This window comes from Carettochelys insculpta, chromosome 14 (genome assembly GCF_033958435.1).
Source record: "Carettochelys insculpta isolate YL-2023 chromosome 14, ASM3395843v1, whole genome shotgun sequence".
Taxonomy (NCBI): Eukaryota; Metazoa; Chordata; order Testudines; family Carettochelyidae; genus Carettochelys; species Carettochelys insculpta.
Window position 1 is genome coordinate 8,257,203 of NC_134150.1, and position 144,179 is coordinate 8,401,381.

Below are 144,179 nucleotides of genomic sequence, written 5' to 3' on the forward strand. Positions count from 1 at the left end.
TGCACATAACAAAGTTCACAGTTTTCAACAAATCATGGTTTTATTTTCCAAAGAACTGGAGACGTGTGCTTGTTAGGGGGGTGGTGTGTGGGTGTTGGGGGTGGTCTGCAGGCAGTGCGGGCTGTGTGTGGGGGCATCCTCCAGGGAAGACCAGGGAGGTGCTGAGGGGTCTCCCTGATTGAAGTGGGCCCGCAGGGCCTTGCAGACCCATACCCCCTTGTGGTGGGCCTGGTGGCTGGGTGCAGCGGCCAGCTGGGGGAAGCCCATGCCGGCGTCGACTGCCCACCCCTGGACGAAGGCCTCCCCCTTACTCTGCACAAAGTTGTGGAGCATGCAGCATGCACCCACAACCTGGGAGATGTTCTGGAGGCCGACGCACTGCAGTGTCCCTTCAGACGGCAGAAGGTCCTCTCCACCACCTGGCAGGCATGGTTCAGACAGGCGTTGAACCGCTCCTGGCTGGCATTGAGGTGGCCGGTGTACAGGCAGATGAGCCAGGGCCGGAGGGGGTAGGCTGCATCCACCATGAGGCAGAGGGGCACAGTGGTGTCCCCCAGAGGGATATCCCTCTGGGGGATGTAGGTCCCTGCCTCCAGCCAGCGGCACAGGCCCAAGTTCCTAAAAACACGGGCGTCATGTGTGCAGCCGGGCCAGCCCACGTAAACATCCTCGAAGCACCCCTGACTGGCCACCATGGCCTGCAGGACCACCGAGTGGTAGCCCCTGCAGTAGATGTATCTTCCTCCGCTGTGGTCCAGGGCACGGATGGGGAGGTGGGTCCCGTCCAGGGCCCCGAAGCAGTTTGGGAACCCCATGGTGGTGAATCCGGCAACGGCTGCGTCCAGGTGCCTGAGTTGGATGACCCTCTGGAGCAGCATGGCATTGAGTGCATGGAACACCTGTGGGGTGGGAACACAGGCACCCATGAGGGTGTGCAGGGTGCCCCAGGGCCCTCTCCCAGGTCCCCCTTCCAGGCATCTCCCTGGGTACTCCCCCGCCCAGCCCCTCACTCCCCATGTGCCTTCCTCCCCAGCCCCACACACAGCTCCCCTGCCCCCCAGTGGGTGCGTGCCTGGGCTTCCTTACCTCCATGATGATGGCCCCGACCGTGGCCTTTCCCACTCCAAACTGGTGTCCCACAGAGCGGTAGCTGTCTGAAGTGGCCAGCTTCCAGATGGCTATTGTGACCCTCCTCTTGACAGGGAGGGCATGGCACATTGGGTGTCCTGGTGCCTCAGTGCGGGGATGAGCCACTGTCAGAGCTCCAGGAAGGTCTGCCAGCACATGCGGAAGTTCTGCAGCCACTGGTTGTTGTCCCACTCCCGCATGACCAGCTGCTCCCACCACTCGGAGCTACTGGGGTAGTTCCACAGGCGGGGGAGCACCCAGTGGGGGAGGAAGAGGGGCGCCCGGTGGTCAGGAGCATCCCCATCTGCCTTCTGGGAGGGCTCCTCTGGCAGGAACCGCTGGGCAGCCTCCCGGGCAGCACCTAGCAGGGAGCTTGCCCCCTGGATGACAACCTGGAGGGCCTCTTCCTGCTGCTGCTGCTGCTGCTGCTGCTGCTGGGGGTCCATAGCTGCTGTCAGTCTCTGAGAGTGTGGCTAGCGCTCTGCAGACCCTTGCTGTGCAGGCTGGGTGTGTCTGGGAGGGTCCCTTTAAAGGAGCAGCTTTCTGTTGACCCGAAAGGGCTAGTCCAGCCTGTGACCTGGTTCACGGGCTTTCCTGGCCCCTTATTTCGACGGGGAGTGCTTGTGTGAGTGGACGCTCCGCGTTTCCTTCTGGGGTGGCTCCTTTCGACGTTCCCTGTCGCTACTTCGACATTGAATGTCGACGGCACCAGCCCTGGAGGACGTGTAGACAATACGCATCAAAATAGTGTATTTCGATGTTCTTACTTTGAAATAGGCTACTTCGACATAGTGTGCTAGTGTAGACGTAGCCCTAGTGTTGAACAGATAAGTTACTGTTGCTCTCAACAGTTCTGGAGCTTTTATAATCTGAGTTTCATGATAATTATTGTTTTCCTTAAAGCCCCAGCTCCTGGAGTCAAATGGATTTGTGTAGATTTCTGCCTTCATTCTTAAAGAAAAAAAAAACAACCTCCTGGCCTTTGTGTCTGTGAAGTTAGTACCAAAATGTGAATCATAGAATCACAGAATGCTAGGACTGGAAGGGACCTTGAGAGGTTATCAAGTCCAGCCCCCTGCCCTCCTGGCAGGACCAGGTACTGTTGAAACCATCCCTGATAGACATTTATTTAACCTGTTCTTAAATATCTCCAGAGATGGAGATTCCACAACCTCCCTAGGCAATTTATTCCAGTGTTTGTCCACCCTGACAGTTAGGAACTTTTTCCTAATGCCCAACCTAAACCTCCCTTGCTGCAGTTTAAGCCCATTGCTTCTTGTTCTATCCTCAGAGGCCAACAAGAACAAGTTTTCTCCCTCCTCCTCATGACACCCCTTTAGATACCTGAAAACCACTCATGTTCCCCCTTAATCTTCTTTTTTCCAAGCTAAACAAGCCCAGTTCTTTCAGCCTTTCTTCCTAGGTCATGTTCTCTAGACCTCTGATCATTCTTGTTGCTCTTTTCTGGACCCTTTCCAATTTCTCCACATCTTTCCTGAAATGCAGTGCCCAGAACTGGGCACAGTACTCCAACTGAGGCAAATTAAACTCATTTGCCCCACATCCCTAAATGACCCCCTCAAGGGCTGAGCTCACAACCCTGGGTTTAGCAAGCCAATGCTCAAACCACTGAGCTGTCCTAAAGCTGTACATCCAATACATCCTAAAGGCTCAAAAACGTAGAAGGTTAATAAAAAGAACACCAAATCCATTATTTATAATCTCATAATTTTAAAGACACTCTGATGACTTTTGGTGACCCTGACTCGTGATTTTTGAACATTGGGGGTGGCCCTGGCCTTATCTCATGTACTCCCAATGAAATCCCCTTGTCAGTAAGCAAGCTGCTATGCACTGGCCCACTTCATTTTCCAAATAGCTTTAAAATGTTGTCCTACACAGGCAAAATGCAATACCCAATCTTGCCTGCAATAGTCTAATACCAGGTACCCTGACCTTACTCCCCTCCAACAGAAGACATTTAAATGTGGGAACGTTAGTCATGGGGGAGGGGTAATGTAATAAGCTGCCATATGTAGAGGGAGAGTTTCCTTGGCAAAAAGTGATGTTGGAACAGGGTCTTGACTACAGCTGATGAGACAATTGGTGTGGGGTTAATAAGACAAATTCAACCCTAGAGTAAATGTATTGACTTTAATGTAATTACAGCAGAAATGAATGTGACCCATTAGGTGTGTTTATGATCGAGTAACATTTCTTTGCTTGGTTCTGAGCGCTAATCACTGTATTCCCCAGGGTTTTAAATAGCTGAAACAAATAGTTGTTCAGTGTTTTTATAGCTCCCATTTTCGGGTACTTGGGAGTGAAGAGAAGTGAATAACAATGCAACAGGAATGCAGGAGCATCCATTCCAGAACAGACACAGGGGACATCTAGTCTCTAGCAGTGGCCTGCAGTGGATGTTTACGAAGAAAACGTATAAACCTGGGCCGCAGTGTAATACAGGAACATATTATGAGTGAACCACGTATGCACATTCCTTTTAGATCGGCTTTATTTTTATAGATATGCTACAAAAAAAAACTTCTGTTAAATGAAATGGCTTCATTTATGGACAACAGCAGCTCCATTTTCCAGCCAGCTGGTTGATTCCTACCAATTTGACAATTAAATCATGGCAGTGGTTGAATCATAATTTAGGGTAATTTAATATGTGTGTTTCAGAAATATTTCTGGAGATTTAAGTTTTAGATTTTTTTTCCTCCCATTATCTTCCATAGACCATGATTTCAAAGTCACAAACCATTTGTAAATCTTTATTGAAGAAAGATGCTGGGCCAAATACAGTTATATATATTCTAGCCTCACTCTATGTAGGCAAAACTCCTGCTAAAGTCAAAGACGGAGAGTAAAGACAGGCACTGTAGGTTCACGACCCTTCTCCCATGCAGCTCTTGCTATCTAGAGCAGCCTTTCTGTACCTCTGCCTCACCAACTACCTGTTTCCAAATCCTGTGGGAAAAATATTTTCCCTGACCTATAATTTCTTTGCTATATTGTATTAACTGCTGCAGTCCTGTTATTTACTCGGCTGAGACTGTCTGCAGTGTTGTATGTAGTGTCCTTTCCCCCACTGCCTCCGGCAGGCTGGAGGCCCAGGAAAACCCAAGACCCTCAAGCCCTGGCTGCTGCCCAGGAGGAGCCCTGCACTGCATGTGCCAAAGCTCCAGTTGTGGGTTAACATAAGGCCAAAAGGGGCAGCTTCCCCAGGGCCCCTGCCCCAGGGCCTCCAGGCTTGCAGGACCCTAAGGCTCCATAACTCCATTGTGTTTAAGCAATTTGCTTTAATGGAACAAAAGAAATGTGTCATGTGTTTCTTATTTTAAAACAAATTTAAATATAATTTTATTATGCAGCATGAGTAATATGCACAAATAGCTTTTAAAGCACAAATAAGGGCATTACAAGTATATTTTAATGTGTTGGAAGGGACCCTTGTGACTGTGCTGTCCCAGGGCCCCACCTGTTTTTAATCTGCCCCTGCAAGGCTCCCCACTGCTGTGTGCAGTGTTGGTGTAGCCATGCTGGTCCTGGGACACTAGAGAGACAAGGTGGGTGAGAGATATGTTTTACTGGACTAACTTGAGTGAGGAAGATGGACAAGCTTCCAAGCTTACACAGAGCTCTTGTTCAGCATTGTACTGGATTGCTTGTCTCTCCCCCTGAACAGAAGTGGGTCCTTCTAAAAGAGTTTAACTCACCTTCCCTGTCACTTTATAATCATATCAGTTCTGCACAAACATTAAGGATCACATGGAACTTTTCCAGAGTAGGGATTGTCTTCCATGTGCTAGGACAAAAAGTTTCCCCTCCTGCTGTTGTGTTGTGTGTTGGCTCATAGGCAGCACAAAAGTGGCTGCACGACTCTGCCTGCGAGTATAGTGGTTATGTAAACCCCTTTGAGTCTGATCTAGGGAAATGGAGCTAATCCATGCAAAAAAAAGACGTTCTTTTGCAGAGCTGGGAAACTGATTTCTCCACCTCAACTCTGCTGTTTGCACAGCAAGGCTACAGCCCTCGGTACAGCACACAAATAAGTGCTGCCAGGCCCTGTCCCCCACCCACTGGTTTTGGCCCAATAAATCTACAGTGTGATGTGTGTAGATTCCCTGATTCCCCATCCTCACCTCAACACACAGAGATCAGCTATGGCTCTCCATTATGTAGCTCACTGACGTCCTGGGACAAAACAGTAAAGCAGTCCTGTAGCACTTTGAAGACTATCAAAATAATTCATTAAGTGATGAGCTTTCCACAGACCCACTTCTTCAGGTCTAGAAAATTCTGATGATGCCCTGGGGCAGCTAATACATCTTGTGTGGATCTATTTCTATCCCAATGTGAAAAACAAGTGACAGTTAAACACTATGGATCACTTTCCATTCCAATTAGGGTTTATAATGCTCCTGAGGATGCTCCAGCATTTTGCCTGTTTGAATAAAAGATGCTAAATAACTTCTTGAGATGGATACACCTAAAGCAGATCTCTCTGGCAAGTCAGGATAAGCACCTGTTCTTTGAGTGTACACCATGTAGCCTAACACTAGGGTCCTGTCTACGCTTGCTACAGTAGTGTAGCTGCATTGCTGTGATTACCAACGATACTACCTACACTCTCCCATTACCACAGTGCTATCTACCCTGGGGGCTAAGTCAAAATAACTGTAACTCAGTAGGGCTGCCAACCATCCTGGACTGGACACCATTGCTGCAGCCAGTCTGTTTGGCCAGAATTGTTTGCAATACTAGCACGGCTATCTCTCTGTTACTATTTTATGGTCAGGGTGTTGACTATCCTGCTTGAGGTAGTTATAGGTATGGAAGTTCCTTATGGAGACCAAGCACAACAAACAAGTTCTCAGTATTCTAAGGTGCCAGTTTTTAAGTACTCCTTCACTTTAAAATCAAACCAAAAATCCTATAGGCAGCATAAATATACTTCAGAATTTTTATTTGTGATGATTACAAAATAACGTCCACCCTTATGAATTAAGAAGAATGTTGGATAATATCCTACTGAAAACAATTACTCATAGCTACTCCACCTTATCCCCAGTTTAAAAACTGTATCTCAAAATGAACTGTTTTTACTACCCAGAGGCCTTAGAAGCTGCTGCAATTTGGAAAACATATAGCAGAACCACTTACAAATCACAAGTAGTAACCTAGTCTTTATAGACTCCATGGCTTGTAATCTCCATTACCTCTTTGCTTCCACATAAACCCACTTGCTAGCCTATTCAACATAGGGAATGGCTACAAAGCAACCAAACATGACTGTACACCTTGAATCACTGGGTGCAGTGATTACACTGTTGGGCAACCAGTAGAATGATTCACCAACAGGAGCAGCTTTTTAATATCAATACTTAGCATGCTTGGGGAATATTTGCACAGCTTAAGTTGCACAACTAAGTGTTTATGTGCTTGGTTTTATAGTGTCACCATGTGTTTGAAAAAAGTGTAAAAATAATGGCAATATTAGTCAAAATGCCAGGAATCAGGCATCTAACACTCATTCCGGACTGGCACCTGTGTTAGGCAAAAGAGTTAATTCACAAGTGAACAGTCCAGCAGCTTTACAGGCTCCCTCCTGCCGCCTTAGAGATTTACCCTGAACCCTAGCAGAAGGAATCTTTAGCAGTGGGGAGAGGGTAGGCAAGTTGTCATTGCCTTTTGTACAGTGGAGAACCAGCAGCCATAGTCCCCAGTTCACCAGATGCTGACCACTAAACAGAGGAGCTGGGTTTGAACCTGTAAATGCCTCTCTCGTTAACATTTCCCTGCGTTATCCAATACTTCTGAAAGAAATGTTTACTACTATTTAATGTTATTAAATGCTACACATCTACACAGACCAGTATCTCAGTGTAAACCATTGGCCACAGCAGTACATACAGAATGACAGGAGACATGTACTGGCTGATCACTGGCAGACCTAAGTCTTAAGATCTAGTTGTTTCTCCTTAAAAAACCCCACAAACACCAAAAGCAACCTCGGATCACTCTTAGGAGCAGAGTCTTTACTCAGAAAGCCGCGCTCCGCAGGAAGCACTAAGTGGTATTCAGAAAGGTGTGGCTTAACTCCTTAGCAATCCCATGGAAACAGGGGCGTGGTGATATTGCCTTAAGTAAAACAAACAGGCTTTGTGGAAATCAAAAAGCAGAGAGTGCTAGCTGTTAGTTCGCTGTTGGCGTCTCCTTGATTAAAGCAGCTGCTCTTGGATTGAAGCAATGAAGCAGGTCTCCACTCCCAGCAAATTCGTCAGATTTGAAAGGTTAAATTCTGTGCATTTGAGATGCAGAACAAGGCAACATTAAAAGAAAAAAAAAACCTGTGCAATCAATCATTTTTACACTATCCCTAATCAAGGAAATAATTTCAGAATTTAATCATCATAAAAAAAAAGTAAGAAAAAACAGATCTACAGCCCTGACTCACTAAACCCATTGTCCCACAGTTACTGGTACACCGCAAGTGGCAAGATAAAATCGTACTTGTTTTTTCAAACTTCCCTTTTCAGCACAAATGTCATTAGCCTTGTTGTCTTCACAAGGGAAAAAAGGAATGTGCTAACTAACACACTGCAAAATCCTGGCTGTTAACTCCATCCTGCTAGAATGTTTAAAAACTACAAACCACTTTCTCTTCGCTACTATTTTACGACTTTACCAAATAACATTTCACTATTTTACAAAGATTCTTTTCAGAGCCGACTTTGTAATAATCCTTAGGATACTTGAAACATTTTATTTCTCTATACATTTTTCACCATCGTTAGGAGGACATAGTGCAATTGACTTAGTACGTTAGGCTTACTCATAAAATGGGTGGTTATCTTGGAGGGATTTTTGACTTGGTTTGTTTTTTTGAAGCCTATAGGTCACAAACATTTAATTTATTCTTGGGCTTGGTGGAGAGAACACCAAAGGTCAGTTCTGCTCAATAATTTTTGCCATCCCTGATGAAAGGGAAAAAAGAAAGGCAAGGAAAGTATTCAGTTTCCCAATGCTATTTAAAATTTCACTTAAATTAAGAATATATAAACATGAGACAGATAAGAGAGTGAGGTATGTGATACAACAGCACTGGGATCGTCAGGCAGGCCCACCAATGGGGAGACGGGTGGAGGCAAATGGTGATTCTAAAGGTGTTCCGGTGATTTAAAAAGGCTGTGTCTACACTAGCCCCAAACTTCGAAATGGCCATGCAAATGGCCATTTCGAAGTTTACTAATGAAGCGCTGAAATACATATTTAGCGCCTCATTAGCATGCGGGTGGCAGCGGCACTTCGAAATTGACGTGGCTCGTCCCGACAGGGCTCCTTTTCGAAAGGACCCCGCCTACTTCGAAGTCCCCTTATTCCCATCTGCTCATGGGAGTAAGGGGACTTCGAAGTAGGCGGGGTCCTTTCAAAAAGGAGCCCCGTTGGGACGAGCCGCATCAATTTCGAAGTGCCGCGGCCGCCCGCATGCTAATAAAGCGCTGAATATGTATTTCAGCGCTTCATTAGTAAACTTCAAAATGGCCATTTGCATGGCCATTTCGAAGTTTGGGGCTAGTGTAGACACAGCCAAAGAGTGGCAGCAGCCAAAGCCTAGGAGGCCCTATGGAATTGCTCTGGGCGGTGCTGAGGGCTGGCTGCCTCAACCCTGCCTCAAGGCTCTGCCCTTTCTGGGAGCATAGAATGGGCCCTCCCATGCTTTGCCCAGGAGCCAGGCACATGTGTCTTCCCTCTGTTGGTGGCCTTCTCAGGAAGGGACAGGGTGGCAGAACGTATATAGCTATATCACCAAGTGCTTAGTGTCTTATGGCTCCTACCTCTCACCTACAGACTGAGTTACAAATCAGATGTTACAGAGGTGGACAAACTGCTAAGACAGAATGAGAACCTGCCTCGGTGTCATGGCTGTGAACAGCTGGGCTGAACCTATTAGATGCCCAAAATTTGAATGATTTCCTCCCCTTGTTTTTAATGTTGTACAAACCTCTGCCTTCTCGTTTCCAGTTGGCGCCAAAATACGACCTAAACAAAGTTGCTGTTCTCTTGCTATGGTTAGCCCCACAGGAAACAGCAAAGATGGAAATCTTCCAAAAGAAAGTTCTCATGAGCTTGTATTCCCAATTTTGGAAAGGAAGGGTTTGCCAGTGAATGATGTGAAGGTCGAGAGTTTAAAGGGGTTCAAAAAAGAACTAGATAAATTCAGGTAGGACTGGTTCACCAATGGGCAAGGATGGGGTCCCTATCCTAACCTCTGCTTGTCAGATGCTGGAAATGAGAGACAGGGAACGGATCACCTGGCATTTACATGCTCTGTTCATTACCTCGGGGCACCTGGCATGGGCTACTGCCGGAAGACAGGATAGATGGATGGAACTTTTGTCTGACCCAAAATGGCCATTCTTGTGTTCTTACATTAATGAATATTGTGGGGTATTAGCAAAATACATCAGTATTAAAATGGTTTAATGTGGAATCCATAGCATTCTGCCCTACATTAAAAGTTTGGTACTAATGTCCTAAGGAGCCTGGAGGTTTGATGGGTTGGTGTGGGGGGTTGTCAGAGCTATTCTGGGCTGCAGAACTTCAAATCCCAACTTCTATTTTGATGAAGCCAAAAAACTCAGGATGAGTATGCTTGCATTCCACAGGAAGTCCATGCAGGCTCCAAACTGTGCCTGGGTTACCTGAAAAATCTGAAACCTATATTGAACCATTCAGCACACTTGGGCTGAGGGTCTGATTCTGTAGTCAGACATGAAGCTGGGCGAGTTTCATATTATGTGGGGTTTGATTGCAACACATTTCACAGCTCTATGTATGTAATTCAGTGCTAGGCTTTGTAAGATCAGGCATTACTTACTGTAAGGGCAAAGGCATTTTATTGTCCTTTCCCCTGGTGCAGGAGGGGAACGCAGCCATGACCATCTAGGACAGACTCAAGCAGTTACTATAACCGCTCTTTTTGTTCTGACATCCAGCTGCCTCTGGTTCATGTTCTGCAGGCAACAGGGGGCTCCTCCACCTCGCAACCACTAGGTCAAACTGCAGGGAGGAGCACATGGAGAAAGGTTAGCAATGAATGCAGGAGGAAACCAAGGGAAATGAAGCCTCTGCAGCCCAAGCACACCTCTTGTCCCCACACAGCATTGTCAGGCACCACATCCTTCGGACTGCCCACATTCCTGGCACTCCTGCTGCTGAGCCTCTCTACACACATCTCACAGACAGCCGTGTGTGTAGAGAGCACTCCCACCACTTGCCTACAGGGACTGAGGCAGAAGCCAGAGCTCCCTCGGAAGAGTAACCCAGGAAGCAGCCGTGGTGTGTGCAGAGCATCCCCTCCTTTGCTTTGACATACAGATTGGGCCAGGGATCTGCAACCTGCAGCTCCGGAGCTGCATGCAGCTCTTTAAGGACTTCTTTGTGGCTTCCAATACAATAATTGCAAAATTAAAAAAAAAAATTCCCGATTACTCCGCATCTGGTGTACTGTGTCTAGTTCTGGGCCCCCAATTATAGGAAGGATGTGGATACACTGGAGGGGGTCCAGCAGAGCGCGACCAAAATAATTAGGAGGTTGGAGCATATGACTTATGAAGAAAGGTTGAGGGAATTGGGACTGTTTAGTCCGCAGAAGAGAAGACTGAGGGGGGACTTGATAACAGCCTTCAACTGACTGAAGGGAGGCTGCAAAGAGGCTGGAGAGAGGCTGTTCAAAGTGGTCACGGATGGCAAAACACGGAACAATGGTCTCAAGTTGCAGTTGGGAAGGTCTAGGTTGAACGTTAGGAAAAACTTTTTCACTAGGAGGGTGGTGAAGTGTTGGAATGATCTACCCAGGGAAGTAGTGGAGTCTCCATTCCTGGAGGTGTTAAAGTCTCGCCTCAACAAAGCCCTGCTGGGCTGATCTGATGGGTTTGGTCCTGCTTAGAGCAGGGGGCTGGACTCAATGGCTTTTTTAGGTCTCTTCCAGCTCTATTGTTTTATGGTTCTATGATTCTATGATTTTTTATACATGGTGAATGTTTTAGAGCCCAACACTGAACAACTCAAATCTAAATAGCAAATGATACGTGATTGTGAAATATTGGACAGCTCCCCCTTTAATATGTGCAGTGCATTGTGGGATATGATCCTGTATCTGTGTTTTGATTGTGTTGCTAATAAAGTCTTGATTTTGAAGAGGAAAAAGAAGCTTGTGGCATTCCTGCTGTGAAGGGCAACACACATTTTAAGAAAGAAAACTGAAATTAGATGTGAAGTAAAATTGGCATCATTAAAGTGGGTTCAGGAGTGAAAGTCAGGAAGACAGTGGTACGAACACACATGAAGTGTGAGGAAATAGAATATGTAACAAGTTAGTGAACATCCTGCAGTAAACATGGATCACATTACAAATCATGGTGTGAGCGCTGTTCGCAAAATAGGGCGTTACAAAAAGTATGTGGTTTGATGTTATTTATTAAGGACCATCTCCTAGTCACATGCATTGTGACTCTTGAATTATTGAGTTTTTTACCTAATTAAAAAAATATGGCTTTTCTTGCTATTTTGGTTGCCGATCCCTGGGTTAGTCTTTCTTCAGTCACGTCCACATGCCCATCTCAAAAGGAATGCACTGTGATGTAAGCACAAGAATCAAAAAGAAATGTTTAATGGCTTCTACAGGATAGGGGCAACATCTTTTTTTGTGAAACAGACAAGTTGTAATTTATGAATATTTCACATTGTATTTAAAACACTGTAAAAAAACAATCAGAGAAACAACCTAACCTGCGCTGCATTTCCTGTCAAACAAAGGTACGCAAGACTAGCAGGCTGGCAAAAGTATACTTGCATTGGCTGGTGTAGCTACATAAAAAGCTTTTGTCCTGGTATCTCTTTAGCAGAGCTCCAGATCATTATGGACTAGAAGGGCAGAACTCACAGCATCTGTTTGCCATGTGGTGAGTTATTATCAATGTTTACAGAGCAATTCTGGGGTTATAAAGGGATAAAATCCACTGAATTGCATCATCTGACATTGCAGGTTTTGAATTCCTGTAGGGTGCAATGGGAGGGATCTGCATACCTCCCCCCCTTTTCACCTTGATGCATTTACTCATCAGGCAGCATATATTGTGCGTTGCTTATGGGCATGTCACATCACCGGGTAATATCAGCCCCAGGTGGCAGTTACTAAATTGCACCTGAGCTAGTATGATATGACAAATGAAAGTCAGATGCCCTCTATGAGAATTATATGTGTCACATTCCATTTATGCAGCTGGTGCAACAGAAGATAAGATTCTATAATCTGCCAGAGATGGATTTATACCCATTCTCAGGGGCTGCTAGTAGCCAGTCTGACGAGAATGTGATCTAACATTTTAAGGACCTGGATGTTTCTTTTAGCACAGTGGTAGTGAAAACAAAACCAGATTGTTGCTCGTAGAGCAGTGGCCTGAAGCAGTGTGACACCAGCGCACAGGGCTACCCATATATCTGACAATCTGAATCTCAGGTTTGAGCAGTTTCTTGTGGTGGAAAGAACTGAAATGAACATACTCTGGATGAAAGATCAGTGAATAGGGGGAACTACTGAGTGATAGGCACCCTACTCCAGTAAACATTTTGTTCATGTTGGTTGGGGTTGCCCAAAGTTTCACTCATTAGCACATTTTGAAAAAGGAAGTTTGTTGAAAATGAGCTACTGAGCATTAAAATTAAATTAAGTTACAAAATATCTTTAGATACATCTACTCTGTGCCACTTCTAGTGACAAGACAAGGCTAAGCCAACACAGTCTTGTTGCTAAAAGTCAATGGCTACGTCTACACGTGAAGCCAACATCGAAATAACGTCTACACGTCCTCCAGGGCTGGCAGTGTCGATGTTCAACTTCGACGTTGCGCGGCACCACATCGAAATAGGCGCTGCGAGGGAACGTCTACACGCCAAAGTAGCACACATCGAAATAAGGGTGCCAGGCACAGCTGCAGACAGGGTCACAGGGCGGACTCAACAGCAAGCCGCTCCCTTAAAGGGCCCCTCCCAGACACAGTTGCACTACACAACACAAGATACACAGAGCCGACAACTGGTTGCAGACCCTGTGCCTGCAGCATGGATCCCCAGCTGCCACAGCAGCAGCCAGAAGCCCTGGGCTAAGGGCTGCTACCCACGGTGACCATAGAGCCCCGCAGGGGCTGGAGAGAGAGCATCTCTCAACCCCTCAGCTGATGGCCGCCATGGCGGACCCCGCTATTTCGAAGTTGCGGGATGCGCAACGACTACACGGTCCCTACTTCGATGTTGAACGTCGAAGTGGGGCGCTATTCCTATCCCCTCATGGGGTTAGCGACTTCGACGTCTCGCCGCCTAACGTCGAAGTTAACTTCGAAATAGCGCCTGGCGCGTGTAGCCGTGACGGGCGCTATTTCGAAGTTAGTGCCGCTACTTCGAAGTAGCGTGCACGTGTAGACACGGCTAATGTGTGTGAATGCTGCTTGCCAGCACTTTTGCAGAGTTTTGCCTATCAACTGCAAATGCGGGCATAGGCTAGGTCACATATAATCCCATGAAAAAAATTATTCTATTATAAAATTACACTATATATACAAAAAGAGGTGACTAAAATAAAGCAAAATAGATCTTACGTGTGATATACATATATAAACCACAGAACTGCTTTCTTGGTCTTAATTGCAATAGGAATATTTACCAAACCCTTCCAGGACAGCAATCTGCCTGCTTGCATGACGATCCCCCCAGCGCAGAAGTGGAGGAAGCTAGCAGACCATAGGTTTCTCTCCTGGAATAAGAATCCTTGCAAAAAGTTTCCACAAATACCAATAAACCCAGTGAAGCAGCACTGTCTGCAATTCAGTCAGAACCTTAAAAAACATTACCCCACGTATCAGATTCTGGTCTGAACAGCAAGAGCTATCACGGACTTCCAGCTTGACCAACTAGGAGCAATCAGATGGGACGGCATTGCCAAGTGAGACTGAGTAAAGGCAAAAACTAGCTCCTGGAGGAGAAAACTTCAGGAAGAGAGAAGTGGGTTGAAACAAAGTGGGTCTGACTGCACACATTACCTAGCAAGCAGGCATAAAAAAATAATACAATGGAAGAAAATCTAGACTCTGACTGGCCCGGTACCAACAAAAGTAAGTGGGAGTCAAAGCCCATCTTCCCAGCTTGAAGAAGAAAAGAAAAAGCCAGGGATACCCTGGCAAGCATGAAGTCAGGGGATAGCAGGTATTGAACAGACTGGAGACAAAAGGCCACCATCCAGCTGACCAAACCAGCAAGTCCAGCCCCCGTCATCCAATGGCAAGAACAGCACAGGAAGGTGCAACCAGTAGTAATCCTTTAACACAATATTGTATGGCAAATCAGAATTTACAGCCAACAAGTGCCTGATGGAGGATGAACATTTGGGGGGCTGGAGGAACTCCTTTTTGTCCCCCTCCTAAGTTGCCGGCAGGTGCAGTCCTGCAGGCTGGATAGGCACCTGGGGCTCATTAGAAGTCAGCCAACAATGGGTTGCAACCAAGCTCTTGCAAGCAGTTAGGGCCTCCAGGCTGCCTACAAAAGACTTTCCCAGGTAGCAGGAGGGGAGAGTGGTGCCCAGAAAGGAGGAGGCTGGGGTCTGAGAGAAGGGTGGAGCAGGACAGGACAGAGTGGGGCCAAGTGACACCAGCCACAAAGTACCAGAGGGAAGTAGTGGGTGCAGAGGCCCAGAGAAAGGTCCCTGCCATGGGGCAGGGGCAAAAGACCCGCTAGCTCCCTCCCTTCCTAGGGTCCCTGACCCAGAGTTCAGGGCAGTGGGTGGGACTGGACTCCCCACACCCTTCCCCTGGAGGGGTATCCAACTTGGGCCAAACCAGGGCAGCTTGAGCCCCGTGGAGAGGGTCCTACTTTACCTCCACTCAAGACTGGCCTGTGATGAAAATGGCTCAGTAAAGGGAGATCTTGCCTTTGGAAAGCTCCAGGGCAACAAAGAGGTGTCTCTGAGGCACACAAGGAGCCACCCAGAAGTGCAGGACCCTTAAGGAAGAGACAAGGGGTCTGTCACTGGTGCCGGAAATAGGATCGTCTATGTGGTGGCAACTAAAAAATCCCACAAAACACAAAAAGAGAAAGAAAGGAAAAAATAAAAATAAAAGGAAGAGAGGTACTTGGGTGTGGGTTTGGGGATTGCTCTCCTTCTCCCTCCATTTCTGGAGCTACCTGGGTAACCCGTCTCCCACAACTTGGAATTTGGAGCTGGAATACCCTGATATGGAGGACGTGGTTAAGGCACTGGTGCAACCTGCGGCAGCCCAACAAGAGGCCACCCAGGTACAACAAGAAATGAACAAGCTTCTAATGGAGCAGGCTGCCTTGGACTGTGCCCTGCCGGGGGAGGTAGTCGACTGGGTGTGGGAGTTGGCATCCTGGTCTCCCTCGGGTGAGGGGACCAGAACGCTGAGGGCTGCAGATTGCCTCCCCAAGATGATGCTGAGTGATGATGCAGAGGCCTAACCCCTCACCTTCAAGAGGACTGCCTGGTGCGAGGCCTGGACAGAGGCCCAATGGGCCAGCATCCTCGCCCCTTTCTTGTACAGAGAGGCCCAGAGGGCCTATTATGATTTGCCAGAGGAACAGGCGAGTGCTTACCTCCAGCTTGAAGAAGAGATCCTGGCCCATCTGGGGGTGACTATGACAAAAATGGCCTGCAGGTTCCACGGCTGGAGGTATCAAGAGGGAAGATGCCAAGGGCCTGGTTCTTCGAGCTGGTACACCTGGCCTGGAACTGGCTGCATCACAAAATCCATAACACAAAAAACATGATAGACGTCCTAATCATAGACAAGTACATGAGGAAACTGCAGCCCAATCTTCATGCATGGATGGGCCAGCATGACCTTGCCACATGTGATGAGATCATTGCATTGGTAGAACGACAGCTTGCAATGAGAGTTAGATGGCCCTTTTAAGGGGACCCTGTGGGCCCTCAAAAGGGGGCTGCCAACCCTGAGCTCATGGGGTCAGGCATTTACGGATTTAGGGAGCCCCAGTAGAAAGGAGGGAGGGGCTAGAGGTCCCAAGGGGTCACAGCCTGGAGGGAATAAACCCAAGAAGATAAACCGTGAGACTAGGCCCTCCATTCCCTGGGGCTTGAGACTAAACTACCAGTGCTATGGGTGTGAGGAGCTGGGCCACACAGCGGCCCAGTGTCCCAACCAGGAGGAGCCCATGCAGTGCAATCTTGGGGACTGGGGAGACCCATGCACCTTGCTTAGTGTGGTGGGGGTTGCGGTTACCCCACACAACTACACCCAACTTTAGTATGGGTAGAGGGGGTGGAGACATTGGCCCTAGTAGACTCCGTGGGTGCACTTACTCTAGTGTCAGGGAAACTAGTAAAGACCAGACAGATGATACCAGCAAATTGCACAGGTGTCACCTGCATCCATGGGACAGTCAACTACTATTCCAGTGCAAATGTGCAGATAGAAATCCAAGGGAATAGCATCAGGGTGTAAGTGGGGGTGGTCCCACACCTTCCCTACCCATTACTCATGCAGTAAGGGACTTCCCCAGGTTCAGTAGGCTCCTTCAACCCCCCTGCCACCGAGCAGCAGGGAACGAACATTGAGGGATGGACAGCCCCGATGTTTTCATAAATGTCCCAAGATTTGTTTTCTAGCCTGGGGAAGGGTAGAAAGTCAAAGAGGCAGAGGCATCCAATCTTGATGCAGGTTCAAAAAGTCACCTGGTCACCAGGCACCCCAAGAGGAGGGATGGTACCCCCCGGAAAAGGAGGATCCTGAGCCATCTGAAAGGGAGAACCCAGAGGAAGTGGGAGAGGAGGAGGAGTCCAGCACTGGCCTCAGCCCCTTAGGGCCAACCCAGGAGGCAGAGGGAACCACTTCACAGCCTGAGTGGACCACCCCAGGGAGACTGACTTTTGGGTGGGACCAAGTGGAGGACCCTGCTATGATACTGCCAGAAAGGAGGTGGCAGAGGTCAATGGGGTGCTGGTGGAAGGCAAAGTCCATGGGCCAAACCCCTACTTCATCCTCAAGTGTGATTTATTGTACTGCATCGTATGGCTGCAGGAAGAGGAGGTACACCAACTGTTGGTGCTGTGAAAACACCAATGGGCCATTTTGGACCTGGTCCATAGCCATCTTTGTGGGGCGCACATGGGGGAGGAAAAGACCCAGGCTCTGATACTGCGATGATTCTATTGGCTGAGCATATTCAAAGATGTCCAACAATATTTTGCATCATGTCTGAAGTACCAATTACATAGCCCCCATCCCCAACTCAGGGCCCCTCTAGTAATAGTACCAATTATCGAAGTGCCATTTGAACAGGTTGCCATGGACCTAATGGGTCCCTTGGAAAAAAACAATCTGGAGACACCAGTATAATCTGGTCGTATTGGACTATGCCACCTGAGACCCTGAAGCAGTTCCACTTCAGAATACGGCCTCCAAAAGTATAGCCAAGGCATTGGTGGAAATATTTGTCTGAGTGGGTCTTCCAAAAGAAATCTTGATCAATCAAGGCACACCATTTATGTCCCAAGTAACACGAGACCTATGTACCCTGCTCCACGTACAGACTCTGTGGACATCGGTCTACCACCACCAGGTGGATGGCCTCGTAGAGAGGTTCAATTGAACCCTTAAGTCAATGATTAGGAAGGCTGTGAGCAGGGATGGAAAGCACTGGGACCTACTATTGCCTTATCTCATTTTCACCATCTAGGAGGTGCCCAGGTCATCCACTGGGTTTTCCCCCTTTGAGTTGATTTATGGGCGCCACATTCGAGGCATGTTGGACATAGCCAAAGGAGGCTGGGAGGAACAAATAAGTGGGGGAAGGAATATTGTGGAGTATGTGACACAGGTGAGAGAGCAGATAGCCCAGGTTACCCCATTGTGAGGAGGCACCTGGAGGTGGTGCAAAAGCCTCAACAAGTCTGCAATAATTGTCAGGCCAACGTCCAGTGCTTCCAGCCCAGGGACTGCATTATGGTCCTTGCTCTCACCATGGAAAGCAAGCTACTGGCCCAATGACAGGGCCTCTGTGAGGTCATCAAGCCAGCTGGGGAGGTAAATTGTAAGAGCCACCAACCCGGGTGACAAAAACAAGAACAAATCTACCACGTTAATCTCCTGAAGACCTGGCAGGACAGGGAAGCCTACATAGTCATCCAGAAGGAGTCCGACACCCCCACTAAACCCTCAATAGCAGTAAAAGTACACCCCGAATTAAAACCAACCCAGAGGAGAGAGACCTTCACTATGATCATCTGGAACCGGGACGTGTTTTTGGAAAAACCCAGCCGGATGACTGAAGCTAGCCACCAAATCATTACCAGCCCCAGAGCTCAAGTGATGATGAGGCCCTACCAGGTCCCAGTGGCCAAGAGGGAGGAGATAAGGGCCAAAGTACACAGGATGTTGAAAACAGGCATCATCGAAGAGTCACACAGCCAGTGGTGCAGCCCAATGGTACTGGTCCCAACACCTGATAGCACCACACGCTTTTTCAACAACTTCCATTGGCTAAACAAAATCTCCCAGTTTGATGCACAGAGTGGGCTATACAGCAGCAAACTTGCAGATTGCCTGGGCAGCGTGCAGAACCTGACCAATCTGGCCCTGACAAAAGGCTATTGGCAGATTCCCCTAGCTGATGACACCAAGGAGAACCTCATTTTCTACCCCAGATAGGTTATTTTAGTATCTGTTGCTCCCATTTGGCCTCCGTGGGACACCAGCCACCTTTCAATGCCTCTTGGACAAGCTGCTGCAACCCCAAGCTAGTTATGTTGTTGCCTATTTGGACGATGTCGTCATCCTTACCCCAGACTGGGAAATGCACCTGACCAGGATAGAGGCTATTCTGGATACCTTTAGGCAAGCTGGCCTCACAACAAACCCAGCCAAGTGCACAGTAGAGTTCACTGAAGCTAAGTACTTGGGTTATGTGGTGGGAAAAGGGGCGGTGAAGCCCCAGTTGAAAAGCGAGAAGCCATACAACAGTGGCCCTAGCTGAGATGAAAAAAACAAGCGTGGGCTTTTCTGGGGGTTGTGGGTTATTACCAACGATTCATTCCCCACTTTGCAACATGGGCCAGCCCCTTAACAGATTTAGTAAAGGTTCAGGATTCGGACCTAGTCCTAGGCTCCAAGGCAGCAGAAAGGGCATCTCAGGACCTGCAGACTGCCCTCTGTAGTGATCCAGTGTTGGTGACCCCAGATTTTACAAGGGAGTTCACCCTGCAAAATCAAATTGTTCTTAGCCTAGTGGACAGGAGAGGATTGGTCAAACAAGCACAAAGTTCCTGCACATCACTGTCAGACGTGATGAAAAGTGAACTATCATCAGCACAGAGCATTGGACAAATGGAAAGCATCCAGCACCACTAGCAAAGGAAAAAGTGTCAGGCAGTTTAGGAGGTGCAGAAAGAGTTCCGGATAAGTGTATACAGTAGCAGTTTTCAACCTGAGTCTGTGGACCCCGGAGGTCCACTGAGTATGTCTAGGAGTTTGTGAAATGTCTCGAGCTTGCTATCCAGAATGGAAGTTTTCAACCTGGGGTTCACCTGGTTTTTGTCCATATTAAGAACACACTGAATTATAAGAAAGGGATGCATGGGTGGGGAACCTGAAAAGCTATTCACCTCTGAGCAATTAAATCAAATGGGAATGAAACAAACATGCGCACATCCTGCTGTATTCATCAGGAAACCAAAGCCTGGTGCGTGGCACCACTTGAGTCAAAATATAAAGCTTTGATTGGCTGATCCATGCCAAGAAAGTCTCTTGTCATTACCCAATTGTAAATGAAGCCTCAGAAGTTGCTAAACTGCAATTTGGGTGAAGTAGCTGCCCAGACTGCCCAACTAACTTGCACTGCATGGAGTTATTTATTCACTTAGGCCATATTCTTCCATCACCAGCCTACTGCACAACTTGTTCTTAGCCCTGTTTGGAGGAAAAGGGCTTGTTGCATATGGTTCTAGGGATTCTCGGAGATACTGACAGATTTTGTTCAAAGCTGCTTAAGAAATTAGAAGTAATAGGAACTGGGTGTCCAAACTGTTGGTGGTTTTGAGGATCTCATAATTTTGTTGTTTGCGAAAGGACCTGAACTGTTGAAACCTTTCTGTTTCCATAGAGGTTGGATGTGATCAGGGCAAAGTAAGGGTATGTTACGCATGCTTGAGAGCGTATGCAGAAGTAAAAGTTAGCAACTTCTCACCTTCTCTTTATGTGTGTGATTGAAAGTCCTAAGTCTGCCCATTAAACACCGTCTGAAACTGCACTGCCCAAGCAGTCCAGTCCACCCAAATACATCACCTGTCCAGATACTTCCGCTTTTCAGATGGTGTTAGAAGGCATATGGATCCAGCCAGTTGTAGTACCCAGAGGCACTGAGACCTCATCTGGGGTGAGTAACGTCTCTGCTCTGGAGCCTTGGCTGAGAGCCAGCTGGCCTTTAGTGCATGTGGTAGAGTATGGGGTTTTAGACCCTATGCTTGCAGGTTCTATCCCTGGGGCCAGCAACCTGGGTCTGTTGGTATTACAACTGGTGCATTGGCTGGGAAGAATGGCTGGAAGGTCTCAGAAGCTCAGGATGTGCTCCCTCAGACCATGGAAGCATGTAGTACCAAGAGGCACTAAGACCTCATCTGGGATGAGTGAAGTCTCTGTGCTACAGCCTTTCCTGAGAGCCAGCTGGCCTTTGGCTCATGTGGTAGAGTGCAGAGCTTTAGACCATATGCTTGTAGGTTCAATCCCTGGTGCCAGCAACCCCCATCTGTCACCATTACGTGGTCTTTCAGCAATAGGAGGTAAAATCTGTACCACTGAAATCCACCTAAGTTATGCTGTTAATAGAATGGGCTGATGCACATCTACTATATGTGGATGTTAGCAAATGAATGTTCACATTCATTCTGTCATACTCCTCTACAGAAATGTTAAGAAGTCAGAATTGTGCTGTCTAAGTTTGTACTTGATCTTTTCATTAAAGTGTAATAGTCAGGAGGTACAGGTTGAAGCATGTGGGGCAACCTAGGGTAATCTAATTTACAAGGAAGCAAGAACAAATAGATTCTGGTGAATCTGGTGCCAGATTCACAGCCCTAGAGATTGATGTCCTCCTTTTAACCATGGAAAGGAAGAGCCTTCCCCAACACCATCCCATTAATGCGTTTCAATTCTGTTACGGAATTAACATCTTCAAATGAATTCCATTTCTCATCTCTTACCTGAGAGCATCAGAGGTGACCAAGTGAGGGGTCTCACAAAACCACCCTCACAAGTTGTAACTTCTTTAAGACCCAGCCACTAAGTAGGGATAAAACCCCACAGTGGGTTTGACAGAATTGCTGGGCCCCTGGGAAAGGTGGGTTAGTCAAGCTCCGTACTCCCAGAAGGGGTGGGTTGTTGGGGGAATGAGTGCAGGGACCAGCCTCCCGCTGCCAGCCCTTCAGTGCTGCCGAGGGCTCCAGGCCATCACCCCTGTTGGAGTAGCAGCTGTGCTGGCTGGCAGTCCCAAGCCAGGCCCTGGGTGAGTTGTCCCCTGTGCTGTCAGTGGGCCTGATGCACCACCACTTGCTAAGATGGGACACTGATTAGAACTTTGGCCAGTCTAGGCCACAAATGAACCTGTGATGTAGAGAAGAAAGGCTCCATATCTGGTTTTCGTTTTCTACTGCCATCCAGTTCCCACAAGTTTGTGGATTAAGGCTGGAAGACAACTGAACTAACACTGCAAAACAAACAAACCGTAAATAGCTGCTCAGACCAAGACATGGATTTGTTTTTGCTCTCCTGGCCTCCTTTTGGTTTTACTTCCCATAAAGACTTAGGTAATCAAACTTCACTGGCACTAGTCTTCACAGGAAGTCAATTTTCAAAATCCATAACCAAGTAATTATGCAGGAAGTCATTGTACACATAGGCAATCAGATAACAAAACAAATACCAAGTGACTTGCCCGACAAATCAGAACTCAGAACTTCAAATATCAACTTTGTAGCTTGATTGCAAATAGTTCACAAACTATACCAGAGTAAAAACATCTGGAAAACTGCTGGAAGTATTTGAATAATAAATTACAGGCTGAAACTCTCTTGTCTGGCTGGTGGGTCCCACTGGTGACAGGGAACCTGACGCTACTGCAGGGAGCCTGGCTGGTAGCCCGGTGGCAGCAGGGAGCTGACTGAGGCCAGGGAGCCCCACAGGGGAGAGCCCAGCAGGGGTTGGAGAGCTCCTCAGTGAGGTCAGGGAACCCTGCAGGGAGCCCCATAGGTGGGAGCTGGGGCCAGCAGCCCTGCAGCAGAGAGAACCATGGAGGCAGGGAGACAGCAGCCCTGTGGGCAGGAGCTGGGTCTGGAATCCCATGAGGAGCCCAGTCACCCTGTGGTGGCAGGGATCTGGGGGTGGGATCCCCTCTGGGAGCCAGCAGGGACCCCTGCCAAGAGTGGAGCCCCCCAGGCAACCTGGAGTAGAAAGCAGGGGGTGGCTCCCAGGCAAGCCCAGAGTCCTGACTCCCCCGGTCTGGCAAATTCTCTAGTGTGGGACCACTCAGGTCCTGAGTGTGCCAGACCAGGCAGGTGGAAATGCTATTTATTTTAGGGGACATTCGCATCTACACTCGGATACTAAAAAGGGGAAATGTCTACATTTACCATGTAAAGTATTTAGTGCCAACTGTTTATGTAGCTTGACATGTATCTGTAAGAATCCTTAGGTAAAGGATTTACTTCAGAAAACCCACCTGCTGCTGGCATATACACATGTTAATAAAGTTGCTAATAAAAGCAAAGATTCAGATCTGTCTGATGTTCAGCCCTGATGTCTTTTTTCATTTCCACCGGACTGATACAGAAAACAAAGTGCTTTGATAGTGCAGTGCCTTTAGAGCTACATGCATAAATTTAACATGAGGAAGTGTTTGCAGGACTAGGGCATTACCTTGTCTCCTCACACATGAGAAGGGAAAGGAGCTGTGTGAAATAATGCAGGAAATACTTTCTTTTTTTTTTCCAGCGCTATGTCACTCATTTTGTTTTTATTACTGGATCAATACCGTGCCAGTCCTGCGTTGTGGGAGCATGCAGAGACACACTTGGTGCAGCATTCAGCTAACAACATATATCTGGAGGATTTCCATGTGCTCTTTTAACTTTTGTGAAGGTCTTTCAGTGCACGTATCTGGGCGCTCCCTACCTGCATTATAATATGGCAGCCCTAGATAACACAGGCCCAGACTGATGTCTCAAAACACCTGAGGAGTCACTCAAGGAATACAGTTAAGGATTTATTCCCAAGCCCTTCTAGGCCCTTTCCTTGTCAAAAGAAAGATGCCAGGAAAATCCTAATCATGTTGTCTTGTTCACTAAGAATTAAGCAAAGTGTGTGAAAAACAAAACAAAGCTCATCAGTGCAGAAAGGCTCCTCCAAGAGGCCAAGAACTGCTGGCTAGGAAGTCTAAGGCTGTGTCTACACTATGAGATAAAACTGATTTTCAGCCAGTTAGCTCGATTCTTTCAAGTGCCTGTCCTCACTGTAAATTCCATTAGCTCAATTTATGGACCACTAAAATCAACATGGTATCAAAATCCTAAAATTGTAGTAACCTGATGGGTAAAGTGTTCAATTCAAATTTAAGATTCTGAATGAAGGGTAGTGAGGATGCAGCATGTCTTTAAATTGAATTAATTAGCCTCTACAGATGTCCCGTATGTGCCCCACAATGCACCACAGTTCTCCGCTCTGGCCTCTTCCATCTCCACTGCTCTCAACTGCAAAGGCATTAGGCAACAGGAAGAACATTACATTTTGGCACCTGCAAGCCTGTGGCCAGAGGGTCATGAGAGGCTGAAAAATCTTTCTTTTTCTTTGCTAGGAACACAGCTGTGGAGTCTGTGGTTCTGTGTATATCCCTGCTAGCTGCCTTTTGCTTCTGTGCTGCCTGGCGCCAGCTGCTGGCCCCCCATACCATGTGTCAGCTAGGCTGTAGGTGGGGTTTGTTCATGTTTGGTAGAATGAGAAACTTCTTGTCAGCCGTTTATATGTTGTCCTGACCCCCACATCCCGTCCCTTCCACCCAAGGTGCCACACAGTCTGGAACATTCCTGCACCTGGCCACATCATGTGGCTTGTCCCTGAACCAATAAAAGGGCATGCTGCACAAGGTGCCAGGCAGATTGTGCTGTGAGGGTCACAATTTTGGGGGGCTGGCTGTAGTCAGGAGTCTTTTAGCTGCTCAGGAGACATTTCCTTCAGTGGTCATGATTTTAGGGGGCTGGCTTAAGCAGGGGGTCTTGTAGCCTCCTGTAGGCCATCTCCCTTGGTGGTCACAGTTTTCAGGGACTCACTATAGCTGGGGATCTTTTGGGTGCCTGGGGGATGTCTCCCTTGGTGGTCATGATTTTTGGGGACTAGCTGTAGCTGGGGCTCTTTTAGCTGCCCCAACCCATACATGTTTCAATTAAGGCAATATATTAGCTATACAATTACCACAGTTGTTGAAGTAGGGCTTGCAGCAGGGAATATTCTTGTCCTAAAGGTCCTCTTTTCCAGGTGCAAACCTGGCTGTAGTCTGGGGTCTATCAACCTGATGAATCATTCAAGTTTCAGTGTAGCAACTGTGTCTACTTAGACATAAGAGTCTTTTTTGGTAGGAGGCCTAAATCCAGAGTCAAATTCCTGAAAGGTCCTTCCTGGGTGGTCACAATTTTCGTGGCTGTCAACAGCGTACTGTCTTTTAGCTGCCCTAGGCCATTACTGATGATTCATTTGAGTTTCAGTGTAACAACCATGTCTACTTAAGCATAAGGATCTTCTTTCCCAGGTGGCCTAAATCCAGATTCAAATTAGTGAAAGGGACTCGTGGGTGGTCACAATTTTTGTGACTGTCAAAGGTGTACTGTCTTTTAGCCACCCTGGGCCATTACTGATGATTCATTTGAGTTTCAGCGTAGCACCCATGTCTACTTAAGAGTCTTCTTTCCCAGGAGGTGTAAATCAATATCCAAGCCCAAAATAAAGCCTAGGCAGGCTGTTTCAGTGTAGCACTCGGGTCTACTTACACATACTTAACATGGCAGGGAAAAAAGGGGAATGAAATGTGGGAAGATGGCGTCATATACCCATATCTACTTGTGGGGCCAGAATGTAACAGGGCTCAGGGAACTGTGGGATCGGTTCCCACAATACTTTGCAGCAGCGCTTGATTTAAGCTCGATTTAAGCTTCTTGTGTGTGGCAGCAGTAAGACAATTCTGTGGGGAGCATGTGAGAAGGTGAAGATGCTCCAAATAGAATAGTTAAAACCCAGCATTAAATTGATTTTAATAAAATCGATTTTATCTAATAGTGTAGACACAGCCACAATCTCTTTCCATGCCCATTTGTGCTTCTTGCAGGTCAGAGTTTAAGAAATCTTACAGTGTAGTTTGGAGAAGCCGAGTTTCATATGGTGTTGTTGCTGTGCATCTTGTCCTTGGTTTAGATAACTAAGGAAACTTTGTACTTAATGAGTTTAGCACATTTTATTGGCAGTCTTAAATGTGTTTTATGAGGTATTATGATCATCTTCCTTTTTGAAGATGAGTCAAATAGGGCATCAAGGAGCAACTTGTCCCATGTCACACAAATTGGGGGGTGGAGGATAGCAGTGCAGGGGTGCTGGAACAAATTTTATACTGGGCGTGAAGAAAATGGGAATTGTGAATTTGGTTATTACTACTGCAAGCTTCTGTACCCTCAGCACTCCTAGATCCAAGCACTCCTTGTCAGTGGGAGTTTCAACAAGAATTTGAAGGGGCTAGTGATTTCACCCTTGATCTCCTTTCTCCCAGCCTCATGCTCTCTTAAGTAGACCATAGACACAGGAATTCAATGCATTGAGCTCTCAAATCAGTACTATTCAAATGCAGTGTAACTCCAAAAAATTCTTTAAATGTATCAGGGAATGTAGAGGGCTTGAAAGAACTGAAGTTTTCAGTGCAGATTTGTCTAATACAATTATAACCCATTCAACGAGTCTTTCTCATTACTTACTCATGTGACATACTGTCATGTAAAAATCTCTCTACCTCCCAAGATTGCTTCATTCTGATTTATAGAAAATAAACTGTAGCACTAAATAGGGACAAAAGTTAGTCGTTACCTTTAAAATGTTTTCTGCCGTCAGTAAAACTCATGGGATGGTACTCTTATGCATAGCCTGCAAACAAGAACTTCTGTAAATATGATGACTAGAATTAAAGCTAAAGGTGAGTAGTAATTCTTTGTTTTAGCAAGATCTTGGTTACAAATTAACTTGGCTGCCACTAAATGCACAAGGGCGTACCCCATGTGCAGCTTCAGGAAGTGGATCCTGTTCCTGATATCTGGAAATATACGACAGCATTCCTCTGAATTTTTTAAAGTAGATAATACTGTGTAGATTATTCTTCTGAGTTTTGTGTGCAGTTTTGTGTAGAGGGGAAATGGGAAACTACCTGTATAATGTGGGGAGGTATCAATGGTCTCTTAAACCCACCATTTTGAGTTCAATCCTTGAAGGGGTCATTTAGGGATCTGGGGCAACATGGATTTAAGAAAAAAGGGGACTGGACTTGATGACCTCCAGAGGTCCCTTTCAGTTCTATGAGATGTGTATTGCCATATATACATTATTTTATATTTTATAGTTTGAAAATATCTGAGCTATAGAAGTCAGTGTTGCTTAGATGCTTTTCGTAAGACTTGTTCGACATAAAATTAACTCGAAGGACGTTAAGTTTAGAGAATGTTTTCTCTGTGAGTTGGGCATCATCTGGACTGAAAATGTACAGGCTTTCTTAAGACCACCCTCCTCCTGCCCAAGTTATTGCCTGATTTATAACAAGAATTTGTTACATTTGAATATATGACTATTAGTATTCGCCACTCTATGCTACTGAGACCTGCCAACATATATGGAGAACTGATCAAGAGAGGAGTCCCTTTGCTCATCACCCTGTCCAACAAGCAAATAAGGAAATGTTTTTGGTTTTTTTCAGTGATAAGTTTTTCATAGAAAAAAACAAACAAAAAACCCGAAAAACAAAACCCTACAAATTCCAAGGACTGATTTTTCTTTTTTAGTTTTCAGGAATACCTAAACAAAACTTAAAGACATTTTTTTCCCCTGAAAACCTGAAAAGTTTCAACTTTGACTGAAAAAATGTTTTGGCAGAAAATGTTTAGCCAGCTTTGCTTGTTTCCCATTTCTCAGAAGTTGGGTGTGTATTTAAAAGAAAAAGAAAAAAACAACAGATATACTTGACTAGGTGAGCAGACCCTGGACTATGAATCCCAGCACCTCTGGCTACTGACAATGTATATGCATCAGAGGGGATCATAGACGTATGTCTAAAATGTTGGTAAGTGTCTTAGGACTGTTGAAAATGGTGCTTAGCTGCCTAAGTCATTTAGGCACCTCTGGGAGTTTTGCCCATATTTTCCTAATGATTTTTTTTGCCTGTTCTAACATAGTCATAAACTACATGAAGGATGGAGTTGACAGGGTCTCATTTACACAGTTGTAAATCAGAAATAACTTCATTAATTAAGCTATTAGACATATAGGTTATGTCTACATTGTAATAAAAACCTGACAGCTCTGACCAGCCCAAGCCTAAATATCTACATAACAATCTGAGTGCTCTGCAGATGAGTCCCATGAGCCCAAATCAGCTGTGCCAGCCGCAGCTGTGCCACAGGTCTTTTATTGCAGGGTAGACATATTCAAAACTCTAGCCCAAGCTCTGACTGTGGCTAACAGATTTGTGCTCATCATGCATGAAAAGAGGAAACCCAAACAACATCAGAAAGTGAGAGTTCTAGAAGAAATTACACTGAATATTAGTCAGGTGGCTCTTTTGAAGTGTGTTTCTGGAAAATCAATTCTGATTATACCAACATCAGCTTTAAAATTATCCATAGCAACTCAGCTGGATGGAAACATCATACGGATGCTGAAGAGGCATTTTTTGCAAGAGATTTTGCCGAGGTCTTGTGTGAGCTGCCTTTCCCAATCTGCTTTCAGATACAGTCCGCAGCATCAGCTCTCGGCTCATTCCTTTTCTGAAGCTTGGTTTTGCTAAACAGAAATAAAAAATAATGCAGCAAAGATGAATTCAAAACTTCTCAGAGGGCAGGGTGATTACTACAGTTCTCGCCGCTGGGCTCCTCAGGCCACGTGTGAGAAACTCTCACTTACCCACCACAGCAGTACCAACACCTACTAACAGGATGGGGCATTTCATGAAAACATTTCAGGCTATCCTATCACTTGTTGACAGATCTTTGTTTATATCAACAGCATTGGAATCACTTATTGCTGAAGGGATGGTCAGGCTGATTGGGTACTTCCCAGTATCTGCACAACCGGAATCTTTCCCAATCAGTCAGACTGGAGATAAAGTATACACTTTGTGGAAGATGGCACACAAACTGCCTGCTGCAGCTCCCATTGAGAACAATGGACTTCTATAGTTTGGATGACTGATTTCAGCGAGAGAACGACGATCCTCACATGTACCCACACACTCCCACGAAAGGCATTCATTCTACCTCTAGCTGTGCTCATGTACTGCATACAAACACCAGGCTTCCATCAAACCTTTATAGAGTAGCATTTCTCACCCTTTTTCCATGTGCAGACCCCTACACATTTCGAATGCGGGTATGGATCCCACTGGGAATCTTGGAAAAAGTCTGTAGGGAGTGTGAGGGGTCTGTGGATCACAGGTTGAAAACCACTGGTCTAGAGAAGCATGTCACCTCCTCATCCTAATAGCTAAGTATTATATTGAAGAATTCTTGCCACAAACTTGAGTGCAGAGACAACAAGAAGCATCCTGGCAATTCAGCACAACCCCAGAACATGAATATTATGGGTGCAATAAGGCATTTGTGTAAATGTTTGTGGGCATTTCTTTTCTTTGATGTGGTGGTTACTTGTCCTTACTTTCCAAGCAGCAGCATACTTGAGTAGCAGAAGCAGCAATGGCAGAGATGGGAGGGCAGTCAGCTACTTGCTCAGTCTGGTGTATTTTGTAATTCCAAAGAGTCACTCCTGCAATTGCGAGATTTATCTGTGCTGTATAAATAACAACTTGCAAATTAAATTATATATGTAGGCCTCAGTAACTCCACCATGAAGCCACTACGAGCTCCATTCCAGTCCCAAACCTGGATGAAGGAGGCGGGTTGGTCAGATGAGTGTCGATGCGCCGACCGTGAAATAACAATACGAATGAAATCTGATGCCAGTACAACTAGAGGCGCTGAGCCTACGGTTATTGATTATGACGACGACGATGATGATGATAGCCCTCAATCCTGCAAACACATAAGCAGGTGCTTAACGACCATGGATAGCTCAATTTTAGTTGGGGAATAAAGTTAGTTGGGGAATAAAGTTACGCACAAGTTTGTAAGTTCCTAAGTCTTTTAAAGCATAAACAAAAAATAGATTGTTAAAGTATACAGAGAACTTAATTTTAAAAATCTAAACCAATCAGACAACCATTAAATAATGTACAACTATGTCTGTATTTTCCATAATGAAAAAGACCAGTTATCCCTATAGCTGTCCTTTAAGTAACAGTTTTCTGGCACTCATTGACGACTATCAGAGAGCAAATATACTTTCCAAATGAGAGCACCTTGAGTAGTCCTCTTGGACTAGGGTGCCCATTAGTCCTGTTTTTCCTGGGCGAGTCCCTTATTTAAGCTGTCTCACAGGCATCCCCACTTTTTTTAAGAAAATGGGCAAGTTGCCCTGTATTTTGTGGGGTTCCTGTTCCCTGGTACCCCGTGTCTCGAGGCGGCAGCCCTTGCTGCTAGGGAGCTCTTCTGCTGGGCGGCTGCCCCATTCCCTGGAGACCCAGAGGGGCAGCCCCTGCTGCTGGTGAACTCTGCCACGGGCAGCCTCTTCATTCCCTGGCACCCCCTTGCTGGGAGGTTGTGGAGCCCCCATCCTCCTCCCCCTCATCAGGAGGTTGCGGAGCCCCCATCCCTGGTGCCTCACTGTGGGGCATCTGCCCCCATCACTGAGGAGCCCTGACATGGAACAACAGCCCTCTCATCCCTGCAGGCCAGTGCCCCCTATTTGGCGTAGGGCAACGTGGTCACCTTGCCTTGGACTAGATGTCAATCTTTACACTACAAAAATCGTAGACTCACAGAACGATAGGACTGGAAGGGCATTCCAGAGGCCATCTAGTCCAATCCCCTGCACTCATGGCAGAACTAATTACTATATGACCAACCCTGGCAGCTGTTTGTCTAACCTGCTCCAACAAATCCCCAGTGATGGAGACTCCATGTTCTCCCTGGGCAATTCACTCCACTGTTCAATCATCCTGACAGTTGGGAAGTTTTTCCTATGGCCCATTAGACCAGGGGTGGGAAACCTTTTTTGGGTTGGGGGCCACTGACCCCAAGAAAAATCATTCCCCCATTCCCCCTCCCCCCACAAAAAAAATCCTCACCGATGTGGTACCCGACTAAGAAGGAGGAATTAAAGAGTCCCCCAACACCAGCTCCAGAGCCTGTAGAGTAGGAGAAGGGAAGACCTAGCGGATTTTGTGGGCCCTGCTCAGGCTCTGGGGTGAGGCCAAAAATTAGGGGTTCAGTATGGGAGGGGTCTGTCAGGAAGCAGGTTTAGGGTCTCGGCAGGAGGGAGGGTTCAGGAGTGGGCTGTGGGTGAAGGGGTCTGACATACAGGGGGTGTAGGAGCGGGCTGGGGTGGGGAGTCAAGGTGGGAGGAGATGCAAGGGGCAAGAGGTTGGGGTCTGGGAGGTAGGAGGGTACAGGAACAGGCTGGGGGTGAGGCTGGGCAGGAGGGGGGTGGGGGGGTCTTAGCCAGATGGGGTGCTATAGCAGGATGAGGGTCTGGGCAGGATGGGTGCTGGAGCATGCTTGGTGGTGTGGGGTCTGGGCAATAGAGGAGACCTTACCTGGCACAGCTGCCTAGGGACATAAATGGCTCCATGTTGCCTACTTCTCCCAGGCACCACCCCCTGCTGCTCTGATTGGCCGCAATTCTGGCCAATTAAAAAATAGGTAGAAAGCCTCCAGGCCGCACTTCCCTGCACTGCCATTCCAGCCTGGGGGAAGGAGAACAGCAGCTGCAGTAGCATTGCATTGAGCTGCTTCTTCCCTTGCCAGCAGGTGGGATGGGTCAGGCCCTGGCTTGCCCGAATCCAGTTCACAAGGCTCAGAGCTCCACACTCCCACCCCACAGATGGCCAGATGTTGGGAGAGGGGAGCCCCAAACCTGGGTGGCTGGATCCAGGCAAGCCATGGGGCAGATGTGGACTGCAGGCCATAGGTTCACCACCCCTGCATTAGACATATCAATTCCTATGAGTGCATTTCCAGTAGTGAAATAGCTGAAGATGTTGCTAGAGAGAGAGCTAAGGATTCATTTGTTTATTTTTAAATTAAAGCAGAGTTAGACAACAGGGTTTAGTCAGACAATGCTTTAGTCAGAATAGATGCAGTTAGGGAACCACTTACATTAGTAAGTTTCCTCAGGTCTCATTTTTGGTTTTTTCCCCCAGTTTAAAAACAATTTTTTCTCAGTTTATTTTTGGTAAAGCAAAAAGAGGGAAAATAAATTACATACGGCTACACAGAGGAGAAAACTTGTAACCAGGCTGCAAGTCAGACCTACGGAACTGCTCACTACAGAGGGGCAATCTGGACTTTCTGACGTTTCAGACATATATCTAGTTGTGCTCCAGGCCTGTGGGTAAGTCAGTACCATACAGAATTCTGTTGTGTACATCGGCATCTGCCTTCCTAGAACAGTATGTCAGACTAGGGCCTAAATGTGTATTGGCGGCTACAATGTTGCACCCATGAAACACCACTTCCTTCAAATACTCCAGTATGAAATATTTATTTTAGCTAACCCTGCAGATTTGCACACACAGCCACTATTAAGTGTGCAATAGACACTGACTGAAAACTACACTCTGGCACACTGATTGAAAAACACCGAGACTTACAGAAATAGAAAGAAATGCTTTTGTGTTGTACATTTCAGAGCTCACCCAGGTACCATGTTAAAGCAGCTATTTATAAATACTTAAGCCTTCCAGATCGTTAGATTCAGTCCACTGAAAGGAAGACAAACAAACAAAACTGTTTAGTCAAACTCCTTTAGAAGTGAGTGGCCAAGCCAGAGGCCTCCTGTCTCCTTAACATGCAGCTGTACGTTGCATTCCTTTCGCTGGTGGCTGATAAAGGGATCCCGTAAAACTGAAAGCAGGTAAATGCACTTCCTGGAGGCGGAATTAACTAGAGAAAGGGAGGTCGCCTCTGATCTCCCTGCAAGACCAATCAGGCAGGGTCAGCCAGGCGTTGACTCTCCTCCACGGCCCTCCTACACCTTTTCCAAAGACCCAATGGCTTTGTCTCTTTGGGAGACTGACTCTAGTCACATGGTCTGAACCAAGGGCAGGTAACTCAGGAGGAGAAAAAAAAAGGGAAAAAAAGCCCAAGCCCAGGCTGGGTTCCTGCCGTGATGTCAGAGGGAGAGAAACCCGCAGCTTGTTAATTTCACCTCCCAATCAGGCCCGGGGAGAACGAAATCACTGCGAACAGGTAGAGCTAGGACGAGCTCTCTCCATTTTTGTCTCTTCTCCTTCCCCAGTAGCGCTCTGTCTTCTCTCGATATTGTTACTCCTGGTCCTTTTACTTCCCCGGGATCACGGGAAGGGGCGAGCAGCCTGCGTGGGATTTATTTTGTTTTCCTTTGTCTTTTTTTTTTGACCTGTGCTTTTGATTGTAGTTGTTTCCCCCTGTGGTCATGACGGCTTCGCACAGTGACTCTTTGGTGGTGTTGTTTGGGGCAACAGCTGGTGCATATGGGGCTAAACTGGGTTCGGATGAGAGGGAACTAATTCTCTTGGTGTGGCAAGTTGTGGATCTACACAGCAAGAAGGTACGGCTTCGACGTCTCGAGATAAGGTTGTGTTGTGCGAGTCCCCCCCACCTCCCCCGCCGCCCTGAACTGGCCGGGTGCAGGCGCTGGGGCCAGTATCACTTATCCACCGCAGCTGGGGCGGTTTGTTCATTTCACAAACGCACCAAAAGGGGCGGGAGAAGTGAGGTCTGCAAAGGCCTCTTCCTCCCCCACCCCACGTGTTTTGTTTTCGTTTTTAGACTGGGTTACTTTGTTTTGCTCTCCACATTTGCTCTTTTAATGTTGGATTTCTTATTTTGGAGACTCCTGATTCTCTTTCCCTCTGCAAGCAAACTTGGTACCCCAGGCCTGCCTCCTTCCGTGGGAACTCCCAGCAGAAGGAAAACAGACCCCCCAAGGGCCCTGCCCTTTTTTCCTTCTGATCGAGCTATATTTTTGTAACATGTAGCTTATTAAAAGCCATTCTAAAAGTAGCTCCTGATTGTTCAGTATTGTAACATAGATGAACTGGAAGGTGCTAGATGTAAATTGTTTTGTTGTTAGCCACCCTCCCCCTCACAAATACACCCAGTTGTCAGTTTTGGTGACTAGAGATTCAAATATTGTAAAACTAGGTTAGAGTTCCCGTATCTGGACTTTCAAAGAAGAGGACACCCCGGTGAGGGAGTGTGTGTTTGTATCATATATACCACCTCATGTTGCGTCAGTGTTAAGTTGGGGTCGATGTTGATTCATGCTCCTATCCTCTTTTTTCAAAGTTCAAATATGGGAACCCCAACTGTGTGATCTTCCCACCAGAACTAACAACCTCAGAAGGAGCCAAAGCTGAGTGGAAAACAAGTTCTCCCCAGGGGTGAATAGGAATCCATGGCAAGTGCAGGAGTTCTCATCTCTCTTGGGGCAGGAGGGAAGGAAAATTTCAGGGCTTTGATTTGTGAAATTGACAAATACATTTTCTGGAAAGTGATACTGGACCTTTCTGACATTTCTGCAAAGCAGTTGAGTGCATTGTACAAAAGAATCCATTCCGTTTCTCCTCACTTTTCTCCCTCTCTTGCATGTTTCCAGGTAGGAACCTTGCACAAATCCTTGGTGAAAGCAGACAATTTGGAGCTAAGCGACCAATGCAGAGAAGTGAGTGGCTTAACCCCAGAGGGACTGAGCAAAGCTGAGCCTCTGGACAGAGTTCTACAGCAGGTGAGGACTAGCAAAGGTATTTGAGGGTTAACTCTGGGAGGAAGATTAAACTGATGCAATAAAGCAAATAGACTTTGGTTTTGCCTTTCAATTCAAAACCACTAGTAGACTGTGTCAGAACTAGCAACACCTCAGTCAAGGGTTATCCCACAAACAGACTTGAGCTATGTGAAATGGGATTCTTGGAGAAAAATGAGATTAGCTCAAGTACACTGTGGTAAAGCTTTTGAGCAGGTATTCTTGTTTTGAGAGTTCTGACCTGTATTTTTGATTTATTCTCATAGGTCCATATCCAATTCTTATCTGAAAATACTCTTTTATTCAAAACTTAACGGGCAGTAGCCAGGGAACTAATACATTAGAAATTATGAGGGTACTAACCAGAAGCTTTTAGAGACAGTTGATCAGAGAAATACCATCCCACTAAAGAAACACATTCCTAGGTTTGTCAGTGATAATACAAGCAAGATCTTTTCTTCCTCATGTTGTGTTTAAAAAAAAAACAAACTTAAAGATGCACATAACAAATTATAATTTCCGAAAAAATACTGCATATGGTGTGTGACTGGCTTCTAAGGAAAGCTGAGCTGAATGATCTTAATTTAAGAGTACAGTGCTTAATTATAGTGAGATAGAAACTGAGTTTGCATGTCAAAATGCATAATACAAATATCCCTTCCTTCTGTTTATAATAATTCTGCTATTGTTGTATTTGGTGACTTTAAAACATTCTGCATCATCTTAATTTCAGGCAACATGATGATCTGAAAATTTTTATAATCCTTACAGTTTAAAGAGCCAGCTAGTTAATTTAATTTGTAGTGTGTTGGTGGGAGGGGGAGGGGATTATATATACAATTTTTTGTCTCTTTAAAATGTGCTTGCTTAGTAAACTGAACTTGACTGGAAAAATACAATAGTGCATTTTTGCAGAGTATATGAAAACTGTCTTTCCACACCTTGCTTGAATCATTGTGGTGTATTTTGAAAGAGAAACTTGCTTAGGCAGTAGGGCAGGTTTGTGTTGCTGTAACTTCTGATGACACAGAATAGGAACTAACTTTACTTGATGCTGAATTGGTAACAATTCACCATACCTGGACTAAATAATTAAATATACTCAGCCCTTGAGCGTTAACATAATTTCTTTTAAATTAACTCTGGATTGTACTCTTTGGTTTTAATGGGTTACACAAGTGTCACAAGAGTCCAGCTTGTTGTGTAAAGTGATTTGTATGGCTTCAGATAACTCTGAGAAAACATAAAGCGGCAGGTTTGAGCTTGTCCCAGATCTTGCACCAAAGACATCTGGAGCAGCTTAGCGAAGTACACCCTGTTTACCTTTATAACATATGCTTTAATTACGCTCAATACTTTTATGAGAGATTATATCTTATTGCTATAAATTGTACTGTAGGTGGATCTACTCCAGCATGTAAAGAGAAATATGAGCTTTTGTGTATGGGTGTGGAGGAGACTCTTTCAAAATCTTTTTTCTTTCTTTTCCCCCATTTTGGGTGGCACATCTCTTCGACTGAGGAAGAGTGGTTTGTGACTCAAGCACTGCAATGCAACTTCTGTGTGACTTTAGGCACTTGGCTTAATCTCAGTGCCTCGCTTTTCTCACCTTTGAAAAGAGAATGGCAAAAGTCATATACCTGTTGTGAGGTGAAACTAATTCATGTTTTTCAGATGGTTATGTGCTATAGTAGCAAAAGTAGAATTTGCAGTCCACAATTGTAGGAACTGATCCCTGCATTCTTCAGGATCAGGCCCTCTGAATGCTCTGCTGGTCTCAAGTAATTTTTAAGAACCTTTCGGTACAGTAGAACGTATCAAAATTATAGTAAGTACAAAGCATAAATTGCACTAGGGTGCAGTGCATTGTTTTCCTGTTCTTCAAACCACTGAAAAGTGACTGTCAGTGCATTGAAGGCTTTGGAATGTGAAGGGATATGAACTTGCTCTTCATCATTATATTTTTATTGGAGTTTTTCATACTCGTAAAAAAGTGCATATGTATAGGCATTCATAAGATTGGGTGCTTCAGAAAATGGAGCTTCTTATTGTATTATCAATTCAGGGGTTTTTTTTGTGGTTTTTTTTCCAAATTTAGATGATTTTTCTAATCAAAATGCACTTTAAAAGTGTAATTAAGCAAAGTGGTTATTTAAAAAATAAATTATATCTAGATCTGAGGACACATTATAGAGAACCTAGTAGTGTTAACTGATCACTCTATGAAATGTTAGTAACCTCTGGGGACCTATTGCAAACCCTGCAAACTGAGGGTGAGGTCGTAAAGCCAGTTGTCTTTGGCCTGGCCTACAGTAAGGATCAAAGTCAATGCCAGATGCGCAATTCTAGCCACGCTACTAGCATAGCTAGAATCAATGTATCAGGACTGACTTTCATCCCTGGTGTAGATCGGGCCTCTTTGAGCTCGCACTGACATCACTTACTCCACATGGCAGCATGGAGTACCAGGGTCGATGGCTGAGCCCAGAGAGAGTGATTTTTGCCATGTCTTCACTGACATGGCACAATTGATCTCCAGAAGGTCAATCACAACATGTTGAACTCTCCATAAGTATAGACATACCCTTCATGTGGTCTCCATGAAGCCCACACGCAACTTTTTATGACTGGCATTTGTGCTGACAGGAAGCCCAGCAATGCTCTTGTTAGTCAGGAGCATTGACCACCTTAGGAAGGGGAATTGTGGGTAGCATCCACTTACATTAGGCTGCGTGGCGTCAATGAGTGCACACCGCACACCATGTTTTTGCTTGCAGAAATGCAACACAATATTAGCACTGTGTTCACATTCACACATATTTTAAAAAGCATATTTGAAGCTGATCTAGATTAATGGGTGCTGTACAATTTAAATATGTTACTAAACTTGCTGTTTAGATTGTAACTGAAATAATAGACAAAAGTTTTTCCAGTTATACTTTTCCGGTATCCGAAACCTACAGCAAGATGATAGCTTTGCTGTGGGGGGAGGGGGGGTAATATCTTATACTGCAATGCTCTTCATAATTTGAGATTTTATTTAGTGCATTTCCTATATAAACTCCATTTTGAAACGCTAAAGTGTCTTGCTTTTAATTTTACCTTTGCGCAGATCTCAGCCCTGTAGTCGAGTGCCAGTGCTTCTTGTTAATAAATTTATTGCCTTGGATTTCCAATCTATACCTGTAATTGGGGGTGGGGGGGCAGAATTTCCAAACAAATACATTGTATATTGTAATTTGGAGCAGATGCTAAGAGCCCCTTCTCCCTGCCTTCCCTCTTAAAGCAGCCAGTAAACTGACCACCCCTGGCAGGCTAGTCAGTTTCCTGGTCCCACAAGTGGAGGGGAGCTGGGAACCAAGTGGTAGCCTGGTTCCTGGCTGCCCTGCGCATGTGGAACCGGGAAACTGACCAGCCATGAGCTAGTCAGTTTCCTGGGTCCTGCAAGCGGTGGAGAGACAGGAGCCTGGCTGCCCCCTGGTACCTGGCTCCCCACCACTCTGGCAGCCAATCCTTGGGGGCTGGTCTGTTTCCTGGCTGCTGAAAGCCCAGGGGAGCTGGGACCCAGGCAGCAGCCTGGTTCTCGTCCCCCACCCCCTGCCCCCCCCATCAACTTTTGTGAAAATTTGAGTTGCATAGGGGTTGCAAGAAAGCAACTCCCATGTAACTCAAGGGTTTGCTGTATTATGCCTCAAAGTCTTCTAAAACAATGTTTCAGTATGTCAAGGACATAGATTAATTTCCAGTCTATGTCTGATTTTATTTTTAATTAAAAATGTCTTGCATCATAGGAATTTTTACCTTCCTTGATAGAATCATATTGGACAGTCTGACCTAAAGTTAATTACTCTTTTAGGCAGTCTTACGGTACAATGGAAATGAACATTTCAAAAGACAAAACAGATTGGGAACTCTTTGCAAAATATCTCTTATCACAAGCCATATACATTAGATCCAGTGATGTAAAGGTTTAAAGCGGTCATTGCCTACAAGGAGTACCTCTTCAATTACACTTTGAAATACAATCAGGTAAAAATAGCAGTAATTGGCTTACAAAGTCCTTTTTAGAATTACCTGATCTAGATGTTAAAAGGAAAGTGTGGCTAGTTGTGGATTTTGTTTTCTTCCAGTCATTTTCATAACATATTTTCAATCTCAAAAGTTCAAAGTTCATGAGTTTTATATCCACTCTCCCCCCGCCACCGCAAAAAAAACCCCACAATCATGAGATTTTCCCTAAAGGATACATTTTGAATTTTTTATTTTTCCCTTCTGGATTCTAAGCTTTCTAAAAGCAATTCCTTCATATTTTCAAGCTTTTATTTGCCACCAGGACGGCTAGATGCCTACTCTTTTTAATTGAAAGCTGAGCTCATGTCATGTCCTGATTCTGGCTGCTGGGGTTTTGAGTTAAAAACAACTATTGTGAGATTTGACAGTAATGCGATATCTTAAACTCCTCCAAACCCTGCCATGGTGTGACTGAAGTCACCTTAATTTACCCTGCTTAAGCCTGGCTGCTTGCTGACAGAAGAAAAAGCTGAAGAAAAATGTTGTTGTAGAGAAACGTCTGATATATAAAAATACTTGGTGACTTTCTTTCCGAGTATTGTTTTCCTTTGAGCAGTAGTCAGAAAGCCTGGATTTTTAGTAATGGAACAGTATGAAATCTTCTAGTTCCACCCAAATACTTACCTGCTGAACTGTCCTAAAGTTGCTGACCTTTCATCCTGTTCTATATTGCAACAAATACACCAGGAATAAATGTACCTCATCTCTGGTCTAGAGAACTTGACATAAGCAAGACATCAATTTCTTTTCCTCTTACATTGACCAGAAGTTGAAAATAATAAAGACTTTGCCAATCAGTTAAACAACCATGAAAACAAATTGCTCCTTTCACACTTGGATATTTTAAAAATTCCTATTACTCCACAAGTCGACTCATCTGGTTGGTATATTTCACCAAATATCAACCAATTCATCAGGAAACAAACTAGTAGGTGGAGCCTTTAGAGGACAAGCAGTGGTGGTACCAGTGGTTTTCTGCAGTCTGACAAACTGGTTGGAAATAAATTTAAAGGGAAACTTGTTCAGCAGGTTCTTCTCCATAGCATGGTGGGAAAGATTGCTCCCATCTCATTGTTTTCCTCCTTCTGGTGCTATTTGTATCTGTTTTAAAGCTTTCATTTTTAAGAAATTAGTTTTTCTAATACATATGTTCACAAAGAGACCTGAGAACATGAACTGATTTTTACTGTAAAACATCAGAAACCAGAAGGCAAATAAAAAGGACCTCAACGTTTTCATGCCAATCTCATGATTTCTGGAGATGTCACTCTTGAATGCTAGCTGGTGTCAATGTTGATAAATGCCTAACAGATACATTGCTGTGTATTGTCTTTTCCCTGAAGCTTATCTAGCACCTATTACCCCAACTCACCATACCACAAATGTTGGCAATATTGATAGAATTTAATTTCTACACTTTTAAAAAAATATGATGAGTATGGGTGAAGGAAAATAGTGGCAGTGTCCAACTGCTGTGCAGTCAGGTGATTCTTCCCCAGCCTTAGTTATGGCAAAGCACAAGAAACACAATATGACAAAGTTCCCATCTTGGGTCTTTGCCAATATATATGGAGCATATCCTTGTACAGGTTGAACCTCTCTAGTCTGGCAACCTCGGGACTTGATCAGTGCCAAACCAGAGCATTTGCTGAACCATTGGAGGTCAGTATTTGTCTGATAGCATTACCAACACTTCCACTGCTTCCTGGGTTCTTAGAAGACAATTAGAACTAAGTAACAGCACAGAACACTGAAAGGCAGGACTGGTGGCTGGAAACACTTTATGGGGGAAAATTAGCCACACCCATCTGTGGACATCTGGCTAACCAAAATCATGCCAGAGCATGGATGTTCCTGGATCGGAGTGCCATACTAGAAAGGTTCAACACGTATTACAATTGCAAAATAGTACTGCTGTATGTGGGCATGTAGGTCTTTGGAGCAACTGTAAATCCAAGCCCCTCCAGTCTGGTCTTCGCTGCAAAGTTAACTTGAGCACTGCCTTTAGTGCAGCTAGTTCTCTGGTGCCTTCCCACTGTTCCCCCACATGTCATGAAAGGACAGACAAGTTCTCCCACAGTTCACTGGGAAGCAGTTCATCCAATTGCTCATCACCTTGCATTCCAAGAAAAATGGCAGGTGTTTCCAGAGGACTTATTGCCATTGCACTTGTGTGTGACATTATGGACACAGCAGCTAAAGTATTATTTTGCAGTATGGCTGCTGCCATTGGGGCTAGGCTAACTCTGTAGAAGTAAAACCAGTGTAAATAACTTAAGTTAGCTCTGCAGTGAAAACTCATCCTTAGACTGAGTCCCTCAAGTCCTGAAATTGTAGCCCCCGAAATCTCCAATTCTAAAAACAAGATCTGTGGTTTTGTGGTGAGTCTCCTACATATGATTGATTGTTGTGACTCCTATATACAAATGAATTTTAATTTTGTTGCAGTGGGTATTTCTGTAGACGAAAACTGTGGTGTTGCCCTGGATCACAGATGAGGTGGCTTGGAGAGGAGTTGGCATATGTAACCAAATAGGCTGTTCCTCTGCAGCAGACGATTAGAGCTGCATCAAGAATTATTCATGTCAAACCATCTTTGAACCAACAGGCCGCCTGAAGGGTGTCATTGCAAAATAAATATAGGGAGTTACTTGAGGGGAGAGGAAGACTTACCTCTAACTTCGGAGACAATCCATGTTGGTCGGGTGTCCATTCAGATCTCCATTTCCGGTTCTTACACTCACTCCAAATCTTACTGTAGGGGATGAGTGAATGAGAGCCACCAGCAGCGCAGGTACTTGAGTATTTGCAAGCATACACTGGCACTTGCATGTCTGGGTTGAGGAGGGCAGTAGGGGAGCAGAATCCCATCATGGTCCACTTTCTTCCCTTGACCGTGTCCTGTATCCTGGGAGGAAAAGGGGGACGAGTTTCTTTTCTTAAGGAGGTGGTTTAATGACTCTCTAAACAAATACACGTTAAAGGTTATTGACATAGCATTTCAGTTACTTACCCACAGATCAAAACAAAAAAGCAGTCAAGTAGCACTTTAAAGACTAACAAAATAATTTATTAGGTGAGCTTTCGTGGGTGGTCTTGGTCTGAAGAAGGGGGTCTGTCCCACGAAAGCTCACCTAATGAATTATTTTGTTAGTCTTTAAAGTGCTACTTGACTGCTTTTTTGTTTTGACAGTGTATATAGACTAGCACAGCTCCTTCTCTGTTACTATTCTTACCCACAGATGCTTTCTGTTGGGCTATCTGGGCACAGGAATGAAAAACTCTGAAGTAGATCTGGGCCAGATGATTTATGCCCCTTTCACTTGGGTTCTAGAGCTGAAAAATCTAGATCTAGAAGCAGCTCCTGTGACTTGGTCTTCCTGTGCAGCTGTACACTGAACTTCCTGTGTTGTGTGAAATGTTGAATGTTCAAGCCCCCATGATGCTGGCTAGTGTGAGAGCTGAGATTTATGATCTGTTGCTAACATGGATCAGGTGCAGTATTTGTTGTGGTTGCTTAGAGCTTGTTGGGATGGTCTGCTAAACGGTTGGGTGCTCTGACTGGCATATATAGAGAGAGGATATCGTTTTGTGCAGTACTCTGGTCCCGCATCTTGCTTTTTCTATGTGCCGTTCATTGCTAAACTCAAATATAGCAACCTTGGGTACAGTTTTCAGCTACTGTTGGTGCTCCAGCAATCATAACGCCTCCAAATTTTTATGCTTTTTGCCTGGGTTTCAGGCTCCTGTTCATATAGTGGAGTATTCTATGATTTGCAATGGAGATGGATGGTCACAGTATGGCTTCCCCAAATTTAATCCTGGTTTTGATACTGTAGGTGGAGTCTGACCTTTGTTGGCACCTAACCTGCTGTGCTGTCCTATTCCCTACAGGCTGCATTTGGAACAGTTTGCCCTTTACAGGTTCTTAGGCCAGACAGCTAATATTGTAAGCTGGTTTCTTTGAAAGTGCCATGGTGTCTTTTGTCAGCGTGCAGCCCTAGCAGGGTTTCTACTCTACGTATACTTGGGACATTAACATTTTTTGCACCCTTAAAATTAATAATTAACCCTTCCTTTACCCTCAAGACATACATATAGATCCATTTTACACCTTAGTAAATTGGGACATAGGTAGTTACAATGACTTGCTTTGAGCTACATCATGAGTGGTGATGTGCAGCCATGGGAATAAAACTCAGTAGTGCTGGCTACTGGTGCTGTCATTCTTCAACTACTGGACTGTATTAATCACTGTTGGGGAGCGTTGATAATGGCATCATATTAATAAGGGAAGGTAGAATTTGGCCATGTTCCTATCTGCTGCTGCCAGCTTCTGGTAGAGTTAAACAGTAACTGCAGCCTCTTATCAGGTGGGGGTGGAGTAGCAGCTGTAAAATAGCGAACCATTGCAACAACCTGTGTAGATTCTTCCAAACATAGCTGGAATAGTCTTGGAAGCCATGGAGCTTCTCTCTGATATGTGTCACTGATATAGTCTGATGCACTTATATTGTGTTGGGCAGAACTTCAGACAATATTTACTTCCTTTTAAAATAAATACATAAAAAGCATTGGAATAGGTACAGAAGTGGAGATTGCTGAGTGAGGAGCACGTGATCCCAACAGATAGGACTTACTTCCTTAACCTTACTGTAAGTAGGTGAACAGTAAAATGCACTGGTAATAAGCCATCATGCTATTATTTGAATACCCCCTTAAATGTTTTTGAAAATTCCATTCAGAATTTGGTAGAGTCTTGGCCCTATCATTTAAAAAAAAAAAAAGAAGAGGGCATAAGAGAGAAATGGGTCCATCAGGTCTGGCACATGGTAAGAGGGGGAAGCAACTTGAAAAACTGTTTCTGTGGATGTCTCACATTGTGCACATATATATATAAAATAGAGCTTCTGTTTTTCTCCCCTTGCCAAAGAACCTACAATCTGGGTCTTGTGACAGCTGGCCAGAGGCTTGCACAGCTCCCACTTCTGAATGTTGCCCTACTCAGCATTTTTAAAGTTTGTGTAGGGTTTCTGCATGTGAACGTTGGCTAGCTAACTGCTGCTAAATGAAGGCAACGCCTTCCTCAACATGTTGTGGCACATCTTGATGAAATAGTTCAGTCTGTGCGAGAAACCATAGATGCTGACTCTGGCTATTGGCAGAGGCAGTATACTGGAGAGAGCTGTAGAAAGGATAAGTGGAGTTTGGTTTTCAAGTGACTGCCCTCTTAATGCTTGTTTTATGCAAAACCATTACATTTAATGCATTATGTTTAATCTAGGTATAGCTCCATTTATTTTTAGAAGCCTCTAATTTTTCCCCTTGGCTCATCTTTCCTCTTTTTTTAAAACTAAAAATATCTCCCTGTATAGAAATGAAATGTCTAATTCTCTCTCTTGCATGTGTGTAATTACATGGATATACGTGTGTCTCACTCAAAAACTTCTTTCATCAGAGTCCAAATTTCAATGACTTCCTTTATCTGTCTTGTGAAGTTGTCCCTTTCAGGGATGGAGAGCAGCAGTAAGTTGTTGGGTTTAGTATACAGGAGGCGGGTGAGTTGTGGCAGTGGTGACCTGTGATGTACAGGTTAAACTAGTGATCTGGCGGTCTCGTCTGTCCTTAAACTCTGACTCTAACACTGCACAACAGTTTAGATGGCAAGCATAGAATACAGCATGTAATGGAAATAGTAGAGAGTATTTAAGTGGGCCAAATATACCTACAAATTTTAATTTTATTTAATTATATATAAGGAACCTTGCAGTTTGCAAAAAGTGCCATGGAATATCAATACACGTGAGTGGGTGAGGAAGTTGCTTTTGAACAGTTATCCTGAGCCGTATTCTGATCAGGGGATCTGATTACAAGGAAAGAGATTTTTAGCAACCTGCAAATATTTTGGTAATCCACTAATGCAGACATAGTGCCTGCCATGTGACTCCCATACCTCTCTAGCTGGAGGAACTCTGCAGAGCCTTATTGTAGCCTAAACCTGTATGAAAATTGTCATGCTGTCTGGAGTGGCTCTTGATCAAAAGTGCCCACCTCTGGGCAGATTGTCAGAAAACAGTCAAACCCCCCTGAGCTGGCATGTTCTAAGGTTAGGTTTCACTGAGCCAGTAACAAATGTGAACTCTTGGATCACTGTATCGCTCTTGTCTTGGGGAGTCACAGTCAGTCACCGTAGACTCTCCAGTCTATCTTGCCACCTAGACAAACTGCAGTGTGTGATAAAAGGCCACTTACACCAAAAATAACACCACATCAGGTTACCCTCAGTCCCAAAAGGCCAGACGCTTACTCCAAACAACTGGTACTCTGGATATAACATTGAAGATAACAGTGACAACCTGCTCTGTAGTAACGGAAGTTGCCGTGTTAGTTTGTACTCTAACAAAAGAAAACAGCAGTCATGTAGCACTTAAAGACTAACAAAATGATTTATTGGGTGATGAGCTTTCGATCTGAAGCAGTGGGTCTGTCCCACCAAAGCTTATCTAATAAATCATTTTGTTAACCAGCTCTGTAGTGAACTAACAAGTTTCTTTAGCTAAGAAAAGTAAGTGTCATTGAGTGATTAAACCACATAAAACATAAGTACAGATGAGCCGCAAGTTTGTAATGTGATATACTAAATTGTATTTTCCTAAAAGTCTGTTCAGGGTACCTGGATTGTCTCTGGGTATGTCCACTTTGCTTCTGGCTTACTCCCCTGTACAGCCCTTTCTCTCACACAAAAACTCAGTCTCACTAGCCATCTGGGCTTTCCTTTTATGACCAAGTGTGAGGAACTGTTTTGAGTTTTTGATCTTTGATGAACAAATGCTTCCTTTGGAATTGGCTCTTTTCTCTTTGGCAGTCTCATTTGCATTCTACAAGTGTCACTGAGTGGTTAAATCATGTAAAAAGTGCTGATCCTGCTTTAGGCAGAGGGCTGGACTTGACCTCCTGAGGTCTCTTCCAGCCCTAGGATTCCTATGATTCTGAGGCTTCTTTCTCCTTCGATAGCGCATTTTGTTACATGGATACAATGTTGTAGTAAACATTTACATGGTGTATAATGCGATACAGAGAAATGAAACCATGCACATAGCATCCTTCCAGTTCTCATGAAGCTCAAACATCAAATATATTTGACAGCCACTTTGCTCTGTACTCATACACATGTGAATTGACCTGGGACTTAGGGGTGTGATCTCACACCCGCTGATCTGCCAGCCTCAAATCAATAAAAATTTGCTGTAGTCAGTCAATGGTATGGAAGGATTTGGGAAAGGGTTACAATTAGACTTCACTAGTATATCAGTAATGTCACATTTTTCAGTCCTGACACACCATCTTCAGAGAGTAGTCTTGACTCTGGCTATGTCTACACTACAGCATAAAGTTGATCTTAATGCACTTATCTCGATTTTACAATGTGACTCTTTACTGCAAATACCATGAGGTTAGTTTTAAGGGGCTCTAAGGTCAATTTTCTTGCTTGGCCCCTCCCAGGCAGTTTGAATTTAAAAGGTCAAATTAATGCTAGTGTGGAAAGAGTATTGTTTTAAATTGATTTTGTTGGCCTCCAAGAGGTATCCCAGAAGTATCCCCCATGCTTCAAAGGTGTCCATTCTGACCACTTTCACCTCCACTGCTCTCCAGGTGCACAGGACGTAGGTAACAGGAAGGCCAGGAATCTCAATTCATTTTCTTTCTGACCAGAGTGGATAGCACACCTCTCAGAAGTGATCACATAGCCATCATCTGATGAAGCGGGTCTGCCCACGAAAGCTTATGCCCCAAAATATCTGTTAGTCTATAAGGTGCCACAGGACTTCTTGTTGTTCTCGAAGATACAGACTAACATGGCTTTCTCTCTGATAATAGCCGTCATGAGTTCTTAGGGTTCCAGCCCTGATCAGAGTTCTTATGGCTGCAAAAGAGCCCCATCAGGAGATCCAGGATCTTATTTTTGTGTGGGGTGATGAATCTGTGCTGAGCAGACTGAGAGCCACCAAAAGAAATGCAGAAGTTTATCAGAAGATTTCCTAGGGTATGATGGAGAAAGGGTACACGGGGTGCTCAGTAATGCTGGGTCAAAATCAAGGCACTCAGGCAGAATTATCAGAAGGTGAAAGAAGCCAATGGGTGATCTGGACATCTCCCAAAACATGCCACTTTTACGAGCAGCTTGATGTGATCCTTGGGAAGGACCCAACCACTGTCACCAAGGATTGCATGGACTCCTCAGGAGACCAGGCTTCGCTCTCCAGTGATTGCTGTGAGGCTGAGGAGGCAGATGCCAATGAAGAGGATAATGACGCCAGTTGTCAGATGCCCAAGGAAGCTGATCCTGCCAGCCAGGAGCTCTTATTCTGGAGCCAGTCCCATCTTCAATACCTGGTACTCTGGAGTCCAGCAATGCTGGTGAGGGCTCTTCTGGTGAGTAAAATTTTTTTTAAACCGCTACAAGCAGGTTGTGGCTGGGTTGGAGTATAGGTTCCCTTCTGTTGAGTGTATTTTTTTTAGACTGCTTCACCTGGATTTCGGGTGGGGTGGGGTGGGGTGGCTCTCTGCCCCTTAGAACAGCTTGTTAATATTTATGGGGATGGAGTGCTTATCCTTTTTTGAGAGCTCCATAAAGGTCTCAGCCAGGTAGTCTCATTTTTCACACAAGGTTTTTGGAGAGGCCTGATTTATTCTGGCCTCTACCATAGCACAGCTTGCCATACCAAGCCACCAGTAAATAATCTGGCATCAGGGTAACACAGCATTCTGGCAAATTTTCCAGCCCTGCGCTCACACAGTATAAACACACTCTTTTTCACTCTCTGTTGTTCTTAGGAGATTGATGTCTCTTTCTGCAACCTAGAAGCAGCATGGGAAATTGAATTCAAGTTGGTTTCCCTTAATATTATTGCACTGCTTCCTGGCCATTTAAATTTCCCAGGACTGTCCTGCTGGACCACATGGCTGGTGGGTCTCTGTCTTCCACCTCAATGCAGCTGACAGGCTCTCCTGGCCCTTTACCCTACCACCATATTGCTGGAGGGCTCCCTGGCTCCACCTGCACCCCCCATGCCTGTGAAGGATTTATGAGGAGCTGCTGAGAGGTTTTTGCTCACACTTTACATTTTACAGGGCTGCCCTCCCCTCCACTCTCAGCCTGCCATGTAGCCAGTAGGCTAGACGCACCCCCTGCAAACTCCATGGCTGCTAGCCTGTGCAGACCCTGCCCCCAGGTGCTAGCATGTCCAGCACAGGCTTTTCCCACTTCAAACGGCTTTTTCCTTGCACAGGATTTAGGAGAAGCCACCAAGAGGTGTGTTCCTCTGTGCTCTACATTCTACAGGGCTGTTTCAAACTGTCTCCCCTTCCTCCCCACCTTTTAGCTGTGAGGATCTTACCATGTCCACAATGAAATGGTCTGGAGAGCTAATGGCTTCTGTTCTGCAGGGATTGATTCATTGTTATCTTTCAGAAGCTGAAAGGAGCCTTGCAAAACAAAAGTTGCAGTGGTTGTCTCACAGGCTGTGTCTACAAAAATAACTTCAAAGTTGCTTGCTTCAGACTAAGCAACTTCAAAGTAAAGCATCTACACACACCCTACTTTGAAGTTAAACTTCGAAGTAGGGCACTAGTCCATTCCTGGGAATGGAGTAAGGACTTCGAAGTTGGGCTACTTCGACGTAGTGAATAACTTTGAAGTTAGTTGCTAGTGTAGACATGCCTATGGAGACCCATTCTTTGTATGGGTCAGTGCATTGTGTCATATTTAAAAATCATATCTAAATGTTCAACCTGACTGTTGTCAAAAGCCAGCTTGAGCGGGGCAGACAAGTTGCTGTGATGCACCCCAGGGAAAGATCAAAATAGGACCTCATCCAGCAGCAGCTTGAACAGCCACAGAGGGAGTGAGTCCAAGCCACTGCAGACAGAAAGCGGACCCAGCAGTGGCAGCAAAGCATGCTCCAGTGCAGGAAGCAGGACTTGGCAGAGCTTCTGATGGCTGTCAAGGAGTAAACTGACATCCTGCAGTCCATGCTGGAACTGCAGATGGACACTCACCAAAGAAATCACAGTTACGTGGCCTCCTCACCCTGTTGCCTGACCTTCTCTTGATGTTGCCCAACCCTCTCTGCCCTTGTGGGGGGCACTAAACTTGGGCGGGGACAAGGACAGTCTCATGGTTCACCCTCAGGACCTCTCCACACTGCAAAAGGCTCGCATTCCACCACATGTGACTCCAGGATTCTCTTCTTTTTCCTACCCCTTAATCCCCCATCCCCTAAATAAAAAGAATGCTTTTGTGAAAACCAGTGTTGTTCATTAGTTCAAATGGGGTGGGGTGCTGTTGGAGGTGCTTTTATAAAGGTCAAGCACACATCATTGGGGGTGGTACCACAATAATTTAAATGTGAAGCAGAGTCATGGGGCTGTTTGCTCATTCATAAAGCTATTTTTTCAAACCCCCAACCGCCCTGATTTTTGTTGCTTATGCGTATAGATTGCTGATTGCTCTTGTGTCCAGCTGTGCATAAGCAGTGCCCAGGGCATCTGTCTCTGGAACCCAGGCTGGCATGAAATTTTCTTCCTTTGATTCACAAATGTTATGGTGAATACAGCACACTAAAACCTTAGGGGTCGGGGGAGGGAGGGAGAGAAGGTAATGTTGGCTTTGCTAAGGCCAAAATGGGTCAAAAGGCACCTGGATCTGGCTTCTAAATGGCTAAAGGCATATTTCACCATCGTTCTGCACTTGCTTAGCCTGTAGTTGAAGCCTTCCTTGCTGCGGTCCAGAGTGCATGTGTATGGCTTCATGAGCCAAGGGAGCAGAGGATAAGCAGGATTGCCCAGCATTACTCTGGACATCACCAATCTGGGTCTTTCTTCCCAGACCAGAAAAATCAAATCTAGAGCTTTCTGTACAGGCCTGAATTTCTAAAGATGGCACACATCACGCACTTTCCTGACCATCCCACATAGATGTTGGTGAAGTGACCTTTGTGATCCACCAACACCTGCAACATCATGGAGAAGTACTTCATGCAGTTAATGTATTCTGAGGCCAGGTGGTCCGAGGCCAGGATGGGGATGTGTGTTGCATCTGTTTTCCCGCTGCAGTTAGGAAACCCCATGGAAGCAAAGCCATCCACTGCGTCCTGCACGTTTCCCAGCATCGAGGTCTTCTGCAACAGATGGTCATTGATTGCCTTGGCTACCTGGATCACCACAGCCTGCTCTGCCAACCCCAAACTGATTTCCCACTGACTGGTAGATGTTGGGCATTGCAAACTTCCACAGAGCAGTTGTCACTCACTTGTGAATTGTTAAAGCAGATCTCATCTTGATATCCCTGTGCTTCAGGGCTGGGGACAGCAAATCATGAAATTCCATGAAAGTGACCTTGCACATGCAGAAGTTCTGCAGCCACTGCTGGGCATCCCAGACCTCCAAAACAATGCAGTTACACCAGTGTGTTCCAGTTTCACCTCTCCAGAACCAGTGCTCCACTGCATACAGTGCATCCAGGACTGCCAGCAGCTTTGCATTTTTGCAGATGATATCCAAATCATCCTCATCCTCCTGCTGGCTTTGTCTAATAAAATACTGCACTTCACTTCAGGAAGTGGCCATAACACACGGTGCAACAGCTGTAAGCTGTTCAAGATCTATGCTAGTGCCGTGTGGTGATGTGAGTCAAGGGCAGGCTTTGGCAAAATGGCCAAAAAAATGGTGTAAAATTCCTTGGGCCATTTGTTTTCCAGCAGCTGGGGGATGGGAGAAGTGGGGGCATTGCACTTTGGGATGATGACATTAGACATCCACAAGCATTTGTGGTGCATTTTTTTCCATAACGCACTGGTACAAAAACCCAGAATGCAAGCAGGCTGCAGGCACTGTGGAAAAGGTAACCACAATGCATTGCTGATGCAGTCAAACCTATCTATGGCAATGAAGAGACGCACTGTCGACTTTCTGGACATTTGTGGACACTCATCTTTGACTTTATAAAATCTAGTTGGTACAAAGTCGACTTCAATAAATTCAACTTTATTTTGTAGTGTAGACGTAGCCTAAAAAGTGTTTCCTAAAATTGTCTGGTAGTGTTCTTTCTAAAACTCTGCAGAAGGATCAGAATTTTCTATCTTTTCCTCTCCAAGTCACTAGAAAATTAATTTGGGTTTCATAAATAATTAGTTGTAAATAGTGGTCCTCTTCCACCCATATAATCATGGGAAAGAATCTTTCTTTATAATTGCTGCTCTGCATAAACCCCAAGAGCCATACCTACTGGCTCTCTATTTCCACACACTTGTTTCCAGATCTGAAGAAGAGGGTCCACCCCATGAAAGCTCATCACCGAATAAATTATTTTGTTAGACTTTAAAGTGCTGCAGGACTGGTTTTGGATTTACCTAGTGGGAATGACCAGCTGTTTTTATTCCTCTTACTGTAATTGCCTCTTCCCTTCAATACAAAAGCTGGGGACCGGATTGTTTGAAAGCAACTTCTTGCAGCTGTCATTGGCAAACTCTGGATTAGATGCTTGCCATAGTAACCTCCCTTCTCCTGCCCTCTCCAGCCTATTTGCCTCAAATTTGGGTCCTTGTGTTGATGTTTTAATCAGTTCAATGCTTTAGTTTCCTAGTTTTACAAGATAACCGTTCCTCTCTTGAAGCAGGGGGCTGGACTAGATGACCTCCTGAGGGTTCCTTCGAGCCCTAGGATTCTGTGGTTTTCTTTTTTTTTTTAAAAGCAGGTCTCTTGCATTGTAAAAAAGAGAGAAGGTGAGTGACGTAATGACTCTTTATTGGTCCAGAAATGGAGTAGATTCTGTGCCAGGCTGCTCTTCATCCCAGTTTATCTGTGCGCTGCAAACACAGACCTTATCTACCAGTTAAGCAATATATAGAAGCCTAAATACTTAATATAAGAGCACTTTATAATTTTATAAAAGAAAACCAAAATCCATGCCCCCCCACCCATCAACTCTTTCAGTAGATTGTAAGGTAACATTTTTTTAAAAAAAATATTTTTCTTCCCCCTCGCCTGCTTGTGAAGAGCTAATGAGGGTGGGAGAAGTTGAAGAAATTCAGTTTGGAAAGCCATGAGATTCGTGGTCATTCTTGTGGGAGTGAGTTGTATAGCCTGTCTTCTTCCCATGAAAGTTCTCGATCATTTGGCTAACCACAAACTGTCCCATGTGGGATCAAGGAGAACTTTTGTTAACTCTCTATAGTATGGCTCTTAATCTTGCACTGGGATAGCCTCAGAAGATGAGTGACCAGGCTCAGGCTACAATTCTGTGAAGGCTATGCATATGCTTCACTTAATTACACAATTGCTTGCAGTGAAGAGTTTGCAGCATCCAAAGTTGCAGATGCTTCAGACTTTGCAGTAATGGGATCATAAAGATAAATTGTTACATTGCTATTCAGTGTGTAACCATCTAAAGCTGGAGCAGAACAATAGCAATCAAATGCGGACACCGACTAAAGAAACATGAAAAACCATGTTTAGAGGCTTTTGTCCTAGTGGATATTTACAACATATGTAGTTCCAGAGACTAACTGTTAGGATTGGTTCTAAAGATTTTGACCTTGCAGCATCTTCTGTAGCTGAGGGGAAAAACCTTCTGCTTGTTTTAGAAGTCTAATGCTTCAGGTATCCAGGAAAAGGAAGTGTTTTGTATTAGTTAACTGTAATCTAGTACAGAACACTTGTGAAGATGGGTCTTGGGTAGCAGCAGTCAAGCTGTGGAACTTCTGGCCTGAGGCGTTTGTGAAGGCCACACCTATAACAGGGTTCAAAAAGACCTAGTTAAGTTCATGGCAGATAGGTCCATCAGTGGCTATTAGCCAGGATGGGCAGTGATAGTGTTTCTAGCCTCTGTCAGAAGCTGGGAATGGGCGAGAGGGGATGGATCACTTGGGCTGTGTCTACACGAGCTCCCTCCTTCGAAGGGAACATGGTAAGTAGAGTGTCGGGAGATTATGAATGAAGTGCTGCACTGCATATGCAGCACTTCCTTAAGCTAATTCTCCCCCATGGCAACTTCAAACTGTTAAACGTCAAAGTGCTGGCTTGAGTGTAGCTGCGGTTCGTGCCCCAGTACTTTAAAGTGCCTGGACAACTTCAAAGTCCCTTTGCTCCCCGGCAGGTTAGCTGCGGCTACAAGTGAGCCGGCACTTTGAACTTGCCACAGGGGAGAATTAGCTTAATGAGGTGCTGCGTATGCAGTGCAGCACTTCATTAGTAATCTGCCGACACCCTACTTACCATCCTCCCTTCGAAGTAGGGGCCGAGTGTAGACACAGCCTTGATGATTACCTGTTTTGTTGGTTCCCTCTGCGTACCTGGCATTGGCCACTGACAGAAGACAGGCCGCTGGGCTAGCTGGACATTTGTTCTGACCTAATAAGGCCATTCTTATGCCCTACTAAGGACAGGGTTGAAGGATTGCATGAAGTAAGACTTTTACCCTACATTATGCCTACTAGAGTGTTACTTTTTACAGCACATTAGAATTATTGGAGGACGAGCTCTTGCTTACGGAGGGACTTGAGGAAGGCCACTGGGCTTTGAAGAGGGAGGCAGGAAGACTGGGAAAAGAGTCAACAGCTGTCAGTGTTACAATAGCTGTGAGGAGCTGCGTAACTTACTACTCATTGCAACAGTGTTGTATTCGAGATCTGGTCCCTTTACAGACTTCTGTATTAAATTTTGCCCTTCTCTAGGAACAACAGAGGGTGATGGTTGGCAGGTTGTCCAGTGGGGTCTGGACACAGGGTGGACTGCCACGGCTGTAAGTGAAAAGTGTCCGATTCTTGAAGTGTTTGAGATGCTGCTGACTGATAGGTGAGAGGAAGTTGGGTCTCCAGCTAGTTTAGAGAACAGTGCTCCAGTCTTCCCCTGGTATCAAGCTGGGGCTGCATAGGAAGGCCACCAGTGGGGCTATCTGATAAGGCCATCCATCAAGGGAACAAAAGTTTGCTTTCCTCCTCCCCTTTCCTACTGTTTTGAGGGAGGTACCTTGGTATTTGAGTCATATCCCATGTGCTCTTTGAAGCTCTTGGGGAAGGGGCAAAACAAGAGCTCCCATCTCAGAGAAGAGAGAACATTTAGAAAGTAAAGTGGCCTCACTACCATTTGTGTTGTGAAACTTAGTTTGCTCTCACTCTGGGACAACCAGTTCCTGTCCCACAAGGTCGCGCTGCCAGGCCCAGATCTGGACTCAGGATTCTGATTCTGTGGAATGCAGTCCAGACCTAAGTGAGCCATTTTATGTTTTATTAAAGTATATTGAGCTCAGGGGAAGGGAGATCTGCCGCTGTTACAGTGGAGCCCAGCTATTTCCTACCCTCCAGCAAGTTTACATAGTGCTCTTTTCCTATGCTCCTGACAGGGAATAGGGCAAAGAACTTAGGGCTGTGTGTGTATCCAGGAGCCACATCAGCTCATGCGAGCTTTAGTTCTTCCAGCAAGACGTAAGGGGCAGCAGATGGCGGAAGAGAAGTGTGAGGGCCTTGCATGGAGGGGGTTGAAAAGACCCATTGTTTTTATCTGATTTGCCCATGAAAGCTTATGCTCCAAAGTATCTGTTAGTCTATAAGGTGCCGCAGGACTTCTTGTTTTTGTCTGATTTAAAAAAAAAAAGTCGTGTGGGGGCGACAAGGGGAGAGAAATCCCTAACAAACTGCTGTGAGAAAACCATGCGTGTGTTCTCCCTCATTACAGGTACTGGCTGTCAGTCCTCCAACTGGTTAGACTTGTACTACAAACAATGAGACAGTGTTGAGTAAACACAGCCATCCCACTCTGTATGGCAATCAACAGGCCAAGTGCTAAAGATCACATTGCCAATGAAAGTTTGTCCTTGGTCATAGGTGGGGGAGGGGAATGTTGAAAACCATGTGAGCACAATTGCATTTAGCTTTAGGGGGTATAAGAACCAGGACATATGAACTAGCAGACAGAACTGGGGGGTTGTGTCCAACTTTGTCTTGGGGGTGAAATAACATGTTCAGTGAGTACTGTTGAGAATGCCACAAGCTGCTGGGAGCAATGAATCCTTCTAGAAATGTAGGTTAAAGGTTGGAAATACTATACAGAGTTTGCAACTGACAGGTATTTTTAAAAAAAGAGAAAATGCATGCTCTGGGAGAAATGTCTTTTAAGGGTCAACAAAGATCTATATTGGGAACACTGAGTATTTGAGTCCCACTGAGATTCTGGACAGCTCCCTTCAACACCTCTCCTCCCCGCGCATGCTGCTGAGATTTAGGGGGTGTAGAATTTTCATCTGCTGTTACTTCCCCTCACACCTTTTACCAATGGGGATTTTATTCCTTTTGTAGTAAGTAGTTTGCTTCCTGGTTACTGGTTTGGGCCTTGCACTAGGGGTACTTTTTGTAGCTGAGCTTTTTGGATTGGTCACTTTTTTTCGGCCTTGTTCTTAGTTTTGCTGCTTTAACTGTCTCAATGTAGTTAAAACAGCATAACTTTCCCCTAGTGAGGGCACAGTATAAAAGGGCTTTATGTCCATATAGCTTATTCTGCTAAGGCACATTTATACCATCGGAGCTACATTTACTGCACGTCTTTTAAGCATATTGGGTAGGAGGAAAAAATTATATGACATAGGCTGTGTCTATTCTGGTACTTTCGTCGGTAAGGATGCATTTCATTGTTCCCCATGACAAACGTGCTCCGAGTGTGTGTGTGTCTCCACCATGACAAAAGTTTTAGTGGTGAAAAGCACAGGTGTGGACAGCACTTTGTTGGCAAGAGCCTTTCTCCCTGTGCCAAAGATGTTGCTCCTCGTTGGATGTGGTTTTAATTTGAACATTCATGCTATTCAGATCTTCTCTTAAACAGAGAAGCAACCCAGCAGCAGGCTTGTGAAGGCAGGTCTTCATTTATGTGGATAGATGATTGCCTATGAAAGTGGATCAAGCGTCAAGCAGTGTCATGGTAAAATGTTAGCGTTTCACATTGCTTTTTACTGGGAACTCATCAAGGGTGTGTTTGTCCCTGTGTAATCTACATGCAGCCTCCAACAGGTGGCAGCGTTCATGCTAGTGGGCAGTATCCAGGTGAGCACGTGTCATCTGGAACTAGAAGAAACTTTTAGAACATGAGCCGCTATGGAGAAGGTCCTTGCAAATCCCTGTGAGGACTGAAGTGCGCTGACCTAGCCAGCTTCGCTAAAATATACTTTTTGGGCAGAATTAGATCTGTATCCAGGTTCAAGAGCTGGTCCATGAAGGAAAAAGGAATTGGTATTCTGACACAGTGGCTGTGTCTACACATGCCCCTCCTTTTTGGAAAGGGCATGCTCATGAGGCGCTTTGGAACAGGTTAATGAGGCGCTGACATGCATGTTCAGTGCCTCATAGCATAAAGCCAGTCATGCTTCGAAAGTGCTGCTTTTGAAGTGAAGACTAGCTGTATAGACGTGGGCACTTCGAAATAAACCCCCCTTCAAAACTCCCTGACTCCCAATTCATTTTTGGAATAAGGGAATGTGGAAGTGTGGCACTTATTTCAAAGTGCCCACGTCTATACAGTCAGTCTCCACTTTTGAAGCGCGAGCAGTTGCTGTTATGCTATGAGGTGCTGAATATGCATGCCAACGCCTCATGAACCTGTTCCGAAGTGCCTCATGAACATGCCCCCTCTGAAAGGGAGGGGCATATGCAGACACAGCCAGTATGTATAGCTTTACAGTGGTGATCTTCCAAATATTCACAGCCAGGGAGGGGGAACAGCCTTGTTCCTGAAGGGAGGGAAGGAGAGAGGAAACTCTTCCCTCCATTAACTTTCACGTCACCCTTGAAACTAACCTCATTTTCAGCGCTTATCAGATTTTTTTTGGGAGGTTGGGGGGGAAGGAGTGAAGACATTTCCAGAAAGACATGCACACAGTTTTTTTTAATTCTTACTGCGCCATCTCTTTCATCCTCAATCCTTTTATGCAACATTTGTTTCATTTCAATCTAATGGGGTTTGCATTTCTTAGGTTTTGTGTTTTTGGCCAATAAAAGTCTTCCATTCTGTGCATCACTAAAACTAGAATACTCAAAACTTCTCTGAAACGTGGTGTTGAGCCTGACTTCTCTGACAAATACATGTGGGGTGCGTCTACACTGGGAACTAACTTCGAAGTTAGGCATTACTTCAAAGTAGCCAGCAGAGAGTCTACACGCAGTTTCCCTTACTTTGACCTTAACTTCAAAGTCCTTACTCCATTCCTGGGAATGAAGTAGTGCCCAACCTCAAAGTTTAACTTTGAAGTAAGGTGTGTGTGTGTGTAGATGCTCGACTTCCAAGTTATTTTTGTAATGTAGACACAGTTATAGTAGCTTGTTTAATTTCTATTACTTGATCCAGCAGTGAAGTTTGAAGGCAGGACTCCCCACACTCATAAGCAAACTTTTCAGTAGTTCTTAGTTTGTGTTTTTTTTCCCATCACGATAGGCTTGTTTTACTACTGTACTAACAAGGGCCTGGTCTACCCTAGGAAATAAATTCGATCACAGATTATGCAATTCTAGCTACGCCATTAGCATAACTAGAATCGACGTACCAAAATTAACTTTCTGCTCGAGTGTAGATTGGGGCTGTTTGAGCTTGTGCAGATGTCCCTTACTCCATGTGATATCAGGGAGTACCAGGATCAATAGCCAGGCCCAGAGAGAGCAATTTTGCTTCATCTTCACCCACACAATTATAGATATACCCAAGATGGAACCTGGGCTTGTTGTTTTTTTAACCCTGGGAAGCGTAACGGAGAAGTAGGCCTGTTAATCTGTATCTTCACAAAACAAAAAAAGCAATCTTACGGCACTTTATAGACTAACAGAATGATTTATTAGGTGATGAGCTTTCATGGGACAGACCTACTTCTTCACCTAATAAGTAAAGTACTAAGACTGCTTGTTTGCCTTACAGACATAGCAGATCAAATGTCTTTGTCCTTTTCTGTATATGTTTTCAACATTTGATAGTAAAATAACCATAATGTGTTTTTAGTTTAGATTACCATGAAGTGCTGATGGCCCGAACCATAGTTTTGCCTTTTGTATTACCTAAGCTGGGTGGATGCCATAGGAAACCTATAGCTGACAGATGTGAAAACATTCTGCTCTAGCAAATTTCCAACTAAGAAATAATTAATCAGAACTGGTCATAAAAGTTCTAGAGGGAGCAGGACTCAGGCAGTTTTTTTTCCTAAGTAGTAACTTAAAAGCTAGATTGACCCTCTTTCCCAGAAAGCAACCAGCTGCTGTTTACTTTCCAGAGCCATATAAAATGCCAAACCCAGTTAAAATGAAGCAAGGAAGACGCAAAGAGTGGAAGCTCCTCTGGAATTCTTATTGCCTTATGCTCTTTGACTCTCAATTGATTAACTTCTACTGTAAATAATTTCTGAGAAATTTTATATGAACTTCCAATCTCCCTCATGTTCTACCAGTCTCCACTTGTATGCTACCCCAATATGCTCCCATCTGTACCTTCCAAGCTAGTATTACATTTACACCAGCACAGTTCAGCTTTTAACCTTCCATCACTTTTCAAATAAGTTTCCCTTCATAATTCTATGGGTTTTTTTCTAACTTCTGTGAATCAAATGGATCTGACAAAACTTTATTCTAGGTAATACCCTCAATAGTGGTTCCCCCCTCCCCCCCTTGGACTTTGTTTCACTGTTGTAATAGCTATATGGGATTTTTTTTTTTTAAATTTTTCTCAATACTCCATAGATACTCTTGTCCCTGTAGTAAGGCACTGGGATGTCATGGTATCAACTCTTGAAACATGGGTTTCCTAGGAGTGGAGGAGGGGAGAGTCAATTTTTTAAAAAGATGACAGAGAAAAAAAATCTATGAATCTTAAAAACTTTGATTATGTTCTGAATTTAAAAACAAAAACCAATCCAAACAGTTCTTGTTGTTTGCACCAAAGAAAATTGGCTGCTGTTGGTTAGAATCTGTAACATCAGAGCTCTAAACATTCTCCAGATTTTATAAGAACAATGTTGAGAGGTTTATCTCTAAGCATATGCCAAATTATGAAGGAAGGTGAAGGGTTTTTAACAATTGTGCTTCCATGATACATTAGTCAGTTTGCATTTCCTGGGAATGGGGACTGTAGATGAAATTGACTTAAAAGAAGAGCAGAAACTCTGTTGCATGCGAGCAATTTTCCTGGTGTAGGTGTGTGTGAGAGAGAGAGTGAGTATGCCTGGGCTTGGTTCTTGGCCCCCTCAGAATAAGTGGGGTTTTCAGTAGACGGGGATGGAGCTAGAGGCAGCCAGCCATCAGTGCTGCCCAGGTCATGTTGCACCTCCTCTGCACCACCTGGACCGTGCTGTGCAGGCATTGAGCAGTGACTTAAATGGGCCCAGGGCTCCAGCCATTGCCCTTTGCCTTCCACTGCTTCCCAGCTGTTGCCAGTCCTGCTAGTAGTAGTGGAGTGGTAGCAAATGCATTTGAAGCTGGAACAGTAATAAGGGATATTGTTAATTCTATTAGCAAGTGACATACTCTTTAAGGAAGATAGTTATAGTGGCTAGCAACTCCATGCTCAATTTTAGCACTACCTGAGGTTAGGGTTATATCTTACTCTACTTAATCTTGTACGTTTTCATGTCAACCTGTTGTTGTATGACTGTCTATGGCCACTAAGACTGTATTGGCTGAAGCCTTTCAGGTCTGTAGTGTAGTTCTCCCAAAACCTCCAGAATGGGGTAGAATAGGAACTGAGAAATTGCGCAGGGAATCTGTGGCAGAAGAGAGAACTGAACCGTCATCTCTTGGATCTTAGGCTAGCACCTTACCCTCTGGCCAATAGCGCAAAGCCAGGGTCTTTCCTGGAAGAGAATTTGCCTAACTTTTAACTCTGAGAAGGAAAACCTCATATAAAATTGAAAGGGGAAGGGTTTGACCTGTGTGTTGTCTCCCTATAACTATTATATTTAAGCTTCTTTCCTACCCCCGGGTAGAGAGGGGGATAACCACTAGACTATTTCTGTTTGTGTCAGGCAGGCCCAGAATAGTTTCTAGATATAGTAGCTCTTCATATTGCCAGAAGCAGAAAGAAATAAACCACTGCTTGATGGATTACACTTTTTGCACATGGTGATTGCAATACAAGGTCACCATGTACCCTTTGTCAACCATATGGAATACCAGTTAACAGATGAACAAAGGAAAATACTTACTATGAAGTCTGTTTAACAAGTTACCTAACATCATAAAGTTTTATCATGCCTGCAAATATACTATTGAAACACAAGCTACACACCTCACTTTGGTACAGACATGCTTTAAATTCCTTGTTGCAGGGATTAGGTAGCGGGGGTTAAGATCTCGAGAGTAAAGCAGCAGAAAACTATTGGATCAGTTTCAAAATTGTACCTGAAATGTTGGTCACTCATAAAGAGAGGGCCCAACACACAAAGTTCAAATGGGAATAGTCCTGAAGTCAAGGGGTGCTGGAATGTAGAATGTGTTTCTGCCTCTGTTTAGCAGCAAACTCATGAATTGCACATAGGGTGCTTTGGCATTGCCTATAGCTTTAATTGATTCCTTCTAAGGGCCACTGGACTATTGGAGCTGTTGAGGTTCTGTTGGACACATCATGGCTTGCATTGGTAAGAAGCAGTGGAAGACTCTTGAAAGCTCTTGTAGTGTGGTTCTGTTTTGGGCTTTTTGAAGCCTTTAAGTGCTGCTTGCATCCAGGTATGGACCCTTGCCCCATCTGGAACATAAGCAAAATGCATAATGGTGGGGGTGCAGGAGAACTTCTCTTAGGACATCAGTATCTGTGATTCCCACAAACTCTGATGCCTTAGCAAAAGGAGTTGTGGTTATTTGGTCTCTCTCAGGATCAGGCCCTGAGGCACAGGGGCTGTGCTAGTTTGCCTATCCAAGTAGAATAGGTAGGATTGCAAGGACTTCCTTATCTCTGAATTATCACAATGAAATGCACACACTGTACAACTTGTTAGAGAGTAGGGCATGGTATTTCACGATACCATCAAAACAGGCCTGCCCTGTGGCTGGTTGACTTTAACTATTTTATTCAGTTCTTGCCCATTTTGCAATAAGTGCGACACAATATGAGATGCTACAAGCAAAAAATACCCACACTGAAGTACAACTCAAAAGCAAAAGTACCAATGTGCCTGTACCGTCACCTGAAAAGAGAATAAATGTTTGTGCTTTCAAATTAATTTCAATGTAACTGGATATAATCACATGGTTATCTTAAATATAGGATTATTATAGTATTCAACATATGTGACTGATTTCTGTTGAAGAGAAAATACTTTATGAAGAGAGAAGTGGAACACTTCCTGCGCACTTGCATGTAAAATCAAGGGTTCCATGTCTGGCTCCAGAATGAATGTGTTTAATTTGGCTTCTGCTACCCTTCAGTTGCCAGCCTAGGGAACTTGGGGCAAGGCTGTGGCATATCAGCTGCGGTTGGCGAGGCATGGAAGTGCACCATCCCTGCTGCAGCTCCCACAGGCAGCATGCCTGTCAGCAACCCCAGAAGGCATTAGGCCCCTGAAAAGGTGAAGGCCAGAACACCGTTTTGCTGGGTGCAATATGTAATGCCTCTGCCAAACTGCACTGCTTGCTGCATGTGGAGCCAGGGCCACTGTCCTGTCTTTGACCCTCATCATTGTCTTCACTAGGTTCATGCGCACAGGTGCCCCTGGGGAAGGGGAAGATAGGATGTTGGCCAGGTTTCTTATGTGCTAGGAGCACTTGGAAAGGGAAAATCACAGTGTGGCTGGAGCTTGGCCCACAACTTGAATTTCAATGTCTTCTGAACATCTTTCTTGTTTCCTCTGGAGATGTAAGGCCCTACTGCCCCATTTCACCCAGAAGGACGGACCTCTGCCTGGAACTTGGTTGGCAGTTTTGTTAACGGGAGCTGGAACAGGACACAGCTTCCTCCCCTGTAGATGTGTTGGCTCTGCAGGTGAGAAACTGAGCCGACGCTTGAGTCATTTAGGCAAGCAGATCGAGCTGAACATGTGCAGGGAGCAGGTCCAGAGAGTAAGAAGCTGTTATTTTCTGCCGTTCCTTAGAATAGAGCCACACATGCATAGGTGGGATGGTGTCTCACTTCTAGGTATGGTTCGTTATATTGGGGTAGAATGGATGGATTCTGCAGCTGAACTAGGCTCATGAAGCATTTCTGCACTTACTGTCGGTGCTGAATTAAACTGACACAGTTGCCTGGTGGCCTTTCAAGGATGAATATCTTGGGGAAATCCAAACAGTCAGTTTCTTATTTTAGCTCCATATAAATCACTATGGAAAGGAGCCTGTTGAAGAATTCTCACATTGCTCTAAGATCCACAACTTGTTTGTTCAGTCATAGTTAAAGCAACATGAAGGGGGATATGTCATTTCAGCCAATTGGGACGGGTCTGCAGAAAATATAGCCAGCGCTCCTGGCTCCCATCCAGCCTGCTGCTGGCTAAACATGTCTCTCCACTTCTCCCTGTACTCTCAGCTACAACAGCAGAATCCTGTTCAGCCAGTTTTTCAGTCTGGCATTCAAACATGCTTCCCACTCCCCTCCTCACCCCCGCAACAGGCTTAGCTTCAGAGAGGCTAAGTACATACAAAGCAATGTGTTTGCCACAGAATTTCTTTTGGTTGAACTTTTATTTCCAAGCTGAACTACTGAATGATTTCCCTGTGCTTGAAATGAGTTAGGCAAGCACTCCCAAAGTGACTGGCCCTGCACAATACACACAGACACACAATCTAAAAAGACAAAGACTGGCTGTGAAAATGCACAGTGAGGCTCAGAGGCTGATGTTATCGCAGTCTGTTTTACAATAGTGAGTGATGTCAGTGGGGCTGTTGGAACAATTGGTATTGTAGATGAGCCATTGAATCAAACTGTGAACACAGCACATGATGGTAACTACTTCAAGCCAGGGAGAGCTGCTGCACCCCAGCATCCCCATTCCAGTACTATCGAGGGATCAGAACAGAGAGGGTAAGCGTCTTGCATGTCAAAATGGCGGCCTGCCATCTGCATGGACAGCGTGAGGTGTGTCGGAGGAGGGAAAGGTCAGGAAGGTTTCGTTGCTGGAGCCAAGGGCACAGGAGAGAGTGGTAGCAAATGATCAGAGATGCAGGCAGCCTGCTCTGCAAACTGAGATGAGCACACTTTTTATGTTGGGCCCCAATTTTTGTTCCTGAGATTAACAGCCCACCACCACCACCACACAGCCTGTCTAATGGAATCCAAACCAATGGAAATTTCGGTTATGTTCCTATGAAAAAAATCCTTTCGGCATGTGTAAGAAAATAAGTCTGTAGAATATAAACACTTTTAAATCGGGGTGTGTGTGTGAACACACAGACATAAAACCAGTAACCTAGTTCAACATGTTTAATGAACTGGATGAGCCTGAGACCCAGCAGCCTATCAAGCTGCGCCTCGCCCCCCTCCAAGGGGGGATGCACGCCCTTGCTTTAGCCTACAAAAACCAGGAAAATATAGCGTAAAGCTCACTCTTAATTTGTCCTGTGAGCAGTTGCAGTGTGCACACACACAGACACACACACGTGTACAATGTCGTTCTGGGGTGGGCCCTGAAATCTTATGCACAAGAGGGAAAGCAGAAGGAGCATTTTAACTGAGAGTCTGATTTCTGGGCTCTTATTTCAGTGTGGTTTGATAGCCATTTCTACGCTGTGCTCCAACTCCCCTGGAACTGTTGTGGGGCTTGTCTATAATTGTGTTCTTGGAGCTATGTAGTTCCCTACACATGTCTGTGGTAACAAGTTGAGATTGAGCTACGCAGTTCATTCAAATTTCCCAGAGCATGGTGCCTCTTAGGATTGTTATGGGCGTAGAAAGCTCATAGGAAAAGCTTCTGCTACTTTTTGCTGTTCCTGTAACAGTTGCTCAAGATCTTTATTAAAATAGCCTTTTAACTCAGCTTCCCAGATGAGGCAATTTCTTCCTGGTGTATTATAAACCTCTGTTAATTAAAGTGGGTGACTGTACCAGCCACACAGGTTAGTTCCATAACCTCAGCAGTCGCCATGTGTGCTGCTATACCACAACTCACTGTTTGTGTTTGTGTAAACACTCTCCAGGGATTTGGTTCAACCCATTTTGCAAGTGCTGCCTTTATTCCCTCCCTGAGCCGCTCTGCTCATCTTGTGTTGAGCTCCTCAGTCACTCTGCATAACCTCTCCCCATTCTTAGTTGAAGTGTCTTTTTTCCTTTAGGGCGATCATCCAGCCCATTTTTACCAGGACAGGCCCTTACTTAACCGGTCTCCCGGATGTCCTGACTTTCTTAAGAAAATGGGCAAATTGTCCTGTATTTTGTGTGGCTCCTGTTCCCCAGCACCTGGTGTCTCGCTGTGCAGCCTCCACTGCTGGGAAGTCCTGCTGCAGGGCAGCAGCCTAGTTCCCTGGCACCATGTACCTCCAGCTGTGAGTTCCTCTGTGGGGCAGCTGCCCTGTTCCCTGGCACCCTGTGCCTCAGGCAGCAGCTCCTGCTGCATGGGAGCTCCTATTCCCCAGGACCCTATGGTGGCAGCCCCCACTGCCAGCGAGCTCTGCCACAAGGTGGCTGCCACTTTCCCTGGCACCCCACTCCTAGGGAAGGCAGCTCTTGCTGCCAGGAGCCCCTCCATGGAGAGCTGCCACATTTCTGGGCACCCCATTTCTCAGGGAGGTAGCTCCTCAATGGGGCAGCTGTTCTGTTCCCCAGCCATCTGGCCCACACCACCCACCTCTACTGGGAGGCTGCAGAGCCCCATCTCCAGTGCCTCACTGTGGGGTAGCATCACCGAGGCAGCCTGACAAGTGACAGCAGCCCCTCAACCCCGGTGGCTGGTGTCCCTTATTTGCCATTGGGTAATGTTACCCAGCCTGCCACAGGAAACAGTTGTCTGGTATCTCTCTCACCAACTCCCCATGATATTTACAATAGCTACAGCATGCATTCCTTTTGTATGGACTCGGTGCGTGTGCATCGTCAGAAGTAGTCAGCCGCAAAGCTCTCTGTTGGCTTCCTGTCAATGAGACTGTGCAGTTAAACACTGCAGCTATTCCTAGTCTCCCCATTCCCTTGCAAATATTTGTTCTCCTTTATTGTCTCATAGACAATAGTTACAGCAAAATAGTAAACGGCTGAATCTGAAGATAAAACATACAGCTCTCCACTTTCTACCCTTTGCTACTGGGCTGTGGATGTGGCAGTCTCTGGAGATGCACCTTTGAGGGGGCTTCTACCTCTCTGGAATTTGCTTGTTGTGTTGGTGTTTATAGTGCAGTTGAGGTACTTTGAGCACTCTTAGATCTTGATCTCTGAGCTTTATGCAGTGGCTGAAAGTCTTCCTTAAACAATGACCTGCTGTGTGGTTTCATGTTCTTGAAACCTTTGACTCTCATCTGGTCTCAACGTGAATTCTTGAACAGCAGGATAAATATCCAGGAGCAAACCATCCTTCTGAGGTCATAGGCAGAAACAGAGCTGGTAAAAATTTGGCATGTGTAGAATGGTAGACAGAGGGAGGTTATAGAAACATAAAAAGAAAACGAGTTTGCATAGGTTAACATTTTTCTTTTCAGTTTAAAATGAAAAATCTTTAATTTTGAGAATTTTGTGTTCACTTTCTCTCCCTTTTAGGTGGCGAGTGTCTTTTTTTTTTTGTGTGAGTGTTATTCAGTTTTTGTTCCTGTGAATTAAAAATTAGTGCGTGCGCATCTAGAGAAATGTTATCTCCCTTTTACATTTTGAAAGAAAGTGTCATTCCCCTCTACTCCAGCTGGAAATGTGTTGCTTTTTCCCACACACACCTTTTTTTACATTGGGAAAATAATTTCTTTCTTTGTTCCTAAAAATACAATTTTTTTTTACCCTTGGAAGCTGGGGTGAGGGGGAAAAACTAAGATCTGACTGCATCTTTCCCAAACTTAGCTTATCTTCTTTCCTTCTTTTACACTACAAAAGAGTGGGGTGGGGGAGAGCTTTTTTGTTTGGTTTTTTTTGTTCAGTTTTGCTTTTTAGATTAGAAAGTTTTAAAAAAAACATTTTCTCCCCTTGGAGGGAGTAACACTTCAAGATATGACAGAAATAGCTGACTTCTTTTGAAAAAGAAAATTTAGAACAAACTGAAAATTGTTTCAAAATATTTCCTCCTCCCTTTTATACAATTAAATCTTGGTGGAAAAATTGCTTGGCCAATTTTTTTCTTTAATTTTAAAAATTAAACCAGCTCTTGACCTTTTTAAGTGGTTAACCTTTTGTGGATTTGATTGCCTTAATGAACAGAGGCTGTGCAACCGGTGCAAAATGTGACTCTCAGCTATCATAAGATTTTGGCTCATCTCTTTCCAGGCATAAATTTCATTTATCAGTAGCTGAGTGTGGAAGTTAGAGAACACCAGTGAATATTGGAGGGGTGGGGAAGGACAGGGGAGAGCAGACAGTGTCTTTAGAAGCTTCAGGCATGCAATTCCTTGTGCAAATTACATCCATCATCTGCTTGTACAGTTACCATCATGGGAAATCAAGTGAGCTCAGTTCTTGCTTTTCACCTGGACTGTGTCCCCCAGTGCTTATGTGCAGGAATGGCCAAATGGGACCCTGATCTTTCCTTGGGTCTTTGGCATTGCAACTACAAAACTGAAGAACTTGGTTAGGTATAAAACTGTGATATTAGAAACGCAACTGCACATGTAAAATATCTCAAATGCTTGCCTTGAAACCTTTGATCGACAGTTTCCAGTGGTGGCCATGGATGAGACAATGCTTAAAATGGGTATGGGCTGGGTGGGAAATGAGAACCTGAGTGCTGCTGCTCACAATAACCTGTGTACGGAGTGGCACAAAGATATGTGCCTCAAAACAGTTGTGACCAGTTTGCAGAACAATTATGTTTGACTTGAAAATGTTTCACTGGCTGAGTGATTCTGTGCGGGGTGTCACTGAGCAGTCCAGGTTGTATTTTAGGAGGGGATCCGTACTGGTCTGGAAGCACAGAGCTTGTCTTTTCAAGACAATATGTTAGTATACCTGCCTTCAGTGCTATTGCTCTCCACAGTAGCATCTGCCCCAGTGAACTCTGACCACAGAATGAATCGTATGTTCTTTGTGCCATGCCACACACCTATAAAACAAACTGTAGAAAAACACAGCGCCTCCAATGGTATTTGTTAAGGAAGGATGTTTACCGTTCTGCTTGATGCAGTAGTATACGTGCATGACAGCTTCGCAAAGTGAAGCTGCTACCGTGGCTGCTATCTTGCTGAAGAAGGAACTTTAGGTCCAATTAGCACATCAAAGATGCAAACATTTTTTTTGGTCATGATTCGAACCCCCAGCTGAACTGGTGTGACTGCTATACAGTAACCCCTCTATTTACACGGAGGTTGTGTGTTCTGGGCAATCTCCATGTGAATCAAGTTTTGCATAAATTGGGGGTGGGGGTTGGGGAAGTGGGCAGCTGGGGGAAGTGTGGGGGGTGTACCTAAGTGACCCCTGGCTTCTCCCAGCTGAGAGGCACACAGCTGCTTGCGCGCTGGTTTTTTCCCCACTCCTGTCAGGGCTGGCAGCCTGACTCTCAGCTGCAGCCCTTGACAGAAGTGACTGCTGCCCCTGACAGGAGCAGAAAACCACTCCTGTCAGGGGCGGCAAGAGTCAGGCTGCTGCCCCTGACAGGAGCGGTTTCCCACTCTTGTCTGGGGTAGCAGTCACATTAAGCTGAGACTCGAGGGCTTACTATACTAATAAGTGCAAAGGCATCATGGATGAGAGAATGCTAGTGTAAGCTACACACCTCAAGTGTGGTCTGTCCCATGTAATGGCACTGAGACCACTTGGGGCAGGTAAATTAATTGCAGATACACAATTCTAGCTATGACAATTGCGTAGCTAGAACTGACTTATCTACAGTCAACTTATGTGGCCATCCACACAAAAGAAGATCTACAGGAGAATTTTTCCCATCAACCTCAGATATTTGATTTCTGCACATCTCTACCAGATGTGCAAAATCAAACTCCAGCAGATTGACCCTGAATGGGTCAGGTTTTCCCATAGCATAGGCAAGCCCTTAGCTAAGAACCATGTGATTTTTAGCTCGTGCATCTAGCTGCAGAGTTCCCACCTGCTGACAGCTAGGGTCTGTTGATGTTACACCAGGAGAGAGAGAAAAGCATCATTAGTGACCTGCCTGTTTCATTAGGAATCTGCCACTGTACTGTTTGTGGACATGTGGAGGTACTTAGTCACCTTCCTTCACCTCTAGTGAGCTGTCTGTGCAGAATGCCAGAATCTGGAATCTCCTGGAAAGTGGAGGTGGGGAGGAGGCCTGAGAGGAGAGTGAGAGGGGTGCAGGCCTGTCTGCCTACAGCTCCTGCAGGGGAAGAAAATAAGGGAAGGGAATGTTTGTGGGCTTGTCGTCTTCCCAGGATGCATAATTCTTTAGTTACTGCTGAAGCCACAGAATCATAGAGGGTTAGGGATGGGAGAGAGCTCAGGAAATCGCCTAGTCCAACCCACTGCTCAAAGCAGGACCAACCCCAAGTAAGTCATTCCAGTTACAGCTTTGTCAAGCCTGGCCTTAAAAACCTCTAGGGGTGGAGCTTCTATCAGCTTCCAAGGTAGCCCATTCAGTGCTCTATCACCTCCACCTAAGCTACGTCTAGACTATGTTCTGCTTTCACGCGAAGTCAAATGAGGGAAATCGAAAATGCAAACAAAGTGCTGATTTACAAATCTCAGGCTTCATTTGCATAATCTTGTCTGACTGATTGGGTGAGATTATGCAAATGAAGCCTGAGATTTGTAAATCAGCACTTTGTTTGCATTTTCGATTTCCCTCATTTGCATTCCTCTTTCGAAAGAGGAACATAGTCTAGATGTAGCCGTAGTGAAGTGGTTTTTCCTGCTATCCAATCTAAACTGTTCCCTCTGCAATTTGAGACCATTGCTGTTCGTTCTGTCATCTGCCACCACTGAGAATAGCCTGGGTGCAGCCTCTTTGGAACCCCACTTCAGGTAATTAAAGGCTGCTATCAAATCCCCTCTCATCCTTCTTTTCCTCTTCCTCCTGCCCTGGAAGAAACATATAGATTGAGGGAGGAGCTCCGCAGCAACCTCCTAAAGGAGAAAAGCTGGTGTGACTTGTTGAAGGTGCAGCTCTGGGGGGAGTTACCTCACGTCTGGATTTCCCGGACTCTGCCTCTTTCTTGAGCCTCCATCCTCTGTCCAGGTGCATTTTTCATATAACAGGAATTGTCCAGGATTTTTGCAGAGCAAAGGTTGCAGCTTAAGGAAGAGCCCTGATTGGTGTGTTCCCTGATGGTCCCCTCCCTGCATTGGCAGTGCGATTCATCCATTAGCCTGCAGCTGCTCCCTGCCCTGTGTAGGATGTCCCAGAGGGAGGCACTGGCTGTTGCTGTGTCCTGGTCCTGTGTGATCCATTCAGTTACCATGACAGGGAGTGACACTGCCTTCCACCTTCAGTGAGTAACTCCACCACAGATACCCACCTCAGTTCTCCCACTCCAGCTCTTTCTCCAACTTGCTCTCTCTCCACCTTCCCACTGCCCCACCCTCCCATGTTTTCATTTGTGGGACCTGAAGTATGGGTAACCCTATTACCGCTTCCTTTGGCTGGGCTCAGTGGTTCTGACCTAACTCTATGCTGGGTGCTCAGAGGAGGTGTACATGTCTCTAGACTCTTGGTAGACCACATGCCTGAACACAGGGAAAGGTTCAGCCCTGACATAAGCTGGCAGAACTCTCATTGAAGTTGATTGAAGTAGCATCCATTTAGTTCACCACTCAACGTAAACCTCCAGTTTTTGCACAGAAGTAGCCTTCACATTAACCTATAATGTTCATAACCTACCTCCTCCTTCAAGTTAATTTCTTAAACGTTGTCTGCAAAGCTCATCTGGCTCAAATTAATTACAACATGTTAAGACTTTTTTTGCAAAAACTTAGCCCTCATGAGGGTGCTACAAAAAGTACTGTACCTTAGCCTCTGATGTTTTCTGGCCCTGTCTTTGTTGAATCTTAAAGCCTCATAATGCAACACTTAGGTATTGATTTCATGTGGCTAATTACTTATCTCCAGAGCAGAGTGAGTGATTGTGGGTCTGTTCAGTGCCGTGTTTTCCTAGCTAAATGACTAGATCATACCATAGTGTAAAGATACCCAGGATAAGGTGTCACAGGACTTCTTGTAGCTTTTGCAGTAAAGTGGAGTCTCACGATTGTGACCTTAAGATTCACAAATTCAATTATTCTTGAGCAGCTGTGCGGCCGCTTCCCCCAGGGCCCCGGGCACCCCTTGTATGCGCAAAATATTGACATTTGTGAGGGTTCTGAACACAGAATGCTTGTGAATTTGGAGACCCTACTGTATTCTACAAAGCACAGTGTAAGGGGAAGCCATTGCTGAGAGAAATGTGCAATGCTGAATTATATTGTTAATTATTGCTATGTTTGTGGTACAATACCTGTATTCTTTCAAGAAGGGGGTTGCACTGCGGAAAACTTAAACTAAACTAATTGTGTTTGTCCCCTTGAAAATGCTCTCTTATCAAACCTGTATGTGACTTGTTAGTAATAATACATCATCTCTCCTTTTGATCAAGCTACATCAGTGCGAGAGGTTAGCAATTTATGTACATGGGCGGAAATATCTTTAAAAATCTAGAAAATAGAGGCCAACAATCCTTTTGCTAGTGAGGATTAACTTTGTGAAGAGCCTGAATAGATGGGATAGCTTTGTGCTAATATTTACTGTACCATATCTCTGATTAACATTCTTTTGCTTTTGCTTATACTCTTACAGATTCATTCCTCAAGACATCAGACCTCAAGTTGTTTGGTTTTGAATAGCATGCAGGTTTTAAAACGATCAATAAACCCGGAAAAGTACAGCCCTGGCTCTCTTGAGGGGTGGCTGATTTGAGCTTAAAAATAAAATAAAACTTGGGCAATTCAATTCTAGAAGTGGTGTTGGAAATCAGTGTTACACTTAGTCTAATAGATTCTTACTTGCCATAGAAGATTGGTAGTAAAGCATCCAGGTAATTGAACCTGACTGCTACAATTACAGCAGCTTCCAACAATTTTTGTTCTGTTGAAATGTCCTCCCTCCGTTTTTAGGGGAAATTGCCCTTGTGGTGTAAATCTCTGTATTGGAACTGCCTCCTGTATGTCTGCTGCCCTTCAGATAATGGCAGTCTTCTCTTCTATTAGTTGTGATCACTTAAAGTTTATCTCTTAATATTTAATTTCTATTTATCTTATTTATTTTGATAAATAAAATGATAAAGCAGTAAGATGGATGACAGGCTGAACTACCAATAAAAACTAACTCTGATACTTTATTTTTAGTTTAGCCAGCTGGTATCCAGTGATTTGAAGCTATTGGGAAGAAACCTTTACACACTGTGCACAGATGGCCAGTTACTCATTCGGCAGGTCCTCCACCCAGAAGCATCCAAAAAGGTAAGATGTCAGAGCATGGTGTGGAAGAAAGACAGTCCTCTATTGTAAATCCACCAAGAAGATATCCTGAATGTTACTCATGCACTTGAGAGAGACAGTCCTCTGCTGGAAAGCTTGCTCAGCCATACTTACTGGTGGCCTCTGTAGCTAATGAAGGAGTGGTGTTGACTGCCTCAAGAAGAAGTTTGTGTTGTGGCTCGGAAGGATGTTGGCTACAATAACTGAGTGATAACGGTGTGGAGTGCAAAGCGGAGAAAATATGGAAAGGCGGTAGATTAAAAGGCCTCTTCATTCCTTTACTAAGTCCTCAAACCTTCCCCCCCAAAGTAGAACAATGGTTTCTACCAGATCAAGGGATGAGCCTCACTTGGGTGTGTGCTACCTTCCTCTCCTCCACAAACCATTTTTGCATCATCTTCAAACAGTTTTAAAACCTCTTTACAAGTCCACGGCTTTTGTAATTTTCCAGTAGGTTTCTCATGACTTCTCTTAATGACTTGATCTTAACAAAGGTGAGTTCCATTCGAGTTGGATTAAAATCAAACCTCAGAGCATTAGCAGAGAGACTGATGAAATAAACCTGGATTACGACTGTCCGCTTAGCTTGTTTATTTGTACAAGGGGAGGAAGAACATTTAATGTAGCATTTTCCCCCCTGAAATCTGTTATATCTGGTATTGGAATAACTGATTTGAAGGTATTTGCTTTGCTACTACAATTTTCCTTTTGAAAATATGTTTTTGATATTTCAACCGGTGCTGTTTAAGGTTAAATGAAAACTTAATTAATATTACACCACCATTCAGTTTTAAAACTAGTAACCATTGTGCATGGACTTACATCTGGAAGCTACCCTGATGTGCTACTTTATACTGCAATATGCTTGCAGTCAGTGGCTCCAGTTAGAAGTTGGTGATAAGAGAACTAAATTGGTTGGTCTTCGTCACTTGAGTGACCTGCAGCTCTGTAATCAGAACAGGGGGAAAGTAGATACGGTATACAAAATAAATATGTGGTATGCATTACTGTGGCCTGGTAAGATCCTTGTTCAGCTCCAGACAGCCTAATTGTCCTTATTGGGATGTGGCATTCATGATAACTTTATTTCCTCTTTCCTTCCATGTAGAACTTCCTGCTGTCAGACTGCTTTTATTCATTTTATGATCTACGCAAAGAGTTTCATGCATGCTACCCCAATTCAGCCCCCGTGAAGGATCAGACTATCAAATCCATGGCAGAGTGTATCCTTTTGCTGTCACTTCTAAACCGGAATTGTTCATGCAATTGTTTCATCTTCATCACAGTAAATTAATTGAGAAACTGGTTGTAAAAAAATTCATCTCTGCATAGCACTGATTGATTGATTTTTTTTTTTTTTTTTTCCCCCCCAACATAATCCTGATGATAGTGTTGCAATCCTCAGCTGTTAACATCTTGTTTCACATTGAGTCTTCTGGCTAGCTGTGAGATTTAAAATAGGCTCAGAACTTTTACAGGATATTTAATTATTTGGGTTATTGGCACTAACTTTGCCCTATAAAAATGTTTATCTAGTACTCAAATAAAATGATCTTCTCTAGACCGAGCATGTGTAACTACATACCCAAGTATGTTAGTGTCTGGAGTTGGTAATAGTTCTGAGTATGTGGCCCAGAGGGAAGTTGATGTAAAACACCTCTGACTCCGAGGGAGGAATTTTGTGGTCTGATGAATACGGCAAAAGATCAGTTGTGTTCATTAAGGAGGACTCCTGCTTCTCTAAACTCTTATGCTGCGTAAATGTCAGCTATCAGTAGTTTTCAGAATGTTGACCAGGAAAGTGAATGTTAACTAGTTTAAGAGCAGAGTGACACATGCACAGTGCTCACATGATGCCATTAAACTTGAGCCAATTGGATTGTCTGCTTTTGTTGACACAAAACTAAGCCTTATAAATTGTTGACAAATGTTTGTGAAATCCTTTTTATTTTCCTTGACTTGCTGCATAGATGTAGGCTTAGAGACAGATGAAGCAGAAGAGGACTTTGGTGTGTGGCAAGTGAAAACCATGGTGGCTATTATTTTCAGCATGCTTTCAGAAACATGCAGTAAGTGGGATATTTTTGTACAAGACGCTTCATATTGTGTATAGGCTTTTAACCAACTGTCAAGGGCATTTTCACTGTTCCTGAAATACCTGGTGTTCAGGATTATATTTTAACTTAATCTCTTATTAGTTACAGATTGCAGATTTACTGACCCTGAAACTGTGAAATACAAGTATGAAACAGGTCCCTGGTAAGTGCTTTAGTTGTGGCACCTTTTATCTTATGTGGGTTTCACCTACATCATCAAAAGCCTTTGCAAACATTTGCCATCATTGCTCTCCAGTTCAGCCCCACTGATGGCTACGTTGGCATGTCCCAGCAGTAGATAGGGTGTTGCTGGTATTTTAGGCACTGTCCTCTAACTCTGCTCCACGTATCTGCAGTTACAGTGCATAAAATGCTGGTGGCTCATGTACAGCAGTGATAAACTAGATTAACATCCGTAGAGCTCAAATATTTAATCAATATTTAGAAACGTTCTTTAGCATGGACAGTGACAGTATTTTATACACAATCAACCAGAATAATCTCTCATGCCGTATACCGTTTTCTTTCTTTCAGTACAGAGGGATGGTAAAAGGAAGCAACTGTAATGTAAACTGTATTGCAAACTATCTTACAAACTGCAGTTGACTCTAATGTAAGGAACAGAAGATAAGTGTTTGAGGGATTCTTGGAACTTGGTAGAAGGGAGCCTTTACGCTCTTGCCGCAAAAAGAGTGAGAGAGCTACTCAATATGTAAATGCTGATTAGTTGCTGTCCGAGCAGAGCCTGTTTAGAAGTCTCATACAGATTCTTTGACCTCTGTGGACTGCTGCATTCATGCAAACTTTAAACAAAAGCTGTTGATTATCACTGACATATTTAGTACCTTGGCTGCATCTCACTTTTGTTGCTGGTGTCGCTAGCATTGTGCATTTAGGTTCATGTAATGCCCTATTGTATGGTGTACGGCGCATATTACTGAGTGGGAACTGAGCATCTGGTGTGGATAATTCACATGGGCCAGCGGATTATGGGTCTGTCTGGGTGTCTCCCTCTCTCTCTCTCCTGGAATTTTCCAATCACAATCAGGTTATAGAAAGGAAGAAACTGGAAGGAAAATCTATCCCCTTCCCATTAACATTGGCAATTAAGATGAGCTTGGTCTTTGCAGTTGTACCATGAAATGACACAAGTTTATATTTGATACCTTTCTCTTTGCCAGGAGATTGCCGCTCTGCTTTGACAAACTGTTACTAAATTCATGCAATTCCTTCACCTTCTTTTAAAAGAAGTTAAGATTTTGTCTCTTTATGATATTCTAAATTGTGGCTTGGGGAAAAAGGAAGGAGATCTAAAATGTATTTTGCTTTTGAAAGAAATTGCAGTAATCAGGAGTTCTGTGTCTAAAACCTGTGTGATTTAACTTCTTGTTAGGGATGGTGTGCAACCATCTTTCAATGGATTGTTGACCATAAATAATCTTTAATAATCCCACAAAGCTAATTCAGTTCCCAGCAGGCTTGTTACTGTGCATTCAAAACTATTTGAAACAAAAACAAAACACCTTTTTTGGGTGATGGGATGTCCTCAGACTACCAAAGGGCTAGTATGTGGATGTCACCATTGAGGCTTGTTTCTTATTTCACTCAGGAAAGGGAATGATTAGAAAAATCCCAACAGCAAATATCTTAGTGGTCCTAAGAGATTCTCTGTGATCCATGTGATGAACTGGTATTTGTAATGAAATTTGATAGTGATAGTGTAATAGAAAACTTGAATTAATAACTACCTTGCCATTTATGTTTTTTTTCCTTGCAGTAGTAAATCTGAAGCAGTAGATAGTGAAACAGTAATACGTGCCAGAGGTTTGCCTTGGCAGTCTTCGGATCAAGATATTGCCCGTTTTTTCAAAGGACTCAATATTGCCAAGTAAGAGTGATCTAGTGTGCTGTTACTTTGTTTTTATCATAACCTTAATTCTATAATGGAAATGATAGCCTTGTGTGGTCTTCCTCATCTTTGCAGCTTGCAACATTCAGGAAAGGTTCCCACAAAATATTTTTTCCTACCTTTGCTAATTTAATTTACTAAAATCATGCCAGATTACAGATGTTGCTGGACTAGAGAGATTCAATTTGTATCTTAAATGTCTGTATATAAATGTGAGAAGCATGGGGAATAAGGATGACGAATATTTACTTATGTTAATAAATAAATACAATTATGAAGTAGTTGACATCAAAGAGATTTAGTGAAATAATATAAATGACTGGAATATTGGTATAGAATGGTACATCTTGCTCTGGAATGACAGGCAAGGACATAAGGGAGGCAGTGTTGCCTTATATATTAAAAATGTATACACTTGGACTGAGGTTGACATAGAAATAGAATACAGACTTGTTTATAGCGTCTGTGTGATGATAAACTGGGTAAAAAAACAACAGTGATGTCATTGTAGGGATCTACTAAAGACTGCCTAACAAGAAAGAAGAGGTGATGACGTTTTTTTATAAAGGAATAACAAAATATGGAAAGCACAGGACTTGGTGGTGATGGGAGACTTAACCTATACCCTGCTGTGTTATTTTCCCAACAGATGCCTGGGTAGTTTATCTTATCCAACAAGTTTATGGATTGTGTTGGAGTTTTGTTTTGTTTTAATTTCAGAAGATGGAGAAAGCTATGAGGTGGGGGTACAGGTTATTTGGCTGTTCTAGATTTTATTTTAACAAATAGGGAGGCTCTGGTTGAGAATTTGAAAGTGGAAGGCAGCTTTGGATAAAGGGCACAAGAGAAACGATTTCATTGCATAGAAAAGACAAGACATACACCAGGGTCCAGCCTGGCTTAACCAGAAGACCATAAATTACCTAAAAATCAAACCAGAGTCCTACAAAAAGTAGAAATTAGGTGGACTTCAAAGGATGAATACAAACACTACAACCTATGTAAGAGCAAAATTAGAAAGGCAAAGGCACACAAGATCAAATTAGGTAAACGCATTAAAAGGTGAAAAGAGCACACTAAAAGGAAGAGGAAAACGAAGGACAGGGCAGGGCTGCTTCTCAATGAAGAAGGGAAATTAATAACAGAAAAAGTGGAAAAGGTGGAGGTGCTTTATGATGACTTTGCTTCAGCTTCCATCAAGAAGGTCGGCGGTAATTAGACACCTAATATAATGAATGCCAATGAACATGGGGTAGGTTCATAAACTAAAATAGGAGAATAACAAGTTAATGACTACTTAGACAAGTTAGATGTCTTTAAGTCGTCGGGAACTGTTGAAATGGATCTTAGAATATTCTTTGAAAAGTCATGGGTTAGGGAAGAGATTCAGAACACAGGGAAAGGGTAAATATAGTACCCATCTATAAAAAGGGAAATAAGAACAACTGAGGGAATGAGAGACCAGTCAGCTTAACTACTTCTGTACCAGGAAACATAATGGAGCAAATAATTAAAGAATCCATTTGCAAATCTTGAAAAGATAATAAGATAAATAACAGCATGGATATGTCAAGAACAAATTATTTCAAACGAGCCCAATAGTTTTCTTTGATAGGATAACAAGCGTTGTGGATAAGGGGGAAGTGGTGGGTGTGGTATATCTAGACTTTGAAGCATTTGATACAGTTTCACATGACCTTCTCATTAATAAACTTGAGAAAAACAACCTAGATGGAACAACCATAAGGCAGGTGTTAACTCGCTAGATAATAATTTCAGCAAAGTAGTTATCAGTTATACATAGTACTGCCAGAAGGGCATAATGAGTGGAATTTCGCAGGGTCTAGTTGTGTTCAATATCTTTGTCAATGATCTAGCTAATGGCATAGAAAGTAGTTATACAATTTACAGATGATACCAAACTGAGTGGGATTGCAAATGCTTTAGAGGATAGAATGAAAATTCAAACTGTTCTGTACAAACTGGAGAAATTATCTGAGGTAAGTATAATGAAATTCAGAAACAACTGCAAATTGCTCCACTTACGAAAAAAATGCGTACAAATTGGCAAATTACTGCCAAGGTAGTATTACAACAGAAAAAGATCTAGTGGTCTACATTCTTAATATGAGTCAACAGTGTGACATTACTTACACACACACACACACACACACACACACACACACACACACACACACACACACACACACACACACACACACACACACACACACAAAATGCCTACCTCATTCTGGACTACATTAATGGAATTGTTCTAAACAAGACAAGATAAGTAATTTGTCTGGTCTACTCTTCACTGACTAGGCCTCAACCGGTGTGTTATGTCCAGTCGTGGGGACCATCTTTCAGGAAAAATGTGGACAAATTGGAGAAGGTCCAGAGAAGAGCAATAAAATTATTAAGGTCCCTAAAACATGACCTATGCAGGAAGATTTTTTTAAACATTTTGTTTTATTTTATTTTATTTTTAAAGTCTGGAACAGAGAAGACCCTGAGAGGGGACATAACGGGTTTTCCATTACCTAAAATATTGTTAGAAGGAAGAAGGAGAAAAATTATCCTCCTTAGCTTCTGATGATAGGACAAGAAGCTAGGACAAGATGATAGGACAAGAAGCAAGAAGATAGGACATAAACTGTGGAAAGGGAGGTTTAGGTGAATCATTTAGGAAAAACTTCCTGTCAGGGTGGTTAAACACTGAAATAAATTGCAAAGGGAAGTTGTGGAATCTCCAGCATTATCTAACCTGCTCTTAAAAAAATCTCCATCTGTCAGGGATGGTCTAGATTAGATGGTGCTTGGTGCTGCCAGGAGTACAAGGGACTGAATTTGCTGACCTCTCAAGATTCCTCTCTAGATTTTCTATGATTCTAGATAGGTATCTAATAATATTTCACTATTGAGAAGTACATGTCTTAGGTAAACAATGCAGAGTAATTGCCCACATATATTTTAAATATATGAAGAGGCCAGGCCCGTTTGAGTTGTGATGTTTTAGTTGATTATTCTTGGGATGTAGCTACAATGATCAGAATGGAGGTTATTTGGCTGTACCATAACTCACTCTATAAATTCTTTAAGTTTTTTTGCAGGTTTATTTCTTCAATTTTTTTTTGTCTTTTCAACATTCTCTTTATTTAAAGTATTTTTCTTTAAGTTACTGAGATGTAGTTACAATTCTAAATACACCTTTACAGCTCTTTGTGAATTTACTCCACCTTTTAACTGTGTATCAAACATGTGAAGCTGAAATGCTTTCTGCCTATGGGAAGCACTGTCCAGTAACGCTTTGATGGTTTGGTATGGTAAAACACTTGCCTCCCTAATCTACCAAAGAAGTGGAATTATGTAGCAGAACTCTTATTTTGTTGTTTGAATGATTTTTAGATCATTTCTTAAAGCCTGGCTTCTGTATTTTCCTGCTGATAAAACAGCAGGGAATTATGTTGACGTAAACCCTGGGTGATTCAAGATTTCTTTTTGCTTTGGTCCTTGCTTTTTTCAGAGGTGGTGTTGCCCTTTGTCTGAATGCTCAAGGAAGACGAAATGGGGAAGCTCTAGTGCGATTTGTCAACCCTGAACAGAGAGACTTGGCCTTGGAAAGACATAAGCATCACATGGGTAGCAGATACATTGAGGTGAAGAACTACAGCTTGACGATATATCTACACTACTATGCTGGGAACACAGCCAGTTTTAAACTAGTTGAGATGGTGATTCCCCAGTGCAATATTGCGCTCTGTAGATGTCTTGTATAACTAGCTGGGGAATTGGCTATCTTCGATTTTGGGTTGGATATTCAAAAGCTACTAAGGGAGTTAGGCACCCAATTCCCATTGACTGTCAGTGGGAACTGATCCTTGGCCCTTGCTACCTATTTCTGCAAATCTCCTCCTCCATTTGAATTTAAAAGTTTACTTTAGTTGGTTGTTTAAAAGTGGACTGCTATTTTAAAAAAAAAAAAAAAAAAAAGAAACCTTCTGAAGTTTACAGAGCTCAGGAAAATGTTACTTTTCACTTTAGTACTGATCATTGATTATTTTTCTGTTCTGTTTAAATATAACAGTTGTTTTGATTTTTAGGTTTACAAGGCAACTGGAGAAGAATTTTTAAAGATTGCTGGAGGTGAGTATTTTTAAGAGAAATGTATTCAGTAAAGTGTAATGTTTACACAGTCTTTTTACCATTGAGATGGATGAAAACATGAAGGACTGATCAAGCGACTTTTTCTCTTTGCACTTGCCGTTTACGGGGTCAAATACTGGGTGCTTCCGAGCCCAAGTAGACAGACATGCCTTAGCTCTGCTTGAGCTGGTGCTCTAAACGTAGCAGCAGGGCAGTATCCACTCAGGTGTCTGCTCATACTAATCACACAAGCAGAAACCCTCCCAACTTCCAGGATTCATAGTTGGGTGATTGGTCTGAGCAGTCATTTATGTTGCTGCAGCTGCACTGCTATTTTTAGTGTTCTCACTTGAGCAGAACCAGTACATGTCTGTCTCTCTCCTGCTCCTCCGGACCATCCATTTCCTATATGGAACCTCTCCCTGTGAGGTTACAGACAGACCATTCATGACTAACATAGTCCCAGGTGCTCGCTCCCAGCAGGCATATAGACACATACCCCGAGAAAGGAAGATTCCTGTATAAGCTCTTGGTAGTCTCTGATTCCAATAGAATTATGTGAAATACTTTCATACAAGTTTTGTGTTGAAATGTGACATTTTCAAAATAGCGTGAGGCTGCCCAGAAACATGTTGGGGGTGGGAGGTCTCCATGCTTGTCAGTTTTTTTGTTTCTTCATGCCAGCTACTAATCCCCCTGTCTCATTCTTTAATGGTTTCATGTTGCTCCCCAGCTCTAAGCAACCAGGCAATGTGCTTAGGGGCAGCTTCACATCAAGACATGATTACTGAGCAAATCTTTGGTACTGCAGGTGTAACTGCCAAAAGTCAGACTTGAATTGGGAACCTTTAGAGCTTAGTTTGAGCTAAAAGCCAGCTGACTCTCAGCTAAGCCTGTAGAGGAGACTCATTCTTTCTCTCTGTGCATGTGGTCTAGAGTGCCACTACAAAAGACAGCGAACCACACCTCCTCAGCATATGGGTTACATAGGCTGTACAGAACTGATAGTTTATCAGGAGATATCCTTGCAGTTTCTACCCACCTTATGTTGCTAGGTCTATTTGTGCTGGTTCATCACTGTTTCCAAACTGAATGGACACGCTTTTATTTCACGTCCCTCTAGGCACCTCCAATGAAGTGGCCCAGTTCTTGTCCAAGGAGAATCAAGTTATCATCAGGATGAGGGGCCTTCCTTTCACAGCCACTCTAGAGGATGTCTTGGGGTTCTTGGGGCCTGAGTGTCCAGTCACAGGAGGGAAAGAGGGACTTCTCTTTGTCAAGTACCCAGATGGCAGACCCACAGGAGATGCATTTGTGTTGTTTTCCTGTGAAGAATATGCACAAAATGCACTTAAAAAGCACAAGGAGATCCTTGGAAAACGTTACATTGAGCTCTTCAGGAGCACAGCAGCAGAAGTCCAGCAGGTTGTAACTATTGGCTATGAAATTCATAAAACTTCTAACTTTTTAATGTTACCCTGTACTTGTAAATGCTGACCATCACCCTAGGGTTTTCGAAAACGGTAGAGTGGGAACAGCTTTTCTGTTATGTTCAAAGCAGGGTAAAGTGGTGTACTTGTAAATGCTGACCATCACCCTAGGGTTTTCGAAAACGGTAGAGTGGGAACAGCTTTTCTGTTATGTTCAAAGCAGGGTAAAGTGGTGTACTTGTAAATGCTGACCATCACCCTAGGGTTTTCGGAAACGGTAGAGTGGGAACAGCTTTTCTGTTATATAAATTAAATGCCAAGAAAGACGTATTAATTATTAATAGCTTTTCCATACTTTTGTTGCATTGATTGATTTATTTTTAATCCTGCCTTTATTATTAAATAGAAATCACAAGATGCACATTTTTCCATTTGCCCAGCAAGTTTGTGACTGACTTATTTTTTTAATTTGAATGTTTATATTCATTAGTGGGTCTCTGAGGGATTTGGCTACTTGAAAATCCGAAGCGTTTTCTCAAAAATTCTGGTGCCTAACCCAAGAATTCATCCAAACATATTCTATTATTTACTTCTTATAAATAGATTATGAGGGCTGATAAATTATTGATATTTACTACATGGTTAATCACTCGATAGAATCTGAGAAGCTGTTTATAATCTTCTACTTACAACCCTTCTGTAACACGTACGGCTTATATTTGTAACATCCATTTGTAAATGGTTTTACAAAGAGCTGCACTAAAAGTGTAACATGGAGTGTGACTTCAAATGCAGGTACAGTCAGGATCTTATTAAAATTTGGTCACTTTAGGGACACCTAGGCTACGGGTACACTACAGCACTCTGTCAACAGAAGTCACTGTCGGAAGAGATTTCCTGACAACACTTCTGTTGACAGAGTGCAGCCACACTTGAAAGCAAACTGGGAGAGAGCTCTGCTCTGTCGACAGAGCAGCCAGACGGCCTTGCTGTTCTCTCAACAAAACAGGCACCCGGAAGCACAGCAGACAGGACTGCCCATTGTTGTGGATGCCCTGACTGTTGAGAGAGGCCCCCTGGGGGCATTTACACAGCAGTTTTGTTGACAGAAATCTGTCAATGAAAGCATTATGCCTCAAAGTTTTGAGGCAGAACACTGCCTGTGAGAATGCCAAGGAGAGCTGCACGGGACTCCAGTCACAGCAGATGAATTTGCTGCTGCTTGCTTTACCAGAGGGGATGTCTGGAGGGAGGAACTCAGACACCATGCTGCTCCAAGGAGCAACAGTCCACCTCTGAGAATTGATGCTCTGTTGTTCACGTGGCAACCATAATTATAGAGCCCACCCACTGACTACTGATAAAATAGTCAAAATCGCAATAGCTAAAACAAAAAACATCTGATAGTTGAGAAATCTTCCATTTTAATAATGTACATTTAAAGCTTTAGATTTCCTATACTGTTTCTAACAAAGCAGGACAGTTTAAGTGGAATCTAAATTTTGTGTACATTTAATTTTGTCTCTAGTAAAAATATTAAAGCCTGCTCCTGAAGTTTGCTGCTTATATGCTGCTCTAATCAGTGTGACTTGTTTGTCTGTCCTAATTTATTTTGCTGGTCATACTCTGTAATTAGCTTTTGAACAATAAGTCCCAACAGCATCTTCTGGCAGTGCAAGGTGTTTCCAATTATCTCTTTCTCTCTTTCTGTGTGTGTGTGTGTGTGTGTGTGTGTGTGTGTGTATGTGTGTATATATATATATATATATATATTTATTTGTCCTTTGGGAGAAGTCAGAGAGCAAATAAAATGTTAACATGGGGGATTGAGAGAGAATTGTCCTCTACAGTTTCAACTGTTCTACATTCAAGAACTACATGACAGATATGAGAGCATAGACAAAGTAATATTATTTTAGCTCTGACAGAGGACTTTACTATGGAAAGCAGGAGAGTAGAGCTCTTACTAAAAATAACTTTTTAAAGATACATAGCTGTGTATGAACTGCCTTAATTTAATGAAGTAGCTGTAGCTGGCCAGATGTTTTGAAATCCTGCATTTTGGGATACTGCAAAACAACTAACTATAATCTATTTTTGTCTTTTACTTAATGAGATTGGTAGAAACCTGATTGGACCCATCAAAATTAAATTTGTCAATGGTGCTGTTGAGATCTTTCACCATGTTTGAAATAAATATGTAATGTAGGTTTTGCCTGTTATTGTAAAACAGTTGGCTATGTTTGACTGTTTGGAATGGTTTACTGCATCCCATCTGGGATTGTAATTCTTATCTGTCCACTTACAATTTTTGCTACTAGGTGCTTAACAGATACTTGTCAACACCTCTCATTCCCACTCTTCCAACTCCCATTATTCCTGTCATCCCCCCACCTTACACCATTGCCACTGGCAGCATCCGTGACTGCATCCGGCTCCGAGGACTTCCTTATACAGCTGGCATTGATGACATCCTGGAATTCATGGGAGATGCAACAGCAGATATCAAACCACATGGAGTTCACATGGTCCTTAATCAACAGGTAACAAATCTTTGCAGGGAGGATGGATAGCCTTCTGATTAAAGACCAGGACCTGAAGTCAGACCTGATCTCTCTTTCTGACTCCTGACCTTGCAAAAGTTACTTCACCGCCTTATGTCTATCTTCTCTTTGGTAAAACAGGGATGATGCTTACAGTGATCTTAGTATTATGAAGCTTTCAGTAGTAATCACTGATTCTTACTGCATGGAGTCAATGTCAGAGGGGCAAAGGAGAGAGTAAAGGGGAAGTCAGTGGTTATTAGCCAGGACAGGCAGGGATGGTGTCTTTGCCACAAACTGGGTAGGGATAGAAAGGGATGGATCGCCCCGCCCTGACCCTGGGGCACCTGGCACTAGCCACTCTTGGAAGACAGGACACTAGACTAGATGGAGCTTTGATCTGACCTAGTATGGCTGGTTATGGCTGTTCTTATGATTCTGAGCTCCACCATTCCAGATTTGATAGGAGACGGAACTGTGATCAGTCATCTCCATTATACGCTGGTGGCCATCTTTAACTCTTCCTCCATAAGTAGGTCAAGTGCAGCAGGAAACTCAGAAGGGAGGAATGAGTCTTTTTAAATAACATCCCTTCTTAGCTGCTGAGTTTGCCAAAATAAAATGGAAACAGTGAGCCTGGCCTGGCTGTTTGAGCAGCCGCAGCACAGGATGGAAGAGCAAGGAGCTTTTGTTCCCCCTTCCAGAGAGTTATCATAATAGTCCTACTCTGTGGTGTTGCCTGCTGCAAGCCCTCACTTTTGTACAGCAGCTGATCTAGGACTGGTTTAAAGATTAAATCTTAGCTTTTGGGACATACTTGGAAAGACAAGAACATTTAATGTTTGGTTTGTAAGTTTTTTGTGGGGTTTTGATGGGAAAAATTCAGAACTGCAAAGTATTCATTTCTAACTTTAAAAAGATGGGGGGGCTTGGGGGTTTATTTTAGGGGCTTATGTTTTGTTCTCCCCTCCAGTTTCTTCCGTTATTTCATACTCGCAAAAAACTGGGAAATGTTTTTAAATGAATGTCTTTCTACTTTTCTCTTTTTCTAATAAAGGTCACAGCATATGAGAGAGAGCTTCCTAAAATCAAAAATGAACAGCGTTTGTTTTAAAATGGTTGAAAAATAATTTTTTATCAAAACAAATTGTTGAAAAGCTATTTTTTCATCAGAGTTTTTTCCTCTCTCTGAACAGAGACATGGTGTCCTGTGCTCCAAAGCAGCACAGACCTGGGAATTAATTTGTAACATAGCTTAATAGTTCTCTGAAGTAAGACTTTAAATGTACACTTCCATTGGCAAAAGAATTGGTAATGTGATGGTTTGCCTCCATTATGAAATATAATCCAGAATTTAATGAAGTTTTGGCCATCCTTGAAATTATTAAGCTTCAGGGTTTCAATAAGCCATTTTGTTTGAACATTTGTCAGAAATTCATGCATCACTTATACTCTGGGAAGCTGAATGACTCTTGGCATGACCTGTTCCCCATTCCACAGGGACGACCTTCTGGTGATGCTTTTATCCAAATGAAATCTTCTGACAGAGCCTTTTTGGTGGCCCAGAAGTGTCACAAGAAAATGATGAAGGACCGCTACGTAGAAGTGTTCCAGTGTTCAGGAGAGGAGATGAACTTTGTTTTAATGGGTGGCACTTTAAATCGTAGTGGCTTATCCCCACCGCCATGTAAGTTACCATGTAAGTCTCCAATTCTTCTGCTCTCTGCTGCTAAAGGCTGATATGTGGTAGGTGCTCAAGCTCTGTGGCCTTTCACCTTTTTTGACTTGGGTTTTGCCATGATCAATAATCAACCATCTGTATATAGTAGAGATTGGAAGTTGTTCCCTTGGGCAATAAGGGGAGTGATTGCCGCATTTTTATCGTGTTTTCGGTGGTGAATAAATGTCAGAGATGCCTTGCCGGTCAATACGTTGCACACTTTTGCTTTTACGGGTGTACTGTTCTTCCCAGCTCTGCAGTAGACTTTCCTGTAGCAAAACCTGTTTGGAATTGGATTATTTCGTTTTCAGATTGGAAAAAAATCTTTGCTGTTGCTGCCAGTGAATATTCTTGCTATTCTGCCTCTGAGCATTGAGAAGGTGCTACTCTTGGGGATAGTTTGTGTTTGAAGAAAACATCCATTGTGATACATTTCTAATGGACTGGGGATGGCAAAATTGGATGAATTTTACTGGCTGTCATCTGTCAACAGTGTTACTATCCCCACTATGTACTGAGTGCTTTTAGCCAATTAGAGCAATTTGTTGTCTCCTTAAGAATATAGAAACCCTACAGGAATTATAATTTAACATTTGTGGCTTTATTATGGACTGATGATTTCTTTTCAGACTTGATTATCCAGTCCCAATGCAGATAGTGGTGTATATTTTCAATACCTCTAGCTGGCCAAATTTTCAAAAAAAGCTGGGTGTGCAGTTGCATGCTTAATCTTTATAAGAAGGTCCGGTATCAGTGCATGCACATGCAGCTAAGTAGCCCTTTGCATTTACAATAACCTGATATGCTGGTCAGGCTGTAGTGATTGAATGCAGACTGTTGGTTGAGAATTGCAGGTACACTTGAGTACCTAACTTCTTTGGAAGATCTGTCCCACAGAGAGCAACTTCTGCTAGAAGGAACAGAAAGTATAAGTATAATGCCCTGCATTAGCTCTACATAGGGCGTCATACTTTCTCTGACTAACCCTGCAGCTTCCTAGTATCCATTTTAATATGGCTGAAGCTACTCCTCTCTATGCACTCGACAGGTGTTGTTTATCCCAGAAATCCTGTCATTCTTGTTGATATGATAAGCGTCTCCACTGGGAGAGGCTTTAGAGCACACATTGTGTGAGCTTTAGTTGCTTGTGGTCAGATGCACTTAGCATGGATCGTAATCATGTCGGAATAAAAATTTCTTCTCCCGTCTCACTCCTGGCCAATTCCTATTTTGATTGGTCTGTTTTTCTGGTTTGTTTTGGTTTTATTAGGTCTTTCTCCACCAGCATATGCTGCTTTCCAAACAGCCGCAGCTGTGATCCCAGCGGAAGCAGCACTCTACCAGCCGCAAGCCCTGTTATCAACCACCAGGACTCCCCAAGCTTCTGCTGCTGCCCCTCCAACTGTTACCTACTACCCAGCTCAGGCTGCTCAGCTTTATATGAACTACACAGCTTACTATCCCAGGTATGGCCGGGCAGGGGTGTCTTCTGCTGCCTAATCTCAGAAGCCATTGGGTCACCCATGTACACTTTTAACGGGTATTTCTGATCTTGATAGTCCTTTGAGTTGCTAATGTTTATCAAGGGGGCAGTGACTGCCTCGCTGACTGCATCTAGGCCTCTCAATGGGGAGTTGAGTATCTGGTAAGCAAATACAAGGTATCTGTGGTAGAGCTGAGACAGGAAAAAGGAAGTGGACCCAGCTTTCGGGTGGATGGACAATGAATGGCTGCAGGGGAGAGGGATGGAGAATCCTGGGGGTGTGGGGAGCAGGAGGAGGCAGGAAGGATCAGGTGTGTAGGAGGGATCTGGTGTCCTGGGGAGGCAGGACAGGAGGAATAGGGAACCTGTTTACCCTACTCCCCGCTTTATTGCTCATCAGGCACACTGTCTGCCAGTGCTGTGTTGCTGCTGTCCCAGTTTCTGGCCCTAGCTCCATCCAGACCTGCCCCCTGAGGCACACCCACTGTGGGATCAGAGAGCAGGGCAGCAATGCACACAGTGCTGGCAGGAGAGCAATGTGGCCAGGCTACAGACACCCAGCCAGGGTCGGGAGTCCCAGCCTGTGAAATTAGGGGAGGGGAAGCTCCGGTCCTGTTTTGGGTGGGCCATGGCCCACTCAGGTCCATCCATAGCTATGCCCATGCTAGGAATGTCTCCAGTGCTACATGAGGTGGAATTGCAACTCAGTAGTCAACCAGCCTTAGCCTAACTAGTGTGGCTAAAAAAACAGCATTGAAGGCATGCCAGCATGGGCTGTACAAGCCTACCTAGATCCCGGGTGCATCCCAGAGTCCCTCGCCCCTGTTGGTGTCCATGCCGCGTGAGTCTGATGGCTCTCTTTAGCCAGGTTCACTAGAGGGCGTGCCTACACAAGCTGCAATCTTGCCTCCAGTTGGAGTGCAGAGATACGCATTTCCAGTTTCTTAACTAGATAGCTTGTTGCCCTAGGAAGCGCCGTTGTCTGCTTGCCTGGCAGTTTAGAACTATTGATTTGTATTTGGTCTTACGGAGTACTTGGTAGGTTTACAGTAGGGTTGGGAATGAAGAGCATTAAGGAGCTCTTCCCCCAAGCTAAGGCTGACCTTTCAAAGAAATTGGCCCATCTCAAACCTTGCTCCTACTCCTATCCCTAGAACCACGCATTGGCCACTGACGATTATTCTGCCTCTCTCTTTTCATTGCAGTCCTCCTGTGTCACCGACCACGGTGGGGTACATTGCAGCTCCTCCAGCAGCTGTAGCAGCAGCTGCCTCAGCCACACACACTCCAATGCTGCCCCAGCCTGGAGCTTTGGTTCGTATGCAGGGCTTGCCTTATAACACAGGAATGAAGGAAATTCTCAGCTTCTTCCAGGGGTATCAGGTTAGTATCCAGTCTCTTTCCTCAAAACCATCCTCCACCTTTCTGAGAGCTATTGTTGTGTGTCAGCCTTAGTAGCTCTTGGCTTTGGGAAAAGGAGGAAGGTGATGGGTTTGTTGTCAGCACTATGTGTAATCTACACACCTGTGTTTGGTTGGTTCACTGTCCCATGTAGTAGCACCTAGACCACTTCACAGAGAGAGAACGAATCTTCTCTGCAGCCTATGCTGAGAGCCAGCTGGCTTTTAGCTCAAACTGTAGAGGTACCTTCACGACGCTCCAGAGGTCCCAGGTTTGAGTCTGCCTGAGGTCAATTATATCTGCACAGTGCACCATTAGTGGCAGGGTGTAGGGAAATGCAGTGATGCGCCCCACTGAAAAGCAGGTGCTGGTAAAAGGGAGGCAATGGGGAGTTGCTGGAGCCTTTCTTTGCTGTGCAGAAGGACTAACGGCAGAGAAATAGCAGCACAAGACACTACTCAAAAAAAGCAACATAGCTGAGGAGAGTTTCTGCTCGGGTGCATAGAGAACAATGTTGTGTACTTCCACAAAGGGCTTAGAATCATAGAATTCTAGGTCTGGAAGGGACCTCAGGGGTCATCTAGTCCAGCACCCTTCCTAAAGCAGGATCAACCCCAACTAAATCATCCAAGCCATGACTATGTCAGGCCAGGACTTAAAAACTTCAAGGGATGGAGATTCTACCACCTCTCACTGTAAGGCATACCAGTGCTTCACTACCCTTCTGGTGAAATTGTTCTCCTAATATCCAACCTACACCTCTCGCTCTGTAACTTCACACCATTACTCCTTGTTCTGCCATCTGTCACCACTGAGAACAGTCTCTCTCCATCTTCTTTAGAGCCCCCGTCTGGAAGTTGAAGGTTACTATCAAATTACCCCTCAGTCTTCTCTTCTGTAAACTAAATAAGCCCAAATCTCTCAGCTTCTCCTCATAGGTCATGTGCTCCAGCCCCCTAATCATTTTCTTTGCCTTCCAGTACATCCACATCTTTTCTGTACCAGGAGGCCCAGAACTGGACACAGTACTCCAGATATGGCCTCACCAGTGCTTCTCTAGATCTTCTGGAAATGCTTCTCCTGATGCACCCCAATATGCCATTAGCCTTTTTGGCTACAAGGGCCTCTTATCCACTATAATCCCCTGGTCCTTTTTCTGCTCCACTGCTGCTTAGCCAGTTGGTCCCCAGCCTGTAAGAATGCTTGGGATTCTTCTGTCCCAAGTGCAGGACTCTGTACTTCTCGTAGTTGAACCTCATCAAATTTCTTTTGGCCCAATCCTCCAATTTGTCTAGGTCACTCTGGATTCTATCCTCCAGTATATCTACCAGTTTCCCTACATTAGTGTCATCTGCAGATTTGCTGAGGATGCAATCCTTTCCCTCATCCAGGTCATTAATAAAGATGTTGAACAGCACCGGCCCTAGAACCAACCCTTGGGTCGCTTCACTTGAAACTGACTGCCAACCAGATATTGAGCCATTGACTGTGGGGACTGTTTGTCAAGCCAGCTTTCTAATCTATTTTACAGCCCATGTATCTAATCCATACTTCCTTAATTTACAGGCAAAGAATTGTGCAGGAGACTGTATCAAAAGCTTCGCTAAAGTCAAGGTATATCACATCCACTGGCTTCCCCATTTCCGCAGAGCCAGTTATCTCATCATAGAAGCTAATCAGATTGGTCAAGCAGGATTCGCCCTTGGTGAATCCATGTTGACTACTCTTGATCTCTTTACCCTCTTCCACATGCTCCAAAATGGATTCCTTGAGAATCCTCTCAGTGAGTTTTCCAGGGACTGAAGTAAGGCTGACTGTTCTGTAGTTCCTTGAATTGTCCTTCTTTCCTTTTTTAAAGATGTACACTATATTTGCCTTTTTCCAGTCATCTGGGACCTCTCCCAATCTCCATAAGTTTTCAAAGATAATAACCAAAGGCTCTGCAATGACATCTGCCAATTCCCTCAGTACCCTTGCATGCATTAAATCCAGACACACTAGTTTTTCTAAGTAGTTCTTAACCTGTTCTTTCTCCATCTCCCTCCCATACCTCAGTGCTGTAGTTTGGGCATTGATCTTGTCTGAAGACTGAGACAAAGAAAATCATTGAGTATTTCAGCTTTTCCTGCATCATCTGTCACTAGGTTAGCTCCCTCATCCAGTAATGGCCCCACACTCTCTGATCGCCCTCCTATTGTTAACATGGTTGTAGAACTCCTTGTTACCCTTTACATTCCTTGCTAGATGCAATTCCAATTGTGCTTTTGCTTTTCTGATTACTCCCCAGCATTCACCAGCCATTTATTTGTACTACTTCTTAGTCATATGACCAAGTTTCCACTTCTTATATGCAGCCTTTTTGAGTTTGAGCTGATCAATGATTTCCATGTTAAGCCAAGATGGTTGTCTACCATGTTTGCTTTTCTTACTGAGCATCAGGATGTTTTTTTCCTGTGCCTTCAGTAAGACTTCTTTAAAATACTGTCAGTTCTCCTGAACTCCTTTCCCCTTCATCTCTGTTTCCTAAGGGGTCCTGCTCATCAGTTCTCTCAGGGAGTTGAAGTCTGCTCTTCTGAAATTAAGGGTCTGTATTTTACTGGCCACCTTTCTTCCTTTTGTCAGAATCCTGAAATCTGCCACCTCATGGCCACTGGAGCCCAAGTTGCCACCCGCTTCTATTTCTCCTACAAGTTCTTCCCTGTTTGTGAGGTTCAGGTCAAGCTGCGGATGGCCCTGGTTGGTTCCTTCAGCATTTGTACCAGAAGGTTATCTACAACGTTCTCCAAAAACTTCTCAGATTGTCTGTGCACTGCTGTATTTGTCTCCCAACAAATGCCCGGATGATTAAAATCTCCCATGAGAACCAGGGCTTATGATTTGGAAGCTTCTGTTAGTTGTCTGAAGAAATCCTCATCTATCTGATTTGGTGGCCTATGGCAGACACCAAGCACAACATCACCTCTGTTGCTCCTGCCTCTAAGCTTAAACCCAAAGACTCTCAACTGGCTTTTCTCCCTTCATATACTGGAGCTCTGAGCAATCATACTTCTCTCTCACACACACCACAACTCCTACCCCTTTTCTCCCCGCCTGTCCTTCCTGAACAGTTTATACCCCTTTTCTCCCCGCCTGTCCTTCCTGAACAGTTTACACCCTTCCATGACTGTGCTCCAGTTATGTGAGTCATCCCACCAAGTCTGTTATTCCAATCACCTCATATTCCTTTCACTGTACCAGGGCTGCTATTTCTTCCTCTTTGTTTCCCAGGCTTCTTACATTTGGGTACAAACATTTTAGATAGGTAGCTGATTGGTCTACCTTCTCCTTTTGAATCGGGGGTCCTCCTTTGCTGTTCCTTCCTCCTTCTCCACTTATGTCAGGTACTGTCACCATCCCCCAACGAATCTAGTTTATAGCCCTCCTCATTAGGTTTGCAAGCCTGCCTGGGAAGATGTCTTTACATACCTAAGCAGTGCCTTGTGGTCTATACCGCTGTGTATACCCATGCTAGGGACCAGAGTTGGGGCTACATGTACACCAAACACTGCCACAAAGATTGTGTGGTGTAGATGTACCTGTGGTCAAGCAACATACTTGCTTTCTTGTGTATTGTCACTAGCACTAATCTTGTCTATTCCTTCAGTGCCTTATCTTCTTCCTCTTCTATATTACACAGTCACTGTATTTCCTGAATCATACTTTCTCCACTGTATTCGATCATCTCTCCTGTGATCTTGTCATTTCCAGGGCTCCTGTTGTTTTTTTAGTCATTCACTGCTCTGTTTACTTCCTCCTTCGAAATATCGGTCTTGCTCTCAATGCTCAGTGGAGATATCTCTTTCAGTTCTTCAATCAATCACTCTGAGACACTTGGACCCAACTGTGCTTTGTATGGATCGGTGCAATATCTCATCCATTGCTGGACAATCTTCTCCTTGTTCATGATCACCTCTTCATTCTCATCTTTGACAGCTATCTGCTTTGGCTGCCACTTCCTATTAATATTCTTAATCATTTTATCCACACCACACCCTGGTCTTATATTTACCATAATACCTCTCCATATCTTCATACTACTCCTCTAACCATTTCATCTTACCCTTTCTGGCAGCTTTCCTTACATCATTGCATTTCACCTTATATTACTGTTCCGGCCTCTTGGAAACATCCATTCTGATCTTCAGTGCTCTCTTCTCTTGGACCAACTTCAGTGTTTCCTGTGTAATCCACTTCTTATTGATTCTTCTCTTCTTCTGAAACACTCTGCTGAATTGCCTCTTCTATAGGCATGGCTACACCTTCGACTCTCTCATCTAGGTCTTTCTCTGTGGCCACGTTCTGCCCCATACACGTTCCCTATTTCTTCCTCGCATAGCCTCACCATGTCTTTTTTTCTTCTTAAATTGTGTCTTACACTTTGTCTTGAGTTTTATCTTCATATTTGTGATCACTAGACTGTGGTCTGAGCCTATATCTGCTCCTTGGAAAGTTTGGCATTGCTGTCACCCATCTTAATGGAGGTACACATCACATCTTATAGAACTGGAAGGGACCTTGTAAGGTCATTGAGTCCAGTCCCCTGCCCTCTTGACAGGGCCCCGCACCATCCCTTTTTTTTTTTTTTTCCAAATCTATTTGCCCCAGATCCCTAAATGGCCTTCTTAAGGATTGAACTCACAATCCTGGGTTTAGCAAGCCAACGCTCAAACCACTGAGCTATCCCTCCCCAAGTCAGCCATAAATATATTAGCATATTGTGGGGCCATGCTGGTGCCCATAGCACTGCCACAAACTGACTTGGGACAACGATTCCTCAGCTCTCGACCACAATACCCCTCCTTTACTTACTGTACATCAATGTCATCTTTATCATTTGGACCCATGGTCAAGAGACTCTAGAAGAATTCCGCAGAGACTTCTACAGTTTGCACCCCACCATCAACGTTAGCCTTGACCACTCCACACGAGAAACATTTCCTGGACACTACAGTAGAAATTACTGGTGGCCAGATCAATACCACTTATTATCATCTACGGCCCCCAATTCAAACCACTACAGTGCATAATTAAAGACCTACAACATATCCTAAATCATGATGTCACACTCCAGAAGGCCCTAGGTGACAGGTCCATTCTCTCTTGTAGACAATCTCCCAACCTTGTGAGGCTTCTCACTAGCAACCACAGGTTGTACCACAATAATATTAATCCTGGAACTTTTCCTTGCAACAAGCTCCATCACCAGCTTTGTCCACACATCTGTTCTGGAGATACCATCACTGGACCTAACCATGTTAATTACAGAATCATGGGGACATCCTCCTTTTCCTTAGCCAATGTCCTATATGCCATCATGTGCCAGCAATGCCCACACACTTTGTAGATAGGGCAGACTGCAAACTGTTTTCACCAAAAAATGAATGGACATAAAGCAGACATCAAATATCTCCAAATACACAAACCTGTCAGCCAGCACTTTAATGGAGTGGGCCATTCTGTTAAAGACCTGAGAGCTTGCGTTCCGCAGAAAAGAGACTTTAACAACCATCTACAGAGAGAATGTTCGGAACTAACGTTCATATTCAAATTCGATACATTAACAACGTGGTTTGAACAGGGACAGCAATTACACGAGCCATTATAAGGACTCTTTCACATACTTTTATGTTTGACCTAGCACTTCCTTCCCCACCCATCACTCCCTTCCCTCTGCTTGTCTGTCTGTTTTGCCAACAGCGATAACAATTTTTCTGATTTGTCAACCTTCATAACAATTTTTGGACCTCTGTGCTTTATATATTGAGTCTGTTCTGGTAAGGCTATAAACCTGCAGAGGTGGGTCTGTCCCATGAAAGCCCATCACCTAATAAATTATTTGGTTAATCTTTAAAGTGCAACATGACTGCTTTTTTGTTTTTATCAAAATCATATCTACCATGTTCTTGGACTTCTGTCATTCGGTCATCATGACCACTTCCTACAGTTCTTTTGATGGAATCTCATGTTGCAGATCACCGTTGTGTGCTCTGTAGCAAACTCTAGTAGTTTCTCATCTTGTTCGTTTCTTTCTCCATATCTAAACCTTCCCATGACTCTCTCCCAACCTTCTGTTACAACCTTCACATTCCAATCTCCTCCAGTGATCAACACCTCTCTCTTCAGTATCTCTTCCAGCATCTTTGTCAAGTCTTTATAGAATAGCTCAATCTCTTCTTCTGTACTACTTGACATGGGTGCATACGCCTGAATGATCGAGATGTTGAACAGTTTTGCATCGAATCTTGCTATCATCATTCTTGCACTCACCGCTTTGTATCCTAATAATGCTCCTCTAGCTTTTTCTCTCAGAAGGAATTTGACTCCTGCCTCATGCTTCATTTTGTTCCCTGACCAAACGATTTTGCAACCGTACATCTTTCCTGATGCCATCCAATGCATCTCCACCAGTCCAAGTATATCTCATCAGTATCTCTCCATCTCCTTCCGAAGCAGCTCTACTTTTCCAGTCTCCCACAGTGTTTGGATGTTCCCTGTTCCAATCGATAGCATATGTGTTATTTGTAATTTTCATTCAGTAGCCAACTTATCAACCCAACCCTGATCACTTGATTGGTGTTGCATATGTTGTTTATCCAGGCAATGTTGGAGCCGGCATCTTTTAACGTTTAGTGTTAGTGGCATCAGGTTTCATTCAGGTTGTTGCTCGGTCAGCACGTCGTCACTCATCTGACCCACTCTCCTCCTTTATCCAGGCTTGGGCCTGGCATGGAACCCCTCGGGGCTTCATGGTGGAGTTCCTTTGAATTACCCTCTGAGCAGTGCAGCATGGCTTCATGAGATGCTGAGGACTGGGGTGGTTGGGAGCATGCTGTGGTTTGGGCAGCACTAAGAGGTGACAGCCCTTGATCCCACTCCTTCTGGGGGCACGGAGCCATCCCTAATCCCTCTCCCCCAAGCAAACTTGCCCTGGGGTCTGCAGTGGCTGTTGGCCCTGTTGCCTCCAAATCCTGTTTTACCTTGAACAAATTGCACTACACACCATGAATAGTTACCTAAGTAATTACCCTGAATTCCAGTTAATGGTCAAATGAGTATGGATCTACCAATTTACAAAAAAAAAAAAAAGGAGAATCTGGATGGGATAGTCACATAATTGAGCATGTAGGTTAATACTCCTCTATATCTTCCTGCACAGAGATCAGATGAGTTTTATTGAGAAACCTACTATCTAAATGTATCCATTGTAACACTTTGCAAAGACAAAAATAACATTATTTAGGAGGCAATTTAATGTCTGAGCACTAATAACTGGTACAGATTCCAACCCTTTGCCAGCAGGAATTAAATTTTACTGAAGCCTTGGAAAAAATTAACTTGTAGGTTAGATTGTGTCAAACTAGTATCTCTGTGGCTTATAAATAGTAAGTAGGTGAGACTGTCTAGCCATACCATGGGATAAGAGGGTAGGTTGAAAGACCGGAAACAAAGGGTAGGAATAAGTTCTAAGATTTCAGAATGGAGAGGGAGAACTAGTGGTGTCCCCCAGGGGTCTCTGCTGGGACCAATCCTATTCCACCAATTTATAAATGATCTGGAAAAAGGGATAAGCAACGAGGTGGCAAAATTTGCTGAAGACACTAAATGTTCAAAATAGTTAAGAAAAAAGGAGACTGTGAAGAGTTTCAAAAAGATCTCGCAAAACAAAGTGATTGGGCAACAAAAGGGCAAATGAATTTTAATGTTGATAAATGTCTAGTAATGCACATTGGAAAAAATAACCCCAACTATACTATACAACGATGGGGACTAATTTGGCTATAACCATTCAAGAGAGAGATTTTGGAGTCATTGTGAATAGTTCTCTGAAAACATCCACACAATGTGCTGCAGCAGTCACAAGGCAGGCAGAATGTTAGGAATCATTAAAAAATAGGATACAGACTAATTTATTGCCTCTTTATAAATCCATGGTATGCCCACATCTTGAATATTGCATACAGATGAGGACACCTCATCTCAGAAAAGATATACCAGCATTGGAAAAGGTTCAGAAAAGGCAACAAAAATTATTAGGGGGTTGGAACAGGTGCCAAGTGAAGAAAGATTAAAAAGCCTGGGACTTTTTAGCATAGAAAAAAAGGAGACTAAGAGGAGATATGATAGAGGTCTATAAAGTCATGACTGGTGTTGGAAAAAGTGAATAAGAAAAGTGATTTACATGTTTCCTTAACAAAAGAAATAGGGATCACTAAATGAAATTAATAGGTAGCCAGTTTAAAATTAACAAAATAAAGTTTTTCTTCACACAGCACATAGTAGGCCCATGGAACTCCTTGCAGGAGGATGTTATGAAGACCGAGACTTCAACAAAGTTCAAAAAATGAACTAGATAAATTCATGAAGGTTAGGTCCATCAAAGGCTGTTAGCCAAGATAGGTAGGAATGGTGTCCCTAGCCTCTGTTTGTCAGGAGAGGGATCACTTTCATGATTACCTATTCTGTTCGTTCCCTTTGGGGCATCAGGCGTTGGCCTCTGTCAGAAGACAGGATACAGGGCTAGATGGACCTTCGGTCTGACCAAGTATAACTGTTCTTATGTTTTTATACCAGCCCTGTTGCTGTTGGGGTTATTTTTTATGGGTAGTGGCAAACTTAAAGCAAGGAAAATATTCAGAATAAGGAGACAATCATTATACGTTAATTTTCCCAATATTTTAAATGCCTAGAATAGACTTAATTTTGTAATGCACAAGTACAGCCATATAATCTTGTTTGGGCCAGAGAAAACACTTGACTACATATCTTAGGAGCTACCTCTCCGATAATTAGGGTGGGAGGAAAACCAAGGGTTACTTAAACAGCTGAGATGGCCTCAGTGGTGGTGGTATTGAAATCCTATTGCTCACGATCTTGCTAATTCAGAAATAATTTTGCAGATTTTGTACAGTTTTAGCACTTCAAAAACGCAACACTCTTTTGTGTTTTGATTTAAACAGCTTCTTGAGTTCTGCTAAGAAATTCCTCTTACTGTTTTTTTTAATCAATTCCACAGCCTTTCACTTTGTTTCAGATTTTTTCTTCTAAGGAGAAGAAAACTTTCCACCCAAAGTCACACGTACTTGGTTTGTCACATATGACAATGGTAGCTCCTCAGTTACTGCTTATTCATTTATATTGATCTAAACTAATTTTCTGAACTGTTTTATTTTAATTTTTCCTTGCTAGCTTTCAACATGAACTTTCATTTTAAGAATGTAGAATTATGACCTGCATCAAGATCTCAGGTGGAAAAGTAACTAACAATCTGGAAAATATGTGAAATGTGATTTGCCCCCATCCAGGGATGGGACTGCACAAGCAATTTCCAGATTTGTGAACTTTCCACTTTTGATGGGGGGGAGGGGTGGTGTTAACTAAGTCTAATATCTATGTTTGACAAGTTTCAGTTCTGTTGCTTAATTTGCCCCATCTATCAGCTTAAATAAAAGGTAGCTTAGTGTTTAAAATCTGTAAATGTACATGATTGTGCTTCTACAGTAAACTCTTTGATATCCAGCGTTCTATCATCCAGAACTCTCAAATAACCAGCATTTTAACCATAAGTAGATTTTAGTTATATTTTCCATAAGTACAGTATAGCGAAAATAAATACAGATGAATACAGCAACTACAGTATAAGTTTACAGTGTGCAATTGTTGTTGGTAAAGTACACTGCATACCTTTTTGTTTGTTTCTTTATATCTAACCTTGTTTCTCCGTAGTGCTATGCATTGCTAGATATACCTCTGTATTATCCAGAATATTTGAATATCAGGCAACCTCCCAGGGCTGCTGGATACAAAAGAGTTTACTGTAAATCAGAACTAGATGTATATTTCTAGTTTAACCAGTTCCCTAATCACAAGAAATAAATCACCACCTTACCCCACCCAAAAGCATTCTAAAAGAGAAGCTTAGCCATTGTGAGATTTAAGGAGCTAGTTTTGGGTGTGTCTTTTACTGTTTGCCCAGTTGAATTATCTTCCTATAGTTTGAGGTGAGGAACACATTTTACTGTCATTGGCTACTGCTGATGAAAGAGAGTGATTTGAATTAACCCTTTAGAAAATGCTGCCCTGAGTAAGTGAGTATTCAGAGCCTTATAAACAAGGTGAGAAACCACTGTACCATACACTCAGAGGGGTAGCCCTGTTAGTTTGTAACTTCACAAATATCAAGCAGTCCCGTGGCACCTTAGAGACTGAACAAATTTACTAAGTCATGAGACCTATTTCTTCGGATGAAAATGGAGTGGGAAAAAAAATCCATCCTTGCTATATAAACCCATATTACTTTTTGCATTCCATTTTCATCTAAGGAAGTAGATTTTACCCATAAAAGTTTGTGACCTAATACATTTGTTCGTCTCTAAGGTGCCACAGGACTGCTTGTTATTTATGATGCACCAGAACCCACGTGTAGTAGTTCTGTTTTCTTCTGTTTACACGTGTCCATGGGAGCACTCTCACTTCTGCAGTAATCTAGGAGAATACTTTTAAGTAAAGAGTCTGATGACTTATTGGGATGTCTCTGGTAAGAAAATCTAACATTATCTCCTCCCTCCCCCACTCCCTCATTTCTTCTCTTTCTACTGCTACCCAGAGGATGTATTGGACGGTGCTTCTGGTCCTTTATAAAGTGAACCCTTGTTAACCACCATTGGCTTGGGTATGATCTTAATCCCTTTGTGAAAATAATTGAAGTTGATTTTCAGTGGACACGGAAATTGGATCTGAAATGCTGAGAACAAAGGGTGATTTTCATCTTTTGTGCCTTTCTGTCTGAAAGGGATGAGTTAAGTTTTATTTATTTTTCCACTGGCTCCTTCTCTGAATCTCTTGGTCTTCAAGGGCTTCATGTACTGCATGTATGCACACATTGCTACTTAACTGAAAGCAGCTTTCATACCAGACCTGCCTCGTAAGAGATACTCTTGATTTACCTTATGCTTGAATAAACTGGTCTCAACATCAGTACATGCTTCCAAGGGTAGATAGTTTTAAAATTGAATATTTCTGCCGGTTTGACTGTCTTAGTACTGGCTTCTATTTAATAGCCCAGTAAAGTGGCTCCTTCCATATAACATCATCAGTCTCTCATATGATTTTTTTAATTAAAAATTCTTCTGTCACAGTTAAATGTACATGATGCTTTTAATTTCCTCACAAAAACTCTACAAAGCAGTTAATTGTCTTTGGAGATGCTTGGAAAAACCCTATTTATTGTATTGCAATGTGCAATATGCTTCTGAATTGCAACATTTAATGCTAGCAAGTTACCGTCCAGTAATTCATGATGTAGCTTGTAAGTATTATGAGACTGCAGTGACTACATGGAGCTCCCATCATGGCACAGGATGTCGCTGTGTTGAGCATTGTACATCTAACAAAAACACAAACTCTCCCACAGGTAGCCGCACTCTAAGGCTGTGTCTACAATAGCACTTCTAGGGTGAGATGTGTGAAATTTGTGCCCCCCTGACTGACACAAACTTCACTGACAGAAGCACAGGTATGGACAACAGGGCTCTCCCACTGACACAGTTGCTACCTTTTGTTGGTGGCGGTTTAATTAGGCTGGCGGGGGTGCTCTTACCTGTTGGCATAGTGTCAGTGCACAGGAGACCTTACAGTGCGGTGGTACACCTGTGCCACTCTAAGGTCCATAGTGTAGACATAGCCTATATGTAAAACAAGAGACAACAAGAGGAGCTAGATAGAGAGGTGTAGCTTATATGTGTTATAGGCCTGCAGTGGCTCCAGGTAGGTGAGATGGGGAAACAAGGAAATAACGAGACTGGCAGAGACTCAGCCCATCAGTTTCCTAATCTGCTAAAAATTTTGGATAGATTTGGAGGACTATGAGTTGGTCTGGATATTTACTGCCAGCTCCTATCATTAATATGAAAATTTTCTACTTCAAGCAGAACTGGATTTCTGGAATTTAAAATAAAAATAAAAATCCCCTCTTTGTCATGAAACCTGTGTGTACATCAGGGAGAAAGAACAGGAGAAACCTAGGTGGTTGAGTGTATTCACTAGTAAGTGGTACAGTTGGGTCACAGCGGGCTAGTGCCCTAAACAGCTGTAATCAAAGTTGAGAGGAATTAAATAAATGGTAAGTGAGTGATTGGAGAACAGCTCTGAGAACTTCGAAACATGGCAGTGTTCTTATGCAATGGGAAATACATACCAAGTAAGCAAAGGTACATAAATAGATATGAAATCAGAGGCAAAACGTAACATGTATTGGCTAATTGTGCTGTGATCTGTGCACTTTAACCACTAAGGAAATGTAAGGTAATTGCTTGTCTCATGCTCACTAACTGAACCAAAGAGATCAAGGGAAATGTTCATAGAGTCCAAAAATAAACCAAGTTTTCAATGCTTGCTATTTTCATAGGAGTGTGTGTGCTGTTGTCATACTCTAGAATAGAAAACAGATGTATCAGCCCACTTAGCCTTGACATTTCTGACTTTGTTTATTTGTTAGCCAGACCAAAGTCAGAAATGATATAAGCTGGGAACAGTGAATTAGAGGGATTACAGTTGACATCTGAAACATGTTGAAAGCTTGTGAGAATTTTAGTCGCTATTTACTGAACCAGGGACATGGTGGAAACATGGTGCCTGTTCAGGCCCTGCCACGGTGGAGACAAAGGGGGCAACTGCCTTAGGGCCCTGTGATTCAAAAGAGTGTAGGGTTTAGCAGCTACAGGGGCAGCTGGAGGCCTTTGGGTGCAGTCCAGGTGGTGTGGAGGGCTGCCCCCAGCCTTGTCCCTTCCTGAAGTTGCCCCCCTCCCCCACCTTGCCCAGGCATGTGGCAATTCTGTATGCTCCCCCTCCCTGCACCTGGGGTTTTTATATATGGTAGACTTAAAATAAATATTGTTTAGACCTGCACTGAGCTTATGTATACCATTCCTTATCTGTAGGTATAGAGTGGCTTTGCAATGAATTAATCCCTGACTCCTCATTGGCACAGAATTCAAGGCTAACTGCTTTTATTTAAAAGAAGGGGAAAAAAAAGACAAAGTGGTAGTGAGGAGATGGGGGAAATGAACAAATGGCAAAATTCCAGGAACCTTAACAACCTTAATATGAGGACAGCATACTTCACTGTTGCTGGCTACCCCTGGCTTAAACTTTGTCTGAAGAGTATGCTTGAACAAAGAACGTATTCTCTGCTGCCTATGGGTCCCTTTTGAAATCTGACACCTTTCTCAGCCTTGGGGGATAACTTCTTCATCTATGGCTGTCCCTGCATCCTCCAGCTGCCAGTTCTAGTCACAGAACCTTCTGGGTAGTGGTGAGGGATAACTTGCCTTAGCATAATTTTAGAGGTAAGATAGCAAGCAGTAGATAACATTGTGACTCTTTCTTTTCCTCTGAAATGGAACACAGCTGTAGTTTGCAGACATGTTTTGTTTTGTTCTGAATTTATATTGATATTGAAGTACTGCCTACAGAGCCACTCTGAAACTTAGGGTAGTAAATATTGCTGTTTACCATTTCTGTCAACTAGCTGGCCATTCACCGGAGCTAACCATGTTAGTTACAAGATCAAGGGCACATACTCGTGTACTTTGACCAATATTCTATATGCCATTATGTGCCAACAATGCCCCTCTACAATGTACATTGGACAGACTGGGCAAACTCTTTGCCAAAGAAGGAATGGACACAGCGCAGGCATCAAGAATCTCAATACACATAAGCCAGTCAATAAATGCTTCAATGGAGTGGGCCATTTTGTTAAAGACCTGAGAATTTGTGTCTTAGATCAAATAGACTTTAAAAACAGATTACATAGAGAAAGTTGTGAATTGGAGTTCATATTCAAATTCAACACATTTAACACTTGGTGTGAACAGAGAGAACAATTACTTCACGCATTACAAGGACTGCTTCCCTTCCTTTGATGATTGTAATTATCTCAGGCAAGACACTTAACATCCTCCACCCCTCATCCCTCTCCTTTGCTCCTATATACTTGATTTGTCAGTTTTTAATGCAATTTTTTTGGACCTCTGTACTTACAGATGCCAGTGTATATTGGAAATGCGATTGATCTGATGAAGTGGGTCTGTCCCACAAAAGCTCATCATCAAATAAATCATTTTGTTAGTCTTTAAAGTGCTACATTTCAGCTGTTTTGTCTTGTTAGAATACAGACTAACCTGGCTACTTCTCTATTACTCTTACATTTAAGTTTTTGCCAGTATATATTAGGAGACCACAAAAGGCCTACTGAGTCCAGAAATCTTAATATGGTCAAATAAGGTTGCTGCTCCTTCTCCTGAAGCTGGATTTATGAGGAGATTTCTCAGTCTGAAAAATCCCATTAGTCTAATAGATCCTGAAATGGCAATCTCATTTGTCACTAAGGCTGTGTCTAGACTGCAGGGAACACTTGGCAAAAGATGTGCAAATTGCACACTGCAATTTCATTATCTTTTGCTGACAGTTGTGCTGGGAGAGGCTTTTCTCACATTTGGCCCATCCACATGGGGCCAACTATCAGAAAACCTCCCTCTGTCGAGACATCACTTCTGCCTTGTGGAACGAGGTTTGCGGGATGTTGACAGAACACTCCCGACACAGCAGATCTTTTCTGAGAGATCTGTAGTCTGGATGCGCACTCTGTCGACAAAGTTTCTGTAGACAGAAACCTACAGTCTAGACATAGCCAAAGACAGGGTGGCCAACACATAGCCCGTGGTCCAGAATTTGGCCCACAAAGCCTTTTCCCATGACAGCAGTGCCATTTTACCCAAAGAGTGTGGGGTGTAGTCAGACTGAGGCAGGAGCCAGCAACCTGTGTCTCTTTAAGGAGCTAATTATGGCTCTCTGCCCTGCTGAGGCCAAAATAATAGAACTAAATTGAATTGGTTTAATGGCCAGCAGGGCAGCGGGAAGGATCCAGCTGTTGAACCAGTTATATTTAGTACCATTATTTCATCATGGCAGGGCAGGGAGTCATCAATGCTGTAGGTGTGGGAAGCGAGCAGGAGAGCTGAGGGGGAGGGGCGGCAGAGTCTGCATCTTCTAGTGCCATGCAGCCACCCTGAGAGGGGCAGGGGAGGCAGTGGCACACGGAACTCATCTTCTGAGACAGGTTAAGCCTGGGGATAGGGGGTGGGTTTGGGGCTAAGAGGAGTTATGCCTGGGGATGGGGCTAGGGCAGGTTTGGGGCTATTTTGTGTGCAGCCCCTGGAATATGTAAGAAAATTCCATATGGCCCCTCGATGCAAAAATGTTGGATACTCTGGCCTAAGATATCAATCTTGCTCACTTACAAACATGATTTAGCATTACCTTTCCTTTCTTAAAGAATCAACTTGTTCCACCTATTCAAATCAGCTTTGCTACTAACTGAGCATCCATTCCCCTTGGTAGCACTAGGCTATTTCTACTAGATGCATTTTTCTCCTGTTCTCCATCTTTTTTTGTCTGAGGCCACTTTATAGTGTGTCTTGCCATTTTATGCTAGCCCGTAAAGATCTGCTACTTGCTACTGCTTTGCATTACTTTCGGCTTCCAAGTTACCCTCTAGCTACAAATGGTACTCCATGCTAGGTTCCTATCCTATCTGCTCACTGGAATACCAGTAGTACTGATGGGTACACTGAGTATCATTTCCTGTTACCCTGGAGCATCAGGGCCAACTGAGGAGCTCTTTAAATAAACCCGGTGGTGGTGGTGGTGTGTACTTATCTCTTCTCAGCTTTTCTCTTATGCCTCTCCCCAATAACTTCAGTGGGACTTTTGATGACCACCTAAGGGTGAAAAAAAGAATCATTTTGTCACTCACTGAAGGAAAATGTAAAGGAAAAATTAGTTGCTCTAAGCAGCTTCCTCTGTTTTATCTTTATCAGTAAACAAGACTAAGTAGCCATGTTAGTCTATATTCTAACAAAACAGTCTGTACTTATAGATGCCAGTCTGTACTGGAAATGCTATTGATTTGATGAAGTGGGTCTGTCCCATGGAAGCTCCATCACCAAATAAATCATTTGGTTAGTCTTTAAAGTGCTATATATCTGCTGCTTTGTTTTGTTTTATTAGTAAACAAAACTGTTCTGTAAAATAGGGGATAGAGAGACACTCGTTTATGGAAAAACAATTTTCAATAATGTTTGTTTCCTTGACAAATAATTGGATGACAAGTATTCACCACTGCTGCTGTGCAGGTGAGAATAAAGTTTTTTGCAGTAAGCGTCCAGGTTTCTGAGGCAGTTTGAAATGCTTATGGAAGAGAGCGTCTTTGAAAGTGCAACATATGTGTCTAGGTTAGAAGTGTTGGGGCCAAATTTGATATATTAGGATTTATTTGAAATGGTTATTCAAATGGCTATTCAGAATGACTTCCTGTTCTGTGAGCTAGTCATCTTATCAGGGATTTTCAAATTGGTTTACCTGCTGTTGACTTGCAATGGAAACAGAATTTTTGAATTATTTGAAAATTTCATCTTTTGCCTATCTGAATGAACAATTCAAAGAATATACTGATGTGCATGACAGCTTTTCAACAGCAGGAAACAAGTCTTGAAAATCATGTTGGAGCTGTCTGCCTTTGAAGCTGACCTATTTTGCTTTCTGTCATGACTGGCAAATTGTTGATCGTGCATTTTTACATTATTGTATAATTATTCCATAATCTTAGTTTGATAGGTGACTAGAAAATCACAAGATTTGAGCCTGAATCCAAGAGGCTTAATGCTAATGAGATGTTCCTCACAATGCTACAGTTTCACTTTGGACACGTGATTTATAAGCTGACCTCAGGTTCTTTCACTTTTTGTCATCCTGTCCAATAATAGGTTATGTTGGCCATGCTGGTTTAGGAGGCTTCTGAAATAGGGCATTAAATGAGCATTTCAGAAATTGTCCATCTCAAGTGGTGTAGCTGTTGTTCTCTCACTAGAGACAGTCTCTTGTATGACCTCTCCTGTTGCATTATTTTCCTAACTTGGTTTACGATCATGCCCTTTTGTAATTTTTTAAGCTGGAGCTATTCAGAAGCACTAACTGCTCCTCTGTTTGTTTAATTTAATACACTCTCTCCCTTTACATGGCTGCCCTCTAAATATACAACTACTTAACAAAAATTCAGTTTCCTGCACACTTCATGTTTTGTACCAATTTCTCTTAACATTTCTGATACATTGTAATTTTTCTATTCCTCACTATTTTCTTGTTGCTTGTGCATTTCAAGTATTAGAGGGTTAGCCCTCCTAGTCTGTATCTGCAAAAACAATGAGAAGTCCTGTGGCACCTTATAGACCAACATACTCTTTTGGAACATACGCTTTTCACAGGCTTTCTTTCCAAAGAAAGCCCGTGAAAGCTTATGCTCCCAAAAAATCGGTTGGTCTATAAGGTGTCACAGAACTTCTTGTTTATGCATTTCAAGTACTTTTTTAAAATAAAAGTTTACTGTGAGCCACAGGGCTTTACCTACTGTAAATCTGCTGATACTCTACAATATCTAAAGTATGTACGATATTGAGACATTCCTTCCAAAGAACAAACTTACTTGTTGTAGATTGGTTTCAAGGGCAGGTCTGGTAGCTGATAATTAATATTTGCACAGCCTGCTTGCCCTGGTAGAGACTATCTAGAAAAAACTTCTTATGTTTGTGCTTAATGGAGTGGGTCTAGATGTGAAGGTGGCTACATATCTGTAGTGGAGATTGTGGAGGTTCTTTCTCTTATGGTCTCTGGGCTCTTGGATGTTGCTGTGTGGTAGACATATGACATGTTCTTTAAATTTTACTCTAGGTGGCTATTAAAGTCTTGCCTTCCATGTAAACTGGCAGGAGACATTTTCTGTATCAAAAGGAACAAAGGGCAGCATAGAAATAGAAGCTTTTGTGCTTGGGGATAGTGTAATCTACCAGTGCATGCAAAGGAAGCCATTCCAACAAAGAAAATTCTGCTTCATATCGCAGAAAGGACATAATGTAAAGTGGATTATGCACACCTCTTTGCTGAGAAGTAGCATATGCCTTTCCAGTAGCCCCCACAACATACACGTGTTCTGTGCTTCTTTCTAGAATGTGAGCTTCTGGAGAGATGCTGTATAAACCAACATTAGGTCTTGTCAACCAGGATCTGTTTTATAACTTGCACCATCCCCTGTAACAGCAATCCCTTCTCATGCATGGTTAGGTCTTTGACCTGATTCTCCTCTTATGCCTAGTGTAGACTCAACTTTTGTATGGATAGAACTGTATTGATTAGGGATGTGATTTTTCTTTTTACCAAAATGATTATATGATGCAATCCCCATGTGGATCAGGTGTATCAATAAAAAAGTGCTTTACACTGGGAAAGCTTATTCTTCTTCCTGTATGGGGATGAGCTATAACTATACAAGCATTTTTAGATCTGTAAAATACATCTACTTGTGGGCACTGTGTGACTTTAACTAGGCTGGTGTTAGGCACGTGGGTACTACTTCTGCTTTTGTGTATGGACAAGGCCTCACACTGGCTCTTCACGACTGTAATTCTCTCTCTGCTTTGGTGGCGATAACACCCCTGTAAGTGAGATTGGAAGTGGGACCCTGGTTTCTCCTCATGTCAGTTTGTGCAGTCCAGAAAGCTTGCTCTTCAACCCTCATGAGATTCTCAGCTGTAACATAACATAGCTCTCTGATATGCAGACTTTATATAATTTGTTACTTGGCGCATAATTCTCAATACCAACTTATTGTTGTCCCGTGATTATTACAGAAAAAAGACTACTGTATTTGTTTAAATGCCCTTATTAGGGAAGACTTGCATAACAAAAGCTCCTGTACATAATTTCCTGGCATTTCCTCCATAAGCTAGCCTCCAGCCCACTCTTCCAGGAATGCATTTTATTGATTGCGTATAAGAGGTGTGTGTTGAATTCACTTTGTCTCCTGCCAGTTACTGTGGCTGACACTCCTACTGAAGGTTGCAAATATAGTCTGTATGGGCTTGCTAAAAAGAACTGTTCAACTCTTGCTGATTATCATGTATCACACTTGTACTGTAGTATGCACCTGATGACTACAATGGCCTTATTCAGCTGAACGATCAAGCAAGGAGTGTGTTACAAGCACCGAAAGAGTGGGTCTGTTTGTAACTGTTTGTAACCTCTAAAGAAGGTAAGAAGGGACTGGCAGAAGCTGGGTCTCCAATGGTGAATGGGAAGGGAAATGAAGGGCTTGGTGATTTGGAGATTCCCGCCTCCCCCCCCGCCCCCTTCCTAGCTTGTGTTTGGGAACTCTGCTCTAATCTTCGCTGCTCCTGTCCTTTTAAAAATAAAATCAACTAATCTGGTGATCCCGAGGCTACTGTTGCGATCTCTGGCTGATGGCACAGCAGTGGTAAATGGTGGAGGTTGCGACAGCTTGGCTTTTTGCAAGGAAATTTTTGTTAAACTTTCACAGTCGTTTATCACTGTTTGCTGAGTACTTCACCTGAGGCTTTTAACCCAGGGCTTCTATCCTTGTTTGTTGAACATAGCAAGAAAACTTCAGCTAACCTTGGCTTGAAAAACAATAGGAAAATACTTTTATTTTACCACTTCTATCCCACTTTTCTCCATCTTTCTCAAAAGTGAAGGCTTCTCTTATGTATCTCTTGTTCCCTTTGCACCAGTGAGATTCCCATTGTAAAACTGTGTCTGGAATGTTGTTCTATCAGTAAAAGGGTTTGGTTTTTTTGTGTGTGTGAGTAAACTTGCTAATGGTGAACTCTTCCAGTCCTCCATTGCAGTTTGACTCTGGCTTCCCCAATGTACACTTACATTTTGACCTGGTAAGCTGGGATTCATGTATAGTAGAGGTGACAGACATTTTGAAAAGTGTAATGGATATTGATTTAAACAACTAAATCTTTCAATGAACTTATTAAAAAAGCAGATAGTAGAAAATTTGTGCAATTTGAGGATGCAAACTAAGAGATGCTTTATTATACTATAGATCTGAAGCATTTTTCTGATTCAACAGTATGAATGGAACAACTTTAACAGAACACAAATTAGGATAGCGTAGGCAGTTTCACCCTGGATCCTGGAAAATCTGGATACTTTGCCTCGAGACATAGGTTATACTTAAGCTCTCAGATAGGTCCATAAGGTTTGAACAGTAAGTAATATATTGCTTTAGTCCCATGTAAAAAGTTTGTTCCTGAATCTTAAATACTAGCTAATCAACTTTCTTTCCCAAATGTGGATAGATTTATTTTTTTAAAAAAGTAATTATCTAAGAAACCAAAGCAATAATTTGTGACCCAAATGGTCCTATTTTGAATTATGCAAGTAAGGGTTGAACAAATGTCAAAGCTTTTTTTTTTTCAGTGCAGTAAAAAATAACGTGATTGTATGGCTTTTATTAATTGTAATCACAGTAATGAATTTTGGCATTTGTGTGGTTGTAATTCATAATTTCAATGTGACTGGGAAGGTATTAATGATTTTCATAATATCAAGATTCTCCCTTTTAAAAATTCTGCTGGTTAGTTGTACTGGTGCCCTATCTGTTCCGATCATAACATTATACGTATGACTTACGACAAGTTGAGCAAATAAGCTATTTGTTTAGAGTAGATTTTCTATAAAGCCATTTGTATGATTTCACTGTAAGGGCTGTGGCATAGCTCAGTGGTTAGCACATTAGCCTTATAAAACCAGCGTTGTGAGGGGGCCTTTGAGGGTCTGGAGCAGGTTAGACTTAAATATAAATAAATAAAAAAACATATATCTGTCAGGGATGGTAATAGGTTCTGCTGTGAGGGCAGAGGACTGGACTTGATGACCTCTCAAGGTCCCTTCCAGTTCTGTAATGCACTCAGTTGAAAATATCACACCTGCTGTGGAACAACTCAGCCGGTGGCCACATGATGTAGTGTTTAAAATAGCAGGGACAGGAGAATTTCTGGTTCATTCTGAGCAGGTCCATTGACTGACTATGCTCCTGAGCAAGTTATTAACGCACTGTCTTATGTTTTACTCATGTCATCCAGAAACTGGGGTTAGGAACTGGGCCATGCTGCAGCCAGATGGGATCTGAGTTCTCTGACAACTGCAGACTACACATTGAGTGGTGTGTTAACTCTACGCAGTCTCGAGCACTGTGGTATGAACATTTCTGGTGCAAACCATCCAGAGAGAAAAAAATACATGAGCACGTCATTCTCCTCCTCTGAATGGCTGACTCTTCAACTGCAAGTCCCAAAACAAATGTGTTTGTTTAAAGCATCTAAATTAAAACCATAGTTTAGTATCAAAGTAAACATAAATAAGTTCGGAAAAGCCTCTTGCAGCACATGCAGCCCTGATCTGTTTGCCTTCCACACAGTTTTTAATGAGTTTCCTGCTACTAATATTGCTTGTTTCAAAAAGTAAATTTAAAAAGGGAGGGAGGCAGGCACACACCCTATTACCACAACCACTGCCCTATCCAATCCACTGATTTAAAAACCAAAGTGACTAAGGACACTGCTTTTGTGCTCAGTGGAGTAGCCATACTTACCATATGCTGTCAGCTGTATTCAGCCCAACTCATGGCTGACCCCCTATGTACTACTGTAGTTGAGACTTAATCTGCTGGAGGTTTGCAATCACAGATGTTGGTGCAGAAATGTTTGGTCTATTTTCAATCTGACCCAATATAATTTCGCCAGTGGCCCTACCCAAATGACGTACTTCTTCCTCTTGAAGTGCGTTAGTAATAGATGTTTTAAAAAGCTAATTTCTAAAGCTAACTTGGGGTTCTTACAGGAACTTTTGAGGCCCCTGAAAACTTTTCTGCATGCTGCTTTCCTAAATCACCTAGTTTCTGGAGAGGAAAATGTAACACTAAATGGATCTAATAGCATCTGTGCTAACTACCCTGTTTAGTACCTCTATTCCCTAACATGATTTTTTGCTTATACCTTAAGACTGTTGCTATTGCTTACTATCAAGTTCTGATATGTGCTGGCTTTACTTCTACATGTAAGAAAATAATAGAAAATTGGTCAGAAACTTGTAGGAGAGGTAACCAAAAAGTGAGCATTTTATCATTTTTTACTGTAGTAAGCATATATGGTAGCATCATTTTTGAGGGCTGTGAATGTTTGTTCTTTTTAAGTCTGAGTGCCATAGCTATGCCAACCTATGCCCTGGTGTAACTGCAATTGGAATGATACACTGCTCCTGCCGACCTAGTTACTGTCACTTGGGTAGGTGAAAACCCCATTCTGTCATTGTTTGCATCTCTCCCGTGGTGCCATGGCTATCCACTGTAGTGGCCATAGTGAAGACACATGGCCTTGCTAACCATAAATCCAAGTCATCTGCAGTACTTCTGTTCTGTATGCTCCTTGTGGAGCTACTTCTGAATCTTTTGAACTTGTACGCTCACAGAATTTAAGTTTCTTCTGCTCAGAACTTAAAAAAAAAAAAAAAAAAGAAAAAGTTCAGTATTCTGTCCTTTATCCTTCTCCATCTGTAGCCATGATGAACAACAGATGTGTAAATTCTGAGCTGCCTTTCCAGTGAGCTTAAGCAATAAAATACATAGGCAAGAGTATGTGGTGGCAGGGACTGAGCCTCCATCTGTGGTCTCTTCTTTTAAGTCTCTCTCTCTCCCCTTCCCTTGTGTTTTTGTATCCCTGCAGCTCCACACAGATTCCATCCTCGTGCTTTACAACTTTAGTGGCCAGCCCAGTGGAGAAGCGTTGGTGACTTTTCCAAGCCTGGACCTGGCTAAGAAAGCAGTGGCTGAGAAAAATGGACGGCTCCTGGGAAGTCGCTATATAGAACTCTATCTGGTTTAACCAAAAGACTTTGGGGGGGAGGGGGAAAGAGAGGGGAGGGAAGTAATGCTAGACACCGTGCCGCCTAATGAAACAAAAGTCTTCCCTTGCCATCCACATGGCAGTAGATGTGCTTTCTCAGTCTGACATGGGAGGAGGTTGGAGTGAGACTTGTTCCTCTATTTTATTTGAAAACTCTCCTGCCCTACACCAAAGAGAGGGGAAAAAAGTATCCAACTCCAACTAATTTCCCTACGGAAGAGAAGGAAGCTTGATTTTAGGAGACCTGTTGAAATGCTGCCACCCAGTTAACCCGTGAAGCAATCCAAGAGCACTTCAGCTATCACAGCCACGGGGGGTGGGACATAAATTGTGTTCAACAGTGTTTGGAGTGGAAAGTGAAACTCGGTCATTCAAATTCTTTTGTTTTTAGCTGTTAAGAATTTACCTTCAGCAAAATGTCTCCAGAAAGAGCTGCTGAAACTTGCAGCTTTCCCAAATTGTAATGTGAATCCTATTGGATTTTTTGTTGTTGCTTTGCTTGACTGGAGAATACCCCAGATGCTGCATCCAAATGGAATAGGAAAATCTTCCATTTCTCATCGTGCTGTGTAATACAAAAGCCATATCTGTCTTTTCTATTAACATAAGTGCTGCCACTGTGTGAAGCAAAAAGAACCCCAAACTTTTAATTTCTACAGGACAAAAATGGCACATAAATATTGAATACTAGTAAGTTATATTTTTATTTAAGCATAAGAGCTTTCAGATACTGTATTAAAGATTTTGCTCTAGTTTATGTGCATGCAATTTGTTTACATCTTTAAACTTCTTTATTTGTATATTATGAAGCAACAAAATTGTTGAAATGTAAGCCTTCTAGCGCATGCATTTTTCCTTTCTGGTGTATATACATAAGCTAGAAAAGCTAGTTTTACGTCATGTAGCATGTGTTTAACAAGACATCTGCTGTAGAAGCACTAAATGATTTTGTTTTTACTGTGCCTTAATTCAAACCTATTGAAAGTGCAATACCAGCAGAGCAAAATGTCATGAGTCCTGTTGTGTCAGGTTCATAAATGTCCATACACTGATTTTTTTTTTTTGGGTGTACAATTTGAGTTGTACTGAAAAGAATGAATGATGTATGCTTCTTTATATTACAACAAATAAAAGAAATGCTGACAGTGTATTGGCTTATTAAGTACCTCTGTTCCTTCATCCAAATGTGTCAAGGCTATGAAAACTCTAGCCAGACCAGAGACTGCTCCACACTCCCATCACCCACACTAAAGTGTTGGTGCTATGACTGTTGCGATAACTTAAATGGCTGGTGGAGACTACTGAAACAGGTCATGTGTATAACAGGTAAGCTTGTTGTTCTATTATAGCTGAGGAGTAATAGAAAACAGTCAGGACCATTCTTTTGCAAAAGAGACCATACACATTTGTTGGCAAGTCCAGGTGTACCTCAGCCTGCCTGTTTTCCGAAGGGGTTTCAAAAGAAACAAAGCAAGAGGGTGGCTATGCAGTATCAAATTCATCAACAGCTCATTGCAACTGTACATCTACCAGCCGCAACTGGAGCTGCGGGAAACTTCTGATGCAGTATCAAGGCATGCAACATTTTACCTCTTAGTAAAATAATTGGTTTATGGTGTGCACAACTTGAGATGATGACAACTTGAGATGAGTCAAGCATACCTAGCTTTTGTAAAACAACCATCTGTGTAACTTGTACAGTTTCCTAAATACATACAGTAAACCCTCAAGTTATGTGGGGGTTGTTTCATGCAAGTCAGGGGGAGTTCGGAACCAGGCAACAGTCTGGTTGCCAGCTCCCCTCTGCTTGCAGAGAGGGGAAACTGAGCAGGGCTGGAATGGCTCCTGTCAGGGGCGGCAAGAGTCAGGCTGCTGCCTCTGACAAAAACGGTTTCCCCACTACTGTCAGGGCCAGCAGCCTGACTCGCGGCTGCCCCTCCTTACAGGTGTAGTTTCCCGCTCCTGTCGGGGCAGCAGTCGCATTAACCCAAGACACACGCAACTTGACTGCGCGTATCTCAAGGATTTACTGTTCAATGAATACATATGAGATTTAGACTTTCCCAAAGTTAATTGTGGCAGGTGAAATTTGGCAAGTAGCAAAGAAATTGCAAATTTGTGACCATTTCCCCCTCACTTTTATTACATAACACCTTACATAAGTAACAGTTGAAAAGTCTAATTTATGTAGCCCTTTACTTTTTCTGTCACTACTTGGATAGTGAAACTGGAAGGAGAATACAAGAGTGAGTCAGAGTACAGGAGTTCTGTTCCAGCTCTGTCACTGACACACTGTGACAGAGGTACAGAGAGGTAAAGTGACTGGTGCAGTTTCCTCATCTGTAAAAGGAAGGTGCTGGAACTTGCCTTTTCTTTTTGTAAAGCACTTCTGTGATCCTTAGTGGACAGCAGCATATAATCTCGGAGGGGTGACCGTGTTAGCCTGTAGTTTCACAAAAACAAGCTGTCCTGTAGCACCTTGAAGATTAGCAGTTTAACAACTAGCAACGTATAATGTATGCTAAGTATTGTTGCAAAGTATTGTTCTTCTTCGAGTGTCCCCGTGGGTGCTCCACAATAGGTGACGGGCTTGCCCGGCACCACAGATCGGATCTTCCAAGCAGTTTCTGCCGGACCGCGCATGCGCCGGCGCGCGCCGCTCCCTTGCGCGCTCCCGGCCATGTGCGTGATCCGGTCCCCGCCAGTTCCTCTTAACCGCCGTCGGCTGCAGACGGAATCCGACTAGGCTAAGGCCAAATAGCGTATTCAACGACTTTATCTGTTTTCTTTAAAAGTTTTTCAGGTACTTAGGCTACTACGAGTTAGCCGGTTGTTATTTTGCAAAAAAAAACAAAACAAAAACAAAAACAAACAACAACAAACAAACTACGAGCGGGACAGCTTCAGTCCAGTCCTAGTAACAAGCGCCGGAGGCCAGGAGCTACGGCCGTCAGCCCTCCTGCTCAGGCAGGCCATCGGACGGGGAAAACGGCACAAAGAAGGTGCTAAGTACCCGCTTAAAAACTCAAAGACTCACCAACAATGTCCTCTTCAGGCTTTAAAAAATGTGAGTCCTGCCGAGACGCGATGCCAGCGTCCGATGGGCACAGTCTATGCATAAGGTGCCTGGGGGAGTCCCATGTGGCACAGAAATGCGCCTTCTGTGCTAAATTAACAACCAGAGCACGGAGAGACAGGGAGATGCGGATTAAAATGCTGCTTCTTGATAAGGCCCTCCAGCCAGACGTGCCGGAGTGGCCGCAGCAGGAGGGACCCTCCGGGGCCCTTAAAAGGAAAGCTGCCTCCCTCACTCCATGAGCGCAAAAACGGAGGAAAGTCTCTCCAGCCCGATCCCTGCCGGCAGCAACAGTGAGCGGGACGGGAGGAGCAAGCAGCCCCCAGCCACAGCAACAGCTGATCGGCGGCGGCACGGAGAGCCACGTGGAAGCGGCTCAGCCTCCGATAATCAGCTAGCCGCCCCGCACCGCAGGCAGGGCGGCAGCTAAACAAGCGCCGGTACCGGCGGCACCGCAGGCAGCGGCACCGACCCCCAGGGAACCAGCGGTGCAGAGCGCGCAGGCACGTAGCCTGCAGGCGCAGAAGGACACCGCACGTGCGGCACCGCCTTCGAGCGTGCCTAGCACGGTGCCGACGGGGCCGGGATCCCCGGCGCGTCAGGGGGCGGAGTTACCTCCTCCAGGGAGGGGGAAGGCTGCACACAAGAGGAGGCATTGCAGCCCCTCTCCGGACAGGGCTGTGGAGCTGCTTTCTCACAGCCCTCCGCTCATGTTGCAGACTCCAACCAGAAGGCAGGGGTCCCCCCTAGCCTACCCGGAGCCCCCTTCTCCATTTTTACAACCAGCCTCACCATGGCTGGCACCACCTTCACCCTTCCTGGGGTTCGAACCGCTGGACTATTATGCGAAATCGCTCTCTCCAGTGTCTCGACGATCTCCCTCCCCCAGACGCAGAGGGTATGCACCAAGGGAGTGGTCTAGGTCACCTTCCCAAGAACAGTGCCTATACGGCCATGGTCGCCCCTACCACGCGGGGCATACACACCATCGGCAATCTACTAGGGAAAGATCCCCACAAACTATCTCATACCCCCGAGGGCAATTGCGACCGGGGACAGAGACTCAAGCATCTCAGGGGGGACTGGTCATGGAACCCCAAGATTTTCCCTCGCAAACCTCCAGCGAGAGGGTGTACCATCACCAGCAGGAACCGGAAGGGTCCAGAGAGACGTACCCCAGCGGTTCCTCGCTCTCCTTCCCGGACGAGGCTATGGCCCTGGGGGACGTCCATCCTACGGACGATCTCAAACAGTTTCAGGAGCTGTTTAAGAGGGTGGCCTTCACGCAAGGCATCCAGACAGCAGAAGTGCAAGAGAAACACCGTAAGCTCCTCAAAAATTTGAGACCTCCGGCCTCCTCCAGAGTAGCAATACCGCTTGATGAAGCGATCTTAGAGTCCGCCACTACGATATGGCAGACCCCTGCAACTATTCCGCCTGTCCAAAAGAGAGCGGATAAGAAATACTTCGTGCCGGCGAAGGGCATGGAGTTCCTGTTTAGCCACCCACAGCCAAACTCCCTGGTGGTGGAGTCCTCGCAACAAAGATCAAAAACATCTCAATTTAAAACAGGGGGAACAGACAAAGATGCAAAGAAGCTAGAGCTGTTCGGCAGAAAGGTCTACTCCTCCTCCACTTTAACGTTGCGAATGGCAAATTACGCAGCGCACTTAGCGAACCATAATTTTGACAACTATTCCAGGTTAACCTCCCTCATGGACTCGCTTCCAGAGGACAAAAAGCCGGTCCTCAAGGCCATAGTGCAAGAAGGCTACGCGGCTGCGAGGACGGGAGTTCAGGTTGCTTTGGACGTTGCAGACACAGCAGCACGTTCCACAGCAACCGCAGTGGTGATGAGAAGGGAGTCCTGGCTCCAGACCTCGGGTATACCGAGGGATCTGCAGGCGAAGATAGTTGACCTTCCCTTCGACTCGCAGAAGCTGTTTGCTGAATCAACTGACTCGGTCCTTCATTCCAGTAAAGATTCAAGAGCCACACTCAGGACCCTGGGGATTTACACCCCTCCATACACAAAGAAAAGGTACTACCCTCAGCAAAGGCGGTACCAGTACCAGCAACAGCGCCCCCAGTATCACAGGGGTTACGAGCAAGGGCGACATCAACAGCACCAGCAGTACAGAACTCCCAGGCAACGCTCACAACAGAGCCGTGCGTCCTCGGGGCGGGGCCAAAGGCCACAAGTTTGACATGCAGATCCAGGGCTGCGCCATCACTGCCATCACACAAGGTCATCCGAAGCGGCTATTCCACCATCGCTTCCGACCATTCTACGACCAGTGGCAACGGATCACCACAGACAAATGGGTGCTGGAGATCATAGCCACGGGGTACGCCATCCCCTTCCAGTCGCTCCCACCGTCATGACCTCCACCCAAGCCCCACCTCCAGGAGGCCTCCCAGGTAGCGAGGCTCAGGCAGGAGGTGGACCATCTCATGCTCATAGGGGCGGTGGAAAGAGTTATGGAGCAACTGCACGGGAAAGGGTTCTACTCCAGGTATTTCCTCACGGAGAAAAAGACAGGAGGCTGGAGGCCCATCTTAGACCTTCGCGGCCTCAACAGGTACCTGCGCAAGCAACGTTTTCGGATGACCACGATCACCTCCATCCTTACAGCACTGGACGATGGAGACTGGTTCGCAGCCCTCGATTTACAAGACGCGTACTTCCACATAACCATCCATCCGGCTCACCGGCGATTCCTCCGGTTCATGGTAGGCAACGAACACTTCCAATACAAGGTCCTACCGTTTGGCCTCTCCTCGGCCCCCAGAGTCCTCACCAAGACCTTGGCAGTGGTGTCAGCCTACCTGCACAGACGGGGGGTATTTATTTTCCCGTATCTGGACGACTGCCTGCTCCAAGGGGCCTCAAAAGGGGAGGTTCTGCGCATGATACACGTCACAGCAAACACGTTCTCCTCACTTGGCCTGGTTATCAATCTGGCAAAATCACAAATAGACCCCACACAGGACATAGAGTTCATAGGGGCTCGCATAAACTCGGTTACAGCGAGAGTATACCTACCAGAGGCTCTCTTTCGAGCCATCAGTTCCCTCGTGCAAGTCATCACCTTCAGCCCTACGGTGCCGGTCTTGACGTGCTTGCAGCTGCTGGGCCACATGGCAGCGGCGACGTTTGTAGTGCAGAACGCCAGGTTACACATGCGCAGCATGCAGCACTGGCTGGCGAGTGTATACAAACCGGCAGTACACACCGTTCACAGGATGGTGTCGCCCACAGCCGGGGTGCGCAAATCCCTGCAATGGTGGGTAAACCCCAGGAACTTGCTAACAGGGGTACCCTTCCACCAACCACAAATATCGGTTTTTCTCACTACAGATGCCTCCCTCATAGGGTGGGGAGCGCACATGGGTGAAGAGGTGACTCAAGGACTGTGGTCACCCACGGAACAGTCACTACACATCAATGTACTGGAGCTCAGAGCAGTGTTCAACGCCTGCAAACACTTCCGAGACCACATACAAGGCAAAGTCGTCGGGATCAGTACAGACAATACCTCCACCATGTTTTATATAAACAGGCAAGGAGGAGCTCGATCCCGTGCCTTATGCGCGGAAGCAATCCACTTATGGGACTGGTGCATCGCCCACGATATAATCTTGAAAGCCTCATACTTGCCGGGTGCGCACAACGTGAAGGCAGACCAGCTGAGCAGGCGTTTTGCGCTCACACACGAGTGGCAGATCCGTCCCGACCTGCTACGGCCGATTTTCCACGCATGGGGTTTTCCCCAAATAGATCTGTTTGCCACTCAGCACAACAAGCAGTGCCCACGATTCTGCTCCAGGGCAGGACTGGGATGGGGGTCCCTGGGGGACGCGTTCGCGATCCCGTGGGGGGGCCCCCTGCTTTATGCGTTTCCTCCCACAGTGCTTATCCACAAAGTTTTGCAAAAAGCCAGGAGGGAAAGGACCCGGATGATCCTGATAGTCCCAACGTGGGATCGCCAACAATGGTTCCCCCTACTCCTGCGCATGTCGGACCGTCCACCGATGCCTCTTCCGGTGGCACCGGATCTGCTCACGCAAGCCCAGGGGTCCATAGTACATCCGCACCCCCAAAGCCTGCAACTGCAAGTGTGGTTAATCCATGGCTCAGCTCCCTAGAGAGCACATGCACAGTGGGAGTACAGCAAGTCCTAGAAAGTAGCAGGAGGACTTCCACTAGGAAGACCTACAAACAAAAATGGACTCGCTTCACGGCTTGGTGTTCTACCAAACAGCTGGCCCCCCTTTCGGTGCCTATACCTACAATTCTAGAGTACTTACTGGACCTCAAGAGAGGAGGACTCTCGCTATCCTCGTTAAAGGTCCACCTTGCCGCCATCTTGGCGTTTAGACATGAGGAGGAAGGGCACACGGTGTTCGCCCACCCTATGGTTACCAGGTTTCTCAAAGGGTTGGTAAACCTCTACCCCCCTCGGAAACTGATTCCACCTTCGTGGAACTTGGACCTGGTGCTTACCACACTGATGGGACCACCGTTCGAGCCCTTGGCCATGGTTCCCCTCCGCCTCCTTACAATAAAGACGACCTTTCTTCTTGCAATTACGTCAGCTCGTAGGGTGAGCGAGCTCGCGGCAGTCATGGCAACGCCACCCTGCACTGTTTTTTCCAAGGAGGCGGTAGCCATACGGCTGCATCCAGCCTTTTTTCCCAAAGTTTCTTCCGAGTTTCACATCAACGAACCTATTGTTCTACCCTCGTTTTATCCAAAGCCTCATAACTCCAACAAAGAGGCGCGCCTACACCTCCTGGACGTGAGGAGGGCGCTAGCCTTCTACGTAGACAGGACCAAGTCCTTCCGGAAAATGGATAGACTCCTAGTCTCCCTCGCTCCCAAATCGAAAGGAGAGGGTCTCTCCTCGCAGAGAATCTCGAAGCACATTGTATCCTGCATAAAAATGTGCTACGAGCTCAAAAAGACTCCTTTATCGGCCACTCCCAGGGCTCATTCCACCAGGGCGGTGGCGGCATCAACAGCCTTTTTCAAGGGCGTTGCGTTAAAAGACATTTGCAGAGCGGCGACCTGGTCATCCTACGACACCTTCGCCAAACATTACGCCCTTCACAGGGTATTCCAAGAGGATACCCGTCTCTCTGCAGCGGTCCTCTCGGGGACAAGCTGCACATAATCCGATTACCCACCTCCTATCTTGGGTTACTGCTGGGTAGTCACCTATTGTGGAGCACCCACGGGGACACTCGAAGAAGAAAGAGAAGTTACTCACCGTAGTAACGGTGGTTCTTCGAGATGTGTCCCCGTGGGTGCTCCACTACCCGCCCATCCTCCCTGCTTCGGATCTCTGTTAGTGTTTTGCAGGGGCACCCGAGGCGGTTGGTAGAGGAACTGGCGGGGACCGGATCGCGCACATGGCCGGGAGCGCGCAAGGGAGCAGCGCGCACCGGCGCATGCGCGGTCCAGCAGAAACTGCTTGGAAGATCCGATCTGCGGCGCCGGGCAAGCCCGTCACCTATTGTGGAGCACCCATGGGGACACATCTCGAAGAACCACCGTTACTACGGTGAGTAACTTCTCTTTTTTCACTCTTAAAAACCTAAGTGGGCTGAGACCTGCCTGTCTGTCCCAGAGAGCAGCTTTTCACAATTGTAGTCAGCTGAGCATGTGAGTGAATGTTCACTGCTTTATAATAGAAGAAAGTGGCGGCACTGCAAATTCCATGAGAGTTGGCTATCCTTGTTCCCTGGTCTGAGCATCAGGGTGTACTCTAAAGCTTATTTAGTCACTTGGGCTTTATGGGAGGAAGAGACTTGATTGGGGCTGATATGTGCATGTGTGAGTTCTGTGGGAGAGGTCAGATTACACTGATCTCATAGGGCTGGAAGGGACCTTGAGAGGTCGTTGAATCCAGTTCCCTGCACTCACAATAGGACCTACCACCATCCCTGATAGATTTAAAAAAAAAAAATCTATTTGCCACAGATCCCTAAGTGGTACCCTCAAGGATTGCTCCAGAGAACGAAGTACAAGGGTATGTTTATACTTACCAGAGTTCACTTCTGGAGTTTGATTTTACCACGTGTGATGAAGTGGCAAAAGTTGATCTCTCTGGGCTTGGCCATCGACCCTGGTACTCCACGCTGTTGTGTGGAGCAAGGGACACCAGAGCGAGCCCAAAGAGCCTTGATCTACACTAAGGCAGAAAGTTGATTCTCATACGTGAATTCTAGCTACACTAATGGTGTAGCTAGAATTCCATTACTGGGATCAACCTTGCTCCCTAGTGTAGGCACAAGTAGCTTCTCCTCTCTATTGGAATTGTCATCTAACTCTGTCACACACCCTTTTAGCAAAGGCTATTATTGGTCATTAACATATTTAAAAGAAACCACTACCCCCCCCCAGCAAGAGCCTTGAATATTTACACTCGCACCCAAGAGCATGAAACTAACTTGAGTCACATCTAACTACCGCTTGTGTCAGCCAGATTCCTGGGCTATAGATGTTTCAAGTGCCAATGTTACCAGCTCACAGCAATGACTGGCAGCATGATTCTCACAACATGGATTTTTAAACTGAGACTAACAACGTTTCAAATGGTGAGAAATATTCATACAGCAAAAGATTTGGCATTCGCTTCCAAACCATTACAGTGGGTGTTCCAGGCAGAAAGGAAGGCAGTAGGTTACCATTTTGGGGAAGAGGAGAATCCAGCTACTTGTGCTCATTTAAACAATGCTGGCCTTCCAGGAGTATTTCACACCTATCACGGTATTCACTAGTTATTTTATAAGAAAGTGGAGAACTACAGCACCCAAGCTATGGATCAGATTACCTAACTAGTTAATGTAGGAATAGAATAGTGTAGAAGCAACAATGGAAATAGCTGTAAAGATTTTTATAAATAGATTAAGCATCAAGTTCACATAATTTACAACTGAAAGTTTTACAAAGGAAGTTCAGGATTAAATTAGCTGAGTACAAAGCTGATGACAGGGCAGTTTCTTGCCAAGTGGAGTGTGGCAGGATGCCGTGCGGTAATGAACAGGCTAGAAGCTAACACTGCCCCCTCTGGGGAAAAATCTGAACTAATTGGCTACCTTTTAGAGGCTGGACTCTGCTCTAGCCGTGGGGATTTTATTTTTATTGGAACAGGAAAATCGAGCTTCTAGATATATTCCTCAAATTTCTCAGGGATTTCAGGAAGCAATACAGTGATAGTGGTACTGTCCAAACTAGATCATGGATTTCGTGCAATATTAAAAGACAGGAATACTGGCAGCAAGACCTTGGAATCTACTTTCTTCATGACTACTGAGACAAACCTAAGAAAAAGATTAATTCAACCTGGGTAGCACAGCCCGAGAGAGAGGTCTTGACTATCCAGTAGTAAGAAGCTGGCTTCATCATCTCGTGTCAGTTAGTTGGAATATTGAAACTTTCACTTGGTCATTTGAATTAATGTCCATCATTGGAATATTAGACATGGGGAGGCACAAACTCAAAATCTTATTCTGTTAAAAGAACTAAGGCTGTCTGTCTTGGCTGGGAAGAGAGTCAGATTTTGGATTAGGTGAAGTAAAAAGAAATTTAAAACAGTCAGATTTTTGTTTTTTGCCACTGGGTCAAGTTCAGTAGTTGAAGTTTGCTCATCTCTGGCACCAAGGCTTATAAACAAAACAAAAAACAGAACAAAAAAATGCAGTGATTACATTAAATTGATTAGGAAATATTACAAAGGGAAATATTTACTATATTTCCTTGCTCACAGACATATAAAATTAGAAACTGTTTACCACAAGCAAACCAGAAAACTTCAGCAAATGTCCAATACAGTGTTCATTACAAGCAGGAATAGCCTCACTTTCCAGTTGCTTGGTTGTTATGCTACAGCTTGTTTAAGTGGTACTGGCAAGATAGGCCTGAAATTAAAATTAAAACTTTTCCACCTCAAAACTAAACTTTTCCCTAATTGTTCACTGAGAGGTTTGTATGCTGAAATTTAATGGATTTATATGTGCGCACACGCACATGCACACCCCTTGCATTCTACATTCCAATGCTGGAAGTGAGCATTGGTACTGTCTGGCCTGACCTCCTGCATAACAAAATGTGTCTTTGGGTTAAGCTTTACAATCAGACTAAAACCGTTAGCTTTAAAAGAGGGGCAGGAGGAGATAGCTCAGTGGTTTGAGCATTCTATTAAAATATACAGAATATATACAGATGCCCTGGTGTTCCTACAGGGCATCAGGAAACACATACAACCTAACTCCAAGGGAATAAAATCCTCACACCCCCCGACTTTGGTAAACAAGGGACCTCAGTTTTTGTGCTATGTGAGGAAATAAATTACACATTTTCCCCCTCATTTTTAAGTGTAGAAGTCTCTGTCTGCCTTTTTCAATTCTACTCTCTTTTTTGAGATAGAGATAGAACTACATGCAATATTTCAGGTGTGGGCTTATGGTGGCATTATGACATTTTGGCTACGTCTACACTAGCTCTTCCTTTTTGAAGGAGGGATGCTGAGAGACACATTGGGATATGCTAATGAGGCACTGCAATGAATATGCAGCATCTCATTAGCATAACGGTGGCTTCAACACTTCAAAAGTGCTGCTTTCAATTGCATGTGGCTCATCTTCCCAGGGTCCTTTTTGAAAGGACCCCCGCAGATGTCAAACTCCCCTTATTCCTATTTGGTGATAGGAATAAGAGGCTTTCAAAGCATGCGGGGTCCTTTTGAAAAGCACCCTGTGTAGACGAGCCGCGCGCAATCGGAAGCGGCACTTCTGAAGTGTCACAGCTGCCATTATGCTAATGAGACACTGCATATTCATTGCAGTGCCTCATTAGCATATCCCGATGTGTCATATTAGCATCCCCCTTTCAAAAGGGGGGTGCTAGTGTAGACATAGCCTTTCTGTCATATTAACTAGCCCTTTCACAGTAAGTGCTAATATATGGTTAGCTTTTTTGATGGTTGCTGCATAGCAGCACTTAGCTATTTTGAAATAGAGTTTGCACACAAAGGGTTATGTTGAAAGAGGTGCTGTTGAGACAGGCAATAGCAGTTATGAACGTTCTCTGTGTAAAACTTGTACACAGTAAGACAGAGTGTTCGGGGTTTTGATGCCTTGTGAGGAGTGTGTTCCTGGGCGCTAGCATGTCCCTGTAGCTGACCCCTCCGAAAGCTGGGCTGGTTCAATCTTTGTGTTACTCTGCTGAGGGGCTGTTCTCCCAACTCTGTGTCTTTGCTGGTGGGGTAGGGGCAGAGACCAGAGCTTCTGGCACAGCAGGAGAGGGTGGTGGGGTGGTCCAGCAGGCAGGCAGGCTCAGTGCTATGACCAGCACACATAGTGTCAGCCTCTCAGGGACCCCTGTGATCCAGCCAGTCACAGAGGTTAAAATAGCTGTTTAAACCTGTTAAACAAGTGTGCGTACCAATTAACTGTTTTGACTCAGCTTTTGCTGCCCAACCCACCTCCTGTGGCCAAAGGGTCCCATTACCAGTCCGGCCCATCACCCCAGCTGTGGCCGGGGCTGCTTGGGCCCCGTGTGGCTGGCCACCACCCATGTTCACTGGTAAGGGCTGGTTAACCAGTAAGCGTCACGTGTACCGGTTAACTGTTTAACATCCCTCATTAGGGCATGGGAGGGGGTGAATGCTCTGGCTGGTGGGGGAGGTGAGCCCTGGGGTAGTGTTGGAAATTAGGGTTCCGGGGGGGGGGCTCCAGGCTGGGGCAGGGGTGTGTGAGGGCTTCAGCTGGGTGTTTGGTCTCTGAGGTGGGATGGGCTGAGGGGGTGCTGGGCTGGAGCAGGGGTTAAGGTGCATGAGAGTGTGCAGGATGTGGGCTCCAGGAGGGCTTCAAGCCTGGGGAAGGAGTATGGGCTCTGGAGGAGGGGATGCAGGAGGTTGGGTGCAGGTTCTGGGAGAGGGTTAGGGTGTCAGAAGAGAATGGCCTGAGGCAGGGGGTTGGGCTGCAGGTGTAATCCACACACCTAGCAGGTGCAGCTCACTGCCTCAGGTAGTGTCACCTGGCCCATTTATGCAGAGAACAAATGTCTCCTCTACAGGCGGCGCTGAGGGTTAACTGTCTCTTAACACAAACTGTACAGGCTTATGCACTAAGCTGCAGAGGTCCCAGGTTCATGTTTGCCTGTGGGCAGTTACACAGGCTCCAGGAGGGGCTGGGGCAGAGGTGATAGCAGTGGGAAGGGGGCTCCAACCAGGGCAAGAGGTTTTGGGACGGGAGTGGGGGATTGAGATGTGAGCTCCAGCCTGGTGGTGCTTACGTCAGGTAGCACCTTGGTTCTGCACAGCTCTTGGATGCTGCTGGCATGTTCCTGCAGGCCCTAGCTGAGGGAGCCAGTGGCTCAGTGCAGTGCCACTCCCACAGGCCTGGCACCATAATTAAAAACAGGGAGGTGCTCTAAGCCTGAGAGGCTCTATTGCCTCCTCCCAACATGCCATAAAAACTCCAGAGCCCAGCTGGGGAGAGGCCTTGGGATTCCTGGCTGCAGTCACTGGAGGAATGTGCGTGAGCCAGAGAGGCCTGGTGTGGGGCCTCTGAGCTTTAGATCACTGGCCTCTAAGCTCCACACCTGACTTCAGCCTCCCTGGGGTGCCAGGGCTCTGGGCTTTAGCAGTATCGGCCTCCAGCTTTAGCCCCATGGCTCTAGGCCTACGGTGAGTGGCATGGCTCAGGATTCTGGGCTACAGCCAAGCATCTTGGGATTCACTTTCAGCCTCATGGTGTTGCTTGGCTTGGGGCTTTGCTTCAGGGAATGACTGCATCTGCTCCTGGTTTCAGCCCTGCAGGGACTTAGGATCCTGGGCTTCAGCCATGGGGCTCTGTGGGCCCATGAACCTGGCTTGTGCACACCCTCAGTGGGGGAAGGGCACAGCCCCCTGCTTAAGGACTTTTATTGTGGAGTAACAGCTTTGAATAATACAAAGCCTAACATCTGCACCTCCTCTGCAGTCTGTGACAGGCAGGCATGCTACCCTAAAACCTGAACTCTTCACTCATGGTGAAGTTAATTTTTTACTTGCTCTCTGGTTTGAGCAGCTAGAGGTCACCTCGATTGTATTTTCAAGCTTTTCCACAACCATGAGGTGATGTGGGGGAGGGGGGCGAAAGCGGTGATTTGCTCAAAAAGTCCATCAGTCCAGGTGCAGAGGCTGCAAACCCTTACTAGGAGATATAAAGCAGAATTTTGCGACATGCTGCAGCATAGCTAGGCTTCTACAGCCAATAGCATGTCAGAATGAAAAATTATTATTATTTTTTTTTCATTCTGTAACAAGGCCGTAGTGTGCCATTTCTTTTTTTGGTATGTTCCTCTTAAGAGCTATATTTGCATTTGGTGTTTGAACATTCCTTCATGTTGTTAGATGTTGTGAAATAAAGCAACCCCCAATTAATCGGGGCTGCTGCAGCTATAAGTAAACTGGCCTGGCCCAGCCTGGCCCGGCTAACATCAGTCAGCCATCTACGCCACTGCCAAGCAATAGGGTCTGTTAAAGCATGAAGAAAAATGTGTTTGTCATGTCAGAGTAAGTGTATTTTAAGTCCTAGGGATCTCAGGGAAAAACCAACAGCTTCTGAAAGTTTAAAGCTTGTTTCCTATATTGTTTCACTCAACTTGTGGAAACAGCATATAGTGGAACTAGTGCCAGAAATGGCTTTACCATCTTCCCTGTTCACCTTGGCCTTCCAAATACAGTGCCAGGCAGTTTGCTTGGATTTATTAGTGGATTTTATGGGTGCTGAGCAAGCATCCACAACCAATTGCTCTCCTCAAGGACTGGAATATAACTATGTTCATCACACTTCCTTCTAGTGACAGTTTACATCATTTGAAAAGGTCAGCCACTTGGGGTGAGGCCTGCATGTGTCTCTTTGAAGCGTGCGTTTATTCTTTACAACTCAATTGCTAGACTGGCTATTTGGTGGGGAGAATGCTTTTTTAAAGGCATAACTTTCTGTACCAAGTATAACATAAACTATGAATTAGATTATTAGTTTACCCAACTCTGGTAATTTGTACATCTTGCTGCAACAATAAAACAGGGACTGCGGTGAGACTTTTTTTTTTAAAGCAGTTTATTTTCACAATAAAACTTACACCTGAATTATTCTGTTAAAAAGGAAAGTTGAAGTATGGAAGGAATGGCAGTTCAAACAACTACTGTGATTTAACAATTTACTGCTACTGAAGGTTATTTTTCAATCTTGTGCTTTTTAAAAGTCTGTTTAATCTTAGCTAGAATCACAGACACTAAAAATGCCTTAATCAGACTTGTATTATTGTTACTTGATGTCATTGCAAGGCAGAATTATGGTTGTTTTGGCAGCTTGACAGCATTTCTCACCCCAATACATTTGGATTTCTTTACGCTTCACTCTGAAATTCCTAGCTGTATAGTATTTGGTTGAAGGAATAACCCTTTTTATTTTTTTTACTTTGGAATGCATGAAGCATACGCACAGCCTTAAGGGAAATAATTCTTCTTTTGTTGTGCTGGGGAATTCTGTAATACTGTATCCCTGAACAATGCTGAACCCATGTGCAGAGAACTTCTTTTTAGGATGTGTTGGAGTTGAACTTCTTACTGAAGCTGAGACAGCTTCTTCAGCCTTAGACTGGCAAAACATCTTGGGGAGTTTTACTAGTGTTGTATGCAAGGCCAGCGCCTGCTTCAGATGTTTTATGAGGCATCATGCCAGGCTGGCATTGGTTCAGCACCCTCACATGTCCCTCACAGCGTAATCTCATCCTGGAACAACTTGGTGCAAGCAGGCAAAACTGAAGTATTTTCCACTGTATCCTTCCCTCCCCTGTCTCACCCCAAGTTAAACTAATTTGCCTGGGAAATTTTTCTGGCTGGCTCTTGCCCTCTCTCTCTCTCTCCCTCTCTGGAAATGGTGAAAAATTGAAGGTAAACCTTTTTTGTTTTTGTTTTTTTTAAAAAAGGATACTTCTGTCTGTCCCTTTAGTCTCTCACCATGTTAATTAAAATGGAATTCCCAGGCATTGCAATTTAGCCAGTTGAATCTGTGGATTTAAAAAAAGACCCCAAGGGACTGAACCCCAGCTAGACTCTGGAGTCTGGCAATGTATTGAAAACCAATTATCGATTGACTTGAATTATAGAGTCAAGTAAAACATGTACTGCTTGACCTTTACACTGCCTTGTGTTGCTGTATTACAACTTTCCCTCCTACAGTGTGCTTATGTAGTCAGTTGTTTTACAAGCACCCTCTTCCAAGAAACAGTATCAGAGAGGTAGCTGTGTTAGTCTGCAGCTTCGAGAACAACAAGAAGTCTTGTGGCACCTTATAGACTAACACATATTTTGGAGCATAAGCTTTCATAGGCAAAGACCCTGCTTCATCAGAGCCTTTCTGTTCCAAGAAAGGAGATCATAGTGTAAAAGGGTGACCCTGACAGAGTGTTTCTCCACATGTGCAATGATAGCTCACTAACTAGAGTCCTGGGAAGTATCATAGCCACTTTATATGCTGCTTTACAACAGAAAATACAAATTGGTGAGCTCTTTTTCAGTGAGGGGCGGGGAAAAGGATTGACCTTTGGACTCTCTAGGACAAGAAGTGGATCTTTAAATTGTATTGCTCTAATTTTCAGAAGCTCTTACAATTTTGTTCAACTTGCTTACATTAATCTTTGCTGCCAGTAGATGTCCCCTTCAGACTAAAGTTAGCAAACAGGATGGTGGTTGAAAAACTTTAGGCAGAGACTCTTGAAGTATCTGTGATTATAGAAAAAAAGAATGACCTGCATAGGCCATGATATAATGCATTATAGTTTCAGTATAATTCTCCACTAGTCTTAGGATGCAAGCCAGCAACTTTCTGCATAATAACATTCTCTCTCATTTTTTACTTTTCTCACTGTGCCCCTATTCCTCCTTTAACATGTACTAGGATATGCATGTTGGCCCCAAGCTGGAGAAATCTGGCTGGCTGCAAGTGGGAAGGTTGGCACGTTCAGGCATATTTAGTGGAAGGGTTCTGGAACCTGCAAGTTGTAGGCTCAGATTTTGGAAATTGCTAGTGGTACTGACTTCTTCAGTCTAGCCCCAGCAGTCTGGCTTGGTTTAAAAAATATTTGTTATGGTTACAGGGTTGTCCCCTTTTCTTGAGTTCTTGAGTGCACCCTCTAGCCTCTCCAGAGTTACTTGGCATTTACTTTTCTTGGGAGGAATTCTGCAATTCTTGGACTATACCTGGAGGAGATAGCGTATGAAATGACCCAGCACAAGAGACCTGAGGAAATAGTCATACTCCATAGTGATAAAAAATGTTAGTGGCTTCTTGTACCTTTGTTTTTCGGCCCAGGGCTTTACTGTAAGGGCTGCATCACCCTTCCATACCTAGGAAATCAAGTCCTTTTCCAATGGCTAAAAAGGAAAAATAAGAGAGCCACTGACAGATAAACTAAAACTATCATCTTTTGTAATGATCCAGGACATTTGAATGTAAAGCCGGGAGGACTGTTGGGACTCTGACTGCTCAGATAACGGTAAAGCTTTTGCAGAAAGCTTCAAGACTTCCACTCCACAGGCTTTGAAAGGAACAGTATTTCATTTCATCAGAAATTTTCATCCTTTTGAAAATATTTTCCCTCAAGCCTGTTATGAATGAAAAAGGGGAAAACTGTTTTGTTTGGAGGGTATCAAAATTAATTTTGAAATAAGCTAACAAAAAGCCTCTTAAAGTCGCTTCCCTTTCTCCTGCCTTCCCAAAATGAAAAATGTTGGTCAGCATCATTTGGGAACTCACCTCTGGTGGGACCAACATGGCTCTGCATCATGGAGGTTTGTTTTCCTTAGTCAGGAGGTAGCAACAGTGAACTCCTCAGGAAGGCCAGACAATGCTAAATACTTTCCTAAAGTCTTTTGTGCTGTCTTGCAGCCAGGGATCTGCCTCCCTCATGGAAGGCAGAACATACACAATGACCCGCTGTGCAGAAGAGACAGATGCAACTTAACTATTGGACTGAAGGAACAAACTAGCAATAAACAACTTCCTCTTAACTCTTTGTCCCCTGGAGAGGTAAAGGGTGGAAAGAGTTTGTGAATCCCCTTTCTACTGGAGTGTTTGCTACTACTATGTAACCAGTGGATATTTAAAAAATTCCATTGATTAACATAGGGTTGCACCTATAGGACAAACCTCCCTGCCACCTGCACCCCCCCCATGGGCTTTCTCCGATCATCTACGTCCTGTGAAATGATAAACATATCTTTAAAAATCCACACAAATGCCTTTTTATTTTTCTTATAATGCTGCCTTACAATTAATTGCTGACTGTGTTGAAGCGGCGTAGTCTCAGGATATGAGAGCAACAAGGAAGGTAAGATATTTTATTGGAGCAACAGCTGTTGGTTGAAAGTCTAAGCTTCTCAGCTACGCAGAGCAATTCTTCAAGTCTGGGGAAAGAAGCAGGCACTCTTTTCCAGCAGTAAAGAGCTCTCTGCAGCTCAAAAGCTTGTGCCTTCCTTGTCAGCTGTTGGTTCATTAAACAATATGGCTTCATCCACCTTGTCTCTTATATTACAATTAACACTCTATTAAGGGATATTTTAAATACCTGCTTGTTGTAAAGATGTTTTTTAAAACTGTGGGGGTTGTTTTAGTAGGAAGCACTGATTATCTGTCTCCTGATGTGAGGCAAGTATGAAGGCCTGGGTAAATCATCCCCAAAATACCATAAGCTACTGGTCTGAGTCTGAGAGTGTATTGAGTCACACGATCTCTTCCATCACCCAGTGCCCCATGTGCAGTATTTACTACTTAAAATCCCTTTAAAAGTGGTAGAGTTGCAAATCAGCTCTCTGGTGATAATGGGGGTGGGGGGCAGCTAGATAATGCAGAGGTGCTAATCCTGTAGTGGGAAGAAGCTGATGTAACCTTAACGCTCACCTCTGCTGCACTGAAAAAGGGCCGTTTCTTTCTCTGTTTTCTCCGTGCGACTCAGAGACGACTTAGAGCTCCAGTACCTCACATGTGCAAATGGAGGGTCTGACTTAGTGCTTTGCCTCTTTGCTCTCAGCAAAAGGAGGCTAGTGACCTAACGCTTTCAAATGAAGCAACCTCTGAGTAGAGCAAACTGGATTCCTTGTCATAGACATGGAGCAATGCGAGCATTCCATAAAATGTCCTAAAATAGCAGCTCCCTGCCCCTTCTGGAAACTGTGCCAGTTCACTGTGCTTAAATCAGCCGTAGCAGTCAGCGTCAGCAGCCACTGCCTCACAGTCAGGTGTGCTGGCTTCTGTGTCCCATCAGACCGAGTGGACTGGTCCAGAGCCCAGTCCCTGCTCAGCAGGACTAACAATCTGGGCACAAGTAACAAGGCTCAGAGAGAATCCGCCAGGTGGAACCAGACGTGGACCACAGCATGAAGGGGAGATGGAAGTGTTGGAACCAGCACCAGACACCCACTGATTTAAAATCATCACTTAACGTACATGTAAACAACCTCTCTAGTGCCGCCCAGTGCATGGCCCCCTCAGCATATGTAACTAAGCTGTCTCGTGACAATGCTGGACACTTCAAATATATTTATTTTAACAGAACTTGCTGACCAAGTATGACATGACCATGGAGAGGCAGGAAGTTGAAGAATAATTTTTTTAGTACTTAGCTTATAGGCTAAACTAAAGGCTAAGTTCACATTATCTTATGACAGAGCCAAGAGGAGCAATCACGAGACCATAAATTACCACCCACCATCCCCCCACCATACACCCCTTGCTCACCTTGAGGTAAAGGAGCACTCACTGAGTTAAGCATAGTAGCAGGAACTCGCTCCGAACTAGCATTGTTTGCTTGCAAGGCCTTGTCTTGTCAGCGCATGTGGAGAAAGGGGTTAGTTCCGCTGAGAACTGGGTCTGCTGACTCCTTCATGCAGGCGCTCCAGTGACCTCCGTGGATATAAGGGAGCTGGGAGAGGGAAGAGCCCATGTCATGTGGGCAGTCACAAGAGTGGAACCTCTGGAGTGACTCATCATGGGGAGAAGACAAGCGGGAAATTCATCTTACTGTGAATGCTCAATATGATGGGCTAATGGCGGAGGTTTGTCCGCTATTACTGAAAGGCTGTTATATGCGAGAGTTTACCTGCCCACCCACCCCTGCCAGGCTCCCCCAGCTCCAATCCCAGAGGAGATGCTGGACCCTGCTGTGTTGTTGGAGGTGCCCAGCAGTGTAGCTGGAGGAGCCCTGCTGTCCGGCCGGAGGCACCCCACCTCACACAATTGGCGGCAGCCGGCCACGTGGCTGGAGCTGCTTTGCCACATGTGGCTGGAAGCGCTTGGCTGTGCAGCTGCAGCAGCCTCATCGCACATGGCTGGCGACACCTTGCCGCACGGCCAGGGCTGCCTCACCACGTGTGGCTGGAGTGGCCACTGTGCTGCCTGGAGGAGTCGCCACTGGAGCCCCCATGTACACCTGGCAGCTCCGACAGAGGTGGTAGCAGCTCTTCCAGTCTGCACCAGTGGTGGGTCCTTTAATTTTTATGGGTGGGGGAGCAATGATTTTACGGACCCCACGGACTTTGGAAATGGGGGACGTCTGTTATTCCTGATGTCCACTAAATCGGGGTCCGTAAAATCGAGGGTGTACTGTGCTTTCTCTGCAGCCAAGGGAAGGCCCAGGAAGTGGCTGAGTTTGACTCTGTGCAGTTTGAGCTCTCTGGCCCGGCTCTGAAAACAGTTGGAGTTAAGCTCCTAAGTATCTCTGAGGACCAGAGCCCTGGTTTAGAGCACCAGCCTATAGATAAATGAGTTGGGGGCTAACACAAGTGAGAACAAAAAAACCCCAACTAACCAAAAAAAAAAACCCTCACTGATGTGGGTCCCTGGCTGTGCGGGTCTAGACAGGAGGGAGGGTCCAGTAGCACTTGGGGTGGGGTGGGGGGGTGAGCTGGGCAGGCATGCGCTGAAGGTGGAGGTCTGGGTCGGAGTGGGTGCCGGAGTCTGGGGTTAGGTGGGAAGGAGGGTTTAGGCTCTGGGGTCGGGAAGAGGTGAGGGGTGTGGGAGGACTGGAGCACAGTGGGGATTCGGGGTGGGAGAGTGCAGTTGGGGGTCTGGATGGGAAGTGGGTACAGGGTCAGTCGAGGGGGGCTGGGAGGCAGAGGTGTACTTACCTGCTTACCCCTGGCTGCACATGGCTCTGCGCTCCCTCCCGCTGCTCCCAGGTACTGACCAATCAGAGCAGCAGTATGGAGCCTCTGGGCAGTGCTGCATAAGGCTGCTGCTGATCCACCTCCTCTTCCCCTGGTTGGGGAAAGAGCAGTGACCAGCAGCAGAGCCCAGAGCTGCTTCCTGCCCACCCCACCCCCAAGTCCCTGCCCTGATCCCCAGAAGAGCCCAGGGTTTGAATCAGGCTTGAACTTGCCTGATTCAGCCCACAAGGCTCAGGGCTGTGCACCCCCAACCCTGCTGTGGGATGGATGCTACGGAAAGTGTCCCCAAGCCTCCAGGGCTGGATCCAGACAACCTGGCGTCTGGCTGTGGACCGCGGGCTGGTGGATCCCTGCCCCTGGTTTAGAGCCAGTTTTGAAGGGAATGTTCCTCATAATATCTTATGAGCCTCAAAACACAGATATCCTGTGGCGCCTTAGCCCAACTAGCCTCAGCCACCAGGGAGCAGCATCGCACAGTCAGTGTGAAACAGCAAGGGAAAAGCCTGGCCACACTAAAGTCAATAGCATAGTTTCCAGTAGCTTCACTGGGGTCAGGACGTAATCCAGTGGGATGTCAGAACTGGCTTTAGAAGGGGGCACGGAGGGGAAGATGCAGTCACGTAACTCAGTGGGGCCCAGACACTTCCAGACTTTGGCAGCAGCTGAGTCTTGAACACTGGGGCTGTCAGACCCATCTCTGCTCACTGGACCATGTAGGTGCAGCGTAGAGACAGAGCTCACACACCAGGCTACAGGAGGCGCCATGATTTTCTGATACATGCTGGTGACATAGGTTAGAGCTATGTTGAGCGGACACTCTGTGCCAGGGAGCTCTGGTTTGGAAGGCTTGAGGGCATTACTGCCAAAGATGTTGTGTCAGAGCATTTCTGGCTGGGCCACAGACTGGGTTAGACACCGCAGAGTCATATAAAAGTGAGGCAAAACCAGAGTCAACTAAACGTTTTTTAGCTGCAAAGGTGAGTGGTTTGGCATTAGCTCACCTGCTCCTTATCTGGGGGGGGTTGGGGGAACAAGACAGGCAAATGAAACTGCTGTTACTTCTGCCATTTCATTATGTACCTTCAGTGAGTCCACCAGAGATAGGCAACAAAAGCCAGATAGAACACGGGACTTGGAATCAAGGTACTTGACACGTTCTTCAGCAGTACAGCCACAGTCTCAACTACTGCAATTTCCTCCTCCAGAAACCAGGGATGATGCAGATTTATGTATAACTACTGCTATCACAAAGGCCCTTGGAATTGCGTAAATTATTAAGCTACTCACAGAGCTGGTCTTGAACAAATTTCCCTGGATCCAAACATCCCTAAATTTTCTGTGATTGTGTGATTCTGCCCCGTTTCAGTAATTGGTAGAACAACACTTAACAAATTAATGAACAACTTCAAATTCTGGTTAGCAAGCAATTTAGAAATACTTCAGATTCCTAAAAGATTGTTAGTAGTGCAAGAAATATGCTAGCTAGCTACTGTTAGCTGTGATATTTGTGAAGCATACCGAGACATGCTATTTAACAGCATATACAATTAAAATTTGGCTTTCCACAATTCTTTGTGTAAGAGGGCTTGTGTTTTTGTGCTAATAGGTAAAACCACAGCCTTCCCCCACACATCTTGAATGTTTTTCTCTTTTTTTTCCTCTGTGTGCAGTAAACAAGATGTTGCGGTTTACATTCCGTTTTTATTTTTTTTACCTGCATGAACCACAGGGTAGGTTGTTCTTGAAATTTATTTAAAAAAAAATACCCCAAATCAACAAATAGGAGAAGATTGTTACCACAAATAGTTACTAGCATCTGTGCTAGTTACAGAGCTGTTTTGGTAGATGCTGGTAGTGCAGTGGCTGTGTAGTCATTGCATGTCGATCAACAAATGGCATGGGAGAGCACTGATGAAAATTCTTAGCTCTCCCTGTTACACTCTTTAACACAGCTGTTGATGCTTTCTCCAGCTGTTGTATTTAAAAACTAACTTTTTGTGATGGTGGTAGTGTGAGATTTTTGTGTCTTTAGCAACGCCACACATTTATCCGGCTCACAAGTAGATGTTTTTTTTTGTTATGGCAAATGGAACCTGGGGTCTGGACGTCAAGTTGTACTCTTTTCATCGCACACATCGCCACCAGTGCTAAGGTCTGCAAATGGAGCTTGGATAAAAATAATAAAATATGCCAGCCTGCTCTCTACAGCAGTGTCAGGAATAAAATGCATAATTTACTTTTTGCATGAAAATGCTTGTGATTGAATATGTTCAATACAGTGACACACTATATTTTCAATGCAGTAAAATAACCATCCAATATGAAGCGAAAGTGATCTTCCCTCTGGGGTTTCTGACTAAACGCTCTTAAATGAGGCTCAGTTGCATAGCTGATGTACTGAAACACAAAAATAATAGCAGCTGAAAAAATGGTCTTAGCCAGTTAAAGCTTTTGCTCCAATATATCTGTTAGTCCATAAAGTACCACAAGACTTCTCATTGTTTTGCAGATACAGACTAACATGGCTACCTCTCTGATACAAAAATAATAGTAACACTGCTCAACAAAAGATGTGCCACCTCATCCAAAATTAAATGTGCCTGTCATTGTGTGTGTGTGTGTGTGCGCGCGCGCGCGCACGCGCTTATTCGCTTCAGTCTTAACACCTTCCCCAGCTTTCAACCCAACTTATTGTTCCACCTGCTGCCCCATTTTTCGCCTCCTCCTGTTGCTTTTAAATTTGCTGAACAATGCTGTATGTTAGAGTTTATCCTTCATTATGCTCCTTGCTCTTTCCACCCAGTCGAAGAGATTCTCAGCCCTGTCCACTCCTATGCTGTGCTAGCTACAGTGCTCCGAGTGGTACAAAAATCCCATCTTTGAAAGCCTTAATGAAGCTGCCTTAAGCCTCCATGTAGACAGAGCTATGTCAGTAGAGGAATTCTGCCTCGATTCTGCCTTTGAAAGGTAGATTTACAACAGCCACAGAAAGAACCAAGACAGGTGGTGGAATCTCCATCTGTAGCGTTTTTTTGAGTCCCAGCTTGACATAGTCATGGCTGGGATGACTCAGTTGGGGGTTGATCCTGCTTTAGGCATGGGCCTGGCCTGGATGACTTCCTGAGGTCCCTTATAGCCCTAGAAGTCTATGATGAACCTACCTGTGTACCTGCAGTTGTACTGCTGGAGTGGTTCTAGAGAAGACAAACCCTAAATAGCAGATTGTTTGCCACAAAGGGCTTTGAAAAGTCTTGGATTTAATTTTCTATCTCAGCCCGTTCTGTATTTCCTGGTCTTCCTTTTGTACAGCCTTAACCTCTCTTGTGTCTCACAGCATTAGAAAGGATATTAACCCTTATACTCCAGGGCTGTAGCCAACTGCTAACTAAATATTTCCCTGAGCGGTGGTTTGCCCCATCTACCTATATGGAGCTACATGTCTTATAGAACTGGAAGGGCCCTTGGCAGGTCATTGAATCCAGTCCCCTACCCTCATGGCAGGACCAATTACAATCCCTGATAGGGTTTTTCTTTTTTTAAATCTATTTGCCTCAGACTCCTAAATGGCCTTCTCAAGCCTTTAGTACTTTAGCAGGCCAATGCACAAACCACTGAGCTGTCCCTCCCTTCCTCCCTGCTTCCAAATAAGCTGCCCCTGGCCCCTGTAGAAGACAGAACAGTGGACTAGAGGGACATGCTGCTTTTATCTGTAGGGCTGTTTCTATGAACGAGCTCAGATTATACACTCTCCAGGGACAGGATGTGCTCTCCTTTGAGCACCAACACTATGTCTACGAAGTGAAAAAAGGATCTGCAGCTCAAGTCAACTGATATGGGCTGAAGAGTCTAAAAATAGCAGCGTGGCTATTTGGGAGCTATGGCACTGAAATTTGGGGTGTGAGGGAGGGAAGAGGACCTCAGAGCCCAGGCCAAATCTTGACATTGCTAATAGATGCCCTACAGCCTGAGCCAATTGACCTGGGCTTCAAGTGCTGGGTCCAAGAGGTATTTTTTTTTTCATTGCAGTGGAGATATATGACTTTGGGCATAAGCTAAATAAATTTTAATTTTAAATTACTTTTTTCCCATGTGATTGGTTACAGCTGAGCATTTAATCCATCAAGGCAGACAATTCAAGCAGAATGGTGTGATTGAAGCACCTTGCCTGCCTCTCCTGCCTCTGGCCCATATCTTTTTTGATTTGTACCCCCAAGGAAATCCATTATTTTTATTGTTTCCAAAATGAATACGGTAAACTGAGCCCTTCTTCAATACCTAGTCAAATCACACGTAACTCGCTGACTCTACTGCTTTGCAGTACTGGAAATAATGATGTATTATGGAGGAAAAAAATTCCTCCCCTTGTTCGGTGAGTGCCTTATTATTTATTTCATCATGGGCACCATTTGTCCTAATGTAGCATGTACTAAAAATATTGCTAGTACTGGAACATTATAAATAACCATCCCTTTATAATACTTTAATGGACGCTTCTGTGGTATTAATAGGCAGTATCGAGGGATGCCTCAGGAACAAAGATGCATGTTTTGACTATTACAGTTTTCTTACTAACTGAAGAACGGACTTCACTGTTGAAGATACATCCGTCAGCATTCGAATGAGTGCTTCAGTTAGTGAGCAAATGAAGGCAGCAAGAGCAGAGTACCTACTGTTCCCAACCCCTGCCCTCGATTCTCTGAAAGGCCCCTGCCTTTGCAGCACTGTAAATATTGCTCCAGCTGTGTGAAACCGTCAAGGAAAGCTGCAGTAGTCATTGGAAGACAAGTCCTAATATTACAGCTAAAAATAACTGAGACAAAGCAAAGTTTCTAACCGCTATTGTCCTTTGTCTCTTTCTTGTTGCCAAGCTCACCCTAAAGGTTGAACTCTTTCTTAGCAAGTTCTCTTGGCTTCAGCCAGGCTGGGGCAGGTAGTTTCTTGGTTGAATGACTTCTCTTAATAGAAGCTATCCCTGAAGACTCAAGGTGTGCTTAAGATTTGGTGCCTGTGGAACTGCCCATGACTCTAACCACAGCTACTTTGTGATTTGACTTATAAATCAGAGTCCCCCAAGTAAAATTCCATGCTACCTACTTGAGCTTCAAAGACTGTTGATTTTCTGACACACACGTCATTTGTGAGGTGTGAACTACTTTGTTAGTGTTACAACAGGTGAAGGCTGAGATAACTGTGGGCAAGATTTTTTCAAAAGACCAACCCAACTGTTTTTGCGAATGTTATATGCGACAGCAAACTAGTTCTAAATACAAATCAGGACCTTAGAGATTTGCCACCTCAAGTCCTTTCTCTGGGGATAAACTCGTGGCTAAATATTCTGTAGATATGAATTGTTCCTTCACACATGGAAGAGAGCTTTTAAAAAATCCTAGCCCTACAAGTGTTTTTTTCTCCATTAGCTCTTGTTATAATGTGTGCTGTCCACTCCTCTTGAAACCAGTATCTCCAGCCCCCTCTCCTGGGTGGTGGTACCCTTACAATAGTGTCCTGTCCAATAGTTGTTGAGTGCATTCAGTATTTGAACCCAGTGTTGTGCAGATACACATTGGGTCAGGTGCTTGTGTAGCAAACCAGGAAGGAAGACTCAGCTGAAAGCATCGCTCTCTTTTCATCATGCTCGATATGGGGGATCAGAGAATGGGGCTGGATATGCTGTCTCAAAGGAGGCACAAAAATCAAGGTTGTGAAATGTATTTTTAAGTAGTGCTCATATGGTGCTCTTTCCACAAGCATGGTGTTTACAGCAGTGCCCTCCTTTTTAAGCTATCTCAAATTCTGTATTTCAGTTGCTCAGGGTTTTTCTTCATATTGTGTCTTCTTACAATGGTGCTAACTCTAAATATTTTTCTGTGTTCCAGCCCAGAGGAGACTAAGTTGCATGAGTGGCTGATGGGAATGTTCTGTACACGTCTAAGCTCATTCACCATGACAGAGGTGAAATGTTAGAGGTGGCTGTCAGTCAGACCTGTTGTGCATAGAGTGCCTCATCCAAAGTATAAATTCATTCATATGCTGTGGTGATGGCTTGGAAGGAGTAGCACTGAGTCCTAAGGTTGATATATTCTCCAGGTGGCTTGTTAAATACATAGCTTAAATTTAGCAGTGTGCAAGGGAATGCTACTAAGTATATCACCCATTTGACCCACTTGTGGAGCAGAATAATCCTCCTCAGTAGCACACCTGCAGTCCTTTCAGTGAATGGATGCCACAATGAAGATTACATTAGAAGTGTTTCACCGAGGCTTTGCTATTAGCTGGAAGTATTGTATCTTGGTCAAAAACTATCCTAATAGTCTCCATTGGGCAAGGTCTTTTTCAATGTTGCTTTTACTCACTCTTGCAACCCCAGCCTCAAGGAAGGCCTCAGAATGAAACAACTGTTTACCCTTTAGTGGAGGTCATCTTGTTTTGTTTGTTACCTCAGGATTTATTTAGGAAAAGTGAGGAGAGCTGCAAACCTATGCCATGGAAATCTCAAACATAAAACACCACGACAGTGAGCTTTTTTGAGAGAGAATCAGTCATGTGATTTAGGTAGGACAATGGTGGAGATAATGGTCTCCACCCTTTTTACACCCAAGGTCACTTTTTAAATTTCTGGGCAGCCCAGGCTCATTGCTGTCCCTTCCCTGCACTCCTGCCTACACCATTCTGCCCACTTTCCATAACTTACTCTCCCCTGAGGGCTGAGGGAGCAGGTGGAGGTTGGGTAGAGAGCTTGGGGAACAGGAAGGAGTGAAGGATACAAGCTCTGGCAGGTAATCTGGGTGCAGGAGGGCACTGCAGGCTGGGGCAGAGAGTTGGAATGCAGGGGAGGGGTATGAGAGTGCTGGGTCTGGGAGGAGGCTCCAGGCTGGAGAACAATTTTGGGGTGCAAATGAAGCAGATGACATTTGGGAAAAACACGTCTACAGTTTTCTTTCTAAAGAACATAGAACATGTTTTCCACTGCCGGCCAGATTAGGAAGACTGGAAATGGAGAGGTATCTAATTAAATGCTCCAAATTTGGGAAATTAAAAGTGTTAGTCATGGATTTTTTTATATATAACTGGAAGTTTGTCAGAGATTTATTTGCAAAAACTTTATCGTAAGGACAAGTCAGCTGTCTTGCTGAATGCAAGACTAAATATGATTAAATATACAACACAACTTTTCTCTGCTTTTCATTTTCTTAATCACCATTTCTAATGTGGTTTTATATTTCAAATGGACTCTTAAACCTTTATAAGATGCTGTATTTACTTAATTATTCGCTCATTCATTTTTAAGCCAACCCCTCCCAAGATGAACAGTCAAAAGTGGATATGAATGAGTCAGAGCAAGTAAACTCACCCTACATTTCAGTGCTTTGGAAACTTCACATCGCAGCCCATGAGGGTAAACTACTGGCATGCCAGGACATTTTGTTTACCTGATGCATCAGCACTTACAGAGCTCTGCAACTTCCAGTGTCTGCAATTGACTATTCCTGGCCAACTGGTGATGGTCAGCAGGTCCCGCAGTCCATGCTGCTTCCTGTTGCTCCTGTTGGCTGGGAATGGCAAGTTGCAGTCACAGATAGTTAAGGGGGTCTGTGTTTCCTGCCACTCCAGGTACACAAAATGCCTGGATGCGCCAGTGGCTTCCCCTGACAGGCTTGGAGCTGAATTTCCTGACCCCTACTTCAGTATCTTCTTACAAAGTACTCACATTTTATTTTTAATTAAATTGTGTAATCACTATTTTTACAATCAAGATAAAGTACAGTGTATTAATGTAAATAAAATATATGGACATTAATAATATTTGTGTGCACAAACAAATCAATTAAAAACATGTGCTTCCCTAAAGTTCAGTTTTCTGAGTGGTAGCTGCATTGTTTGTTCTATTATTGTTCTTCTAACAAGCCTAGATTATAACTACCCTATGTTTATAGCCCACGTGGTACATATATTGATTGTAAAAAATTTTATTGATATCAGTCCTGCAGCCATTTAAAGGCTTTGTTTAGTGGAGGAGATTGGTTTGAAATGAATGCAAAAAGAGCGATGCTGCAGATCTTCATGTAATTTGACTCATGCATGTCACAATATTCTATAGCTTACGGTTAGTGCTATGGTAACAGAGAGTAAGCCGTGCTAGTCTATACACTATCAAAACAAAAAGCAGTCAAGTAGCACTTTAAAGACTAGCAAAATAGTTTATTAGGTGAGCTTTCGTGGGACAGACCCACTTCTTCTGACCATAGCCAGACCAGAACAGACTCAATATTTAAGACACAGAGAACCAAAACCAGTAAGGTTTTTGGTTCTCTGTGTCTTAAATATTGAGTCTGTTCTGGTCTGGCTATGGTCTGAAGAAGTGCGTCTGTCCCACGAAAGCTCACCTAATAAACTATTTTCCTAGTCTTTAAAGTGCTACTTTAGTGCTATGGTGTTTCTGTGTAATTTGATCTCTTCATGCATGTCAACCACCAGACTTCTTAAATCTCAATCCAATCTGAAAATATAATGCACAGGATCAATGTAATCTGTAATAAAATATGTATAGCCTGTTATCTACAGAGCTGCTTTAAAATGAACAAGAACAAAAATAACATGACAGTGACAGAGCAGGTAACATTCCTAGGTAAAGTCCTGCAAACTCTATAACAATTATTTTCTAAGATTTTCATACTAGTATTTAAAATAAACAATGGTGAAATAAAAATTGTCTACTTATGATGCAGTGTTCAGACATAATTATTGAATATACAGAAGCAAGCATTAAGCGTGCTGCTGCTTGTGACTTCTTTATCAATGAAAAGGAGATCAAAGAATGGCCAAAAAAAAAAAAAATCACTCAGAGACATGCCAAGAAGCAAGAAAAAAATATCCAATGAGGCATGCTTAATTTCCTGGGCTAGAGAAATTGGGTTGTTGAATCTCAACAAAATAGCTATCTTCTCATTAGAACTGGAATTCATCTGCATGCTCTGCAAATGTTGAAGGACAAAAAATACAAGGCAATAAAGTCATCAATGTCTGTTGCATCAGTGGGTTGGTGTACTCACTTCATGAATCGCCATGGTCTCTGTCTTGTGAGTGAACAAAGACAGAACAAAAGCTGCCAAGAGATCTGGAGGAAAAAAACTGAATTTTTCCAAAGGTGTCTTATGAAACATTGAAAAGAATATGCACCTGAGCTGTCACAACTAGGAAATATGGATGAAACTTCAACGATTGTTGAGCTGCCTAGGAACAGAACAGTAAAAGGCATTGGTGAAAACACAGTTTTAATTAAAACCACTGGCTGTGGGAAAAAAAAAGCCGTGGTTTTATCATGTTTGGCCTGTGGCTCAAAGCTCCCTCCTGTTATTTTTTAAAATCTTCATAGAACCATAGAATTTTAGGGCTGGAAGGGACCTCAGGAGGTCAGAGGCCAGTCTGCTGCTTCAAGCAGGATCAATCCCCAACTAAGTCATGCCAGTCAGAAAAACCTTGCCTAAAAACATGAAATTTCCTGTGGGTCTTGTTGTATGTGCCCATGAAAAAGGATGGATGGAGGAAAGTTGGACTACCAAGTGGCTGGAAGAAGGGGATTCAGAGACCAGGAGCATCTCATGAAACCTGCCGTACCTATTTGGGACATATTCAGGGCACACAAGACAGATGCGATGAAACATGTTGCCAAAAAATGAAAACAATTTTGGCCGTAATATCTAGAGGCTTAACTTTTGTTCTACAGCCACTTGAGGCCTGCCTACATGAACTTTTTCAAGACAGGATATGTAAAATGTGGTCTGACTGTTTGTGCTCAGGCATGAGGCAAGTGACAAAGTGGGAATCTTATGAAGCCCACAATCAACCTGGTTGCTCAGTTGGACAAGTGTGTGGGCATCCGGAGGCTGATAAGGACTCTGAGGCTGAAGGTGACATTGCTGATATCTACGATGACAATGCAAGGAGCAGCTATGACTGAAGCAGAGTTTAATTAACTGTTTGGTGAACTGGAGCTTGATCCAGACTTGGAAGGATTTTAAGGCTTTAAAATAAGTACATTAGAATAATATGAGTCTTTCAAATCAGTAACTGGATCTTTAAAACATTGCCTGTAATTTTGAAGGGATGTGAATACTTATTTGTTCAGTTATTATAGATAGGTTTTTCATTAGATTACATTAAAATGCAGCTACTAAGGCTTTTATTTTTCTTTTGACTCCAAATTTGAAACTACAGCAGGGTCAATAAACATTAGCTCCCAGCCTGACAAAAAACTGTTAGCGTGCTGTGAATTGATGCAAAAATCCAGCATCATCTGAGCCATGCAAGCTCCGCTTTTGCCTGCCTGAGACAAAGGGTCTTCGAGACCTCGGACATATATCTGAAGACAAAGCCCCTTGTATACCATGCAGTGGTTGTTCCACCACTACTGTGCGCATGTGAAACCTGGACAACAGACAAGTGTCATTTAAATGCACTTTAACAACATCATCAATGCTGCCTCAGGAGAATCCTAAATATCTCTTTGGAAGATAGGCACAAGAACACTAGCATCCTGCAAGAGTTGACCATGACCAGCATTGAAGCCATTATCATTCACCAGCAACACTGTTGGACTGCTCATGTGGTTCAGATGTCTGATCAGCACCTCCCCAAACAAATTCTGTTTTCCAAGTTGGAGGAAGGGCAGAGGAGCACGGGGGGCCAGTGGAAGCAATATAAGGAAGTCACACATGAAAAAGTGCAGCAACGGTGTTCGTGCTTGAGGGAACCTTGCCCAAGCCCATCCCTGGTGGAGAACAGTAATCCATGAGGGGGTGGTGCAATTTGAGAGGTCCTGCTGCAGTGAAGACAAGGAGAGGCAGGGAAGGAGGAAAGAACACCAAAAACTGACCCACACCCTTCCAACAGTTACCAGCACCTGCCCCTTCTGTGGTAAGACCTACAGCTCCAGAATCTGCCTGATCAGCCATCAATAGACTCACAAATAGACGTCGTCCTCGTTCTTGAGTGACTGCCAAGGTGTGAGGTGTGTGTGCTTGGAGCATTGGCAGGCACACAATTCTTCAGATCCCAAGGGCTGTGGTTTGTGGGTCCCAGCCAATGATTGCTGTGGAAAACTGCACAGGCTGAGGAACTTTCTGGCACTCCCATTGATGGTGACCAATGAACAACAGCCACTGGTAGCTGAAAAGGGCTGTTTCTGCCGACACTCCAGGTATACACAATGCCCAGCACGTCAACAGTTTTCCCTGACAGCCTGGGAGCCAACTTGAGCCATTCATAAGCTGACCCTCATTCTTTCATTCACTTTTTTTAACCAAAAAATTCAGCTTATGGACTAGTATATATGGCAATCATTCCAGAATATTACATATTTAACAAACTGAAACAAAGATGCTATTTTAAATTTATCAGAGTGATTTAGTGTGTTTATGACAAGGTTCATTGCTTTTAGAAAAAAGGAAGGCTAATTTATTTTGTGCAATTTCCATAAACAATAGAAAATCATTTGTCCATCTCTCTGGAGGTAAAGGGGCATTGGCCCTTTTGAAGCGGGGAAAGAGATCTGAGGAGAAGGTATCAGAAGATGACCCCATAGAATGGAAGGCATTGGATGCACTGTTCTAAGAGTGGAGGTCCCACAGCCACCACGCCCAATAAAAGGAGGGGGGGTGATGGTGGTTGGGGACTCCCTCTTACGAGGGACAGAGTAATTCAGCTGCTGTCAGATCAGAAAACTCAGTAAGTGTGCTGCTTGCCTGGAGCTAGAATTTGGAACGACAGAACAGGTCCTGCTAGTGGGGGAGCAGCACTGTATGTTAAAGAAAGCATAGACTCATACAAAGTAAAAATTTTGACTGAATCAAATTGTTCCATATAATCTCTAATAATATGAATATAGCAGGACGGATGTATTATCAACCACCTGACCAGTACAGTGATACGACTGCAAAATACTAAGGGAGAACTGAGAGGTTATAAACACAAACAAACAAAATTCAGGGGTATGTCAGATATCCCCATATTGACTGGGTACACATCACCTCATGTGGGAGGCAGAGAAGGTTTCTTGACACCTGAAATGACTGCTTCTTGGAGTAGTTGGCTCTTGAGCCCACAAGAGGAGAGACATTTCTTGATTTACTCCTTAAGTGGAGCGTGATATCCAGTCCAAGAGGTGACTATAGCTGGACTACTTGGATATAATGGCCATAATATAATTAAATTTAACTTCCATTTGGTAGGGAAAATACCACAGCAGCACAACACTGTGGCATTCAGTTTTAGAAAGGGTAACTATACAAAAATGAGGTTAGTCAAACAGATTAGAGTGCTAAAAGTA

General features: G+C 44.2%; 1 protein-coding gene across 5 annotated transcripts; it reads left to right on the forward strand.

The window, feature by feature from the left end:
- Window positions 1-32,733: 32,733 nt before the first annotated feature.
- On the forward strand, window positions 32,734-111,702 carry ESRP2 (epithelial splicing regulatory protein 2). Of its 5 annotated transcripts, none has more exons than XM_075009064.1 (17): window positions 32,734-32,812; window positions 33,000-33,152; window positions 34,203-34,331; window positions 70,836-70,949; window positions 72,076-72,190; window positions 72,938-73,036; window positions 73,166-73,226; window positions 74,841-74,951; window positions 78,499-78,631; window positions 79,076-79,118; window positions 80,242-80,543; window positions 82,870-83,091; window positions 84,592-84,790; window positions 86,082-86,277; window positions 87,500-87,677; window positions 106,764-106,875; window positions 110,375-110,510. In XM_075009064.1, the coding sequence occupies exons 2-16, from the start codon at window positions 33,018-33,020 to the stop codon at window positions 106,851-106,853; spliced, it is 2,127 nt and encodes a 708-aa protein (XP_074865165.1). In that variant the 5' UTR covers window positions 32,734-32,812; window positions 33,000-33,017; the 3' UTR covers window positions 106,854-106,875; window positions 110,375-110,510. The 5 variants fall into 5 exon arrangements, with proteins under 5 accessions (XP_074865165.1, XP_074865166.1, XP_074865162.1 ...); XM_075009065.1 differs by having other exon boundaries at window positions 73,172-73,226; window positions 84,592-84,778; XM_075009061.1 differs by lacking the exon at window positions 106,764-106,875 and having other exon boundaries at window positions 110,375-111,702.
- Window positions 111,703-144,179: the final 32,477 nt, after the last annotated feature.

What these genes read in the sequence shown, in the direction of transcription:
- ESRP2 (XM_075009061.1), top strand. Translation starts at nt 33,018, where the DNA reads ATGACGGCTTCGCACAGTGACTCTTTGGTGGTGTTGTTTGGGGCAACA. An exon ending in TGGGTAGCAGATACATTGAG is followed by an intron (nt 78,632 to 79,075) that starts GTGAAGAACTAC and finishes TTTGATTTTTAG; the next exon opens with GTTTACAAGGCAACTGGAGA. An exon ending in GCTTCTTCCAGGGGTATCAG is followed by an intron (nt 87,678 to 110,374) that starts GTTAGTATCCAG and finishes GTATCCCTGCAG; the next exon opens with CTCCACACAGATTCCATCCT.